A 144179-nucleotide genomic window follows, 5' to 3' on the forward strand; every position below is an offset into this window, starting at 1 on the left:
CAAGCAATGTTTATAAACAAAAGGTTATTTGCCATCAAATATGTTGCATTTAGACTAAATATAAGCAGGAAACTCCTTTCTAACTCCTTTTGTATCTCTGCAGCAACTATTGCTTTTCTCCAATACAAAATCCTTATTATGGTCGCAAACGCTTTCTCTCGTCAAGAGAAGCACTTCAGCATAGACATGTGTGTAGTGTAGTGTACGAGCAATGTTTATAAACAAAAGGTTATTTGCCATCAAATATGTTGCATTTAGACTAAATATAAGCAGGAAACTCCTTTCTAACTCCTTTTGTATCTCTGCAGCAACTAATGCTTTTCTCCAATACAAAATCCTTATTATGGTCGCAAACGCTTTCTCTCGTCAAGAGAAGCACTTCAGAATAGACATGTGTGTAGTGTAGTGTACAAGCAATGTTTATAAACAAAAGGTTATTTGCCATCAAATATGTTGCATTTAGACTAAATATAAGCAGGAAACTCCTTTCTAACTCCTTTTGTATCTCTGCAGCAACTATTGCTTTTCTCCAATACAAAATCCTTATTATGGTCGCAAACGCTTTCTCTCGTCAAGAGAAGCACTTCAGCATAGACATGTGTGTAGTGTAGTGTACAAGCAATGTTTATAAACAAAAGGTTATTTGCCATCAAATATGTTGCATTTAGACTAAATATAAGCAGGAAACTCCTTTCTAACTCCTTTTGTATCTCTGCAGCAACTAAAGCTATTTTTATGGTCGCAAACGCTTTCTCTCGTCAAGAGAAGCACTTCAGAATAGACATGTGTGTAGTGTAGTGTACAAGCAATGTTTATAAACAAAAGGTTATTTGCCATCAAATATGTTGCATTTAGACTAAATATAAGCAGGAAACTCCTTTCTAACTCCTTTTGTATCTCTGCAGCAACTATTGCTTTTCTCCAATACAAAATCCTTATTATGGTCGCAAACGCTTTCTCTCGTCAAGAGAAGCACTTCAGCATGGACATGTATGTAGTGTAGTGTACGAGCAATGTTTATAAACAAAAGATTATTTGCCATCAAATATGTTGCATTTTGACTAAATATAAGAAGGAAACTCCTTTCTAACTCCTTTTGTATCTCTGCAGCAACTAAAGCTATCTCTCGTCAAGAGAAGCACTTCAGAATAGACATGTGTGTAGTGTACTGTACAAGCAATGTTTATAAACAAAAGGTTATTTGCCATCAAATATGTTGCATTTAGACTAAATATAAGCAGGAAACTCCTTTCTAACTCCTTTTGTATCTCTGCAGCAACTATTGCTTTTCTCCAATACAAAATCCTTATTATGGTCGCAAACGCTTTCTCTCGTCAAGAGAAGCACTTCAGCATAGACATGTGTGTAGTGTAGTGTACGAGCAATGTTTATAAACAAAAGGTTATTTGCCATCAAATATGTTGCATTTAGACTAAATATAAGCAGGAAACTCCTTTCTAACTCCTTTTGTATCTCTGCAGCAACTAAAGCTATCTCTCGTCAAGAGAAGCACTTCAGAATAGACATGTGTGTAGTGTAGTGTACAAGCAATGTTTATAAACAAAAGGTTATTTTCCATCAAATATGTTGCATTTAGACTAAATATAAGCAGGAAACTCCTTTCTAACTCCTTTTGTATCTCTGCAGCAACTAAAGCTATTTTTATGGTCGCAAACGCTTTCTCTCGTCAAGAGAAGCACTTCAGAATAGACATGTGTGTAGTGTAGTGTACAAGCAATGTTTATAAACAAAAGGTTATTTGCCATCAAATATGTTGCATTTAGACTAAATATAAGCAGGAAACTCCTTTCTAACTCCTTTTGTATCTCTGCAGCAACTATTTCTTTTCTCCAATACAAAATCCTTATTATGGTCGCAAACGCTTTCTCTCGTCAAGAGAAGCACTTCAGCATAGACATGTGTGTAGTGTAGTGTACAAGCAATGTTTATAAACAAAAGGTTATTTGCCATCAAATATGTTGCATTTAGACTAAATATAAGCAGGAAACTCCTTTCTAACTCCTTTTGTATCTCTGCAGCAACTATTGCTTTTCTCCAATACAAAATCCTTATTATGGTCGCAAACGCTTTCTCTCGTCAAGAGAAGCACTTCAGAATAGACATGTGTGAAGTGTAGTGTACGAGCAATGTTTATAAACAAAAGGTTATTTGCCATCAAATATGTTGCATTTAGACTAAATATAAGCAGGAAACTCCTTTCTAACTCCTTTTGTATCTCTGCAGCAACTATTGCTTTTCTCCAATACAAAATCCTTATTATGGTCGCAAACGCTTTCTCTCGTCAAGAGAAGCACTTCAGCATAGACATGTGTGTAGTGTAGTGTACAAGCAATGTTTATAAACAAAAGGTTATTTGCCATCAAATATGTTGCATTTAGACTAAATATAAGCAGGAAACTCCTTTCTAACTCCTTTTGTATCTCTGCAGCAACTAAAGCTATTTTTATGGTCGCAAACGCTTTCTCTCGTCAAGAGAAGCACTTCAGAATAGACATGTGTGTAGTGTAGTGTACAAGCAATGTTTATAAACAAAAGGTTATTTGCCATCAAATATGTTGCATTTAGACTAAATATAAGCAGGAAACTCCTTTCTAACTGCTTTTGTATCTCTGCAGCAACTATTGCTTTTCTCCAATACAAAATCCTTATTATGGTCGCAAACGCTTTCTCTCGTCAAGAGAAGCACTTCAGCATAGACATGTATGTAGTGTAGTGTACGAGCAATGTTTATAAACAAAAGGTTATTTGCCATCAAATATGTTGCATTTAGACTAAATATAAGCAGGAAACTCCTTTCTAACTCCTTTTGTATCTCTGCAGCAACTAAAGCTATTTTTATGGTCGCAAACGCTTTCTCTCGTCAAGAGAAGCACTTCAGAATAGACATGTGTGTAGTGTAGTGTACAAGCAATGTTTATAAACAAAAGGTTATTTGCCATCAAATATGTTGCATTTAGACTAAATATAAGCAGGAAACTCCTTTCTAACTCCTTTTGTATCTCTGCAGCAACTATTGCTTTTCTCCAATACAAAATCCTTATTATGGTCGCAAACGCTTTCTCTCGTCAAGAGAAGCACTTCAGCATAGACATGTGTGTAGTGTAGTGTACGAGCAATGTTTATAAACAAAAGGTTATTTGCCATCAAATATGTTGCATTTAGACTAAATATAAGCAGGAAACTCCTTTCTAACTCCTTTTGTATCTCTGCAGCAACTAAAGCTATTTTTATGGTCGCAAACGCTTTCTCTCGTCAAGAGAAGCACTTCAGAATAGACATGTGTGTAGTGTAGTGTACAAGCAATGTTTATAAACAAAAGGTTATTTGCCATCAAATATGTTGCATTTAGACTAAATATAAGCAGGAAACTCCTTTCTAACTCCTTTTGTATCTCTGCAGCAACAATTGCTTTTCTCCAATACAAAATCCTTATTATGGTCGCAAACGCTTTCTCTCGTCAAGAGAAGCACTTCAGCATAGACATGTGTGTAGTGTAGTGTACGAGCAATGTTTATAAACAAAAGGTTATTTGCCATCAAATATGTTGCATTTAGACTAAATATAAGCAGGAAACTCCTTTCTAACTCCTTTTGTATCTCTGCAGCAACTATTGCTTTTCTCCAATACAAAATCCTTATTATGGTCGCAAACGCTTTCTCTCGTCAAGAGAAGCACTTCAGCATAGACATGTGTGTAGTGTAGTGAACGAGCAATGTTTATAAACAAAAGGTAATTAGTTTAGGGGGAGACTCTGGCTGGCACCACAGATCTCCTTTGCAAACATGCAGGTTCACACACACAAACACAAAATACACTGTTTTGTTAGTGTAATAACTGAATTTCTTTAGGCATTATCCAGGTAGGCTGCATGTTGGAAAGCAAAAGTCTGAGTCAATTGTCCCCATCATACACATTTGAATGTGTATGATGTAATGTATAGTGTAAAATACAATGTCAGTCTGCTTAAGTGCAGCTGGTTAGTGTAGTGGTAAAATCACCATCTTCCATGTTGGAGACTGGGGTTTGAATCCCAGCTGTGGCCTACCTCCAGAAGGGTCCTACAAAAGACCTCCTTACGCTTACCCTGCCTACCCATGTAAGATGCTTTGGATAAAAAACAGAAGTCTAAATATAAATTTAAGCTCCCTGGGGATTAAGCTTTGCCTCATTCCATTAAGAAGAGGCGACTAAAAACATTCTGGAGCAGGTAAGAGAGTAAGAGGAAACAGCAGCCTGTCAACAGTCTGTTCAAGGTAATAATAACACATAAACAAAAAAAAGTGTCTTTAATATTGTCTTTAATATCACTGACAAATATTTACATTTAGTAATTTATTCAGATGGTTTTATCCAAAGCAACTTACAAATTAGATACAAAGCAAATTAGATAAGCCAAGGAGAAGAACTTTAAAGTAAAGTGCATTAGGACGAGCTGTTTCAGTTTTATGTGTGTGACAAAATATTTTTTTTTCATGTAAGGGCAGGCTTGGGGCAGCGGAGTAGCCGAGTAAGTGTGGTGTCGTCGCACCAAGAAAACCTGAGGAGAACAGAAAGGAACGGAAAGAAGAAGAAAAAACAGGAGATGAATAGATTAGCCAGAATAGATTAGAGCCTGCCAACTACACCACCCTCCCCTCTTTAGTTCATGCACGTCCCTGTTGCATGCATAACTATAGGTTTGTGGTAACTGTGGGAGGTAAGGTCCACTGCAGGGGCACCTTAGTGTAGGTATCAGATAGGCCTTTAAACACAGCCTGGAAACCGTATTAGTGGGTTACCCAATACTGAATATTGCAGTCGGCTTGGTGGTTGACACTGCCTCAGCTTCTATTGGACCAGCAGGCATGTCAACAGAACCAGGATTTGCAGCACCTACTGATGACTCAGATTGGTCAGGCTCCAGATCTCCAGCCTCAGGCTGCACAGACAAATCGGGATCAGGTAAGTTCTCAAACACATTGGCGAGAACTTCTCCATCCACAGACAGTTCCACAGCTTCAGGATTTTGTTCCATCCCAAGCTCTCCGAAGGTTTCCTCTCTAGACAGGGAGGTCGCTTGCAGTTTGGTGAAAACATACACCTCTTGCTCCCATTTATCCTCCAGCTTGTGTTTCCCACGACGTCTAACGTTGCGGACGAGTACGCGGCCCCCAACCTCCAGACTCTCTTGTCAAAGCAGCTTGTTTTTTCCAGCCGACTTGAGTGCATTCCTTATAGCCAGCTTATAGCTCTCCTCAAGACGAGATCAGAGGTCCCTGACATACTCTGAGTGGGAGACAGATTGAGGTTCTTGAACGGGTAAGCCAAAAGCTAAGTCAACTGGAAACCTTGGTGATCGACCAAAAAGGAGTTCATCAGGAGTGAACCCTGTGACCTTATTCTTTGTACAGTTGTAGGCGTGGGGGATTCACGTACTCTCGCCATTTAGCTTTTTGCTTAGATTCCAAAGTTCCCAGCATGTTCAGGAGGGTCCGATTTAAGCACTCAACTGGATTTCCCCGTGGATGATAGGGAGTAGTTTGAGTCTTCTTCATTCCGGTTACCTTGCCAAGTTTCTTGATCACTTTTGACTCAAAGTCTGGCCCCTTGACCATAAAGTCATTCCAGAGACACTTAGCAACAGTCTTGGCTTTCTGGTTGGGAGTGGGTATGGCAACTGCAAACTTGGTGAAGTGATCAGTAAGAACAAGGATGTCTTTTTGTGTTTGCACAGGTTCCAGTGACAAAAAGTCCATACACACGAGTTCAAGTGGACGATAAGTTTGAATGTTAACCAATGGAGTGGCCTTTTCTGCCAGGGCCTTACGTCTGACACACAGGCTACAAGTTTTAATGGTCTGGTTCACATCTGCTGCCATCTTTGGCCAGAAGAATCGCTGGCGCACAAGGTCGAGAGTGCGCTCTATGCCCATATGCCCCATGTCATGGTGAAGGGCTTTCAGGACTGACGGGTGTAGATGGGAGGAAGAACTAATTGGAGAGTGAGATGGTCTTCCTCCTGCCTCCTTCTATAAAACACAACGTTCTCTAACTCCAGCCGGTTCCACTCCCGCAACAGCAAAGGCAGCTCCGTCTCGAGCCGTAGGAGGAACCTTTTCATGGTAACTGTCTGGAGTGGCTTTGATACTGGCTGTTAAGGACTCCTTAATGTTAGAGTGTGGAGGGTCGGATTGGAGATTTGCTCTCACCAGGCAGCTCTAGCAGATGGCATCCACAATATCAGTAGAGATCTCGTCTGCATCGCCAAGCTTGCATAGTTGCTTGGTCAGGTGTTGAACCAGCTCCAACTCCTTACAAAGACGATCCTCTTCAGGCACTTCTCCCCGCGATTGCCTTAATAGGGCATCAGCGGCGAAGTTGTACCGACCAGCATGAACTGCAGCTTGAATGAGTATGTAAAAAGTGCAGCTAACCATCGATGACTAGTGGCATCAAGCTTCGCGGAGGTCGGGACATACGTGAGGGGATTACTGTCCGTGATGACCGTGAAGTTAGCACCATAGAGGTGATCATGGAACTTTTCTGTTACACTCCATTTCAAGGCCAGGAATTCAAGCTTGTGAGCTGGGTATCTCGACTCACTTTTGGACAGGCCTCGGCTGGCGTAAGCGAGAACTCGAAGATTATCCTCCTGTTCCTGGTACAACACAGCGCCTAATCCTGTGGTGCTCACGTCTGTGTGCAAAATGTAGGGCAATTTAGTATTAACAAAACCAAGTACAGGAGCAGAGGTCAGCTTGTCAATAGCGATTTCAAAGGCAGTTTGGCAGTCTGAGGTCCATCTCTCACCCAAGGGCTGCTTCGGTTCCAAGTACTTCCCTGCAGGAGCCGACGAACTGGTGCATTGCCTTGAGTAAGCAGATTCAAAGGTTTAACACTAGGACTACTGACTTTCTGGTCATACCTAGGAGCCCGACAGTGATGGCTTGGTGAGGCAGAGCTTCAACGACAACCCCCCCCCCCCCCCCCCCTCCCAGAGGTTCGGCTCTGGGAGGATTTGGATCATGATTTGAATCACACACAGAAACAGAAGTAGAGTGCATAAAGGTGAATGTATTGATATTTACAGTATTTACAAAGGAAAGACAATCAACTCCAACAAAATAATCAGTCCATAAGCCCACCAGGGCAGAAGTCCATGGTACAGAGCCTGGATAAGCCTCAGGAGGAAATAATACGCAATTGGGAGAGCAGGCAACAGCGCCTCCTACCGCACTGGCAGATGTATGGCCGCCCGCTCTCCTGGGCTGGTTCTTCAGGCCCAAGGCCTAGTGGTAGCTCCCCACTAGGCCTTGGTAGGACAAGATTCCTGGGCTAGGATAAGAAACCAGTTCCTGTAATATACCTCATACAGCACAAACAAGGTGTGTTCGCAAATTGCCGGAGACATCTACAACTGCAGCAGCTCCAATCTTCATTACTCCACCACTAACAATGAAGTGCCACCATGTTTAAATAGCTGGAAGCCCCGCAGAATCTCGCGGCAAACCCTGTGAGAAACCTCGCGAGATTTCAGACCTAAACGGTCTGAAAAAGGATAAAGAATGGCTGGGTTACATGTGGTATACACATATCCATTTTTCAAACTATTGTTTGTACTATGTTACACTAAAGCACCCACAAAGTAATCTTGGTCTTCCAGCTATTTAACTAGAATTTCATCACAATTGCCTCCAACTAAACAGAAAATAGAGGAAGAATTTATTCAATTTCTAAAAGGTCGTGGAAGCAAAAGTACATATCTCTCGATCAGCCAGCCATCAGAAAATAATAGATTTGTACATGTGGAACTTATTTCTTAGCATGAAATTAATATCAACATGGTGAGGTCAATTCTGCACACAAACAACTGTAAAATGCATATAAAAGCACCATGACTCCCTGTCTACGATTTATGTGGAAGCTAAGAGAACATTAGCATTTTATTCCAAAGTCAACTGCACTGGGTAATTCAGTAAACCAATGTGACAACAGTCATTGAGGAAAACTGGATCAGAGATATCTTCAGTGGTTCTGCTGCCCAGACAGAATGTGTGTGACTGGTACATATATGAATGAGTGCATTAGTTCCTCTACAAGAGACATTTTCATCTAATGCATTATGGAGATTGCTTTGCCCTCATTAAAGTTGTTCTCAACACAGACAGAAAGACAGGGAACCACAACCAGGAAAGATCCACACCAACACAAATACACAATAACATCAATAAAGAGAACTTAATATTTATATACAGAATATGTGAGATGAATGAAAATGGGTTAATATATATAGTCCAGGGTGGAATGACAGCAATTTTAGAAAGGACCTCCTGTTGTGTTTTGTGGAGCATTTAATGTTAATACATTTTTGGCTGAACATGCTCCTCTGTCGAGCCAACACACTGTGTAGTGGGTGGGAGGGATTGTCCAGGATTGAGACGAGTTTGAACAGCATCCTCCTCTCAGCTACAACATGTAAAGGGGTCCAGCTCCACCCCCAGAACAGGGCCAGCCCTCCAGATCAGTTTGCTCAACCTGTTAGTGTCTGCCACCTTCATGTTGTGGCCTCAGCAGATCACATCATAGAAGATGACACTGGCCACCACAGACTCATAAAACATTCGTAACATGGTGCTACAGACGTTATAGGACCTGAGTCTCCTCAAAAATTACATCCAGCTCTGAGGGGAGGAGATGTACTAGGTTGTGATCTGACTTTCCCAGAGGGGGGAGGGCAGCTGTAGGAATCTTTAACATTAGCATACAACAGGTCCAGCATCCTCTCCCCCCTGGTGTGACAGCTCACAAACTGGGTAAAGGTAGGAAGTGTCTTGGTGAGGGTAGCTGTCTCAGGTTTGAAGAGTGCCTTCTGCAGACTGCATGTTTCAGCTCTTTCCACAGATGTTCACATGTTCCATGTGATTTAGATCAAGACTCATAGAAGGCCACTTCAAACTAGTCCAGTAATTTCGTTCTTGAGTGTTTTTAGCTGTGTTTTGGGTCATTATCCTGTTGGAGGACTATGACCTGTGACAAAGACCAAGCTTTCTAAACCTGGGCAGCACATTTTGCTCCAGAATGCCTTAAAAGTCTTAGATTTAATTGTACTAATTGTACTGCACAGATTTAAGACACCCTGTGCCATATGGAGTAAAGCAGCCCCAGAGCATAACTGAGCCTCCTCCGTGTTTCACAGTAGGTACTGCTGTGCTGATGTAATTTGCTAAAAAGTTCCAATTTTGTCTCATCAAGGAAATTCTTCCAGAACGTTTGTGGTTTGTCAATATACATTTTCAGTATATATGAACAATCTGCTTTCATAAGTAGAGTCCTCCTTGGTCGTCTTCTATTAAGTCCACTTTGGCTTAAACAGTGACTGATGGAGTGATCTGACTCTGATGTACCATAACCTTAGATTTTAATCTTTTAAACTTTAATCTTTCTTTAATCTCTATGGAAGTGGTTCTGGATTCTATAGCTATCATTTGTATTTTCTGTCTCTTCAATTTGTCATCAATTTTCCTCTTATGGCCATGTCCTGGGAAGTTGGCTACAGTCCCATGGACCTTAAACTTCTGAATATGTGCAACTGTAGTCGCAGGAACATCAAGCTGCTTGGAGATGTTCTTACACCATGAACCACTTTTCACCCTTTAAATAGACAAACTGTCCCTGCGACCAGTTTTATTTTACTTCTGTTGAACCACAACTAAAAAGCTATGTCTGATTTTCATGAATTAATATTTAGTAAATTTTTTTAATTATTACTTTTGTCAGTTTTAAGTATTTCAGTGGCCTCTGTGGGTTTTTCTTTCTTTAATGGAGGGCTACCGGTAATTTACAACACGTGTGTACTTATACATTAATGGGAGAGAAATAACACAGGATCACACCCATAGAGACAAACAGACCTCTTTAAAAAAGCTTAGATCAGCTCCACTATGAAAATAAGATTATTCTTCATTCAGGCCTTTCTGCTGCTGTTCTCCCAGTCCTCTCTTACATTTCCCTCAGTGATGATCTATACTACTATCTATCTATACTACCTGTGGAGAACAAGCACACAAGTGTGATATAAATGTATGGTCCAGCACATATGGGACAGATTTGTGTATTTGTGATGTATTTCTTTGGTCAGAGCAATGCATGCTGCTTGCCCTTGACTGGCAGCCAAAATCACAGTGACACTCTGTCAGTGTTTGGATGGCAGTGTGTACAAGTGTGTGAGAGAGAACTTCCTCATCTTTTAGTTATCGAACAGACTTAAATGAGACAGGTATCAACGCTCAGCAACATACAAGCACCTTTTCAAAGTTTCATTTACATTTTTACATTTTAGTCATTTAGCAGATGCTTTTATCCAAAGCGACTTACAAGTGAGGAACAAGGCAAGCAAACAAAATCTAAGTCAAGGAGAAACAACATCAAAGCAAAGTGCTATCAAAAAAGTGTTTCAACAGATGTGAGAACGAAAGAGTATAAAAGTTTGTTTTTTTTGCAAAGGAAGATGCGGAAAAGTTCCGTTTTCAGCAGTTTTTTAAAGATTGCAAGTGAGGTGGCTGAGCTTGCAGAGATAGGCAGCTCATTCCACCATTGTGGGATCACTGATCCGAACAGTTTACCTTGGTGTCGACTGTGTGGTGCTGGTACCACCAGACGACGTTCCCTGGTTGAGTGCAGTGGACAGGAAGGGGTGTAGACCTGAATGATTGAACTGAGATAAGATGGAGCTGAAGAGTTGATGACTCTGTAGGCAAGAGGCAGAGCTTTGAACTTGCAGCCACAGGAAGCCAATGCAAAGATCTGAAGAGCAGTATGACATGAGACCTTTTTGGTTGATTGAAAATGAGGCATGCTGCTGCATTTTGGATCATCTAGAGGGGTTTGGTCGTGGATGCCGGTAAACCCATCAGCAATGCTTTGCAGTAATCCAGGCGAGATAAGATCAACGTCTGTACTGTCTGATATTGTGGAGGGCATATATACACGACCTAGAGATTGTGGCGATGTGTTCCGTGAAGGTCAGCTGATCATCAATGATGACCCCCAGGTTTCTGGCTGACTTAGTAGGGACAATCACTGCTGATCCAATGTTAATGCTGATGTTGTGTTGAGTTGAATGTCTGGCAGGGAAGACTAGAAGTTCAGTTTTAGGAATGTTGAGTCGAGGGTGTCTTTTTCTCATCCAGGCAGAGATGTCAGAGAGACAGGCAGAGATGCCAGATGAGACAGTTGAATCATCTAGCGGAAAAGACAGGAAGAGTGTGTGTCATCTGCATAGCAGTGATAAGAAAAGCCATGAGAATGGATGATAGAGCCTAGAGAAGAAGTATAGATTGAAAAAAGAAGAGGACCAAGGACTGAGCCCTGCGGTACACCGGTGGAGAGGCTATGAGAGTCAGAGACACTCCCCTGCCAGGATACCTTGAAGGTTAGTTCGGACAAGTATGGCCGAAGCCAGGCTAGAGCTGATCTAGAGATGCCCAAGTCTGTGAGTGCAGTCATGAGAATCTGATGGTTCACAGTGTCAAAAGCTGCAGATAGGTCTAATAGATTAAGGACAGAAGAGTTACCTGCAGCTTTAGCCACCCGTAGGGATTTCACAACAGTCAGAAGTGCTGTTTCTGTGGAGTGACCACTCTTGAAGCCAGACTGATTGACATCGAGGAGCTTGTTCCGGGAAAGAAAGTCAGAGAGTTGGTTGAAGGCTGCACGTTCCAGAGCCTTGGCCAGGAATGAAAGAAGAGAGACCGGTCTGTAGTTCTCCAACAGGGAGGGATTGAGAGAAGGCTTCTTCATCAGTGGAGATATTTCTACTTTTGTTCTAAAATTAGGAAACTTCCACGTGGAAACAATGGAATAAATACCAAAACACTCACGGCTAACATTTAGAAAGCAATCATTCAATTATCCACGGTGCACTATATTTTATTTGTAGAGAAATACCGTAGTCACCTCCAATTCAAGTAACATGGATACATAATGCATAATTAAAGTGATGTCACTGTCAAGTATTTTATGGAACAGCATACAAAGTATTTGGGTATCAGAGTAAGGAGTATAAACGCCTGGATGGATGACAGAAACCAATCTGACTTCGAGGTAAACCACCTTTCCACACTCCTAATCGGCTCACAGTGTATTCTTTAGTACAGTAGAGAATTGTGTTCACTGTAGACAAAGCTGGGGTTGTAGGAAACAGTGTGGCTTAGCAGGCTAAATTCTACATGAAGGAAAGGAGATGAGTCAAATGGTGCAACATAATCCATAAAACGAATTCACATGCCTGCTTCTAATGTCAACATGATCATGTGTCCAAATAAAGGCAGCCATGTAAATTTTAGCAAAGATACTGAGCACGTTGCAGAAAGGTAAGAAATGTTTATTAATGTTTTGATACCTGTCTCAGAAAATTAGAAAAAAAAAACAAAACAAAGGTCAAGACAATAGAAGGCACATTTTTTGACAGAGCATCCATTTAAAACAAATATGGCAGTGGTACACTTTACCCTTATTTTTACACGAGCTACCTCCACCTCTCCTGGCCACCCGGCAATGCACACCTGTTCAAAGTAAAAAGGACAATATCAGTTTATAGTTTAAGCCCTACTCCAATTTCAAAACTGAATCACAAGTTCATGTTTTATGCTAGTAAAATACATCATGAGAGGTTGAAAAAAAGTGACACATGGTCTTATTAAATTTCTTCTCTCGTACCCCATTCTCACTTCCACTCAACACAATGTCACTGCTCCAGACTAAATAAAAAGGAAACGGTTTAAAGAAATTAAGCAAACATAAAGGAATGCCACAAAATACACACATTCCATTTAAGTACACTTCGTGTTGTGTACATCCAGGTGGTGCTGTGAGCAACAATTATAACTCACTAAGCTCCATGCCTTGCTTGTGAATATGCACTGCAGCTCAAAGACTCTTGCTGTTATCAGCCTATGCATGTATCATCTTTAGAGTAAGAAATGGAGAAATGTGGGAAATGGAGAGTGTTTAAAAGATTAATGATATGCGTAGGCATTTCACACTATGCAAAACCTGAGGTAATGTTTAAATCAGTTAAGTACATCTTGGGAAAAGCAAATCAACTTGTCTGCACTAATTGTCTCATGGCGTGCCTTGCAGTGTGCTCTCCTGAACTCCACATACTATACTTTGGCCAATCAAAACTGCCATCCTGACTAAGTCTTTGAAACCTGTCTGAGAAGGTGTGAATATTAGTAAATAGACTGGATTAGTAAATGGTATCTGAAGAGGCAAACTCTTTGATCAACTAGCAGTTGATCCAGTGTTCCAGTAAGTCTCAGCATGACTACACAGTGTAAATCGGTGTTGTGTCACACAAACCTGGTTGCTTTTCTCTGCCTTTTAATTCTTGTTAAAGTCTGGAAGGTGGATTTCAGCCAGCTTAATTTTATTTTGAAAACCCTGTCCGGACGTGACGTTGAACATGTGTACATTACAGAAGACGAAAAGCACCAGTGTTATGCGAACGAAATAACATTGTAAACATTAACAACTTCGTGACTTTTCTGTATGGTTGGGATGGAAATATAAGGTAAATGCGGCCTTAAATATGTGTACTTGTTGTCCGATAGTTGCCACCGTTAATGGTGCCTTCACATGTTATACAGTTAACTAGTTAGCACAACAGTTTATGATAACCAAGCCGTGGTTTGATTTCGGACCTGATGCTCAGATTCTTAAAGGGTCGTAAATATCCTGAACATGTCGACTAACTAATGAATGTCTGTATGTGTTGTTTAAATTTAATTTCCTTGGGTTGTATTGGTTCACTATAACTTTATTCGTCTGTTATGTGTTGTGAATCGCCTGTGGATTTCGTACCACAGAGCTAGCGATAGCTTAAAAGGCTAGACATCCGTGAGAAATGGTCTAGCGTCAACGCTAACTAGTTAGCCCGTTTAGCGTGTTGTACATATTTCTGTTAAGATAAATGTAGTCTTTGAAGCACACGTTCTTATTCATTTCTTATACACGTATTGACAAAGTCAATGTACCACATTCTTACCAAACCAAAGGGAATTGTAATTAACGTTACCAAACTAGTTAGCTAGCGTTAGCTGACTGCGTAAGCGGTTCTATTAGCTAGCTGAAACTGCTAATAACAAACTGTTAAGTTAGCATATATCAACTGCTTGCTAGTCGTGCGACGACTGTAGCAGGCTATAAATAGGTAGCCCCAAATGAAAGCGACAGTGTTTTAACATTAAACAGTGTGGTTAGAGTCACAATGGGCATATTTATACTCATAGTTAAGTTAAAGTTTGCACATCTGAGCCGTTGCCTTTCTGATCCTTTACAGTTTTGTGGTCCTGTTTTTCTATTAATCTTAATCTGTGACAGGGCTAATGTAAAGTTATTCGAAACAACGGCTCCAGCTAGCTGCTGAACTGCTGACTGCTAATTATCCAAACCTCAAACTACATTCAACATGTCAAATGTTGAATCATTTTAATAATAAATGTTTGTTTTACCTAAGGTGGCAGTTTGTATTACAATACAAGAAAGGATTTTAAGTAATCCATTAACACTTCCACAGTGCAGCTAAATTATGTCATCTAGTCATCCTCTTACCTTCCCTGAATGCAGCAAGCATAGATTAATTCTATGTGAGTCTTCTAGATTACAACCTGTTCTAATTAGTCTAATTATGCACACTGGGAAAAGCACCTATACTACTTTAGTGTGTCTTTAAAAATGTAGATCAGAAATTTTTAGTGATGATGTTGAATAGGACTGTTATATATATAATTGATTTATATGTTATTTATTATGTTTACCCTCATTTACATACATGATGGGGGAACAGAGAAGCAGAAATCCTCAAAATCATCTATATCTACATGTATTAAGCATCTACTTGACACACAGTCGACACAAAGTGTACATCATAAACCTTATAAACACAGGGTTTATTGTAGAATGACAGTATTTGATTACAATTTGTTGTACAGGCAGAAAAACCGGTGACTGTGCAAACAGATCAGTCTAATAGCTTTCTGAGAGGATATCAAATACAGTAAATAGCAGACCAGGGGTGTGGCACAAGCCACAGTAAACAAAGAAAATCAATTAGTTTGCCTGCACAAAAGTGGTAAAATTGTTGCTTGGGTAAAAAGCTTTTTGGCAAACACTGCTACATTGATATGAAACATCTAAACTGAGAGTTTGATTTGTTGGTTTTGTAGGTTAATCTCAAGGTGTGGGACCAAACATTGTTCTTCAGTGTATGGACGTAAAACCAATGCGCAGGTAGGTGTATTATTAAGGTGTGGAGGAATCTCTGTTAGATTATTGGAATGGAAAGTTATGCAGGTATTGGTTCCAGTCTCTTCTTCTCTACTGTAAAATGTTTTTAATCATATCGTAGCTTGACATGATATGACAAACATGATGTATGTTGCATATACATATAACTTATAACCTCCTTTTGCTGTAGCTTTTAATGTAAATCTGTGATCAGTGTTTCACTTCTGATAGGTTCATGGTCAGGTGAAGGAATGATGTTCAGCATAAAAGGAAATTCAGGTGTAAAACTCAAAAGAAAACTGCTCATGATGAATTTCCAGATATACCTTTGAGGGCCATCGAAAGTTTACCAGGAAAAAGACAAGTTTAATTTTAGTTGCTCACAGTTATTTAGCATGTTTAATACTGTGCATTTTTTACATTCATCCAGGCTGGCAGACTGCCCACTGTTAAATATGTACAACTCTTATTGCTTTTAAATAAACAGAAAATATAGCAATGTAAAAGAAGTGGATGTGCAGGTTTATTATGAGATGAGATGATTTTGTTAAACCTATGTACTTCAGGTTTTATTATTTGAACCCCTTGTTGATTTCTGTTTTTGTATGTCTCATATCAAACTGTTTCAGATTTTCATATGAAACTTTGCTGAAACCATACATACAACCGTATCACACACAAAATACAAACTTTAAGTTATATGATTTTTTTTATAATACTTGGTTACTAAATGCAAAAATAATAGGTGGTACGAGTGTGAAAAGAAGAAAATTGTTGAGGTTGGATGACCTGTTCTCAACAGCGGAGGAGGTCTAAGGCATCATCGATTCCCTGGGCAGTTTCACAGTCACTTACACTTTGTTTTAGGAGATCTTTTGACACATATGAATACAGGGTGAAACAACAACCAACAGGTGACCAACAAAGGGCTTATGACTTAATGACTTAGCAGAGTTTATAAGACTTCTTCTCCAATGCGGCGCATTGAGTAGCCTTCCTTTCAACGATAGACTGACAGGTCTCTAATGAAAGTTCATTCTTTCTGGCTATCAGTACCTGTTGGAACCTGTAAACAAAAAACTGCTGTTGTTCAGATACTAAACTAACCTAAAGAATGCCATACTCCCTTGTTTGCTCCATTAGTTCAACTGTTCTCAGCTGTGCAACACAATTGCAAAAGGGTTTTCTCATAATCAATTGGTCTCATAAAATAATTCATTTAAATTACCCACCATACCAGAAGACTGATGCAGATAAAAAAAAAAGAGAAATTGTAATTGTTTGTGATATGGATACAATTGTTTGTGAATTTCCATGAACATTCCATCCTTGTGTTTTTGTTTTTTTTTCCAGAAAACAAATAAATTTGCAATTCATCCCAAACTTTTGAACTAATTGAATTTATACCCACCTGGTTACTGTTAAGGGCCACCAGCGCACGCCAAGACGCTACTGGAATGGACATCACCAGCCGCTGTACTCTGGGGGACCCCAACAAACTCCCTGAAGGGGTCCCCCAGCCTGCACGCATGCCATACATATCAGACAAACACCCGCGGCAGACCCTGGAGGTGATCAACCTGTTAAGGAAACACCGTGAACTGTGTGATGTGGTGCTGGTGGTGGGTGCCAAGAAGATTTATGCTCACCGTGTGATACTGTCTGCCTGCAGCCCCTACTTCAGGTACACAGGACACTTGGGCACTGCGTTTAGTTTGCTGCTGTTAGAGGGAAAATGAATCCACTGAGCAGTCATCTATGTCGAAATGCAGATGGAATCCTGGGACTGCTGGCTGTAATAATAATTTCCATATTATTTACAGGGCGATGTTTACTGGAGAGCTGGCAGAAAGCCGGCAGACTGAGGTAGTTATCCGTGACATTGATGAGAGAGCCATGGAGCTGCTCATTGACTTTGCCTACACCTCACAGGTAAGAACAGTAACGGTGAGTAGAAGGCCGCAGTAGTGTTTAACTATTTGGCCTAAGTGAGTGGTGGCGTAATGTTATTTAAAATTTTAAGTCTCGTTAGACATGTTCACTTAACAATCAGGTTAATACAGGCAAATGATGCTGGAAGCTAAAAGGGCAGAATTATTGCTACCTGTGGTCCTGCAGAACCCACTGAACAAGTTTTCACAGTGGCTCCACTTTACTTGAGTCGTCAGAGACTGTTGAACAAATATTAACGAGTTGGCTTCAAAACTATTGTAAATCAGTGAGGAATAAATCATATGGTTACGTCTTCAATATATGGCCACCATTAGTGCTGTTTAAATAAATAAATGAATTAATGGGATTACTGAAACTGTCATGGCCAGTGGGGGGCCTAAATTGTATTTCTGTTAGTTTTTTATTGATTGTCATGTTTTTAGTTTAAACACTCTATGATAGAGGCTTTCATGGATGCAAAATGGACCCGTGGAAGATCAATTCAAACTTAACATGAATACATTTTTAATTTGTGAGAGACCTGGTTCAAGAAGGACCTGAACTGATCGGAGAGAGAACACAGATACTCTGCTCAAATTTGATTGAATTTGATCAATTAGCAGGCACCAACACTGGCAAAGAGCAGCAGTAATATAATAATGATGTCCCAGAACAAATGTTAAGTCACAGTAACTAAAACTAACTGATAAACAGTATACTCGCCTCCTCTTGTATCCACTCAGGTATTGGTCATAATAGTACACCTGAGGCCTGTGACAGTAAAATGAAAGCCAAACCCAGTTAGGCTGAGTACAATATGGATCTGACCCAGGTGAGTCTCGGTTTCTGCTGGATAGACAATTTGTTGACACAAGAAGAACATCCTAGATTTTAAGACCATGCACATGCCTGTAGCTGCATAGAGCAGGTCATCCTGTGAGTATGTGTGAGGCCATCCAGAGGTCTACAGGGACAGTGGGAACATGATGTTTTATTATTAAACTGGGATAGAGTGTACATATCAATTGTTACCCGTTACTTGCCAACTGTAGATTTACTATGTGGAAAGTCTTTCATGTGCTGCCCTCCTTGCATCCAGGTGACTGTAGAGGAGGGGAACGTCCAGACACTGCTCCCTGCAGCCTGCCTTCTCCAGCTGGCTGAGATCCAGGAGGCCTGCTGCGAGTTCCTCAAGAGGCAGCTGGATCCTTCCAATTGTCTGGGTATCAGAGCCTTTGCAGACACGCACTCATGCCGTGAGCTGCTCCGCATTGCAGACAAGTTCACCCAGCACAATTTTCAAGAGGTAATAACGCAGACATACAGTGAGGGAAAAAAATTATTTGAACCCCAGCTGATTTTGTAAGTTTGCCCACTAACAAAGAAATGATCAGTCTATAATTTCAATGGTAGGTGTATTTGAACAGTGAGACACAACAATGACAAAAAAAATCCAGAAAAATGCGTTTCAAAAAGAGTTATAAATTAATTTGCATTTCCACGAAGGAAAGAAGTATTTGATCCCTTCGAAAAACGTGCTTTAGTACTTGGTGGCAAAACCTTTGTTGGCAATCACAGAGGTCAGCCGTTTCTTGTAGTTGGCCACAAGGTTTGCACACATCTCAGGGGGGATTTTGGCCCACTCCTCTTTGCAGATCCTCTCCAATGTTTGGCAACTCGAACCTTCAGCTCCCTCCACAGATTTTCTATGGGATTAAGGTCTGGAGACTGACTAGGCCACTCCATGACCTTAATATGCTTCTTCTTGAGCCAGTGATTTGTTGCCTTAGCCGTGTGTTTTGGATCATTGTCATGCTGGAGTACCCAACCACGACCCTTTTCAATGCCCTGACTGAGGGAAGGAGGTTCTCACCCAACATTTGATGGTACATGGCCCCATCCATCCTCCCTTTGATGCGGTGCAATTGTCCTGTCCCCTTGGCAGAAAAACAACCCCAAAGCATAATGTTTCCACCTCCATATTTGACAGTGGGGATGGTGTTTTTGGAGTCATAGGCAGCCTTCCTCCTCCTCCAAACACAGCGAGTTGAGTTGATGCCAAAGAGCTCGATTTTGGTCTTATCTGACCACAACACTTTCACCCAGTCTTCCTCTGAATCAGTCAGATGTTCAGTGGCAAACTTCAAACGGGCCTGTAGATGGGCTTTCTTGAGCAGGGGGACCTTGCGGGCACAGCAGGATTTCAGTCCTTCACGGCGTAGTGTGTTACCAACTGTTTTTTTGGTGACTATGGTCCCAGCTGCCTTGAGATCATTGACAAGTTCCTCCCGAGTGGTTCTTGGCTGATTCCTCACCGTTCTCATTATCATTGAAACTCCACGAGATGAGATCTTGCATGGAGCTCCAGACCAAGGGAGATTGGCAGTTAATTTATGTTTCTTCCATTTGCGAATAATTGCACCGACTTTTGTCACCTTCTCACCCAGCTGCTTGGCGATGGTCTTGTAGCCCATTCCAGCCTTGTGTAGGTCCACAATCTTGTCCCTGACATCCTTGGAAAGCTCTTTGGTCTTGGCCATGGTGAAGAGTTTGGAATCTGGATTGATTGATTGCTTCTGTGGACAGGTCTCTTTTATACAGGTAACGAGCTGAGAGGGCTGCCAATGTCAGCTCGTTACCTGTATAAGATCCACCTGGGAGCTAGAGATCTTGCTGATGGATAGGGGATCAAATACTTATTTCCTTCATGGAAATGCAAATTCATTTATAACTCTTTTTGAAACGCATTTTTCTGGATTTTTTTTGTCATTGTTGTGTCTCACTGTTCAAATAAACCTACCATTGAAATTATAGCCTGATCATTTCTTTGTTAGTGGGCAAACTTACAAAATCAGCTGGGGTTCAAATAATTTTTTCCCTCACTGTATGAGAAAAGCTTTCAACAGGCCATTAAAACTGTAGATTAGTTTGGACTCAAGATAAAGAAAGGAGAAACAGTTGTTTCCAAACCTGCAGGGCCTTTATATTACAGTGACGTTTCTGTGGCTTAAGTAAGTAATTTGAACCCCTTCGCTTACTGTTAAAGGTCTAATTAAAAAGATATTGTCATGCAGATTGCAAGAAATACTTTTGCAAAGGGAAATAATGTATAAAAAACAAAATCTAAATCTCATTTAAAAAAGGAATTGTTTTGGTGAAGGTTGTGTCATGGCAAATCTGACTCAACTTCCAGATTACAAAAGTATTGTTACTCTTAATTCAGTACTTTGTAGAATTCCAGCGCAACAATTAGAGCGTTGAGACTTGCTTTGTCAGATTTCATGAGAACTGCCTGTGATCTGCCACCCTCAGGCCCCAGATGTTATATGGGGTTTATGATTAGGCCACTGAAAGACAGTGAGAGGCTTGTACTGAAGCCACATAGCTGTATGTTTTAGGTCACTGTTAGGATGATAGTTCCTTTAACTTCCACAGTCTATGACTTACTTTGTCATTATGGGTTATGGGTGTACTCCAATGGCCAAACAATTCAGTTTTATCAATTCAAAATTAAATTAAATGTAGAGGTGTAGATTTGTGTGTGCAAAAAGTGACTTGGTGACTGGTGTTTTCTGAAGTCACTGTATTTTGCAGCACAACTAACAAAGTTATATTTGTCAGAACTTTACTTTCCATATCTTTATCGTTAATTCTTAATTATTTTTAAGATGCTACTGCTGGTTTTGACATCACTACTGTTAAATTACATATTTATGATTGGTCAGGTTCTTGATAAAGGTGGTGTAAGAGAGTTTTAAAGGACTGAGGTGGACCAGAAAGACAACCAAGTCCTCACAATGTTTTGTAAACTCCACTCTAAGTGTTGTTTTTGCTGAAGACTGAAAACATTTGGGTTTGACTTTAAAAGATGAATTTAAGACAAAAGATCAATATTTCAGCTTTCATTTACAGGTGCGTACATCTGGATCCAAAAACAACTTAGAAGATAGCACCTCTTGTTTGAACCCACTCATTTTTCATGTGAGCAAAAGTATTGGGACAGATCGACTCAAAATAGATTGACGTGAATAGGACTTAATATTTAGTTACAAATGCTTTGCTTGCAGTAACTGCATCAAGTCTCATTGACATCTTGAAACGCTTGCATTCTGATTATGTGCTGCTTTTCCAGGCTTTCATTGCAGCCTGTTTCAGTTGTTAGTTTTGGGCCTTCAGTCTCCTCTTTAGCAGGTAAAGTACATGCTCTACAGCAGAGGTGTCAAACTCAGGCCGGTGTAATTAGATTTGGCCCGTGAGATCATATCAAATGGCATCAAAGCTGGCCCCCCCAGTATATAGGGCATACACACTGCTAATACTACAAATCTCAGAATGTTTTGTTAGTGCGTTGGCTCGTCAGTCGAGACCGGTAAACGCCTCCTCCTTTTATGTTGACAATCATTAGCATCCATGCAACCAGTCACCTCGGACAAACTTAATCCACCCCTCTCCAAAAATGACCAAATGAAAGAGGCCAAGTGCACAGTTCGCACTCAAACTCAGCATACCCCGAGTTTACCAGCAGTTTGCCGACTTTGAAGCCCAGAAATGAAGATTTGAACTGCTCAGTAATACGTTTGTAGTTGACATGGAAAGCGCATCAACCAACCAGTTTCCATGTTTCCTGCCCCAACTCCGTGCACAAGCTGCTCAAATGCTTTTTGTTCGGCAGCATATCTATGTTGATCAAGCTTGCCTGAAGAGATGGGAAAACGCACAAAAAAATGCACAATTGCAGTAATTTTTTAAATATATATTGAGTTTGGCCCACGACTTCGTCCCAGTTTTTAATTTTGGCCCACTGCAAATTTGAGTTTGACACACCTGCTCTTTAGGGTTTAAGGCTGGAGGCTGACTTGTCACGAAGACTTCTGTGAACAGTACAATGTGATATCTTCACTCTTGATGTTACCAACAGTTTACATTATTACTTTACACAACCCCAGTCTCACGCATGAAGGGCAGCGATCTTACCATGGCACTATGGTAAGATCGCTGTTTCTTTCTTTAAAGCTCTCACAATATTTCTTTGGTCAATCGATCTTGTCTTCCTTAGTCTACCCGTTTGACTGTCTGTTACTTAGTCCACCAGTGGTTTCTTTCTTCTTCAGGACATTCAAAGAGTGTTGCACTGGATATGGCCAATGCTTGTGTAATGGTTCTGATTAATTTTCCATCTTACAGTTGGTTGTTTTTACCCACAGACAGCTCTCTGGTTTTCATGTTGGTTGAAACTACAAATGCAGACTGAACAGGCAAAACCCAAATCTGAAACTGAGCATAGACATTCAGTGTTAATTACGGTTTAAATATTCAGTGTTATAGGACACAGCTTTAACTACCTTAAAAGAACAAAAACGCTTCCAGACTCAAGCCAAGTTCTTAGTGTTTTGATCCAGAAAAGCCTTATTAAGAGTTTTAGAGAACACAGTAACTCATTAGACAACTGTTGTAAAGCAGTAAAAATGTGATCTTTTGTTTTGGTTTGACAAAGGGAACAGTCCTGAACCTGACTGATAAGTTAACAGAAGCACTGAGTCCTGTCACATTAAGCCACTCAGCTCTGCTACATTTCTGCATTGCATGAGAGTTGACATCGTTGGGAGTTTCTGGTTTGTTACACTCGTGCCGAATAGTTTGCTGTGAAAAGAATATCGTCTAATGGATTGAATAGAATGGAGGGGAAAGTTAAAGTTGTGCATGTACCCAGAATTCATGGCAGATTAGTCCTACTTAACACAGTCAGGAGCTAGACAGATGTATACAGTACATTCATGTTGACCTGTTAATTATTACTCGTGATTGTCCCTGAAATAAAGTCAGTGGAAGTTTCCTTCAGCCTGTTTCAATAATGAGCATGTCAAGCTTTCAAGAAGGGCTTGTAGGAATTAAAAACATTTTCAGACTATGGGGTACTTGGCAACTTTCATAGACATTAATAGACATCATGTTGTAATCTTGTATCTAGTTATACACCACTTGTGATGTGTCACTAGTGAAACTAGGGCTGGCAGCTACAGGTTTAACAGCTACATCTGGAGGACAGTATGGATCAATACGTTTTCTGTTGGTGACAGTGTGAATACTGGTTTTACAAAATGGAATATTTTGAAAGATGACTTTGGTGATGCTCATCTTTTTAACAATATCCAAGTGTCACAGAATTGGTTTTAAGTGCTTTTGGAAAAAATGTGATGATCACTACACCTGATAAAAGATTTATTTAGTGTTGTCTCTTTGTGTCAGAGCTGCTGACTGCTAAGTTCTGTTGTGTGGCAGGTAATGGAAAGTGAAGAGTTCATGCTGCTGCCTGCCAACCAGTTGATTGATATAATTTCCAGCGATGAGCTGAATGTGCGCAGTGAGGAGCAGGTATTCAATGCGGTGATGGCCTGGGTGAAATACAGCATCCAGGAACGCAGGCCACAGCTACCCCAGGTTTGTTACTATCAAGTTACTGTTAAGGTGTTTGGTTTACAAGCTGGGCATTCATACTCAATGTGATTTTCCAAATAATCTGTACGTTGGGAATAAATGATAAAAAACATGTGTCCTACAGGTTCTGCAGCATGTTCGACTGCCACTGCTCAGCCCTAAGTTTCTAGTGGGCACCGTGGGTTCAGATCCTCTCATCAAGAGTGACGAGGAGTGCAGGTATCTGTGCAAACCATTCCAGTGTTTTTGGTGGGAAACCACTTCTGGTGAAGATCCAGATCCAGGATCTGGCCTTCCTGCTTGCTTAAATGCTTAAGTGTGCTGATTGGCTTGAGAAAGCAGGAAGAATTGTTATTGGTTAAAGACGGTAATGATGAAAAATTTGGCAGTGTGGGAAAGTGCAAGTGATGGAATAGATCCCAGCAGATAGTGAGTTTTTAAAAATAAATAAATCAGAGCTTCATTTAAACTTTATTTACTTGTTCTTGCTGTTTCAGAGACCTGGTTGATGAGGCTAAGAATTACCTGCTACTGCCACAGGAAAGGCCCCTAATGCAAGGCCCCAGAACACGGCCAAGAAAACCCATCCGCTGTGGAGAGGTACTTTTTGCAGGTCAGTCTCTTCAAGCACTAAAAATAAAATTGATAATGTTTATATATCCATGTCCCTGCCAGCATGGTAAATTGGAAGAAAATGTATCACACTGACTGAAATAACATTTATTGGCAAAATGTATATTGCATTTCTCTTTTGTCCGTAGTTGGGGGCTGGTGCAGCGGAGACGCCATATCCAGCGTAGAACGTTACGATCCTCAGACCAACGAGTGGCGGATGGTGGCGTCGATGAGTAAACGGCGATGCGGAGTCGGAGTCAGTGTTCTGGATGACTTGCTGTACGCAGTGGGAGGTCATGATGGCTCATCGTACCTCAACTCCGTGGAAAGGTGCGTTAGCAAGAATTAGCTGGAAATGTTTGTTTGTCCTTGTTCCACCTCCTCTGTCTCTCCATTCTTCATTACTCATATTTTTAAAAGTGTTTCCCCTTTCCTGTCTCTTGTTCAGGTATGATCCTAAGACCAACCAGTGGAGCAGTGACGTGGCCCCTACAAGCACTTGTCGGACCAGTGTGGGCGTGGCTGTCCTCGGTGGTTACCTGTATGCTGTAGGAGGACAGGATGGGGTCTCCTGTCTCAACATTGTTGAAAGGTATGATAAACAGCTCTTGATGTAGCTTTAATTTCCCCAGAACAGGATTATATTAGATTTCTCACTCTTTTACTGGCTTTCTGCTACTACAATCTTGACATGCATCCACATAATTTTCAGACTAATTGATTATGTATAAACATATTTATTTTTTAAAGCTGTAGTTCTCTATAGTTGCGCACTGTCCTTCCTGTCCTTCAGATATGATCCTAAAGAGAACAAGTGGACTCGTGTAGCCTCCATGAGCACTAGACGACTTGGTGTTGCTGTGGCTGTACTAGGTGGATTCCTCTATGCTGTGGGAGGGTCTGATGGGACGTCACCACTAAATACGGGTATGGCCTTCATTTATTAGAACAATACAAGCACTGAACTGTAACGGTGATGACATTTCTAGAATAAAGGTAATCAGTTATTTAAAATTGCAGTCCAGTTGTTTCAGTAGCGATATAGTTGTCTACACCATGTTATTAGTTGACTATCATTTTGTTTTTGATTTGATTGTTCTTGTCTGTCTGTGTGTCTCTCTCCATCAGTGGAGCGCTACAACCCCCAAGAGAACCGCTGGCATACCGTCTCTCCAATGGGGACCAGGAGGAAGCACCTTGGCTGTGCTGTCTACCAGGACATGATTTACTCTGTTGGCGGAAGAGACGACACCACAGAGCTGAGCAGTGCAGAGCGGTACAACCCAAGGACCAACCAATGGTCTCCTGTAGTGGCTATGACATCCAGGCGGAGTGGGGTGAGTGTGTGTTGGGGATGTTGTGCCACTGTTTGTGAACCATTGTTGATTTCGCTGCAATTTATTTGGTACAGTATTAAATTGCATATGACAGTTACCATCAAAAGAGTATTAGAGTACTGAGTACATTTTAATAAGTTTGGGACTGAAGTATATGCTGGTCTGCAGGTGGGCTTGGCTGTGGTGAACGGTCAGCTGATGGCTGTGGGAGGCTTTGACGGGACGACGTATCTCAAAACTATAGAAGTCTATGACCCTGATGCCAACACATGGAGGTAAGTGACACATGAGAGAGACATCGCAATATGACTACAAAGTACAATAGTGAGACTAAGCAACACAGCATTGACAGCAGTTAGCCAGAAATTGTGGGTAGCAAGCAAATGTAGTTAAAGTATGATATAATATAAAAATATTTGTTTAGTTTATAAATACTGTGTTTTCCACACATGCAGTTTATTTACAATGACTTTCTCCTGTCATGGAAACTTATTAACTTCTTCATCATTTGCTTGTTATCTTTTTCCAGGTTGTACGGAGGAATGAACTACCGCCGGCTAGGTGGAGGAGTGGGTGTCATTAAAATGACTCACTGTGAATCTCACATATGGTAACCCCCTCCCCTACTCAGACACGTCTTAGCACGTTGCAATGGATGCCTCTCTTCACTGGCTCTTGTGCCTCTAAAAGAGACCCTATCAATTCATGCGAGAGAATCAGAGAATCGTGGGGGGAGACGAGACAGAGCTGGAAAAAGGAACAAACAGTGGAACTCTAGATGATCCCTAACTCACTCCAAGGTCATTAACTTTGAAACACCCTGGTTTTTCACCGACTGACCAGTCATCATGAAGTGCGCTTGGAGCAAAGTATACCAAGTACCATTTATGTTCCCCTAAGAAGAGAAAGGTCCATCTCCTGTGACCTCCTCCAGAGTCTTTGGTCTGGGACTTGAATGGAATGAAACTATACTTATTTGACTTTGCTATTTGGGGGTGATGTTCATTTTATTTATTTTTTAATTTAACCTTTGTTTCACCAGGAGAACCTCTTGATTAAAAATCTCTTTTCAGGAGTATCCTGAAAGAACAAACAGCAACAGCAAACATCTATACAAATTCAGTAAAACAAGATTTAGCACTGGCAGCTAAAATATGATAAAAATCCAAGTCATGCAAATCCGCCCATAGGAACTAGTGACAGAGGTTTTAGCTTTTCTTGTAGGAGGAGCTGCATTTGCAAATGCTCACTAAATACTAACTAAATAGTTCTGGCCAGTGCTTGAGTACATATTGATAAGTTTTTTGTGAGCAGAGAGAGGCCTCCAATCACACAGATGACAGTGATGAGTAAGGGACTTGCAGTTCGTAAGGAAGGTTAGGGTTAGATCAACAAATAACACAACTGCATATAGTCTATCATCAAGAAAAGATTTCAGTGAAGGGAAAATCTAAAGTTAATTTCCAGATAAGTGGAATCTCATTTCATATCAATGAAAGACAAAAATAATATCTGCTATCATGTCAACATGAATCTAAAATCTGTAGCCACGTTTTTAAAAAAGTACAGTTCAAGATTATATAGCATTTTACTAATTTTAACTAAATGCTCAGTAAAGTTGTGCCACAATCATTTCAGAGTCCACCATGATCCTAGAAGAACGTTCAGGACAAGACTTGTTGTTAGACACTATATTTTTAATAGTCTCCCCAAACGTTCTTGGATTATTTACATAATTTGAGTTCTTAGTCTCAAATGTGTTGCCTTTGCACATTTCATTGCAACTGTGCATCTCTCTCTAAATGATGGTCTTCTAGCCTTGGCTCAGGCAGGGTTACACTGAAGCAGATAATATAGATCTTTAACTGATGAGTTCATCATAACATCTTTCATAAATGTTTGAACAGAAAAGGCTTTTAAATCTTGTTCAATAATAACATAAGGTTTATCTTTTTTTGTAAGTCATCATTGCAATTTACAAACTAAGAGGCAGGTGAATGTTTGAGGTGAGTTTGTCAAAAGAGGATTTCTCAGTTTGTAGCTGGCAAGTCAAGAAGTTATAAGAACATTTTTCACTGCCAGATATGTGGTGTGACCTGTTTATACTAAAATCACAGTGTAATTAAAAGACTCACTAAATACAAGATTCATTAAGATGAAGTGCATCACTGCTGGCAGAAGGACGAATGTAAAAACCAACTACAACAATTGTATTAGAGCTAGAGACCTTCCACTCCAATCCCACAACTCAAATACTAGTAGTTTACTTTCCAAAGTGGATGCCAACAGTTTGTCTTGAAACCTTTTTTATTGTAGATTGCAGCTCCTCCACCTCTCTTACATCATTCTGTCCTGAAAACTCTTGTAAAAAATATATATCTCTATCTATATCTATGTCCACTACACATATGTTCAACCAGAATTTAGAAATATTAACAACATTTAAAACCTGCAGGAGTGTCAGGTGTCATGACCTGAGAGTGCCAACAACACAACATTAGGACGTTTGTTTCCACTTTGATGATAATCTGTTGACTTGTTGATCACTCCTCAGATTGAAAACTGTAAAATTTCATCAAAAATCATTAACCCATTGGAGCCTAAGCCTATTTTGACCGCTTTCTACAAAAGTCAAATAACCCTCTATATGGTCGTTTTGATGTTCTAGTATCTTGAACAATTGACATAGCAGATAGGTAGACTCCTATTCAAGTAAACAGTTAAAAAGTGTAAATGTAAACGTGAACCAGTGAGGAAGGTTCTGAGATCCAATCACCAATGTGCTCAGAGGAAATAAGTTACTTGTTCCCCAATGAATTCCGAGCAAAGAGGGAAAGCCATGGGCACCCCTTGCTCTTCAGTCTTCCTCAGACAAAGTTGTTTATCACACTAAGACACAACCAAACCAACACTCGCCACCATCTCCTGTTTTCTGGCATAAGATTTCCAGCATTTCCATTTCTATCAAATCTGGCAACATTTACTCATCGATTAAAAATGCAAGAACTACCTGCTATTAGACACTTGGATTTAGGAAGTTCAGCAGCACAAGGTCAGGGGATGAGGGGCTTCCCCCCCTGTGGCATCCACCTTCCCTGGTACTAAAATGTGAGCCCACATATTGATGATGAGTTAAAAACCAATACACCCATCCAATAAATTCACGGTCTAACCTTCTGTCTTTACTTGTCCTGTGGCTTTTAAGCAAACACCTCAGTTGTAACTGTCGGATGTCTCGGCTTCATGTGAAGCAGTGAAATGTCAGCCGTCTGTCTGTTTAGGTTGTCTCTTACATTTAATTTTCCTACCAGGTATATTAACAAGAGGGACGCATACAAAGAAATTATCACTGCTCAATATGTTACTATACTTAACAACAGGAAGCTGCTGTAGCTGTTCACCATGTAGCAGTGTACCAAGTGGGCTGACTCAACATAAGTCAACATTATCCCATCATGTCACTGACAGCACGAGGGTAATAATGCATTTATTTCCTTTCTCCTACAGATGAATCCACATTAAGTCCTTTAGTAACACACAGGACACACGTGAAGTTGAATTGGTGATTTGATTTAGGAAGCTGTGACTTTTGATGGATTTTGCAGTAGAAAATGTATATGATTAGACTTTTTTTGGGGGGAGGATTTGTACATTTTAATGTTTGTATCATATTCAGTTTCATGGAAAATTCAATATGACACAAACATGCTGATTTAAAATACTGAAATGCTTTGTGTGTTTACAGCTTTGGCCAAAGTCAAAGTTTGCTCTGAACATTGGATCTAGTGATCTATTGTAGACACATATGATTAAGCTTCTGTTGCAAGAAATACAGTAAGTTTTGTGTCACATTAAACATGAACATTTTATGAAACTGTAAATACTACTGTCAGAAGTGAAGCAAATTTGGGTTCTGATTCTGATTTTGTGTAATTCCCACTGCTTCCCATGGCTCTGAGGCACAGGTTTCCCAGGTTTTTATTTCCCAATGCTCACACGGAGCAGAATGTAGTGGCACAGCACCACTTGCTGGAGGCCAGCTGTAGTGCAGCACTGACAAAGATGATGGAGAGTTCCTCTGCAGTGAAACTGACCTCAGCTCAATGTGAAACGGGCACAGTGTGTGTGTTATGTGACCCACATTTTCACAAGTAAGCAGATCCTGAATGAACCGTGTATAATTATAATAATAATAATAATAATAATAATAATAATAATAATACAGTATGATTTTATATATATATATACACACACACACACACACACACATATATATAGGAGAATCCAAGTTGGTCTCATAATGTAGTTGACTGTATGCAAATCTTCAAGTTAAAAATGAATGTTAATGCTCTGGGACGTTGTGCCGACACATGCAGTATGTTGATGCTCGTTTAAAATGTGGAGTGGGACCATTTGATGCAGTCTGACCTTAAACACATTTTGCATATTGATTGTGAAAACAGCGTGTTACTGTCACCATTTGTTGAACAATGCAGCATGCTCACTGTGTCTGCTTTGGTGACTTCTGGTGTCTTCATGTACCAAGCAGACAGGTCTCAGCTGTGATCACTACAACTGCTGTGGATTCACCATATTCTGTATTAAACCTGTTCCCTGAATTTTTTTTTTAGAGAGCAACAGGAGAAAAAAAAGCACATTATAGACATCACATTTATATGATGCACATTCTGCCATTAAATAAAGGATTGAGTCCAAGTCAAGACAAACATGACTCCCTATCTTTTAGGTATTTTCATTTAAAGTTTTCCAGACATTTTTAAAAAGTCTCCCATTCATACGTTTGCTAAAATCCCTTCACTGCCTTACTTGGAATGATATTCCAACCTTTCTCATCGTAATCTCATTAATATCAGTTATATCCATTCTATTCAGTCTTTTGAATTTAAACTTGCTACGATGGAATCTGAACAAATAATTCTCCCATCTAATCATCATTAATAATCATTATCTATCATCATTTTTTTTCCTGCAGTCTCTTTGTCTGTTTTCACACTCTTAAACAGAACACACATGCCTGCCTTGTGAGAAGCCACTTTATGTATAATCTGTCAGCCAACATCACCATGGCTGGCATTTGACATTTTAGGATTTGTTTAGGAACATTTGGTCGCGGATTCTGTATTTCAGTGTTAAGGTCTTTTATTTTTGTAAAAAGAAAACAAAAAACTGCAATCCCTCAGTTACAAAAGTATTGAGAGGTTTTGCTGTGGCAAGTCAGTATACACTATATGGTCTCAACATCCACACTGCATGATAGAGCAAAAACCAAGTCACGAAGTCCATGAAATGCTGCGCAGTGTAGTGTCTGTCATCAACATCAGTATTTACTAAACAATAAAACATCTCACAAGCTTTTGCTTTTTATTGACAGGTTGCCAGGTTAGGTTAGACTGTTTGAAGTAGACATTGTCTCATGGTACAGTGTAGATCAAGAGTTGCTCCTTGTTTAGAGTGGAACAGTGAAGTATGAAATGCCAGTTTGCAGGATGCTCTATGTTCTCTGCTGATCCCTCGAGGCGTCCCACTTGACACACCTACAATCGCACTCTCTGAAGATAAAACAGAGGAGACCTACTTGACACCATACTGGGAGTCCCTGCCCCTTCAGCTTTTCTTTCAGTGCCCCTTTCTCTCTCCTTTTATTGTCTTCTAAATGTGTCCTGAGCTGATGGCTGTGGGCCATTCTTCAGCAAACAAGCAATCTGCTTGCTGTGTCTGTCCCAAAAGGCACACTGTTACTGTTAAAATATACACTAATCCATGAATACTTTGCTCTGGGCAGTGGTCCAAACTATTTGAGATGCACTTCTACTGAAGCTGCTCCTCCAACATACAGTAAGTACTGTGTACTGTGTGTCTTTTTTTGCTGCTGTAAGAAAAAACCTATAGATGTATTTTACAATAGCGCTGGCTGCCTCAGACTTGCAGGGTTTAGAGGTAACTTCAGTGGACGATGTCCTTGCAGATAAAGTCATACATCCAAGGATCAAATTCAAAGATGTGAGACCATGACATTTAAGTAATGGAAAGTTGTGGCCATGAGTGCACTGATTGGATTGGGCACATTCAAAGTACATTATGGTGTAATAAGTGCTTGTTGTTTATTGTTTGTGTTCATTGTTTGTGTTCTTGTGTTTACTGCATGAAGCAGGAGGCCATAGGGCAAGATGGGAGAAAGAGAGCAAAACTGGCAATGAATAGATAATTAACCATGGAAGGTTAAATAAAAACCTTTATACTGAATAAATGAGTGCAAAGAAAGAAATGGTTGTTGTAGGGGAGTAGAAGAGCCACCAACAGCTGTATGAGACACTTACCAAAGCTATTCATGACTTCAGAGACTTTTGAGCAGAGACTGTGCTGCTTCAGGTTGGATGTATGATGAGTGAGCTGAGGATGACCAGCGGCCCAGTAGATAGCGAGAGGAGGTAGCAATAAAGACTGAGCATGACTTGTAAGCTGTAACATTTCAGGTGAAAGGTAAGATCTGAATGACAGATGTCAGTTTTTAGATACAAATTAATTTAAAAGATTGACCACATATAAACAACACATTCCAGAAGAAATAACCCATCAAGAACAACAGAGAGCATTTAATAGGGCGTAAAAAGACTTTTTCTATTGTCTGAAATTGGGACTGCTTTACCTTTTAATAACTATTTGTTTGAGGAATCCAGGATCATAGCATCTAGCATTAAATTGAATCTATCAAGAGGCAGCTTTGGGTTTCTTGCATCTTATTTAGTAGTTATAACTAATAAATGCACAGACAGAAAAAATAAGAACAGAACAGGGAAGAGAGGCAAATTAACAGAGAAACAGTCCCCCGGCAAAGTCATAAGAATTTATAGTGCAATTACTTTGCTTACTCTATGAAACTGACTAGAGGTCAGGAAAAAAGTAGGTCAGGGCTGGTATCCAGGCACAGAAGCTTGAAGGTCGGAAAATTAAAGCGAGATTAACAATCGGCCATAACATTCATATGACCTGGATTGTGACGAGCAGAGATTATAAAATTATTGGTATTAGATAACAAGGTCATGCAACTGAAATATTTAAATGTATTAATATTTAACCACATGCCCTGATATTACCCCTAAAAACAGCTGGAAGGTGCAGCATCTGTGTAGAAGAAGTCTGTGTGAGTCACAGGAATGGACAATATCAACCATTCCAGTGGTCGAGGCGAGCTTGAGCAGATAAGATATGAGTAGCTTTGGGGAATAAAACCGCATAGCAAAGTGACCAAGACAGTGACAGGAGCTAGCATTTTGTAATGTTTAAGCTGGAGAGAAAAGAGTAGGTAACTACACAAATGTGCTGTAACTTCACTTCCTTAACTGTAAGGGAGAGAAGCTTTCATCCTAACATTGATAAGAGTAATGCCCAGATATTCAAATCTGGTTGAAGGTCCAATAATTTTTATTATCTGGGAATACCTAAAAGACAAAAAGTGGATTTAAGTTTGGAGAGAGAGCAGCCGACGCCACCAGTTAATGAGCAGATTGAAAATGCCTGGGCTGCTTCCACACCCAAAGGTTTACCTCAGTATGAAAAAATATTTAGAATCCCACCTGTTGTCTAATAGGTGCCACTGTGATAGATTAAGATTCACTGTTTTAAAGACATCAGGTAAATCGGTGCGTGATAGGCTAGCACCTTCACCTGCTAATTTTATTAATTCAATTGGAGTATTTATTGGTAACAACACCAATGGGACTGGTTGAAAACAGGGGAAAGGGAGAGGAAGAGGAAGGGCCGATAATGCAACCCTTTTGCAACTCTTTATCCAACAGCTCCAATAGCAGACTGCAGATTTTGACACACATGGCATTGCTGTAAATCTGTGATTACACCAACCAACAAAGTCCTTGAGACAGTCCCGTAATCAAGGCATCCACAAACACTGGATCATGATGCTCAGAAAGTTCAATCACCAGGGACTGGACATTAACTGAAGTCGACGAGTGGCGCTTTAGGATGGTTTGAAACCACCCCAGCTTCCTTTCCTTTTGAGGTCAAGATAGAATTCTCGGGCAAATGGACAACTCCTGGAGCTGCGAAGTATTAAGGTCGGGGACCAGATTGATGTTTTGGCCTGTCATGTGCTGAAGTATAGCAGAATTGCTGGGTATTTGGTGAGAGGTAATGTAAGAGCTGCATCTCCTGCTACTTGTTAGAACTAGAGCATCTCCAGATCCTTCTTACAAAATCTCACCCCAATTTACAATGACAGTCACACATCGCATCTTTTAATGTCAAACCCAAATGTTTTCAGGCTACAGCAAAAGCAAAAGGAACTGGCCTCACTGTTCCAATACTTTTGGAGCAGAGTGTATGTGCAGGTGTAAGCAGTTAAAGAAAAGGAGTCTGAAGTCTTGTGGTGGTTTTATGAGTTTTGTAAAATGGACCATATGGAAGGAATAATAATAATACCAGCTTTATTAGTAAAGCTATTATACTGCTGGGGTCACTTAGTACAAAGTGCTGTACAATAAAAACAGGTAATAATTAAAATAAAATAAAACAACATTTTATCACAATAAAATTAAAACATAGCTTAGAAACAGACAAGACTAGCACAAGATTGTCACATACTATCAGAAAAGGCATCTCGATAAAAATGAGTTTAAAGGTGGGACTTTAAAGATGACACTGACTCAGACAGCCTAAATACCTCAGGTAGATAATACCTGAATTTTGGAGCCATGATGGAAAAGGCTCTGTCCCCCTTAGTTCTTAACCTGGATCTTGGTACAGATAGAAGTCTACTGCCTGAGGATCTCAGGTGACATGGATGTTCATATGGAATTAAAAGATCTGAGAAGTAGGCTGGAGCCAGACCCTGTAGGGCTTTAAATGTAATCAATAAAATCTTATAATTTACTATGGCTAAATCTCCCTGTTCTATTGAGAAGTTGGGCAGCTAGGTTTTAGACAATTTGAAGGATTTTAGGTCCTTTTGATAAAGACTGGAGAAAAGGCTGTTGCAATAATTGAGGCAGGAAGAGATAAAAGCATGAATAAAAGTCTGCATCACTAAAAGTTAATGTTACTCTTTGTGCTGTGATTTTTACAGAAACCAGACTGAAACATCTTAAAAAATATTATTGGTTTCCACAACAGCAAGCAGAAACAATTTTTTGGAGAATTTTGTATACAAAGGATCATTTTGGGGCAACAGTTAGCTCAGTTGGTAGAGCCATGATCTATAAACCCCAGGGCTACTGGTTCCATTCCTAGTTCCTCCTGGCTAAATGTCCAGGTGTCCTCGGACAAAACACCGAAACCAAACATTAGCAAACAACAAATTTACCATGGGGATCAATAATGTATGTCATCATTATTTAGTCAGATCAAGTCCAGGTTTATTTAACACAGACTGTATGCAGTGAAATGTGTGGATATAGAGAGCAAATGTGCTCCAAAACACTCCATGACATTCAATAAAAAAATTGGTTGGAATAAAATCACACAGACTGAATGTTGCCCTCAGGTGAGTTATGATATCAAGTAACTCAGACTGAATAAAGGGAGAAAAATGATCCACGGAATTCCGATATAGATACGTCTATTTCAACATCTTATTGACTCTACTTTGGAGTAAAAAGTGTTACAGGAACTTGCTGCAGTCAGCAACAGAAGTTGCACGGGGGAGCTAGATTAACTAGCTTGTCAACAGTTTGAAAAAGGAATTTAGGATTATAGTAATTGTACAATAAGGCAATTTTTTGTTGTGCTCTTGGGGTCATTTTGACTGGCCACCCACTTCTTGGTAGAGTAGCCACAGTCCCAAAGTGTCTCCTTTTGTAGATTGTTTGTCTAACTGTAGACTGGTGAATTTCTAATGTTTATGAAATCGCTTTGTAACCCGTTCCAGCTTTAATTAAATCATTCATTCTTGATCATGGATCCTCCAAAAGCTCATTTAGGCGAAGCATGGCTCACACAAGTGTGGTATTTGTTTATGAAAGGTTCACATGTTTCCCACCATGAAGAGTCTTCTCAAAGAAGACATGAAAGATCAGAAATGTGTCTGTGTTATTATTTCAGGCACATTATAATAGTTAATGCCTGTGCCGTGTACACAGAGGTGTCTCAATACACTCTGATTTCCAGAACAAAGTTTAATCATGTCTTTTATAAAGGAATTGACTGTGCATTTTCCACTACATATTTTCCATTATGGTTGAGGATATGAGAGTACATTCACCATTAGTACTGCAATGATAGAGATTTGCCCTGGTAAACAAACGACAAATTAAGAATCTCTATATGGTCTCAATATGGGAGAAAGACACGCACAATGGAAAGATTGGAGCTGTTTAATCAGCTGTCTCACAGTTGGGATCCTGCCTTGTGCTTAGTAAAGGCACTGAAAGAGTAAAAAAGTATTTGATAAACTATAACACAATGTGTAAATGATTATATCCTGAACACTGGCAATTACAGCAATGAATTCAAAAACAAAGCAGTTGTTTTAATATTTTAATTTATGTGTGTTACACGTGTGCTAGCACAACCATAGTAGCATTGTGTGATGTATAACATGCACATTGAATGAACCGCATATGCAACAGCAGGAGGGACTGACACAATTTAAATAACCTAACAGGTCTTCATTTAAAGCGCTACATCTATCATTCTGCATGCATTGGATGGAGCAGGTCAACTCAATGATCCATCCAGGATCAATGATCCGTCCAGATTCGTTTAATGGAATTGTGAATAAAACGTGTTTTGGGAACAAAACCAGTAAAGTTGGAGTTGATTTTAACCAGAATATGCAGAACGTAATCCATAAATGTTTATGTCAATGTATGTGTCATTTTAACAATATTTATCAGTGGTTGTATTTTAACACCTTCAAACATTGCAGCTATCAAAACAAAGGCCAGAAAATATGATGAGGTATATGTCGCTCTCTGTTTCACCAGCTTGACAGCTGGTAATCAGTGTGTTGTGTGTCTCTAAATAGTGGCTTCAGAGTCTGAAGCCGAACTAGTTAAGATGCCACTTAGACATTTCACTTGCTGTATACAAAGGGAAGCCTGTTGACCTCTTCAGAAAAAAATAGAAAAGGCATAATTACTTTACCAACCCTGCACACGCTCAACTAGCTTCTTATAAAGTAATTTACAGAGTGTCACAGTATAAAAAAAAAGCCAAAAAACTACTACTATTACTACTGCCTGCTGCTGATATGGTTTCAACCATGACTGACGAAGCAACAACCAGCAAATTAAGACAATTCCTCTGTCAACTGTCTACTGCAAAGTGCATATACTGTATAACATGATGAATAAAACTGAAAAACTGCTTAATGACAGGAGCAGAGAAACACTAATGTTTATTCACATGCCGTTTGTAATCTTGTAGTTTCTGCACACACACACACACACACACACGCACACAAAACAACATTGAGAAAATGTGTTGAAAGCAAACCTGTTACACAAATTGTTCAGATTATAGATAAATACTGAGTAAGTGATTCTAACACTGCAAAATGTAACTTGTAACTACTGATGTTTAAATGAATGTAGTCAAGTAAAAGTACAATAATTTTCACTCATTTAGGGGAGTAAAAGTGAAAGTAATATTAGATATAAATACTCCTGCTTGCATAATTTTGAGTAAATGTACTTAGTTATTTGCTACCTCTGTGTACGAGCAAGTTAGTGTTACAGTAAAGTTTCTGCCCAACAGCAGTAGTGAGAACAATGCTGCACTCTTATAGTCTGATGGATCGTGGATTTTGTTAGACCATGACTTTGAAGGATAAGTTCCTATTACTGCTGAGCAGGCTATGACCCGAGTCTTGAACTGGATGAGAGCTGATGGACTCCAGTGTTCTGATCCAGCTGCTGGCAGACGGTTTTCTGTTATGAGGGAGTTAGAGTAAGAGGGTTACAGTAGCTGCACAGAAGCAGTAAATGTCTTAGGCTGCTGCCGTAGCGACGTGGATCTGGATAAAGCAGAACATGATGGATAGATGACATGAAAAGACATCAAGGCAAAAAATACATTGCTGTGAGACTGAATGACTGAGACAAGGAAACAAGAGGACAACAACAACAGATCCATTATCTATGATGAGTTCAGCATCATTGTAAATGAGGAAAAGGAAATAGTGCTCATGTTTGAAATGATTTGTGAGGATGCTGGAGAGGGAATGTAAAATGCACTAACTGTTTACTAACAACCATAAACAGAACTGGATTAATAACTGATTTCTGCCTTTTCTTTGTCTGGAGCAGAAATCCATGCAGACCCTGCCACTGTAAATCATATCTGCTCCACGACATTGTTTCTGTGCAGGGACTGTTAACCTTGGTGTGAAATCAGCAGAGGAATATGTGATATCGCCCCAAGTGGATATTAATGGTTAACGTATCCTGTAATGTGCTTGATGTGAAAAGCACTCTGCTCTCCCTTATTGTCTTTTTGAGATCATGTAGTAAGAAATTCAACAAACAGAAACAGTGGATGTGTGAGAGTGCAAAACAGTCTATGTTGCCATGCTGTACTGCTGCCATTTATAATCCTTTCTACAGGCAACGTCACCAAATAAAACAATGCAACTCTGAGAAAGTTCCTGATTTAATCCCATTTTCATTTCATATGCGTTGAGATTTTTCTGTAGTCGTTTTCATTTAATAAGATTTTGAACCTTGAACCATTTTAAACTCTTTCCAGGTTCAATGGGACAGAAGTGCTAATTTCCGTGAAAGCTACAAGGCCTTAGATGAACTTGAGTAACAACGGAGGAAATGTAATGTAGTGTAGAAACATGTTTTGTCACTGTACTCAGTCAGCTAGGAACTCCCCTTTTAATAAAAGTCAGCAGTGACTAATTTCTTCCCTTCACCTCTAAGAAAATAAGAAGTGGTGTTCTCAGTGTCCAGATGGAGTCAGCATTGCTCCACAGTGTCTTACCCTCCTCTCTGTTTTTCTGTGGCCCTTATTTGGGGCAGTGTGACATTAAGGAATCAGTTAAAGGTTAAACACTTTTCTCACAGACGTTCCACACAGTTCCCCACCATACAATTTAAATCTTCAAATAAGAAGCTGCAACCAGCAGCTCCCTGATCACCATTTACATGACAACCAGACTGCTGCAGTGTATGGGGCAATTTGAATGTAGAGATGTGATGGTGTTGGCTGGTGGGTTTTGGGGGTGGGGGTGAGATGGAAGCGTCTGGCTTACAAGCACAGCATGAGTCTTCGTTGTCCCAGTGAACATCCTCCTCAATAATCTTCCATGTTTGCTGTAGTGTAACAGAAGCTCCTCTGCTGTTCTGACCCTGCTAAATAAAAAGAGACGTCAGGATCTAAGATCTATACTGCTATTTATAACAATGACATAAATAATAATAAATAAATCTCAGTCTGCACATAAAAGACTTTTCAAACAGGCCTGCTTCATTTTTTAACATATGCCCGACAATGAGCTACCCACATGATAATGTAGACTCTTTGTTAATAAACATGTATTTCATTATTACTGTCCTTTCAGCTACACCAGTAAAGACAAACTGGTTGTTGGTGTAGGCTGATAGAAATGGTTTGTATGTTAATTTTTTAATGTGAGTTTATTAGTTACCTTTAAATTTATGAATGCATATACATTTGTATGACTTAAACACAAACATTTGTTTCCAAAGAGACATCCATATCTTAGTAGAGGGAAAAAGCCAAAGAAAACAATATTGGGATTTTTATTCTTGTGTTCTAAAATGCACAGAAACTATTGTCAAAGGATGCATGTTTCAATGTTTTGTTTTGTTTTTCTTTTTGTGGAAGCTAGTCAAAAGTGTTTTCACTATTATTTTTCACTAACCCTAACCCTAACCCCTCATGAAGGCCGAATTGATTAGCAATCTTACTGACAATTAATATTCAGTAGTGTCACATTTCTGCTGACATCAACCTTTTATAGTAGTTACAGTGGTATGACAATGTGTACTGCACTTTTACATATGATAGATTAATCTATGCTTTATATATACAGTGAGGGAAAAAATTATTTGAACCCCAGCTGATTTTGTAAGTTTGCCCACTAACAAAGAAATGATCAGGCTATAATTTCAATGGTAGGTTTATTTGAACAGTGAGACACAACAATGACAAAAAAAATCCAGAAAAATGCGTTTCAAAAAGAGTTATAAATTAATTTGCATTTCCATGAAGGAAATAAGTATTTGATCCCCTATCCATCAGCAAGATCTCTAGCTCCCAGGTGGATCTTATACAGGTAACGAGCTGACATTGGCAGCCCTCTCAGCTCGTTACCTGTATAAAAGAGACCTGTCCACAGAAGCAATCAATCAATCCAGATTCCAAACTCTTCACCATGGCCAAGACCAAAGAGCTTTCCAAGGATGTCAGGGACAAGATTGTGGACCTACACAAGGCTGGAATGGGCTACAAGACCATCGCCAAGCAGCTGGGTGAGAAGGTGACAACAGTTGGTGCAATTATTCGCAAATGGAAGAAACATAAATTAACTGCCAATCTCCCTTGGTCTGGAGCTCCATGCAAGATCTCACCTCGTGGAGTTTCAATGATAATGAGAACGGTGAGGAATCAGCCAAGAACCACTCGGGAGGAACTTGTCAATGATCTCAAGGCAGCTGGGACCATAGTCACCAAAAAAACAGTTGGTAACACACTACGCCGTGAAGGACTGAAATCCTGCTGTGCCCGCAAGGTCCCCCTGCTCAAGAAAGCCCATCTACAGGCCCGTTTGAAATTTGCCACTGAACATCTGACTGATTCAGAGGAAGACTGGGTGAAAGTGTTGTGGTCAGATAAGACCAAAATCGAGCTCTTTGGCATCAACTCAACTCGCTGTGTTTGGAGGAGGAGGAAGGCTGCCTATGACTCCAAAAACACCATCCCCACTGTCAAATATGGAGGTGGAAACATTATGCTTTGGGGGTGTTTTTCTGCCAAGGGGACAGGACAATTGCACCGCATCAAAGGGAGGATGGATGGGGCCATGTACCGTCAAATGTTGGGTGAGAACCTCCTTCCCTCAGTCAGGGCATTGAAAAGGGTCGTGGTTGGGTACTCCAGCATGACAATGATCCAAAACACACGGCTAAGGCAACAAATCACTGGCTCAAGAAGAAGCATATTAAGGTCATGGAGTGGCCTAGTCAGTCTCCAGACCTTAATCCCATAGAAAATCTGTGGAGGGAGCTGAAGGTTCGAGTTGCCAAACATTGGAGAGGATCTGCAAAGAGGAGTGGGCCAAAATCCCCCCTGAGATGTGTGCAAACCTTGTGGCCAACTACAAGAAACGGCTGACCTCTGTGATTGCCAACAAAGGTTTTGCCACCAAGTACTAAAGCACGTTTTTCGAAGGGATCAAATACTTCTTTCCTTCGTGGAAATGCAAATTAATTTATAACTCTTTTTGAAACGCATTTTTCTGGATTTTTTTTGTCATTGTTGTGTCTCACTGTTCAAATACACCTACCATTGAAATTATAGACTGATCATTTCTTTGTTAGTGGGCAAACTTACAAAATCAGCTGGGGTTCAAATAATTTTTTCCCTCACTGTATATAAAGGGAGAGTTTTGTTCCAAAATGAGGGTTTATGCAATACATGTTTGTGCTATAAATTCATTTACATTCTTGAGTCATTGTGTAACAGCACAGTTTTCAGATGGAACTGTCATAATTTATCTGGTAATGATTTATCATTCTCATTTACTTCTTAACTGGCTTGACCACCTCCATGAGCCATCTCTGTCGGCTCCTGAAATTACAGATGGCACTGAGCCAGCTCCACCGTAAAGTTTCCTGAAAGATGCTTCTTAGGCCGTCTCATCAAGCTGTGTGTGTTGCTGGACTATCGATCTTTCCCAGGCTTTGAGGAATAAAGACAAAAGGAGAGGAAGCTGAGGATTCAAGCTGGACGAGAAGAGAGGAAAGAAAAAGCGGTAGATGAAATAGCAGGAAATGTGAACAGAGACAAACACACAGTGATGGTTATCTTTTCGTCACCGTCTCCTGTTTTGTGCCTTTAGGGCAGCTAAAGTTTGATCATACAAGGGAACCTAGAAATCTCAGTAAACAGACCTTGAGTCCCACCAATGAATCACAGTGTAAAAGCCAAGGCCAGGTTCTAGTAGTTTGATTAAATATGCTTCAAGTTGTATACAGCGTTAAAAAAGCCACAGCCACTCTGACATCTTTTAAACAGTAAGACACTTGCTTCTCTGACCTTTCTGGATTTTCATCCTTCTGCTTGGTGGGATTAACCAGTAGCACCACTCAGCTGTGAGTCCTGAGGGCAGAAATGCAATGTTGATGAGTTGTGAAGCCAGTGGAGACAGCAGAGACCTGCTCGAACCCATAACAAACCAAACACCTCATCTCATAACAGTGGCTTACAATCATCTCCCAGATCTGGATCCCAGTAGAGTCTCTTTTGATTTGAGCTACAACGGGGCTTTTCAAACTAAATGAAAAAATAGAGAAAAAATGAGTGAAAAAGCTATAGGAACTCTGTTTACACTTTACCAACTGTGTCTTGGGCAATTGGCTCACATCTGTTAACTTATTGTAACTTATTGTGACAAAATGAGTTTATACACACAAAATGTATTATTTGGTAAGTCCTTTAAATAGATTTATTTATTTTATTGTTTTATATATTATTATCCTAATAATTTGGAAAACTCAGCCCAATCAATGAGAGTTTAGACCGATAATTAGCTGACCAATCATATTCCATGTAACTTGCAGGTGATGTCATTTTAGCAAATTAATTTTATATTTAGATAATTAATCAATGAAGAATGAAAAAGAAGCTTAACACAAATTTGTGAGAAATGTATCTTGGCAGTTACACATCCTTGCCTATTAGCTAGTGTAAGCAGTTTATTCAGTTCATTTTTAAATTCTCATTTAGAGACCCCGAACCGTACTTTACAGGGTGTACCGTTTGATGATGACTGTATAGAGGCCTGCTGGGTACATCAGCTGATGTGGACAGCGAAAGACAAAAGAGCATGTACTAATAGTCCTGCAGTGTTTCTTTCAGACACTGTTCTCAGTAAACTGGGGCCAATTTACTTTCCATTTGTTGTGCTCTGTTATTTTTTTCAGCTCTCTCATACATGAGAAATCCTTCTATAAATCTTTGTTGGACCATGGAGACTTTAATATTTCCAAAGCCTGGGAGCTAGCAACGGAAGAAAATTAAGGAAAACTGTCCGTAACATATGCATGATAATGACAATGATGTAAAATGATTGGAGTAACTAATCTTTTTATGTTGGGTACCGTCCATGTTAATTATTAATTCAATAAAATTGATCATTTGCATTTATAACACAGAAGATCTGCACGGCTGCATAAGTCTTAACAAATACATTTTGCAGCTTATCTTGCTTTTCTCCATATGCTTTTCTGCATGTGAAAAAGATTGAGACTAAGAAGATATGTGCTATGCTGCCCAAGTCACCAACAGGAAAATTTGATCCGGTTTTGTTATCGTTTCTCAGACTGAGCGGTCTTGGATGCATTGGGGGTGTATACATTTGGAAATTTCATCACAAATGTAGCTCCTCTAGCCTCTCTTCAGCTTTATTTTCTATTTCATCTATCAACAGGATCTCCAATTTAGAGCTGCTGTGCAGTTGCCTCATACAGAACTTAAACTTGGCTGGTAATGTCATTGTCAGCACCGCTGAGTCTTCACTGACTTCAGGCCTTGACAAAGCTTAAAAATAGACACCTCAACGACAACACAAATACACTAATCCAATATATAGATGCCATAGTTGTTGAGATGTTCCCTAATGTCAAAGGGCTTTTATCAAGATATCAAAATCCTTTCACATGACTCTAGCATTTAAACTACCACAGCAGAACTGATGATGCATCAAAGGCAAAAGGAAGTGATGTTACCACGGAATGCGATGATGTCACTGCACATCAAAGCACTCTCACAGGAACAAGGCCAACACAGAGGTTAGACATTGAAAACAAACCAACATTCACCTGTTTAAAGTGAGTTGATTTGTTTAGAAAAGACAACACCCCTTAAAGCTTACATTAGTTTATAGCAGCAAAATTTGCAGCCCTGTGAGAACTTGCAACACAGGATTCAACATCTTTAAAAAGAACAATATGCAAAGAAAAAAATTGCCCCGTAATAAATTTGAAGCCTTCTGGCCCTACGAGGAGGAAAATAGACTCTTAAAGGAAGAACTGGAGGAATTGAAGAAGGAGCACAAAGTAAAAACAGCTTTTTGTGAAACATGGAAACAACAACAGCAAGATTACTTGGAACTGAAGAGGCAAATGCAGCTGATGACCAAAGAGAGAGGGGTTCTGAGTAAGGAGCTGGAGTACTACAAACAAGAATGCTTGCTGCTCAGAAAAAAGAGCAAAGACCAAGAAGTGACCATCAGCAGGATGGACAAATCTCTACAGGAGAAAATCCATGCCCTGAAGATGGAGGTGGAGAAACTTCAGAGGAACAAGAGCATTTTTGATGATACAGTGACTGCCAAAAACCACAGGGGGGAACTTGCCAAAAAAGATAAAGAAATTCTTAAAGAGAAAAGGAGATGCCAGAACCTTGAAGATCAAATAAAAAAGATGACCAAAGAGAAAGAATCTAGACAACAACCAGTAATCATCAACGTGCACAAGGTGGGTGAAGATGAAGTAGTGAACGAGTTTGAAACGAACACAGTCTTGAAAGAAAAGCTGACCACCACTAAACAACAGCTGATGACGGTGAAGCAACAATTGCAGAAGAAAGATCACATCATAGAGGAAAAGGAGAAGGAGTGTGAGCACCTGAAACAAAGAATGACACAGCTGCCACCTCTAGAGAGTTTAGAGAAGTATCAGGAAACAATCAGAGATCAGCATAAGAAGATCCAGGCACTGACTGGCAAGTTAAACATGTACCAAGCCAAAACTGAAGAGTACAAGAGGGAAAAGGAGAAACTGGTGGAAGAGGTAAATACCAATAAAAAGCTGTACCTCAATAAAAAAATACAAAACCAGGATTCAAGAAAGGCCCGAAAGAAGAGTAAAGCTGAGCCGCCCAGCGAGGACAAATCGGGCGTCACTCACCTCGGGCCAACCCTCAATGAGCAGCAGTCAAAGGAGCAGAAGCAGACCAAGAAAATCATTCACCTCCCAGTTATCTCCTGCAAACTACAACTGGAGCCAGAAGCTAATTATGTTCACGCCTGGCCTAAGCATTTGTCAGGAAAAAAACTGGAACAAACCCCAGCAAGCAAAACCAATCAGCGTAAGTCCAAAGGTAAGTCAAGTGAAATCATTCTTCCACCCATCCAGATCGTTAAGTCTCTGAACACACTGAAACATCAGACAAGTCCTCATAACTCAAAAAACTAAATCTGAATCACTGAAACAATTGGCAACTACATGTCGGTGAAGATTCTTCTTGAAGTTGGGTCATGGCAACTGGACTTCCTTTTGTTAGGTTGAAACATTTTGCTACTCATCCAAGTCTGCTTCTTCAGTCTGCAGATAGTTGGTTAGAGACCACAAATTTATGCTCCAGGTTTGGTTTCACTTCACCCCTGGCATGAATAGGCTCGTTAGGTGAAACAAAGGATGGGGAGGATGTGAAGGATGTACCGCTGCGCAACCCCTCTTAACACCTAAAATGGGCCATTAAGTGTGTCCAACCTGGTGCAGGTGTGAACTGGTTCTGGTCTATCTGGTGATAGATAAAAGGGCAGCATGATAACTAGAAGACAGGTTATGTCTAAGTCCTCCACCTCTGTTGAGAGAGGGGGTGTATATTTGCACATGCAAGGCTTCCCCCACCCCTCTCTCAAACCACTTGTCCTATATTTAAACGTCACAGTTCTCAAACGAGTGTCCTTTGTTCCTATGATGAAGGTACACAGCTGATTCATTATATTGCTATAGCATACACTATATAGTGTATGTGGTCCAGTGCAGTGAAGAATGCTCTGAGCTGTTCATTGGAGAAACAGCCGCTACACAGGAGAATGGCACAGCACAGGAGGAGTAACTCCTCAGGACCTGAATCAGCTGTGTAACTTCACCTTAAGGACAAAGGACACTTGTTTGAGGACTGTGACGCAAAGAGGACAAGTGGTTTGAGAGAGGGGTGAGGGAAGCCTTGCATGTGCAAATCTACACCCCCTCTCTCAACAGAGGTGGAAACTTAGACACAACCTGTCTTCTATTTATCACGCTGCCCTTTCATCTATTACCAGAAAGACCAGAATCAGTTCACACCTGGACCAGGTTGGGCACACTTAACGACCCATTTTAGGTATTACGAGGGGTAGGGCAGAGGTGTGACTATTACATCCTTCACATCCTCCCCATCCTTTGTTTCACCTAATGAGCCTATTCAGGTGAAGGGGTGGAGTGAAACCAATCCTGCAGCATAGATTTGTGGTCTCTAACCAACTATCTTCAGACTGAAGAAGCTACTTGGATGAGTAGTGAAATGTTTCAACCTAACAAAAGAAAAACCATTTGCCATGACTCAACTTCCAAATTGGCAACTACTAAATTTCTTAAAATTTAATTAATTGTAACTAATTGGCTTAGTCTGGTTGACGTCACCCAGGAAGGGGGTTTCCTCTTGTGTGGTCCTTCCCAAGGTTTCTTCCAGTTTACTGTTACTGGTTATTCAGGGAGTTTTTCCTTGCCCGCTTGAGGAATGACATCATTAATTAAGACACTGAGTAATAATTGGTGGTTAATTAGGAACTTACAATACAATACAATACAACATACAATTGACAAAATGAAACAATAAATCATTAAAAGTAATAAACTGTCTGTTTTCTTTTTAATTACAAACATCTGCAGGGTTTTCTATTTTCCATTGCAATTGCTGTTATCGTTCAGATTTCTAAGTGAAACTTAGAAAGCACTTTGAAACACGTTTAGAAAAGTGCTGTATGAAAAAAAAAAAAAACATTATCAAGCACCAAATAAACAAACATGCATTTTCTGCAATGTGCAAATATGTGGTGTTAAATAACTCTGTCAACAGTTACCTTTCTGTTTTGTGTGCTGCAGTATATGTACATATTTGGCTCATTGTCCTTTTGTGGGTTTAAAACCTGATGCATCAATCTCAGAGTCAGTGGATAACAGCTAAATGGAGCTCATTTCTGCCACCACTGTCTGTGTTCTTTCAGGTGTGTTCTGTCGCCGGTAGCAACCCCAGTGGACGTGGTTCATAAAATGCACAGTTCTCATGATGCAGAAGGTTAAAGTTAAAATGAGACTCTGAGTTAGTCAAATCCAAACATACTAAAACAGCTTCAGAATGAAATCCTATGTCTTTGGTACTAAACCTCTATTGCAGCTTAAAAGAAAAAAACAAAAACAAAAACAATGCTGAGTAAACAAAGAGGGAATTTACGGAGCCCCTAAGAGGATTGGATTGGATTGGCAAAGAAAAATAAATAAAGTGAGCACAAGAAACATTTCTGTCTCATACCTTCTAATATGCAAATCCCAATGTGGGAATTTGTTGAGTTTTAATTTAAGCTTGGATTGTATTATAGGAAATTACAGCTTTGCTTGCTAGTTGTTTAGGTGTTATCCGCCAGAAACTAAATGCATAAATGCATACGCAGCAGTGCGCATTGCCTGCAAAAGCCCAGTTTATCTGCGTGTTCAGCTGCTCGTTTCAGTATCATAAAGTGCAAACACTGTACATGACATGTATCCCCTTGGTAATAGCAATCACCTCATGACAAATAGCAATTCAATTGTTAAATTGACCTTTAAATAATATAATAATTCTTGGCACACATTCTCATATAAGAAGCAACGAGACTGATCTAATACTCAAACTAAATACTTTTTAGAGATCACCTAAAACTATCTGATGCTACCAGATACTATCTGGTGATCGTTGGCTAAAACTCCAGATGACTGCTTCACTTATCCACTTGCTACACCCACTACTGACCATCTATTGCTAGCTGATGCTACTAATATGAATCGGCAGTTTACAGCTAACACCCAACAGTTAGCATAGTTCGGCTAACAGCTACAGTGTTTCAACAACTTTAGAAACGTGTTCAACACACAACACGTATTATTTGGTAAGTCCTTAACATTTTAAATAGATTTATTTATTTTATTGTTTTATATATTATTGGCCTTATAATTTGGAAAACTCAGCCCAATCAATGAGAGTTTAGACCGATTATTAGCTGACCAATCATATTCCATGTCACTGCACTGTCACTGAGTCCACATTGCAGGTGATGTCCTTTTAGCAAATTAATTTTATATTTAGATAATTAATCAATAAAGAATAAAAAAGAAGCTTAACACAAATTTGTGAGAAATGTATCTTGGCAATTACACATCCTTGCCTTTTAGCAAAATCCACCTCTAGTAATTTTAAATGTACATGCATATGAATATTAGGCCTAATAAATGTCACTCTGTCTTCTTTCCATTGATGTCTCTCTCTGCTCCCTCTGTCATTTCTTCTGATGATATCACACGGAGGAGATTTTCAGTTCAGTACTTCCTGTACTGCAGAAGTAGCAGTCTTAGGGAACTCTCTGCTTAAAATCATCCTCCAGGTGACATCACCTATTGCAGGGGTGGCCAACCCTTGTCCTCAAGATCCTCAGCCCTGCTTGTTTTCCAACTATTTCTGCCCTACCCTCTGCTGATTACATGGATCAGGTGTGTTCAACCAATCAGAAGCAGGAAATGCAGAGATAGTTGGAAAACAAGCAGGGCTGAGGCTCTTGAGACCAGGGTTGGCCACCCCTGACCTATTGGGTTCTTCAGCCTAAAGCAAAGAGACTCTGTGACAAGGGACCCATAATCTGTCCATGCTTACCACATGATAACATATATGTTAGTGTGCTCAGCCTTCGTTACAATGACTTCAGCATGTCTCATATATACACACAAAGGAGATCTAGTGTAAGCAGTTTATTCAGTTCATTTTTAAATTCTCATTTAGAGACCCCGAACAGTACTTTACAGGGTGTGCCGTTTGATGATGACTGTATAGAGGCCTGCGGGGTACATCAGCTGAGAGAAATCCTTCTATAAATCTTTGTTGGACCATGGAGACTTTAATATTTCCAAAGCCTGGGAGCTAGCAACGGAAGAAAATTAAGGAAAACTGTCCGTAACATATGCATGATAATGACAATGATGTAAAATGATTGGAGTAACTAATCTTTTTATGTTGGGTACCGTCCATGTTAATTATTAATTCAATAAAATTGATCATTTGCATTTATAACACAGAAGATCTGCATGGCTGCATAAGTCTTAACAAATACATTTTGCAGCTTATCTTGCTTTTCTCCATATGCTTTTCTGCATGTGAAAAAGATTGAAACTAAGAAGATATGTGCTATGCTGCCCAAGTCACCAACAGGAAAATTTGATCCGGTTTTGTTATCGTTTCTCAGACTGAGAGGTCTTGGATGCATTGGGGGTGTATACATTTGGAAATTTCATCACAAATGTAGCTCCTCTAGCCTCTCTTCAGCTTTATTTTCTATTTCATCTATCAACAGGATCTCCAATTTAGAGCTGCTGTGCAGTTGCCTCATACAGAACTTAAACTTGGCTGGTAATGTCATTGTCAGCACCGCTGAGTCTTCACTGACTTCAGGCCTTGACAAAGCTTAAAAATAGACACCTCAACGACAACACAAATACACTAATCCAATATATAGATGCCATAGTTGTTGAGATGTTCCCTAATGTCAAAGGGCTTTTATCAAGATATCAAAATCCTTTCACATGACTCTAGCATTTAAACTACCACAGCAGAACTGATGATGCATCAAAGGCAAAAGGAAGTGATGTTACCACGGAATGCGATGATGTCACTGCACATCAAAGCACTCTCACAGGAACAAGGCCAACACAGAGGTTAGACATTGAAAACAAACCAACATTCACCTGTTTAAAGTGAGTTGATTTGTTTAGAAAAGACAACACCCCTTAAAGCTTACATTAGTTTATAGCAGCAAAATTTGCAGCCCTGTGAGAACTTGCAACACAGGATTCAACATCTTTAAAAAGAACAATATGCAAAGAAAAAAATTGCCCCGTAATAAATTTGAAGCCTTCTGGCCCTACGAGGAGGAAAATAGACTCTTAAAGGAAGAACTGGAGGAATTGAAGAAGGAGCACAAAGTAAAAACAGCTTTTTGTGAAACATGGAAACAACAACAGCAAGATTACTTGGAACTGAAGAGGCAAATGCAGCTGATGACCAAAGAGAGAGGGGTTCTGAGTAAGGAGCTGGAGTACTACAAACAAGAATGCTTGCTGCTCAGAAAAAAGAGCAAAGACCAAGAAGTGACCATCAGCAGGATGGACAAATCTCTACAGGAGAAAATCCATGCCCTGAAGATGGAGGTGGAGAAACTTCAGAGGAACAAGAGCATTTTTGATGATACAGTGACTGCCAAAAACCACAGGGGGGAACTTGCCAAAAAAGATAAAGAAATTCTTAAAGAGAAAAGGAGATGCCAGAACCTTGAAGATCAAATAAAAAAGATGACCAAAGAGAAAGAATCTAGACAACAACCAGTAATCATCAACGTGCACAAGGTGGGTGAAGATGAAGTAGTGAACGAGTTTGAGACGAACACAGTCTTGAAAGAAAAGCTGACCACCACTAAACAACAGCTGATGACGGTGAAGCAACAATTGCAGAAGAAAGATCACATCATAGAGGAAAAGGAGAAGGAGTGTGAGCACCTGAAACAAAGAATGACACAGCTGCCACCTCTAGAGAGTTTAGAGAAGTATCAGGAAACAATCAGAGATCAGCATAAGAAGATCCAGGCACTAACTGGCAAGTTAAACATGTACCAAGCCAAAACTGAAGAGTACAAGAGGGAAAAGGAGAAACTGGTGGAAGAGGTAAATACCAATAAAAAGCTGTACCTCAATAAAAAAATACAAAACCAGGATTCAAGAAAGGCCCGAAAGAAGAGTAAAGCTGAGCCGCCCAGCGAGGACAAATCGGGCGTCACTCACCTCGGGCCAACCCTCAATGAGCAGCAGACAAAGGAGCAGAAGCAGACCAAGAAAATCATTCACCTCCCAGTTATCTCCTGCAAACTACAACTGGAGCCAGAAGCTAATTATGTTCAGGCCTGGCCTAAGCATTTGTCAGGAAAAAAACTGGAACAAACCCCAGCAAGCAAAACCAATCAGCGTAAGTCCAAAGGTAAGTCAAGTGAAATCATTCTTCCACCCATCCAGATCGTTAAGTCTCTGAACACACTGAAACATCAGACAAGTCCTCATAACTCAAAAAACTAAATCTTAATCACTGAAACAATTGGCAACTACATGTCGGTTAAGATTCTTCTTGAAGTTGGGTCATGGCAACTGGCCTTTTGTTAGGTTGAAACATTTTGCTACTCATCCAAGTCTGCTTCTTCAGTCTGCAGATAGTTGGTTAGAGACCACAAATTTATGCTCCAGGTTTGGTTTCACTTCACCCCTGGCACGAATAGGCTCGTTAGGTGAAACAAAGGATGGGGAGGATGTGAAGGATGTACCGCTGCGCAACCCCTCTTAACACCTAAAATGGGCCATTAAGTGTGTCCAACCTGGTGCAGGTGTGAACTGGTTCTGGTCTATCTGGTGATAGATAAAAGGGCAGCATGATAACTAGAAGACAGGTTATGTCTAAGTCCTCAACCTCTGTTGAGAGAGGGGGTGTATATTTGCACATGCAAGGCTTCCCCCACCCCTCTCTCAAACCACTTGTCCTATATTTAAACGTCACAGTTCTCAAACGAGTGTCCTTTGTTCCTATGATGAAGGTACACAGCTGATTCATTATATTGCTATAGCATACACTATATAGTGTATGTGGTCCAGTGCAGTGAAGAATGCTCTGAGCTGTTCATTGGAGAAACAGCCGCTACACAGGAGAATGGCACAGCACAGGAGGAGTAACTCCTCAGGACCTGAATCAGCTGTGTAACTTCACCTTAAGGACAAAGGACACTTGTTTGAGGACTGTGACGCAAAGAGGACAAGTGGTTTGAGAGAGGGGTGAGGGAAGCCTTGCATGTGCAAATCTACACCCCCTCTCTCAACAGAGGTGGAAACTTAGACACAACCTGTCTTCTATTTATCACGCTGCCCTTTCATCTATTACCAGAAAGACCAGAATCAGTTCACACCTGGACCAGGTTGGGCACACTTAACGACCCATTTTAGGTATTACGAGGGGTAGGGCAGAGGTGTGACTATTACATCCTTCACATCCTCCCCATCCTTTGTTTCACCTAATGAGCCTATTCAGGTGAAGGGGTGGAGTGAAACCAATCCTGCAGCATAGATTTGTGGTCTCTAACCAACTATCTTCAGACTGAAGAAGCTACTTGGATGAGTAGTGAAATGTTTCAACCTAACAAAAGAAAAACCATTTGCCATGACTCAACTTCCAAATTGGCAACTACTAAATTTCTTAAAATTTAATTAATTGTAACTAATTGGCTTAGTCTGGTTGACGTCACCCAGGAAGGGGGTTTCCTCTTGTGTGGTCCTTCCCAAGGTTTCTTCCAGTTTACTGTTACTGGTTATTCAGGGAGTTTTTCCTTGCCCGCTTGAGGAATGACATCATTAATTAAGACACTGAGTAATAATTGGTGGTTAATTAGGAACTTACAATACAATACAATACAACATACAATTGACAAAATGAAACAATAAATCATTAAAAGTAATAAACTGTCTGTTTTCTTTTTAATTACAAACATCTGCAGGGTTTTCTATTTTCCATTGCAATTGCTGTTATCGTTCAGATTTCTAAGTGAAACTTAGAAAGCACTATGAAACACGTTTAGAAAAGTGCTGTATGAAAAAAAAAAAAAAACATTATCAAGCACCAAATAAACAAACATGCATTTTCTGCAATGTGCAAATATGTGGTGTTAAATAACTCTGTCAACAGTTACCTTTCTGTTTTGTGTGCTGCAGTATATGTACATATTTGGCTCATTGTCCTTTTGTGGGTTTAAAACCTGATGCATCAATCTCAGAGTCAGTGGATAACAGCTAAATGGAGCTCATTTCTGCCACCACTGTCTGTGTTCTTTCAGGTGTGTTCTGTCGCCGGTAGCAACCCCAGTGGACGTTGTTCATAAAATGCACAGTTCTCATGATGCAGAAGGTTAAAGTTAAAATGAGACTCTGAGTTAGTCAAATCCAAACATACTAAAACAGCTTCAGAATGAAATCCTATGTCTTTGGTACTAAACCTCTATTGCAGCTTAAAAGAAAAAAACAAAAACAAAAACAATGCTGAGTAAACAAAGAGGGAATTTACGGAGCCCCTAAGAGGATTGGATTGGATTGGCAAAGAAAAATAAATAAAGTGAGCACAAGAAACATTTCTGTCTCATACCTTCTAATATGCAAATCCCAATGTGGGAATTTGTTGAGTTTTAATTTAAGCTTGGATTGTATTATAGGAAATTACAGCTTTGCTTGCTAGTTGTTTAGGTGTTATCCGCCAGAAACTAAATGCATAAATGCATACGCAGCAGTGCGCATTGCCTGCAAAAGCCCAGTTTATCTGCGTGTTCAGCTGCTCGTTTCAGTATCATAAAGTGCAAACACTGTACATGACATGTATCCCCTTGGTAATAGCAATCACCTCATGACAAATAGCAATTCAATTGTTAAATTGACCTTTAAATAATATAATAATTCTTGGCACACATTCTCATATAAGAAGCAACGAGACTGATCTAATACTCAAACTAAATACTTTTTAGAGATCACCTAAAACTATCTGATGCTACCAGATACTATCTGGTGATCGTTGGCTAAAACTCCAGATGACTGCTTCACTTATCCACTTGCTACACCCACTACTGACCATCTATTGCTAGCTGATGCTACTAATATGAATCGGCAGTTTACAGCTAACACCCAACAGTTAGCATAGTTCGGCTAACAGCTACAGTGTTTCAACAACTTTAGAAACGTGTTCAACACCACCAGACCCAAAGGTTGGACTCAGGAGCTTATTAGTAAAACTGCATGTTAGCGTCAAATCTACTTACAATACTCCTCATTTGAGCTTCACTCGGTTTTCTTGGCTGCTTCTCCCTCTTGGTCTGTGTCATATCACCATTTTTTTCTAGCTCAAACTGAGGAAAAAAAAACACGTAACTATTAGCCTCTCAATGTACAGGAACTGTGGCATTATATGGAAACTGGAATGTAGTTATTTTAAAATAAGCTAAAATAATTTGTTAACCTGTAATCATTTTAAGAGCTAAACAGATATTATGTTAAATGTTATCGATTAGCCTTGTCTTGGGCAACTGGCTCACATCTGTTAACTTATTGTAACTTATTGTGACAAAATGAGTTTATACACACAACACGTATTATTTGGTAAGTCCTTAACATTTTAAATAGATTTATTTATTTTATTGTTTTATATATTATTGGCCTTATAATTTGGAAAACTCAGCCCAATCAATGAGAGTTTAGACCGATTATTAGCTGACCAATCATATTCCATGTCACTGCACTGTCACTGAGTCCACATTGCAGGTGATGTCCTTTTAGCAAATTAATTTTATATTTAGATAATTAATCAATAAAGAATAAAAAAGAAGCTTAACACAAATTTGTGAGAAATGTATCTTGGCAATTAGACATCCTTGCCTTTTAGCAAAATCCACCTCTAGTAATTTGAAATGTACATGCATATGAATATTAGGCCTAATAAATGTCACTCTGTCTTCTTTCCATTGATGTCTCTCTCTGCTCCCTCTGTCATTTCTTCTGATGATATCACACGGAGGAGATTTTCAGTTCAGACGATGCCATGCCTGTACTGCAGAAGTAGCAGTCTTAGGGAACTCTCTGCTTAAAATCATCCTCCAGGTGACATCACCTATTGCTTGGGTGGCCAACCCTTGTCCTCAAGATCCTCAGCCCTGCTTGTTTTCCAACTATTTCTGCCCTACCCTCTGCTGATTACATGGATCAGGTGTGTTCAACCAATCAGAAGCAGGAAATGCAGAGATAGTTGGAAAACAAGCAGGGCTGAGGCTCTTGAGACCAGGGTTGGCCACCCCTGACCTATTGGGTTCTTCAGCCTAAAGCAAAGAGACTCTGTGACAAGGGACCCATAATCTGTCCATGCTTACCACATGATAACATATATGTTAGTGTGCTCAGCCTTCGTTACAATGACTTCAGCATGTCTCATATATACACACAAAGGAGATCTAGTGTAAGCAGTTTATTCAGTTCATTTTTAAATTCTCATTTAGAGACCCCGAACAGTACTTTACAGGGTGTGCCGTTTGATGATGACTGTATAGAGGCCTGCGGGGTACATCAGCTGAGAGAAATCCTTCTATAAATCTTTGTTGGACCATGGAGACTTTAATATTTCCAAAGCCTGGGAGCTAGCAACGGAAGAAAATTAAGGAAAACTGTCCGTAACATATGCATGATAATGACAATGATGTAAAATGATTGGAGTAACTAATCTTTTTATGTTGGGTACCGTCCATGTTAATTATTAATTCAATAAAATTGATCATTTGCATTTATAACACAGAAGATCTGCATGGCTGCATAAGTCTTAACAAATACATTTTGCAGCTTATCTTGCTTTTCTCCATATGCTTTTCTGCATGTGAAAAAGATTGAAACTAAGAAGATATGTGCTATGCTGCCCAAGTCACCAACAGGAAAATTTGATCCGGTTTTGTTATCGTTTCTCAGACTGAGAGGTCTTGGATGCATTGGGGGTGTATACATTTGGAAATTTCATCACAAATGTAGCTCCTCTAGCCTCTCTTCAGCTTTATTTTCTATTTCATCTATCAACAGGATCTCCAATTTAGAGCTGCTGTGCAGTTGCCTCATACAGAACTTAAACTTGCCATAGTTGTTGAGATGTTCCCTAATGTCAAAGGGCTTTTATCAAGATATCAAAATCCTTTCACATGACTCTAGCATTTAAACTACCACAGCAGAACTGATGATGCATCAAAGGCAAAAGGAAGTGATGTTACCACGGAATGCGATGATGTCACTGCACATCAAAGCACTCTCACAGGAACAAGGCCAACACAGAGGTTAGACATTGAAAACAAACCAACATTCACCTGTTTAAAGTGAGTTGATTTGTTTAGAAAAGACAACACCCCTTAAAGCTTACATTAGTTTATAGCAGCAAAATTTGCAGCCCTGTGAGAACTTGCAACACAGGATTCAACATCTTTAAAAAGAACAATATGCAAAGAAAAAAATTGCCCCGTAATAAATTTGAAGCCTTCTGGCCCTACGAGGAGGAAAATAGACTCTTAAAGGAAGAACTGGAGGAATTGAAGAAGGAGCACAAAGTAAAAACAGCTTTTTGTGAAACATGGAAACAACAACAGCAAGATTACTTGGAACTGAAGAGGCAAATGCAGCTGATGACCAAAGAGAGAGGGGTTCTGAGTAAGGAGCTGGAGTACTACAAACAAGAATGCTTGCTGCTCAGAAAAAAGAGCAAAGACCAAGAAGTGACCATCAGCAGGATGGACAAATCTCTACAGGAGAAAATCCATGCCCTGAAGATGGAGGTGGAGAAACTTCAGAGGAACAAGAGCATTTTTGATGATACAGTGACTGCCAAAAACCACAGGGGGGAACTTGCCAAAAAAGATAAAGAAATTCTTAAAGAGAAAAGGAGATGCCAGAACCTTGAAGATCAAATAAAAAAGATGACCAAAGAGAAAGAATCTAGACAACAACCAGTAATCATCAACGTGCACAAGGTGGGTGAAGATGAAGTAGTGAACGAGTTTGAGACGAACACAGTCTTGAAAGAAAAGCTGACCACCACTAAACAACAGCTGATGACGGTGAAGCAACAATTGCAGAAGAAAGATCACATCATAGAGGAAAAGGAGAAGGAGTGTGAGCACCTGAAACAAAGAATGACACAGCTGCCACCTCTAGAGAGTTTAGAGAAGTATCAGGAAACAATCAGAGATCAGCATAAGAAGATCCAGGCACTAACTGGCAAGTTAAACATGTACCAAGCCAAAACTGAAGAGTACAAGAGGGAAAAGGAGAAACTGGTGGAAGAGGTAAATACCAATAAAAAGCTGTACCTCAATAAAAAAATACAAAACCAGGATTCAAGAAAGGCCCGAAAGAAGAGTAAAGCTGAGCCGCCCAGCGAGGACAAATCGGGCGTCACTCACCTCGGGCCAACCCTCAATGAGCAGCAGACAAAGGAGCAGAAGCAGACCAAGAAAATCATTCACCTCCCAGTTATCTCCTGCAAACTACAACTGGAGCCAGAAGCTAATTATGTTCAGGCCTGGCCTAAGCATTTGTCAGGAAAAAAACTGGAACAAACCCCAGCAAGCAAAACCAATCAGCGTAAGTCCAAAGGTAAGTCAAGTGAAATCATTCTTCCACCCATCCAGATCGTTAAGTCTCTGAACACACTGAAACATCAGACAAGTCCTCATAACTCAAAAAACTAAATCTTAATCACTGAAACAATTGGCAACTACATGTCGGTTAAGATTCTTCTTGAAGTTGGGTCATGGCAACTGGACTCCTTTTGTTAGGTTGAAACATTTTGCTACTCATCCAAGTCTGCTTCTTCAGTCTGCAGATAGTTGGTTAGAGACCACAAATTTATGCTCCAGGTTTGGTTTCACTTCACCCCTGGCATGAATAGGCTCGTTAGGTGAAACAAAGGATGGGGAGGATGTGAAGGATGTACCGCTGCGCAACCCCTCTTAACACCTAAAATGGGCCATTAAGTGTGTCCAACCTGGTGCAGGTGTGAACTGGTTCTGGTCTATCTGGTGATAGATAAAAGGGCAGCATGATAACTAGAAGACAGGTTATGTCTAAGTCCTCCACCTCTGTTGAGAGAGGGGGTGTATATTTGCACATGCAAGGCTTCCCCCACCCCTCTCTCAAACCACTTGTCCTATATTTAAACGTCACAGTTCTCAAACGAGTGTCCTTTGTTCCTATGATGAAGGTACACAGCTGATTCATTATATTGCTATAGCATACACTATATAGTGTATGTGGTCCAGTGCAGTGAAGAATGCTCTGAGCTGTTCATTGGAGAAACAGCCGCTACACAGGAGAATGGCACAGCACAGGAGGAGTAACTCCTCAGGACCTGAATCAGCTGTGTAACTTCACCTTAAGGACAAAGGACACTTGTTTGAGGACTGTGACGCAAAGAGGACAAGTGGTTTGAGAGAGGGGTGAGGGAAGCCTTGCATGTGCAAATCTACACCCCCTCTCTCAACAGAGGTGGAAACTTAGACACAACCTGTCTTCTATTTATCACGCTGCCCTTTCATCTATTACCAGAAAGACCAGAATCAGTTCACACCTGGACCAGGTTGGGCACACTTAACGACCCATTTTAGGTATTACGAGGGGTAGGGCAGAGGTGTGACTATTACATCCTTCACATCCTCCCCATCCTTTGTTTCACCTAATGAGCCTATTCAGGTGAAGGGGTGGAGTGAAACCAATCCTGCAGCATAGATTTGTGGTCTCTAACCAACTATCTTCAGACTGAAGAAGCTACTTGGATGAGTAGTGAAATGTTTCAACCTAACAAAAGAAAAACCATTTGCCATGACTCAACTTCCAAATTCGCAACTACTAAATTTCTTAAAATTTAATTAATTGTAACTAATTGGCTTAGTCTGGTTGACGTCACCCAGGAAGGGGGTTTCCTCTTGTGTGGTCCTTCCCAAGGTTTCTTCCAGTTTACTGTTACTGGTTATTCAGGGAGTTTTTCCTTGCCCGCTTGAGGAATGACATCATTAATTAAGACACTGAGTAATAATTGGTGGTTAATTAGGAACTTACAATACAATACAATACAACATACAATTGACAAAATGAAACAATAAATCATTAAAAGTAATAAACTGTCTGTTTTCTTTTTAATTACAAACATCTGCAGGGTTTTCTATTTTCCATTGCAATTGCTGTTATCGTTCAGATTTCTAAGTGAAACTTAGAAAGCACTATGAAACACGTTTAGAAAAGTGCTGTATGAAAAAAAAAAAAAACATTATCAAGCACCAAATAAACAAACATGCATTTTCTGCAATGTGCAAATATGTGGTGTTAAATAACTCTGTCAACAGTTACCTTTCTGTTTTGTGTGCTGCAGTATATGTACATATTTGGCTCATTGTCCTTTTGTGGGTTTAAAACCTGATGCATCAATCTCAGAGTCAGTGGATAACAGCTAAATGGAGCTCATTTCTGCCACCACTGTCTGTGTTCTTTCAGGTGTGTTCTGTCGCCGGTAGCAACCCCAGTGGACGTGGTTCATAAAATGCACAGTTCTCATGATGCAGAAGGTTAAAGTTAAAATGAGACTCTGAGTTAGTCAAATCCAAACATACTAAAACAGCTTCAGAATGAAATCCTATGTCTTTGGTACTAAACCTCTATTGCAGCTTAAAAGAAAAAAACAAAAACAAAAACAATGCTGAGTAAACAAAGAGGGAATTTACGGAGCCCCTAAGAGGATTGGATTGGATTGGCAAAGAAAAATAAATAAAGTGAGCACAAGAAACATTTCTGTCTCATACCTTCTAATATGCAAATCCCAATGTGGGAATTTGTTGAGTTTTAATTTAAGCTTGGATTGTATTATAGGAAATTACAGCTTTGCTTGCTAGTTGTTTAGGTGTTATCCGCCAGAAACTAAATGCATAAATGCATACGCAGCAGTGCGCATTGCCTGCAAAAGCCCAGTTTATCTGCGTGTTCAGCTGCTCGTTTCAGTATCATAAAGTGCAAACACTGTACATGACATGTATCCCCTTGGTAATAGCAATCACCTCATGACAAATAGCAATTCAATTGTTAAATTGACCTTTAAATAATATAATAATTCTTGGCACACATTCTCATATAAGAAGCAACGAGACTGATCTAATACTCAAACTAAATACTTTTTAGAGATCACCTAAAACTATCTGATGCTACCAGATACTATCTGGTGATCGTTGGCTAAAACTCCAGATGACTGCTTCACTTATCCACTTGCTACACCCACTACTGACCATCTATTGCTAGCTGATGCTACTAATATGAATCGGCAGTTTACAGCTAACACCCAACAGTTAGCATAGTTCGGCTAACAGCTACAGTGTTTCAACAACTTTAGAAACGTGTTCAACACCACCAGACCCAAAGGTTGGACTCAGGAGCTTATTAGTAAAACTGCATGTTAGCGTCAAATCTACTTACAATACTCCTCATTTGAGCTTCACTCGGTTTTCTTGGCTGCTTCTCCCTCTTGGTCTGTGTCATATCACCATTTTTTTCTAGCTCAAACTGAGGAAAAAAAAACACGTAACTATTAGCCTCTCAATGTACAGGAACTGTGGCATTATATGGAAACTGGAATGTAGTTATTTTAAAATAAGCTAAAATAATTTGTTAACCTGTAATCATTTTAAGAGCTAAACAGATATTATGTTAAATGTTATCGATTAGCCTTGTCTTGGGCAATTGGCTCACATCTGTTAACTTATTGTAACTTATTGTGACAAAATGAGTTTATACACACAACACGTATTATTTGGTGAGTCCTTAACATTTTAAATAGATTTATTTATTTTATTGTTTTATATATTATTGGCCTTATAATTTGGAAAACTCAGCCCAATCAATGAGAGTTTAGACCGATTATTAGCTGACCAATCATATTCCATGTCACTGCACTGTCACTGAGTCCACATTGCAGGTGATGTCCTTTTAGCAAATTAATTTTATATTTAGATAATTAATCAATAAAGAATAAAAAAGAAGCTTAACACAAATTTGTGAGAAATGTATCTTGGCAATTAGACATCCTTGCCTTTTAGCAAAATCCACCTCTAGTAATTTGAAATGTACATGCATATGAATATTAGGCCTAATAAATGTCACTCTGTCTTCTTTCCATTGATGTCTCTCTCTGCTCCCTCTGTCATTTCTTCTGATGATATCACACGGAGGAGATTTTCAGTTCAGACGATGCCATGCCTGTACTGCAGAAGTAGCAGTCTTAGGGAACTCTCTGCTTAAAATCATCCTCCAGGTGACATCACCTATTGCAGGGGTGGCCAACCCTTGTCCTCAAGATCCTCAGCCCTGCTTGTTTTCCAACTATTGGATATATAATATATATAATGCAGAGATAGTTGGAAAACAAGTAGGGCTTAGGCTCTTGAGGACCAGGGTTGGCCACCCCTGACCTATTGGGTTCTTCAGCCTAAAGCAAAGAGACTCTGTGACAAGGGACCCATAATCTGTCCATGCTTACCACATGATAACATATATGTTAGTGTGCTCAGCCTTCGTTACAATGACTTCAGCATGTCTCATATATACACAGAAAGGAGATCTAGTGTAAGCAGTTTATTCAGTTCATTCTTAAAGAGAAAAGGAGATGCCAGAACCTTGAAGATCAAATAAAAAAGATGACCAAAGAGAAAGAATCTAGACAACAACCAGTAATCATCAACGTGCACAAGGTGGGTGAAGATGAAGAAGTAAACGAGTTTGAAACGAACACAGTCTTGAAAGAAAAGCTGACCACCACTAAACAACACCATTCTGCCACTACTCTCTGTGGTTTTTTGCAAGTTCCATTGAAATAAATCCCAATATTAAGACAACTCATTGATCTAATTTAAAAGGAGCTACACACAGAAGGTTTCTATCTCTTTGTAATGACCTGCTAGAAATGTGTAACACACAAATAGAAGCCAAACAGGCTTTTTATTTAGGGTTTTTTCACACCTTAGTGTGTTTGCTGTGGTCCAAAGTGGATGAGTTTGTAATACTTGAAACGTTTTCCTCTTGGTTTAATTTCTTTTCACACTGATAAAAATCCAAGTGAACTAAAATGCATCATTCTGCAGACATTGTGAAAATGTGTGAGTGCGCGGTTAACCCGTAGAAAGGGTCAGTGTTCAAAAATGTTGAATTCATTTTTTCCAGTACAGTACCCTGTAACATTTTTTCATTTTAAGTTTTCTTCTCCACATGACAAATTGTCGACTTCAGTCAAATCAGGTTGTTAAAGTAAAACCCTTATGGATTCAAATTGAAAACAGTGCTGTGTCTGCGTGAGTTAGCAAGTTATAGTTTGAACACCATATCTTGAGCTGAGGTTAGCCAACTTTAATTTATCACAACGACCAGTAGGTACAGTTAAGTAATTAAAACGTTTTGATTCTAGTATTCGTACTCCGTGGTCCGTGTGCAGACAGTTTGCAGTGAGTATCTGAGACACGCAGCTGATGAAGTGATCCTGACTCTTGCTACGCTAAATACTAAACCAGGTTTCTCGGGTTATCCAGATTGTGTTTACATGCACACATTAAATTTTTTTTACATGGCCTTACTTGATCACTCATGTACACCTTAAATTTATGGTGTTTAATCCTGCTCCTCGAGGGCTACTATCCTGCTTGTTTTGAACACAACTGCCTTAAGTCATTCACTCAGTCACTTCTTCAGTTATACAGTGGATGAGTTTGCTCAGTCTTTGTGTTTTTAGACTATAGACATACTACATACTTGCCGTCTTATTTTCCTCAGACATTATGCTACAATTAGTTTGTCCACAGATTAATACATGGTCTTACAAGGATAAAAGTTTGTCTGAAGGTTAAGAAAAGCAAAATTGAAAACATTTTGAGGCTCAGTTATTTATTAGTATTTTTCTTACAAATTCAAGTTTTAAAAGACAGTTTTACTGAGTATGGTGTAGTTTAATAGTAAGGATTAAGAGTTATCAAATAAAGTAGTTGATTGTTCTAGGTTTGCTGGAGAATCATATTCCCATGTGCTGTTGTTGGCAGTGATACAGCAAGAAAATCTGCAGCCAAGTTGGCCTGAGCTGAGCCCAAGTGTCGAGACTCCAGTCTATTACAGTGTTCAGTGATCCCGAGTGACACAATGGTCTGTGATTCTTTTCATCAGGACAAGCGAATGGGGAGTTGTCTCATTCTCTCGCTTGACTTTTCTGCCTCTGCATGTATCGGTCTGTCTACCAGCCTCCTGTAGCCTTTCTGTAACCTCTCTTTCTCTGTGTTCGCAAATGAAGCTAAATTAGTAGGGCAACATTAACTTAGTGATTACTCTGTTTTCGGGGATGCAGCCCTCAGCTGCTCTATTTTTAGTGCTTGTTTCACTGCAATAGTGATCTTCACAAAACATTAAAAGCTACACAGAGCAGAATGTGCAAAGTTCATTGTTTGAAAGACAATTTATACCTGGCCCTTGCTCCTCCTACATTGATTTATAGCACAAAACACCTGTGGATGATGGGCACAGACTTAGCATCATTTTGATGTGTTCTTAGGTCATTTTTGTAAATCCTAAAGTACAACCTGTTATCTACAGCTACTGTTAAACATGAATGCCAAACTGACATTTTATCCCAGCTAAGAACCCTCTATTAATAGAGTTAGTGCTTTAAGAAAAAAATGAAATGAATAGAGTTAGCTCATTAGAATATCCCAGGTGAATTCTGTTCCAAAGGTAGGTTTTTTCTTTCCTAGTAAGTCTCATTATGACCATTAGCCAGTGAGATCAATATGCCTTTATGCACTCCCATTTTCTCTGACCTGCACCTCTCTTCATCTCTCCCTTTTTCATACATCAGTGATTATATCACACACAGAGATACATACACATTCACCTTTATTCATCATCTACCCAGCTGCCTTCCCCGTATTTCTCCCCGTATTATTTTTTATGTCCTCCAGGTCTGCTCTCTCAATCTATCTTTAACACTCCTTAAGCATCACTCCACCCTAGCCTTTGTCTCTCTCTCCCTTCTTCCTCACACACTCTCAGTAGTAATCATTAGCACTACCATCACACTGGACAAATTTGTCTGTCTGTTTTTCTTCCTTTTTCTGACATTTATGACTCAATGTCTCAAATTTATGGACAATTTAGCTCTCTCAAAATCTATCACATAAATGGCCAAGGATGTGAGAAAGAAGATTTATTCTCCATAATGAGTCATCGTGCAGCCACAAAATCACCATCTCTGGGCTTAGTTAGTGATTCATGACATCATCAAGCAGAGACAAGAACTAAGTCACTAGCTTGCTGAGGCCTCTTCATTCATTCATAGATCTTTCAGCAAGGACAGTGTTAATTTTTCCCAACAAAATTGTGATGGTATGCGTTTGTCAAGTATTCGTTGACAAATGTTTATTTAATAACTAAACTGCAACAATGATCATTTTAAAAAATAATCACAAAAATACTGACAAGATTTCGGTTCAGCACACCATGATGAATTAAGATAAGACAAAATGAAATGACTTTCTCATTTTCAGCAGACAGTCCCTGTGTCAGAGCATTGGATTTTGTAAAAAAAAAAAGTCCTCACAGATCCTATTAAACAAACACATTGTCTTACTTATCTTTCACTTGGGTCCAGTTTTGCAAACTCACAACCACAAAGCTTGGTACCGGAGCCACACTTAGTCATATATGTAATCTATGCTAACTTTAGGTTCAGCCACAATATTAACACAAGCCGGTAGTTTTAATGGACTGCTGTCAACATGTCCACAACTACAGACTTAACAATGAGCAGGAACGATAGTGTGTTCTGTGCCAAGTTGGATTGAGGCAGGAAAAGCACCTTTGTTAGGGTTATATACAGATTGATAATAACACTGGAGTCATAAAGCTGAATGTTAACTACAAGATCATATATTTTTGTGGAAATCAAAACATGATGTTGATGATGAGATGTTCTGGCAGTTATACGTTGCATATTTTTTATTAATATATTAGACAAAAACATATTTGAAACAACATATGATCATTATTTTAACAGAAAACATCATCTGCATGCATTCACGTTCTCCACAGAAATGTATTGTAACTGTAGTATGGTTATATGCACCAGAATGTTCATCAGTGACACCCTGTGTGACACCGATCCAGCAGAGCCAGCATTAAAATTAATTCTCCAGATCAAACTACTACACCATCTTACTGTTTTGACTGATTGGTGTAATACATCAATCTAAAACTGTCATAGGCTATAGCTGTTTATGAATGTAGGACTCACTTAAATCACTAAGAATCACTTGTCTGATGATACTGTACAAGTTAGATGTGCTAAACAATTACACAGTCAGCTCTAGTTACCTATGTAATGTAAAGTGACACAAAAATCACTAATCATCTTTCAGCATATCCAGATGCTGTCAATCAGCAATTCTTTTTTAGTTACAGGATGATGATTAGATGTGATAAACTTCTGTTGGAAAACTTCTGGAAAACAAATTGTACCACTTTCATTTTGTTTTCATTCATCATTATTTCATCTGCTACCAGCCACTTTTAGTCAACCTTCAACAACAAAACGCCGCACGTCAACACAAACACCATCCCCAATGTCTAGATTAAAAGCCTGATTTTGTGTCAGCCATTTAGCAGAAACCCCACACACAAAGACACACTTACTTACATTGCTACTTTTCTTTAACTTGCCTTCTCACTTCTATTATTCTATTTATCTCTTCCTGCCACTGTCAGTGTTTTCTCTCAGAGTGCCAGTTTTTCCGCACTTTCATTCAGTGAAAACCGCCCTACTCTGTCTGTGATTGGCTGACATTTTCACCTTGACCAATTTCAGTCCTCATGCCTAAACTGATGGCAACGAATACTGGCCAATCAGAGAAAAAGTTGCATGTCCATGACTGTTGCTGAGTAGCAGTGTAGAAAAAACAGAGAAGTGCACATCCTTGGTTGTTGGGGTAGAGGTAAGAAATTAATCAATAAATATAGATTTAGCTGTTTTTACTTGTATAGTTCTTATGCTGCTTGAAATGTATATACTGCACAGTGTTGTCTCATTATCGGACTTCAGTTTCTGTTTTATACAGGCAGATTCTGTGATGCTGTATATAATTAAAAAAAATCTGTCAAACATAAATCAGTTTTAACCTTGCATATATTCACTGTGACTTTGTCTCTGTCACAGCTGGGAATGAGAATTGATGGGTTTACGACTACCTGTCATATAGAGCAGTGAACATCAGTATCTGGAACATCTTCTTCTCTTAAGATGCTCCTTTTCTGTGAAGTGCCCCTGTCTGTCAGCTACATCTTGAAAATCCTCTCATTAAATCCCACATGATTTGTTGCAACAACTTCACTAGTCATCCATCTTCCTGTGTGCTTTTAATTTAGTTACAAACATGACAGACAATAAGGTTGGAGTTGGGATGTCTTCAAGAGGATGCGTCAGCTCTCTGCCTCTTTTATTCTGCAGTGATGCCGACTGAAAGAGACAGAGTGGAAAACACTGGGCCCCGAGCTGTCGAGTAAGCTGCTGTCGAAAACACTTCAAAGTGTCCGGAACACATTCAAGTCGTCATCCATCAGTGTACACTGCTCAAATAACAGTTTGCATGGAGAATATGTATAGCAATTTCAGTGGAATGAGGAGACAAATACTGCACTAAGTAGCCACTAAGTAGCCTTGTGGTCACTCAGTGTGTGATGATATCATATGTAAATTCAATACATACGCACTAAGCATGACTTTTTCCTCCCAAGAGGAGACAGACACAGGCTACGGTTGAAAATATATTGGAGAACACCACAAAGCTGGGAAGCATAGGCTTTGAGCACCTTTGGGCTGATTCCATCTGGCCCTGCAGCCTTTGTGGGGTGAAGTCTGAAATCTATTGAAAAAATCATTAAATATATTGGCCTGGTCCACAGTCCCCTCATTCGCCTGGCTGCTGGACTTGTATCCAGTGAAGGTCCTCATGCCCCTCCAGACCTCCCTGATGTTGTTATACTAAAGACTTTATTCCACTTTCCTACTGTAAGCCTCCTTTCCCCTCCCTGACCCTGACAGACAGCAGTCTCTGGACCCTCCTCGCTGCCTCGCAGTCACCTCACCTGAATGCCTCCTTTTTTTCATTCAGGATGGCTTTGATGTCCTTGGTGACCCAGGACTTATTGTTGTGAAAGCAACAAATAGTTTTTGTGGTATCTGGGTGTCCACATAGAAATTGATGTAATCAGTAATGCAGCCTGTCAGTACATCAATGTTCTGACCATGAAACCCACAGAGAGTTCATATCAAATCCTATGTAACCAGATGTGAAATGTGAAGTAAAATCCTGCTCAGAAAGTTGAAAATTCTCTAAATTGTGTTGCACAAAATTGTTCTATGAACTGTGTAATAGAAGCTTTACTGGTTAAAGGAATTAACTAATTTGGTGTCGTGGTTATAGGAATCCTACTAGCTATCCTACCATCCACCATGATTGAAATATTGTCTGAGGAGGTGACATTACACGGTATTATAGCCTGCAGACTGTAAGGTGTCACAGTGAGGAATACACCGGAGGGTATTTGGATGAAGAATGTGAGAAATCACTGTCAGACAGGACTGGTTTGTGTGTCTCTAAGTGGAGATGGGAAGAAGGCTGAAAAATGTGTTATTGTATTCCCCCATATGTGTTCTCATGAATTCATTCTGCTCCTTAAATGTCACTGCTTTGCTGCAGAAGACATTGCAGCATTTTTCAAACAGGTGTTTCATATACTGTACATGCAAGGTTGCCATGTTTCATTCAAACTTAGTAAGTAGTTCTTACTAAGTAGCTAAAATGCAAACAATCTGTTTCCCCAGGAAAATGAAAACGGATATGGTTAAAAAATAACCCATACATTTTATTTTTATAACAATTTAACATTTTATAACTAATCACTATAGATACAGTTGAATCCGAAAGCTGTGTTATCACTTATCGGAGGTATGTGCATATGTGACAAAATGACAAATAAAAATGCTGCAAAAATGTAATTCATTAGTTTGTGGTACCACTTACTGCTAAAGTTACTTAAAACTAATAATTATTACAGTGTACAGTGTTACGTCATTTAATTTTAAATAAAATTTGATGTAGTAATATAACCAACATATTTGATACACATATATATATTTCATTCTCTGACTTTCTTATATTGTTATCAATTCATGATAAGGGCATGCATACTTCATATATTAAGGCAAAACCATTCCAAGGTTTGATGGATCTGCCTAATAAGGGGGCATTATCCTTGAATACTCCCAAGGTCTCATATAGAAAAAGGAACCCAGATGGGCCAGGGCTGCATTTGTCTGTGGACAGATGGGTTTTAATTGTGCACCTGCTCAAGCTGCAAACAATCCAAAATTATAGGAGCTCTTTGTTAATGTTTTTAGACCTTTAGTGTTATCACAGAATTTCTTGTGTGAAGGTTACGGAGCTAAGAGTGGGAATACACCATATATGAGCAGAAATTCCAAAATTTGAGATGACTTATATTTCATTTTGATTTTAAATTGCACTTAAGTTCGATTCATGGTTGACACTGGATTTATTGGGATTTTCCCCATCTCTATTATGGTACCATTCTGACATGTTTGCATGTTTACATGCCTTGTACAATTTCTTTCCAAAGAGAATGGATTTTACAAGTCACTCAAAAGAAGCAAAAAAAGATATCTTTGGCTGTAGAGGCTAACACAGACTAACACACATACATGCCCACAGGTGCAAAAACACTTACTTAAACAAGGATATTCAGACACACGCACGCACACACACACACACACACACACACACACACACACACACACACTGTGACGACATTTGATAGGCAGGTGTTCTACTGTCTGTGTTCTAATTGAACACATTCCATGCACACAAAAATTTGTTCCACAGGATTCTTTTCACTCTATATATGACCCCCTTAGGCAACATTATTAGGAAACACTAAATTTCCTTTGCTATATAAAATAAATACATAATTAACTATTAATAGGATGTCAAAATAACTCATTAAATATCCTCCAGTTAATCCAAAATGCTGCAGAGATCATATTTCTCCTGGCTTCTCTCCATTCATCCAGTATTGACTTTAAAATTCTTCTCCTCACTTGTAAAGCACTTAATGCTAACTTTAACAATCAAGCTCCATCTTATATTAAAGACCTCATAGTTCCATATTTTCCTAGCAGGAGACTTTGTTCTCAGGGTGCAGGTCTATCTGTGGTTCTTGGAGTTTCCAAATGTAGAATTCTCCTGTGGAAAAAAATCCCTGAACTGTGTGTGAAAAAAATCCCTGAACTGCGTGTGTCCTTAAAATTAGATAAAACTTTGATGAGCCCCTAGATACACGCTTGTGGGTGTACAGAATATTCCTGCCTGTGTTGTCTGTCCCCTTGTGAGAAAGTGTGTGTGTGTGCGTGTGTGTGTGTATGGGAAGCTTTTTTTAATATTTTTAGCTTCTTACTCAAACACACAACCCTCTTAAAGTACTATAGGCCTAATTTTGTATGACAAACAGCACAAAGTTAAACTCCTGACAAAACCTTTGATGTCAGCAAAATAAGGAAAGCCTCAGAAATGCTCATCTTGTCACCTTTACAAAGACATATGCAGGGCAAAAAACAACTTAGCAAAGTCAGGTGCTGTAAAGATGAGGCTAAGTGAATGCACAGAAAATCTGTTTACCTCTGTAATGTCACTCACTAAGCAATTTCCAAATAAATGGCAGCACACGTGCACCTATCTGAACTCTCTAGGGAGACACAGCACACTCAGTGTTTAAGAAAAGCTGCCAGAAACCTATCTCTCATTAAATCCTACCTGCACCTTCCAAGTAATTAAGAAGTGAGCTGGTGATGTGTTGAAATGCAAAAAAAAAAGCAGCGTCAGTCAATTTACGAAGTGACTCCCGACTTGTTCTGCATTGTTGTACCCATTACATCACACACCTGCGTCTCGCTCTCAGTGATGAATACAGGTGCTGGTCATATAATTAGAATATCATCAAAAAGTTGATTTATTTCAGTAATTCTGTTCAAAAAGTGAAACTTATTATATAATATATTCGTAAATTACAAACAGACACATATACTTGAAGTGTTTATTTTTTATTTTTTGATGATTAGAACTGACAACTAATGAAAAAAATTCAGTATCTCAGAAAATTTGAATATTACTTAAGATCAATACAAAGAAAGGATTTTTCCACACTCTAATCAGCTAATTAACTTAAAACACCTGCAAAGGCCTTTAAATGGTCTCTCAGTCTAGTTCTGTAGGCTACACAATCATGGGGAAGATTGCTGAGTGTATAAGCAATAGGGATAACCGCACCCTGGAGAGAATTGTGAAACGAAACCCATTCAAAAATGCGGGGGAGATTCACAAAGAGTGGACTGCAGCTGGAGTCAGTGCTTCAAGAACCCCTACACACAGACGTATGCAAGACATGGGTTTCAGCTGTCGCATTCCTTGTTCCAAGCCACTCTTGAACAACAGACAGCGTCAGATGCGTCTCACCTGGGCTAAAGACAAAAAGGACTGGACTGCTGCTGAGTGGTCCAAAGTTATGTTCTCTGATGAAAGTAAATCTTGCATTTCCTTTGGAAATCAGGGTCCCAGAGTCTGGAGGAAGAGAGGAGAGGCGCAGAATCCACGTTGCTTGAGGTCCAGTGTAAAGTTTCCACAGTCAGTGATGGTTTGGGGTGCCATGTCATCTGCTTGTGTTGCTCCACTGCGTTTTCTGAGGTCCAAGGTCAAAGCAGCTGTATACCATGAAGTCTGCTTCCTGCTGCTGACCAACGTTAGGGAGCTGCAGATTTCATTTTCCAACAGGACTTGGCACCTGCACACAGTGCCAAATCTACCAGTACCTAGTTTAAGGACCATGGTATTCCTGTTCTTAACTGGCCAGCAAACTCCCCTGACCTTAACCCCACCTATGGGATATTGTGAAGAGGAAGATGTGATATGCCAGACCCAACAATGCAGAAGAGCTGAAGGCCACTATCAAAGTAACCTGGGCTCTCATAACACCTGAGCAGTGCCGCAGACTTTCTTTGTATTGGTCTTAAGTAATATTCTAATTTTCTGAGATACTGAATTTGTTTTTTTCATTAGTTGTCAGTTCTAATCATCACAATTAAAAGAAATAAACCCTTGAAATATATGGGTCTGTGTGTAATGCATGAATATATTATACAAGTTTCACAAGTTTCTAACCCTAACCCTAACCCTTCACTTTTTGAACAGAATTAGTGAAATAAATCAACTTTTTGATGATATTCTAATTATATGACCAGCACCTGTAGTTGTGATTTTGAAGCTCGCTGATGTTTGGATTTTACCAAGAAGTGAAGTGAGATTATTCACCTGATGGGGGCTCCACCAGGTAAAAGCATGCTGAAACGTTCACACCACTGCTTCTAAACGTCATCACACATCACTATTTTATGTTTATTAAAGCAAAAGTTTAAGATAAGATAAGATAAGATAAAGCGTTATTGTCATTGCACAGTCACACACCAGCTGTATATACAGAATATACACACACAGATGTGTGTGTGTGTGTTCATGAGGGCTATTGCCCTATTGTAAAAACTGTCCCTGAGTCTGTTAGTCCATGACCTCAGTACCCTGAGTCTTTTGCCAGAGGGCAACAATTTAAACACCCGGTGTCCTGGGTGTGTGCAGTCTTTCATTGTGTTGCGTGCCCTCCTAAGACAGTGGGTGCTGTAGAGGTCCTTCAGTGAGGGAAGAGGGTGGCCAATGATCTTTTGGGCAGTGTTTATGACCCTTTGTAGCATCTTCTTGTGCGCCATGGTGCAGCTTGAAAACCACACAGAGATGCAATATGTTAGCACACTCTTAATGGAGCAACGGTAGAAGGCAACCAGCAGCTCTCTCTTCAGGTTGACCCTCCTGAGGATCCTCAGGAAGTGAAGATGCTGTTGGGCCTTATTCATAACCTCTGAGGTGTTTGAGCTCCATTGGAGGTCTTCATCTATGTGCACACCTAGGTACTTGAAGTTTGGCACCCTCTTCACACACTCCCCATTAATAAGGATGGGCTGCAGATCTGACTTTTTCCTCCTGAAGTCCATGATCATTTCTTTGGTGGTGTTTTGGACCAAGTTGTTGTCCGCAGCCCCACCACAGTTGTGTCATCGGCAAACTTAATGACAACGTTGTCTGGGTGTGTACTGACACAGTCATACGTGTACAGGGTGTACAGCAGGGGACTCAGCACACAGCCTTGTGGGGAACCGGTGACTCTGTCAGAGAGATGACTCTGTCAGAGAGAAAGTCTCTGATCCAACAGCAGGTGGAGGGATGAAGTCCAATGTCCAATAATTTTGCTGACAGCCTGTCCGGTAGTATTATGTTAAATGCAGAGCTAAAGTCGACAAAGCAGCCTAGCATAACACCCTTGTGTTTCCAGGTGGGAAATGATGGTGTGGAGCGCAGTGACGATGGCGTCCTCTGTCAATCTGTTAGCTCTGTATGCAAACTGCAGTGGGTCGAGTGTGGGTGGGAGGTAGGACATAATGTGACATCGGACCAGTTTCTCAAAACACTTCATTATGACAGGTGTCAGAGCTACTGGTGGGTAGTCATTTAGGCTGCTGATGGAGGTCTTTTTAGGCAGCGGGACAATTGTGGCTGACTTCAGGCATGATGGGATGTAGGACTGAGACAGTGATGAGTTGAAAATGCTGGTGAAGACCCCAGCCAGCTGGTTTGTGCACTCCCTGAGGACCTTCCCAGTCACACCGTCTGTTCCAGCAGCCATCCTGGGGTTCACTGCCCTCAGCATACACCTCACATCGTGCTCCTGCACTGTGAGACTGGAGCTGCTGAAGTCTGATGTTTGAGCTTCGGCTGCGTCGGGTCCTCAAAGCATGCAAAGAAGTCGTTTAACCCTTCTGCGAGCACAACATCACCCACAGCCGTCATGGTGTTGCAGGACTTGTGGTTGGTTAGGTGCTGGACCCCCTGCCACATCTGCCGTGTGCTGTTGTTGCTGAAGTGGTCCTCAGTCCTCCTCTTGTAAGCTGCCTTGGCCTCTCTGATGCCTCTTTTAAGGTTAGCTCTGGCTGCACTGTATTGTGCTTTGTCACGTTGCTTCAGCAGGACCTGGATCCTCTTTAGTCATCCAGGGTTTTCGATTGGAGTACACCCGGAGATGTTTGACCGCAGTGACATTGTCAACACAGAGGTTGATGTAAGAGAGCATGGATGTAGTATGCTCCTCTAGGTCCTGGTGTGCAAACACATTCCAGTATGTGTCCTCAAAGTCCTGCAGCTGTTGTGAAGCGCCCTCAGGCCATGTTTTCACAATCTTCCTGGAATCAACAACATGGACTTGTGATCTGACAAACCCAGATGTGGTAGAGAGGTTGCTCTGTAGCATTTTTGGATGTTTGCTTTAGGCTTTGTCCAGTATGTTTACACCCCTCGTTGCACATTGAATGTGCTGATCAAATTTGGGGAGTACTGACCTTAAATCAGCATGATTGAAGTCTTCAGCTAGGATGTGCACTGCGTCAGGATGAGAATTCTGCTGGGTGCTTATTGCATTGTGCAGCACCTCCATAGCTACACTAGCATTAGCATCAGTTGGTGCGTATACGGCCGTTACCATGACAATGGTAAACTTGCAAGGAATGTAGATGGCCCCGTTTTTGCTTCCTTTGTTTACGCTTCCTCTTGGGCTTGCCACTGGGGAGAACCATCCATGGAGACCCCTGGGGCCTGACTATGCCCTCTGGAATGTTGTGGGAGCAGTGGATGTCCGACATAATAAGCCTTTCACAGCGTAAACCCAACCTGAGAAGATCCTGATGACTGTATCAAGTTATGTCTAATTTTCAAAAAGGAACTGGCTACACTCCACACTTGTTAATAAATGTAGACTTATTCTTGAATTATAACTTTCACTATAATATAACATGGATACAACTTGTTTTCCTCTAGGTTGTAATGAAGCCAGCAGTGAATCCAACTAAAAGTGAGCACAACATGAATATATTTTCACAGTAAAAAAAAAGAAAGGAAGTGTGTGTCTTTATGTAGAAGATGAGCAGAAACCAAGCAGTGCCCAGCTACTGTAGGCTGTCACACACCAACAATGACTGTAAATATCATGAGTGGCTATGGACATAGAGCTATACTTCACAGGTACACACTGTATAAATGAAGTGTTACTGAGAATAAACTGCATCCAGCTTGGTGCTATATCAGCACCATTCCTCCAGCTACATCTGGAAATGCAAGAATCTTAGGCAATACGTTCCCTGTCTCCTTCAGTGTAATGAAATACCTTCTACAGCCAATATATCCTTAGTCTGTCATTTTTATCAACCTCTTGTAATATGAAGCTGAGCCTCAAATCATATAAAGTCATATAAACCAACAACACATTAATGTGCTGATTAAAAAGATTTAAGACGTTTTGTCAAGCATCACTTTTTCAGTGAATCTATAGATTGGAAGGGCTTTTTACAGCCTCAGAGAAAATGTGTGCTAATGCCTAAACATTTAAAACAAAATCAAAAGCACAGAAAGAGAAAAACTGGAGGATGGGAAACATTTGATATACTTGTCCAGTATTTTATCTTCTCCTTCAGACTGTAGCAGTGTATCAACTCAATTTGACTCCTTCAAACTTCTTCCTCTCTTCTCTGTGTTTTGTTTGTGACCAGCAGGTCACCAACTTTGGTTTCACTTGACACACTGTCAGTCTCTTCTTCCCTCTTTGAGGTTATGCCTTTTTCTTACTTGCTGAAATATGAACCCAATATACAGTCTACCCACATTTCAATGCATTTATTTAGATACAGTTTTTTTTACAAGTTAAATTGAATGATCGCATAGTCAAACACATTTACAAACTGATCAGTTAAAGCTCAGAGCACTCTTCACTGCATTGGGTTGTGTACACTATGTTGCTCATCTTGTGATTTTGAGTCCGGTCTTTAGGGTGGACGAGTATCTGTCTGAGTGTGTTATTGGGTTTGAAGTTATAAACCCTTGTAGAAATGCCAACTGCTCAGCTACAGCGGAGGATCATTCACAGGGACACTGCAGCAAGCACACAAATAGTACAGCACACACTGACATACTGTAAGGGAAAGTTACAACATTTAGTAAAGTAAGAAAGATGTGCAGTATTTGTTCCACAACTGGCAGGGTATTATAGGCACAGAAAGGCTGGTGCAAGAGACAGGATGGCATTACTCCAGAGAAATATATCATTAGTCCATATGTGGAAAAAATTGATATATTAACTCTCAGAAGTTTAAGGTTAATGGGACTGTAGCCAACCTCCCAGGACATGGCCATAATAGGAAAATTGATGACAAATTAGGAGACAGAAAACACAAATGGTAACTAAAGAACCCAGAATAATTTCCATAGAGATTATAGGTAAAATCCAAGTTCAAAATACATCGGAGTCAGGTTACACCATCGGTCACTGTTTAAGCCAAAGTGGATTTAATAGAAGACTACCGAGAAGGACGCCACTGTTTAAAGCAAATGCATATTAACTGACTACAAAGCTTTGAGAATTCTCCCATCTGGGAGAATGTCCTTTGGACAGATAAGACAAAACTGGAATTTATTGGCAAGTCACATCAGTTCTATGTTCACAGATGCAAAAATGAAGCATACATAGCAGTAAACTGCAGTTACTGGGAGACATGGAGGTGGCTTGGTTATGTTCTGGTTATAAGCTTGGTTACATGATGTGACATAAGAATGACCAGCTCTGACTGTAAGGAGGTGTTCTTAATATAAATTTCAGGGCATGGAAAGTTGTCAAGTTGAGAAATACATTGTGCTAAATAAGATTGCTCCATACGTTTTTGTTTTTTTTCATGTCCAGTAGAGATGACCTCTCCTCTTATATATACTTTAAGAGTCAGTGGATGGATGTTTGTGTTGATGATCGTTTTTCAAAATGTCAACTTTCTGCTCGTGTTCAGTCGCCAAACATTACTGGATCTTAAGCCATGTGCCAACACTCAAGTATGGATTATGCAGGATGAACATAAAAAGGTTGCCCCCATTGCTATAAGAAATCCCAGCACACCATGGCCACACTCCTTTGCCACGTCCCCATGAGAAACGTCATTGTTTCCGCCGTAAGCACAGTGGAAGGCTGGTTAGGATGGTCTATTTTGTGCTTGGTGCTGTTATCTCTCTGGCCAAGTAAAAGCAGTTCACCACTTCTTTCATTTGCAGTGTTTGCTGGAGGCTGTTGACACCTGGTTGGTACTGATTGTCAGGTGGAAAACAGATAAAATACAAGTGTCAGTCCAAATTAAATGCTAAAAGATAATATATATATAAATAATTTTTGAGTTCTCTTCTGAAATTTGTGAAAATATTCTTCATGGTTTTATAAATAAGGTCTATATCTCATCTACTGCTTTTAATTCATCAGTCTCTCCCTTTGGCTCTACTGTCTTGCATTAGTTTAACAACATCCTAAACATGAGACAATGTGACAGGCTCAGTCATTTGAAGCCCTTGGGTTCACCCTGTGATGCTCTTTCCCCTTAACAATTTGAAGAGTTTTTTTCTTATATTAGGCCACGAGTTCCCTCCATTATTAGTAGTTAGTAATATTAGTAGTCTAACCATTTCATTTCAAAATTTATGGACATGCCATAGTTCAACCTCACATCAAGAAACTTGGACAAGATCCATGTGTTCTTTCTAATTTCAGGCCAATATTCAGACTGCCTTTTTAACAGTTAACAGAGATATTAGAGAAAATTGTTTAGAGTTAGTTAATAGCATATTTAATAAAACACCTTCTTAAGTTTTTACAATGTGGTTTTAGAACAAAACACAGTACTGAATATGCTCTTTTGCAAGTTTTTGCAACATTTTCCTGGCCTCAGATTCTGTGCTGCGTTTGATACAGTGGACCATTCACGTCCAATTTAAAGGATAAAACTATTTGTGTTCAACTTGGAGTTCTCCAGTCCTCCTCTGTCTTGTGGGGTTCTTCCAGGCTCGATTTTCTATTGTTTTTTTTTTCTATATTTGCTGCCTCTGATTCAAGATTCAAGATTCAAAGTGTTTATTGTCATATGCACAGTGAGGAAACGAGTTTCCCTGTGCAATGAAATTCTTTCTTTGCCGTCCACAGTGAATGCCAAGAGCTTAAAACAGTACAATGCAATAGGGTTTAGAAATAAGAATAGAATACAAGTAAATAAATAGAATCAGGTAATGTTAATAAAATAAAATAAAGTATGTGCAAATAAATAGTGCAGTACAAAATGTGCAAATAGTACAGCAGCAGTATCATTAATATGGTAACATATTGTATGTTGTGGAAGTTATGCATTTAAGACTCTGATGGCTGAGGGAAAGAAGGAGTTGCTTAGTCTGGAGGTCCTGCATTTCACACTCCTGTACCTTCGTCCTGAGGGGAGAAGTGTGAACAGTCCGTGTTGGGGATGTGTGGGGTCTTTGAGGATGGTAGCAGCTCTCCTGTGAACTCTACGATGGTAAATGGCCTGCAGAGAGGGCAGTGGAGTTCTGATGATCCTCTCAGCAGTCTTCACCACTCTCTGCAGACGTTTACGGTCTGCCACAGTAGTGTTGCCGTACCACACTGGGCTCCATCTTCTGACATGGCATCTCCTTTTATTGCTATACTGATGACTGTCAGGTGTATGTTCCACTTAATAAGGATGGTTTCACTGTCAGTTTATTATTGGAGTGTTTAAAGGACATTAAGGCCTGGATGGCTCTTAACTTCTTACATTTTAACAAATCAAAGACTGAGGAGATGGTGTTAGGAACTAGTGAATCTAGTGGGGCTGTCCCCTTGGGACTTCAGACTTGGGACCTTTGTCTGAATATACCAAATTTTTAAGACAAGACAAGACATTATTAATCTTGGGTTTCAAATGGATGCCAATCTTAAGCTCAAAAGCCAGATCGAATGCATTGTCTAGCTTCTACCACCTGTGGAAGTTGGACAAAGTCAAACCCATTCTTACAAAGCAGCAGATTGATCTGGCTGTGTGAGATCTCAACTCACACTTGGGGATTCAAGAGCAAGAGCCAATGCAGGAAAGACAGGGCAGAATAATATTTATTAACAAAAATTGACACAAGCTTACAGCAGGCAGGCAAAGGAAACAAAACAACAGAAAATGCTCACTGCTCAGGAGGAGAAACAAAACGCTCACTACAGAAGATGGATGCAGGATGGATGCATGCCTCTGCACTTCAGAGGAGGTATCATTTCCACAGAGACACTGAGCAGATGTTTGGATTTTTGAACAATATCAATGTAATATTTACCAACCAAGACAATTTTTTAGCTGTTGCTTGTTTACACATCTCAAGTCAAGTCAAGTCAAGTCAAGTCAAGAAGCTTTATTGTCATTCCAACCACATATAGCTGAAGCAGTACATAGTGAAATGAGACAACGTTTCTCCAGAACCATGGTGCTACATAAAACGGCAACAAGACAAACATGGGGCTGAGGACTGCTAAGTTGTCCTAGCAAAACACATAAAGTGCATCCTGTGCAACCTAGTGCAAGCAGTGCAAGAACACAAAGAAAAAGTGCAGACAGACGTCAGAAGACAGTGCAAAAACAGAACACAAAACACAAAACAGCAGCGACCAGTAGCGGAAATGAATACAATTTACATCTGAAAGATGGAAACACGACAAATCTAGAGAGTGTGTGTGTGTGCTCGGTTCAGTTTGTTGTGTGTGTGTTGAGGAGCCTGATGGCTTGGGGGAAGAAACTGTTCAAAAGTCTGGTTGTGAGGGCCCGAATGCTCCGGAACCTCTTCCCTGATGGCAGAAGTGTGAAGATTGGGTGTGAGGGGTGGGTGGGGTCGTCCACAATGCAGGTAGCCTTGCGGATGCAGCGTGTGATATAAATGTCCGTGATGGAGGGGAGAGAGACTCCAATGATCTTTTCAGCTGTCCTCACTATCCGTTGTAGGGCCTTGCGATCCGAAACGGTGCAGTTCCCAAACCAGGCAGTGATGCAGCCGCTCAGGATGCTCTCAATGGTTCCCCTGTAAATCTAGGATTTGCAGTACAACATTAATCTTCCAACTCCAGAGAAACACGGGACTGTGGCCTAGTTTAAAAAAGGGAAAAGTTTAATAACATTCAAACAAAATCCTGATATTTCTTTAACTGGAGTCATAACGTGTTGGTGCATCCATCCACACTGACCTCCACTGTAACAAAAACATACAACCTCCTCTATTCCTACTTTAACCACTAGAGGGCACACTGTAACTGGAACATGAAGTTGTGGTGTCAAAGGGCAATTTGCTGAAATTACTGATTCTAGTATCGTTCCTCTTGGGTCTCATTTAACTAAAATTTCTTCAGCAAAGATCAATAATATTTAGTTGTAGTACAATATAATTTGGACATAAGACAGACAGAATAATGAAAACTTCAAGGAACAGAAGAAAAAGTCAAGTATACAAATTATTAATTTCCAGAATAAGGGGCCAAGATGGGACAATTAGCATGAGAAGATGAATATAGCCTCTGGCTAAACCATTCTCCAGCTAAATCATGCTATTTGGCAAATCATGCAGCCTGTGCTAAAATGCCCTCCTTAAGACAGCCTTGTTGCTCACATCCTCACACTCTGCATTAAGATAGCATCTATTATCAGAAGAAAACCGAAGTTACCCTTCAAGGCAAAACCAGAGACAGATTAGCAAGGGATAAAGGCGAGAAGTGAAAGATTAGGATTTTGAGTTATTGTTTAAAACCAGATTGTGGTCACAAATAATCTTTGAATAATGAAAGACGAAACTGTTGCATCTCATTCATGGTTTTGGATTGACTGTGGAGAAAATCAGCTATTTTCAAACACTGACTGTAATAATTCATTATTTCTTCCTTATACCAGAGTGAAGGAAAAAAAGGGTTTCAGCATTATTATTAATACTCTATATCAAATCATACCACAAAATGTGTTCATTTGTAAAAACATTTTTATGTCAAAATTTGTTTTAGTGTTTTAGAGTGGTGTCTGTGAAGTTTAACTCATCATGACCGTGGTGCTGCAGTGAAAAACCCTCTGCCTTCTTTTGTACTATATAGAACCAGATGATCTAATTTGCAAACAGTGGATTTCACACAGATGTTACAGAACATCTTTTTTTCTTATCTGGATGTGTGATTGAGATTTGGCCACTTTATTTGCTGGAGATAAAGGAGATAATGTATTTCACTTCCACCTTCTACTCGGTACTGCAGCGACACAGAGCCCAGAGGTGAACATGGACACAGGACAAGTACATCCCACTCAGTGTCACTTCCTCTTGGCTGATGAGTTGATTTGGTGAAACACAGGGTTTGAGGGTTTGACCAGAGGTCGGAGGGACTCCAAGATCAGCCTCTCAAAAGCCTTCATAATATGCGATGTCAGAGCCACTGGTCTGTAGTCACTGAGGATTCTCTTATTCACATGAACCAGGCATGACTTTTTCCACCCAAGAGGAACTCTCTCCAGATGCAGGCTGAGATTGAAAATGTGCTGGAGAACACCACATAGATGGGGAGCACAGGCTTTCAGCACCCTTGGACTGACTCCATCTGGACCTGCAGCTTTTGTGGGGTGAGGCCTGTTCAGCTCTCTTGTAACCTGCTCAGATGAGAATGTTAGAGTGGTGGCTGAGTGGTGTGGGGGAGGGACTGAGGAGCCTGTAGTGAATTGCAGGGGGTTGGTCCGGTCCACAGTCCCCTCAGTCGCCTGGCTGCTGGACTTGTAGCCAGTGAAGGTCCTCATGCCCCTCCACACCTGCCTGATGCTGTTATGTTGAAGGCTTTGTTCTAGTTTCCTCCTGTAAGTCTACTTTCCCTCCATGATCCTGACAGACAGCAGTCTCTGGACCCTCTTTGCTGCCTCCCTGTCTCCTGATCTGAATGCCTTCTTTTTGTCATTCTGGATGGCTTTGATGTCCTTTGTGACTCAGGGCTTGTTGTTAGGAAAGCAGCAAATAGTTTTTGTGGGTACCCACATAGAAACTGATGTAATCAGTGATGCAGCCTGTTTAGAAACTGACAATAACCATTTGAATGACATCACACGCAGCAGCAGCGGGCATTAGTGGATGAAGTAATTAATATGGTGTGTGAGTAGTAGTTCAATGTCAGGGCTACAGACACACTGTTTCACAGGTATAAAGGCTGATGGGCTGTACAGGGATTGAATCCTCGACCATGGCATTATTAGCATCATGCTCTAACCAGCTGAGCTAACAGCTAACAGGCCACTGATGAAGATGAACTAAACCTAAACTAATAAATTAAGAAGAATCAAAAATTGTTTGTTCTCTATGTTATTCTCTATGATTGTCATAGAGACTGTGCTTTTTAGCCTTTATTTGATAGTTAACAGTGGAGAGCAGACAGGAAAGGAAGAGGGATCATTTTATTAAATGTAGGGCCACAAGCAAGAACATGAACAATCAAACACTATGTACAAATTTGTGTTGTTTCAGCTTAGTACTTATCCACAATTACTGCATATATTTGCTGGCAAAACAAGAGGCGTTGGATATTTGCAAATGACGTATAAATTCTCTCCAAACAAAATACTGGCTGTGACACACTGCTGTCCCAAGAGGTCTCTCTCACATCCACACACACACAGTGGAACATACACAGAGGAAGCTACATGTGCTGTATCATTGTCTCAGTTTCGCGCTGGCTGCTTTTACAGTGTCTCTTTGTGGTCCATTGTATACTATTACCAACAACAACAAGACTGTAATTATGCTGTTTACAGCATTGTGGCTACACTGGCATCCACACAATAAGTCAATCTCCAGTGAGATGATTCAGATGATATCACAGCAAAGACAGCACTGGGCAGTAATTAGTTTATATTTGCTGTGTTGCATATTAGTTTTCAAAAGAGAGCTCAGATTTGTAACCATTTAACACAAACCATGACAAAGCCTCCCTCAGAAGAAATGGCCCTGGGAGCATATGGTCAAATCAGCACTTCATTAGGAGGTTCATTCTCACATAATGCACCATTTAATGTGTGTAGCCTGGCCACAGTCACATTGCAATTTCTCATATCTGTTTGGTCCTCTGTGCTATAGTGACATCAGTCTGCCCCTATCAGCTTGCATAGTTATTTACTTTAATTCATTTTTCAAGTTGTATAATATCCCACTGTAAAAATGCTGGAGAATAGAAACATAGCATTTTTAAAAAGCCAAGGTTATTTCAACCACAATGCTTTGAACACATAAAGCTGATCTAATTCCAACAGCAGTTACATGACAAATATCCTAAAACAAAGGTCAGTCTCAACAGTTAGTCTGCAGCTATCACATGCATCAGTGCACATTAGTTTTAGCTTAGTATTTAGTCCAGTAGCTGCACACTGATTAGCTGAGGCTGATTTAGACTGATGTGTTTTCTGAACGTTCTTCAGTGACTGAGCACGGGGAATTATTTTAATAGGAATAGGAATAGGAAAAAAAAACTCATATGCATATGCAGAAATTTCCCTTGGATGTTCTTTTTGGCAGAGTGTTGGAAAATAACACCTGGATGTTATTAGCTTTCGGATGGAGAGAGACCAACGGCCGGCTCTCTGGACACTTTACATCAGTGCAGATGTGGGGAAAGAGAATCCTGTGAAAAGAGGTGTTCTCTGACCACAGAAGAGTCTAGGAAAATGTTTTACTGTACATGTGGCTCAATAGGTAGAGCAGTTGACTGCCAATCATAGGATTGGTGGTTCGATTCCCGGCTGCCACGTCACATGCCAAAGTGTCCTTGGGCAAGATACTGAACCCCTAGTTGCCCCTGGTGAGTCAGGTCCAGGTGTGTGAATGTGTGTGTGAATGGGTGAATGAGAAGCAGTGTAAAGTGCTTTGAGTACCAACTAGGTAGAAAAGCGATATATAAGTGCAGACCATTTACTGGTTAGGTGTTAGATATTGTATGTTTGTATGTAACATTATTTGAATCTTGAAGTGACTCTTGGCCCAATCCTGAAACACAGTTTGTTGAATTCATCAATGTTTTCTCCTTTCTACATTCCTCATAGGTAAGAACTGAATTGGCTGCGTCACTAGTACAAACTATTTGAATACTTTTGCTCTATGACCAAATATCCCCAAAATGAAAGATATTCCCAGTGACAGATAAATTTGTTTATAGCAAGAGCAATGAGTGCTGCTCCTCTGAAGTTACCCTGTTCTGGATAGTTATGCTGCATGGGTTACCATTTTAATCTAGCCTGGTATAAAAATGAGCCAGATTCATGATACTGGACAAGCTGATCTAGGCCCAAAGAGAGCAGGATTACCACCTTACAGCACATCGTCATCCAGAACTGTTCCGTTCATCCACTTTTAGTTCAGAACTAATACAAAAACATCTTGATTGTTATAGAACAGGATGCATGATTAGTTTTCCAAGTGGGAGAAAGTCTGGCCACCTTCAACACCTCACACACTCAAACTGGGTTGTGCAGTCTACATTTATGAAACAAGGTAGAAGCTGACAAATTGTTGAAGTTGCCATGTATCTCATATTAATGTGACATCTGATATCGTTTTTTGGAAGTTTTTCCAACATAGAATTGTTACATATAAGATAAAATAACTAAACCAATGTGAATGAGGAGAAATATCTTTATGTTTTCTAGAGGGCAGAGAAATAAATGAGCTCTCATTTATTTCTAGATGAGCTCTCATTTATTTCTAGGGGCAGAAAGAAAGACAGCGAAGGAAAAGACAAAAAGAGAGATAACTGCAAGTTCAGTTCACTGTATGCACTTCTGCATCAAGGAGTTTGCTCGTTCCAAGCTTTAAATCATGATGAGAAATGTGTGGTGCGAAAAGTGAACAGAGCACAATCTTTATAAATAACTGTTTCACTTGAATCAGGTTCATTCTCACCTATTAAGATGTGGCCCACATACTGTTTCTGGCTGTTTCTGGAGTGTCTAGTTGGTGGAGTGCACAACCTTCAAGTTTGTCCATTAAAACTCTGTCCTACTGCTCAAAACCAATTTTCCATGGAAATGAGCAAGAGGGGAGACGTTGGCAATTAGTTTTGCCCACCCTCTTATATGACCCATAGAAGTATTTGTTGAAAAACCCTTTTGGCAACAGGCAAAAAAGTTGTGCTTGGTGTCTTTTTAAATCACAACAGAATTTGTGTGTCAGAGTTTGGTTTGGTGGAGACACAAAGATTATTTAGTGCCTTAACCTAACCTAACCAACCTAAAACTACAAGAATACAGTTTTGCAAACACGCACGCAAATACATATGAAACCTTGATTAGTTAGTGGAGGGGCTTGAAGAGACTTGCTGTACAATTTTACTGTTGCTAAAGCCTGAGTCAACCCCCACATCTTCGGACCAAACCATTGGTCACTTGGCCACTAGCTTGTCCAAAATTTTATAAATTCTTAGTTTTGTGGTAGCTTCAACCTCTCCATCAACATCGAATCTTCTCCACAGTCCTCCTGTAACCCTCATCAGTGTCCTCACTGTATTATTTATAACTCTTAATGCAAAGGGAGAGATTACTTATTAATGTGCATAGGTATCCCCAGTCACACAGTGAGAAAGTTTCCAAAGTGGTTATAGATGTGGTGAAATGTGGAATGTGGTGCATTGTGGCGATAGAAGTGCTCACGTGGAGGTTTATGTTCTTGCAGAAATCCTATAAGGTTGCCATGTGGATTGTGCCCAAATTGAATGACCAGTTACGGACTTACAGTCTGACATTTAATTTTCAGCTTCACAAGTAACATCAAAGCGCAAAATGCACAATATGGCAATTTCAGCAGATGCAACACACATTCTGACCTCCATCGCCAACCAAATTTAACTTAGTGAATAGAGCTTAAACCTTGCAAATAAAATTCTAATAAGGCTGTGAGGGTGCACAATTAGCATGTATTCCATCTCTTACTGAACTGCCCAGCAGGCATTTTCCCACAGAAAATCAGCAGAATCAAGAAGAATGAGTTTGTGTGTCTGCGTTTTTTTGTTTTTAGTAAAAACTTTATGGTCAACAAATGAAGCACACTGGTAGTAATCTGTGCACATGCTACAGTGGCAAGAAAAGTATGGCCACCCTTTGGGATTACGCGAGTTTTGCATGAATTGGTCATAAAATGTGCTCCAATCTTCATCTAACTCACAACAATACAAAAACACAGTCTGCTTAAAATAATAATACACAAACATTATATGTTTTCATGTTTTTATTGAACATAACATGTAAACATTCACAGTGCAGGCTGGAAAAAGTATGTGAACCTTTGGACTTAATAACTGGTTAACCCTTCTTTGGCAGCAATAACCTCAACCAAACGTTTCCTGTAGTTGCAGATCAGACCTGCGCAACGATCTGGAGTAATTTTGGACCACTCCTCTTGTAAAAGAGTGTTTCAGTGTAGCAATATTCTTGAGATGTCTGGTGTGAATGGCTCTCTTAAGTCATGCCACAGCATTTCAATCGGGTTGAGGTCAGGACTCTGACTGGGCCACTCCAGAAGGCGTATTTTGCTCTGTTGAAGCCATTCTTTTGTTGAATTACTTGTATGCTTTGGATCATTGTCCTGTTGCATCACCCATCCTCTGTGGAACAGTTGGCGGACAGATGGTCTTACGTTTTCCTGCAAATGTCTTGACAAACTCTGGAATTCTGGAATTAATTTTTCCATCAATAACAAAAATCCGTCCAGGCCCTGAGGCAGCAAAGCAGCCCCAAACCATGATGCTCCATCCGCCATGTTTTACAGTGGGGATGAAGTTTTGGTGAACTTCTTGGTGTGCTGTGCCTTTTTTTCTCCACACATAGTGTTGTGTGTTTTTTCCAAACAACTCAATTTTGGTTTCATCTGTCCACAGAATATTTTGCCAGTAGTGCTGTGGAACATCCAGGTGCTCTTTTGCAAACTTCAAACGTACTGCAATATTTATTTTGGACAGCAGCTTCCTCCATCGTGTCCTCCCATGTACTCCATTCTTGTTTGATGTTTTCCTTATTGTAGATGTGTCTACAAAAATGTTAGCATGTGCCAGAGATGTCTGTAAGTCTTTAGCTGACACTCTAGGATTCTTTACCTCATTCAGCATTCTGCGCTGTGCTCTTGCTGTCATCTTTATATCACACGGTTGGTTCACATCAGGTAGTGCTTCTTGAAACCAGAAAACCCAAAACTGGTGTGTGTTTTTAAAGGGCAGGACAGCTTTCAGCAACACATCCAATATCATCACACTGATTGGCTCACTCCTGGCTCCAATTAGCTCTTGGAGAAGTCATTAGGCTAGGGGTTCACATACTTTTTCCATCCTGCACTGTGAATGTTTACATGTTATGTTCAATAAAAACATGAAAACATATAATGTTTGTGTTCTATTATTTTCAGCAGTGTTTTTGTATTGTTGTGAGTTAGATGAAGATCAGAGCACATTTTATGACTAATTCATGCAAAACTCCATGTAATCCCAAAGGGTGCCCATACTTTTTCTTGCCAGTATATGTAACTGTAGTGTCCCCGATTTGTGGCGATAATTTCACTGGAGTGGTTTTCTCATCTGTGATTGTGCAGCTAGCAAACCAAACAGTACGTCAGAATGCTCTCTACATAGCAGCAATTAAAGGTTACCAGAAGCTTCACAAAAAGGTGTTGTTTGTAGGAGAAAAGTGCAACTTCAGTATGAAAGATGATAGGAGATACCAGACAGGACAAGGTTCATAGATAGGACATGGGTAGGAGAGGAGTTCTGGGTCACAAGGTCAAGAGTGAAAAAACACAGACTTGTAGTGGGAATTTATGGTATAAACATTTAGCCTATATGTAGAAGAATTTATGTCTTCTTTATCGTACACATATACTTAGTGCTTTAGCAATGTTATGTAGAGTGGGCCCTGAGAAGTATAAGTATGAGGGTTAGAGAGAGGTAGAGCAGAAGACATTTACATGATTGTGGTGTTTTCTCCATGCCGGCATGTACGCATTAAACTGAGATGGTTCATCACACTGGGTCCTTCCTTGAAGTCTACACGCCAATGATATGAGTCAATGTTCGCAAATTGTTCCATTTCTCTTTTGTGGACATGGTTCATAGTATTTTCTATGGTTACTGGAACTAAGGCTAAATTCACTATTGTCAAGTTGACAAAGTAACAACATCCTGACCAACCTGATGGCAAGAATAAAAATGCTTGAGCTCCGCAAAACCAATAGAAATTTTCAATAGGTGGTATACCCTTATATGCAGGAGCATGAAGAGAATTATATACAGAGACAATCTGTCCATCTTTGAAGGTGATGTTTACTGGTCGAGAAGTTGAAACAGTTATCTTGGTTGTCAGACCAGCAACAGGTTTCTCACATCTTGACAAACCCATAAATTGTCCATCACCATTTGAACATAAACATGTGGAGTGTGTAATGTTTGCCTCCTGAATAGGAGTTTCTACAGGATCAGCTTGAGTTGAGTTTAGTTACAGTATTCTCTTAAGGTAGCACTCATCTCTTTATACCTTGAAAAAGACTGTACTAGACTAATAACAGGATCTAAACAGGGACATGGTCTTGTTTCCAATTCAAACATTGAATGCCAATTTGCAGGTGGTCCTTGGATGGCTAAGACATTGGACTTTGGTCCATACAACTTAGTTTTCTGCCACTGAATGTAAGAATACCAACTATTAGCACGGATAGAACTTTCAGAGAACATCTCTGTTGGTTTGCAGTGAGATGCATGAATCCACGTATCTCTCTCTGCCACCCGGACCGCAGTTGGTGTGGTCAGCAACACTTGATATGGTCCTCTCCACCGAGGCTGGTGCCAGTGCTTCCTTCTCAGGTCTTTCACTACAATCCAGTCCCCTGGCTGTATGTTGTGGAGTTGCCCCACTGCAGGCTCAGGAAGGGCAGCTTTGACCTTAGGAAATATAAGCTTTAGAGCACGGTTTAGAGCACAACAGTAGTTTACCATCTCATCATCCATGCCTGCCAAAGTCAACCTATTTTGGGGAAACGGTGTATTAGTCATTCTCATAGGTCGACCAGTGAGTATTTCATATGGAGAGAGTCCTGTTGCTTTATGTGGGCGACCCCTCATAAACATTAATGCCAAGGGTAAAACTTTAACCCACGATAACTGTGTTTCAGCCATCAGTTTTGTCAGTTTAGTTTTAAGAGTCTGATTTGCTCTTTCTACTGCACCACCACTAGCTGGATGGTAGGCACAGTGCGTTTTCAGATTTATCTGAAGACTTTCTGACAGGCTCTGTATGACATTATTTACAAAATGTGAGCCATTGTCACTGCTTAAACGTGAGGGTAGACCCCATCGAGGGATATACTCCCTAAGCAATGCCTTTGCTACTGAAATAGCTGATGCATTTTTACATGGAAAACATTCAATCCACTTTGAAAACATATCTATTATCACTAGGCAATATTTGTAGCCAGAACATGGTGTTAACTCAATGAAATCCATCATTAAATGCTCAAAAGGACCTTCAGCTTTTGGATGTGCTGAAAAAGACATCTCTTTAGTTCTACCAATGTTGTAGCACAAATTACACATTTCCTACAAAAATTATCAGCAAAAACCGAAAAACCTGGTGCATACCACAGTCTATTTCCAATATCCATCATCCCCCGTTTTGACACATGGTCAGGACCATGACTCAACTTTGCTAAGAAAGGAAAAATGGATCTCGGTAGTACTGGGAGACCCTCTGGATTCACCCAGACACCTGAGGAAAGTTTTTTGCAACCCTTCCTTGTCCAAGAAGCTTGTTCGCCAGCATCAGTCCCTGCTTGCAACAAAGAGACATCATTAAGGGAAAAAACATCATCCTGGACAGAAACGGGCATTTGCAGAATTGGGGAGACAGGAGAGAGTGATGCTGCTTTTGCAGCTGCATCCGCCACAGCATTCCCACGTGACACTGAATCTTTTGCATTTGTGTGAGCTTGACACTTACATACTGCTACTGATGCAGGAAGCAGTAATGCATTCAGAAGGTTAATAATGAGAATCCTATGAGCAATAGGTTTACCCGTAGAAGTTAGAAAACCTCGATTTTTCCACAAAGCATAGAAGTTATGACACACATTAAAAGCATATTGTGAATCAGTGTAAACTGTGATGTTTTTCCCTGCTCCTAGAATGAAAGCACGTGTTAAAGCAAACAATTCTGCAGCTTGAGCAGACAAATTAACAGGTAATCTGGCACTTTCAAGCACCTCAATGTCGCTACAGACAGCATAAGCAACACAAGGCAAGCCATCTGAAGGATTTCTCATTGCAGATCCATCCACAAAAAACACACAGTCAGGATTACACAAAGGTGTATCAAACAGCTTATCACGTGGAGTTGATGTCATTTCCACTACTTCCAAGCATGAGTGTGGTTCTCCATCTTCAGCTGTAGGGAGTAAAGTTGACGGATTAAGAACAGTGCACCTTTTAAGAGTGACATGAGACATGGTTAGTAAGACATTTTGCCAATGCAATAGCCTAGCTGGTGAAAGATGAGCTGTTTTTGCTTGAAGAATAAGGGAGTGCACTGCATGTGGAACAAGAATGTGTCCTCTCATGGACACATAGCAACAATGTCTGTTGTAGCCAAGACGGCTTCAGTAGCTGCCGCTACTGCTCTCAAACATGCAACCATTCCTCTCTCTGTAGTTGAGAGGCGTTTGGAATAATAACCCACAGGTCTCTGTTTGTCACCATGGAGCTGCGTAAGAACAGCTGACATAAATCCATCACGTTCAGACACAAAAAGATTAAACGGTTTTGTATGGTCTGGAAGTCCTAAGCACGGTGTGCTTGCAAGAGCTTGTTTTAAGTCAGTAAAAGCAGTCTCCGCTTCTGTAGTCCAAGTCAGAATGTCAGTCATGGCCATATGGTTTCCCCCATATGTGATGTCATACAGGGGTTGGGAGATCTCCGCATAATTTTGAATCCATGGACGGCAATAGCCTACTAGACCTAAAAAAGACATCATTTGTTTTTTATTCTTTGGTTTTGCCTGGATGCGTCAGGACCCAATTTGTGACCCTCCGGAGTTATAGTATGGCCAAGGTAGCGCACAGATTGCGAGACAAATTGTAATTTGTCTTTCGCAACCTTGTGGCTGTTTTCTGCCAGAAAACAAAGTAAAGACACAGTGTCAGTTTCACATGCATGCTTCGATGTTGAACATAGTAAGAGATCATCCACATAACTGATTAATGTACTCTTACATGGTGGCACCCAGTGTGAGAGATTTTCTGCCACTGCCATTGCAAACAAGGTGGGACTGGAAGAAAATCCCTGGGCTAGCCGCGTCCAAGTATAACGTTTACCATTGAAAGTGAAAGCAAACCAGAATTGTGAATCAGGATGAACAGGAATACTGAAATATGCATTTTCCAAATCAATAACAGAAAACCAACAGGCATTCCCTGGAACCTGACACATCAGTGTGGTTACATTCGGCACTGTTGGAGCCGGATGGTGAACTGCTTCATTCACAGCCCTAAGATCTTGAACTGGCCTCCAGCCCCCATTTGGTTTCTTTACAGGCAAGAGGGGAGTGTTGCATGGTGAATGGGGACATTCCACTATAGCACCTTTATCTATCAGTGATTGGATGACAGGAGCAATGCCTTCAACAGCTTCAGGACTCAGTGGATATTGTTGTTTACATGGTCTAAAACTAGATTTTGGCTGTACAACAACAGGAGTTGCACCCTTCATATCTCCAAAATCAAATTTGCTTGTAGTCCACAATTTGTCCGGTACTGATGAAAGCAGAGCTTCATCTTCTGATGTCAGTGTCATAAGTATTATGTCTGTTTCTGAACTATGAACTGCTGATAAGGAGATGGGATATAGACCCGCAGTTGCACATGTTACTTTAATTCCAGTAGGTTCACACTGAACCTCAAGACTTAATGCACACATGAGATCACGACCCATCAAGTTAACAGGACAAACATCAGATATGAGGAATACATGTTCACCTATATAATCTCCAAAACAGACAGTTAAAGGCTCAGATAGTGGTTCAAATCCAGGAACCCCTGATGCTCCTATTGTTTTAAGATAATTTGTTGTTTTTGGAGCACTAGGAAATATTTTAGATTGAATCACAGAAATTTCTGCGCCTGAATCTACAAGGAACATCACACTTTTCCCTTGTATAGTGAGGTTTAATCTAGGTGGTGTTTTATAATTAGATGTTAACTGTAAATACTGACTATATGTAATAGTTGTGGTGTCATTAAGAACTGTGTCTGTAAGTGTGTCAACGTGCTGCTTACTGCTCTGACCTGCCCCCGCTGCTTCCTATTGCTGAGGTGCCTGGAATCCTGGTGAGTGAACTGCAATGCCCTGGGGAGGTGCGTATGGCCAAGATCCCTCTCTGTTGCTCTCTTCTTGTTGAGCATTTCCTCTGTTTGTTGGACAGACTCGGGACATGTGTCCAAAACCTCCACAGGTGTAACATCGCAGGTTACTCTGATTATCCATCTGGTTCCGTCCATGCAGCCTGTTATACGGCCCTGACTGCCCTCTTCCTCTGTTTCTTCCTCTGGCACTGCTGTGTTGTAGTGGTCTATGTCCAGGACTTTTCCCACTACCCTGCTGATAGAACATCAACTGAGCACTTTGGAGTTTCTTTACCTGTTTGTTGTCATAGTCCACCTTGTTTCTCTCAGCATGTAAGACATGTGTCCACACAGTTGCCAAAGTCTCTGTTTCCCAGCCTACGCATGACATCATGACACGGCTCTTCAGATCAGGATGAAGACCATTCACCAGGGCAGTTTTCAGCAGATGACCATGTGCAGGATTACTTGGATCAATACCTGAATGAGCTGAGAAAATACTTTCCATACGGGTACGATAGTCAGTAGCTGACTCACCTTCCTTCTGCTTGGTGTTGTGAATCTCAGGCCAGCAGACTCTCAAAGGGAAGGCAACCTTCACAGCATCATACAGTGTGTCCATCATGGTGCTGAATGCTGGTGAACCCACAGGTGCAGTAGTGGACCAGTTAGCAGGTCTGATGTTGGCCCATCGAAGCTTGAAAAACCTGCGACACACAGCTTCCACTTCCTGTAATGTTGGGTTATACATAGCCAGTAATTGCTGCATTGCTGTGACCCATTTTTCCCCACCAGTCTTTTGAGGATCAGGTAACTCCTCAGCCACTTCCTTCAGCTCGTCTGGTTGCCAATGTCTGTAGACAAATACCTCTGGATCCCAGTTAGCTTGTGCTTGAGCATTTTGTGGCATAGGTTGTGGGTTAGGGAAAACCATCATAGGCAATTGATTGATTTCTTTTCTGTCACCCTGGCTCCTGAGCCAATATTCAAATGAGACTGCTAGAGGAGACAGAGGTTTACTAGTAGAATCAGACAAAGTGCTGGACTTTTTCTTTATCTGTACTTTAGATGCTTCTGGAGTATTTAAAACAGTAGAGAGGTCAGGGTAGAGTTTCTCACTTTCCTCCTTCTCTTCTGAATCCTTCTGTGCATGGCCACTTGCAGAGGCTCCAGCCTGAGCCTGAGGAGGATGCATTCCTGATGGAGGAGGGGCACCTGGTGTGGAGACAGCATATGGAGGGGGCAGGACCCTATCTCTGTCCCTGCGTTTATGTTTATCCTTCTTTTTCTCCTCTATGCTTAACTCTTCCATTTTTACCATCACTCCAGCAGCAGCTTTTTCTGCCTTTATGTCTGCCTCTCTTTCCCATTTCTGGAAAACATGCCACTTTATATTACCTTTCCCTACTTTCTTTCCCTTCTTCTTCACTTCCTCTTCTTTCTCTTCTAATATTATTCTGCAACGTTTTAAACCATCTACACTTAATGTGCCTTGTAAAGGAAATACCCCTTTTGTGATATAGTGCCAAAGTGGAACATCCTCAACCACATCTTTTCCCCATTTATCTGCCATTAATTTAGCAGGGCCCGTAAGAGGGTCAGATAATTTCTCTAATTTCCCCGTTTTGTTTCCCATGTTTTCTAGATTCACTTGGACTGGTGCTTAAACATTCAATGGGCTTATCAATCACACACTATTTCATTCATTCACACTGATTTTCCCATCTCATCGTATGGTCAAATCTTATCACACATACACTAACTCTGGACGACTTCCCAGCCAGACAGTCTATTACTGTCCTATGGAATGCACAAGATGCACAAACTAGACACTGAAGACGTCGTCACAAAGCTTATTTTGTTACAACTTATTTCCAGTCACACGCCCATTTTATTCATATGGGACCTAGACTGTTACACTGTTATAAAGCTATATGTCAGACTTCTTATTCAGGGTTTCTATACTTTAAGATTATTTTAATTTTAATTTAATAGTACACACGTTTATATCCATATAGACATGCATATATAGTCTCCTTTTTTCTTTACTTTTCCTTTTTCTTACAAAACTCAGTTCGGACCCCACTGGATCTACTACGAACCAAAACTATATTCTTTCCACACAGGATCCCAAGAATATCCCTCAATCAAGACCACAAAGGATTTACATGATTAGTTTCCACACAGTAATAGGCCTATCTGTCGTACCACACAGGATTTATCGACCATTTCATCACATAAATATCAGCAATCGGACCACACAGGATTTATCGACTTGCCTAACCTAGGTAATCACTATTAAAAGAAATGGTTCATAACGCTGTACTCACTCAGTTTGGATGAAACATCTGCTGTCCGCCGCCTGTCCCAACGTCAGGTGGGAATCCAGTCCTCCGTTTGTCGGAGCGGAACTTTCCCTGGGCCCGTAGTAACCTTCAGTCTGGACTCAGGCGTCGATCAGCAGCATGTTCATCTCGGTGGAACCTCCAACATGTAGTAGAAAATTTTCCTCTTCCTCTACATATTGCTCAATCTTAGTAGACTTCAAGGAAGGACTCAGCATGATGAACCATCTCAGTTTAATGCGTACATGCCGGCATGGAGAAAACACCACAATCATGTAAATGTCTTCTGCTCCACCTCTCTCTAACCCTCATACTTATACTTCTCAGGGCCACCTCCAGATAACATTCCTAAGGCACTAAGTATATGTGAACAATAAGGAAGTCATAAATTTCTTCTGCATATAGGCTGAATGTTTATACCATAAATTCCCACTAATGGTCTGTGTTTTCACTCGTGACCTTGTAACTAAGAACTCCTCTCCTACCCATGTCCTATCTATGAACCCTTGTACTGTCTAGTATCTCCAATCATCTTTCACACTGAAGTTGCTCTTTTTCTCCTACATTTCCTCCCTTTTGACACAAAGTGTCAACACAAAGAGCAACTTCCACCTAACACATGCAAGTAACCATACAGCTTATAATGAAATAAGAATGAACAAAAATTTAAATGAACAGAAAATAATACACAAAATATAGTGATACAATATAATGATCAGAATAACATAAACCCAAAATTAAAATAAAAACAAAAACTTAGCATTCATTCCTCTATGTCACTTTCACTAAATGGGTTTCCCGGGGCCCATTCAGACACAGCATTGATGTTTAATGCATTAGTATCTGTGGAGTTGGTTGGTACTTTTACATAGAGTGATGTATGCTCTTGACCAAGAATTCCTCCTATCCATTTATATATGAGAGCTCGCATGCAAGTGAGTGAATAAGTACAAAAACATATCATAAGTCCAAACACAACAACAGGAATTAATAGTTGCACAATTCCAGCACCCCAAGGACCAAAATTGTCTATGAGCCATTTGTTAAAACTAAAACCTGCAGATTCAGAAGGACCAAAAGCATCTTGGATCTTTTCTAGTGCTGTGATTACACTAGTGATATTATCAGAGTTATCAGGAATGAGAGTCACACATGCCTCTCCTGTTAAGTTTAACGTTAGGCATATACCCCCAGTTTTAGCTAAGAGGTAGTCAAGGGCCATCTCGTGCTTTAGTAATGTTAATCTGTGTGATTTATCATTAGCCAAATGAACCCTTGTACTGTCTAGTATCTCCTATCATCTTTCACACTGAAGTTGCTCTTTTTCTCCTACACCAGTTCGTTAAGTCTCTTCCTGTCTCTGCCTGTACTGTCCCCTGCCCAGCACACAACTCCATAAAGGACTACTGAGGCCACCACAGTGTCATAAAAAGTCCTTAGGATCTGTCTGCACACACCAAAAGACCTCAGTCTCCTCCTTCTTGTACAGAGCGTCCGTGTTGTTAGACCAGTCCAGTTTGTTGTTAAGGTGAAGACCCAAGTATTTAAATGTGTCCACAGTCTCAATGTCTGAGCCCTGGATGTTCACCGGTGTGTGTGGTGGAGGGGACCTCCTGAAGTCAAGAACTAGCTCCTTTGTTTTGCTGGTGTTTAGGATCAGGTGGTTATTTTCACACCAGCCCACAAAGTCAGAAATTACCCCCCTGTACTCCTGCTCAATCAACTCTGTTAAAGAACAGGTTCAGTTCATTTGCCCAGGCTTGGTCACCTGGCGAGCCTCACCGTGGCCTGAGATGTGTTTTAGACCTCTCTACACATCACGGGCGTTGTTCTGTTCCGGACGATGCTCCAACTTCTTCCTGTAGCTGTCTTTGCACCTTCTGATTTTGTATTTCAAATCCCTCTGTACTCTGCGCATTTCCTCCTTGTCCCCCGAGAGAAAGGCCCTCTTCTTCTCATTTAGTAGGGTCTTCAGCTCAAGAGTGACCCAGGGCTTATTGTTAGAGAAACACAGCACTGTCATTGTTGGCACGGTGTTTTCCACACAAAAATGTATGTAGTCCGTGATGCAGTGTGTGAGACTGTCAATGTCCTCCCCATGTGGACTGCAGAGAATTTCCCAGTCTGTAGTGTTAAAACAGTCCTTTAGTTGCTCTGTTGCCTCCTCAGTCCAGATCTTCACCGTTTTAACCTGTGGTGTCTGCTGTTTCACCACTGGAGTGTAAGCAGGGGAGAGATGAACCAGGTTGTGGTCAGAGCGTCCTAAAAGGGGGGAGGGGGGCAGAAATATATGCGTTCTTGACATTTGCATATAGAAGGTCCACAGTTTTATTGTCCCTTGTGTGGCAGTTTACATACTGGGTGAAGTTGGGCAGGGTGGCGGAGAGGGGGGTTCAGGTATAGTTAAAGTCCCCAGAGATGAGAATCAGGGCCTGCGGGTGTTGTGTCTGCAGCTGGGACACGGTGCTGTGCACACGCTCACACGCAACAGCGGCGTCAGCCGATGGAGGGATGTAAACGGTGACTACCAGTACATAGGAGAACTCCTGTGGAAGGTAGTACGGCCGAACGCTGACTGCCACCAGTTCAATGTCCCTGCTACAGTGTTGTTCTTTAACAGTGATGTGGTCCGGGTTACACCATCTGTCGTTCACGAACACTGCCAGTCCACCGCTTTTCTTCTTTCCGCTCTGCGCCACGCTCAGGTCCGCCCGCACCAGCGTGAATCCGTTAATGGAGACGACGGAGTTTGGTGTGTCTTGATTGAGCCACGTCTCGGTGAAGCACAGCAGGCTGCTCTCCCACGCGCTGCAGATGCATTAGCGTCGTTAGCTCGTCCAGCTTGTTAGAAAGAGAGCGAACATTTCCCATTATAACGGATGGTACATATGGCTTGTACCTCCATCTTCTCTCCCGGCGTTTAACTCCAGCTCTGCAGCATCGTCGTTTTCTCCGTATCTCGGCTGGAATCTCTGGCTTTCCAGCGTGGAGAACCTCGGCTCAGCTAAGAGCTAACAGCTGGTCTCGAGTGTAAACAATGGAACTGCATCCTGAAGGGTCCCCCGAGGCCGGCTCAAAAAGTTGAAAAAGGACAATAAAAGAAAACATTAAAAAACGCAAAGAAAAGAACACAAAAAGCAGAGCTGCTGAGACTTTCTGCCACACACGTGGCGCCATGGTAAGTATCCTGGTCAGAGATAACTCCGAGATTTCTTAGTGTTACTTGAGGTCAATACTAAGTCAATAATAAGTCATCCAGGGTAAGAATGTGATTAGACATAGTGTCTCTGAAATTTTTAGGACCAAACAAAATGACCTGTCTTTGAGAATTGGAGGACATCCAGGCCTTTGTCTTTTAAGCATGCTTGAAGTTTGATTAATTGACTAGTTTCTTCTGGTTTCATAGATAAGTATAGCTGGGTATCATCTGCAAAGCAATGGAAATTTCCTAATAATATTGCCTAAGGGGGACATATAAAAGTATAGAGGGTATAGAGTGAAAAGAATCGGCCCAAGCACAGAACCCTGTGGAACTCCATAGCTAACTTTGGTGTGCATTGAAAACTCATCATTAACATGCACAAACTGGAATCTATCTGATACGATGTAAACCAGCTTAGTGCTGTTCCTTTATTCTCAATGACATGTTCCAGTCTGTGTAATAAGATGTTGTAATCAATGGTGTCAAATGCAGCACTAAGATCTAACAAGACAAGTACAGATAGTAGTCCACTTTCTGATGCTAATAAAAGATTGTTAGTGCAGAAACAGCACTGGTAAGTCACTATGATTTAAATCCTGACTGGAAATCAAATGAGTTATTCCTACACAGGTGGTTACACAATTGCTTAGAAACTACCTTTTCAAGAATTTTAGAGATAAAGGGCAGATTGGATATTGATTTATCATTTACTAAACCCCTGAGTCCAGAGTTGGCATTTTGATTAGAGGTTTGACTACAACAACTTTAAAAGCCTGGGATAGCTTGCTAGTAAAGAGAGATTGATCTGATATCCCTCCACACCTTCCAGGTGGTATGTTAAAGGCTTTGTTCCAGTTTCAATTCAATTTTCAATTCAATTTTATTTGTATAGCGCCAATTTACAACAGAAGTTATCTCAAGGCACTTTACAGTGTAAGGTTTTAGACCTTACAGAAAATATTTATACAAAAAATTATAGAGAAAACCCAACAATCCCATTTGAGCAAGCTTTAGGCAACAGTGGAGAGGAAAAACTCCCTTGAGAGGAAGAAACCTCCAGCAGAACCAGGCTCATAGTGGGCGGCCATCTGCCTTGACCGGTTGGGGTGAGTGGAAAGAGAAGAGAGAAAAGAACAGCAGGCAATAAAGACAACAACAAGCATCAAGAACATTGGGCAGATGAACTGGATTCTGGAGATGTACAGCTCCAGGCCGAGGATACCTGCAGAAAAGTACAGAGAGAGGGAGACAGAGAGGAGGAAACACAACTACAGGAGAGAGAAGACACAAAGTTAATGACATGAAATGGTAGAATTTGCATTGATACAGGAGAAAGGAGAGAGGAGAGGAGCTCAGTTTATCAGTAGAGGTCCCCCAGCAGAATAACCTATATCAGCATAACTAAGAGATGGTTCAGAGTCACCTGATCCATCTCTAACTATAAGCTTTATAAAAAAGGAAAGTTTTAAGTCTAGTCTTAAATGTAGAGACGGTGTCTGCCTCCCGAACCTGAACTGGGAGCTGGTTCCACAGGAGAGGGGCTTGGTAGCTAAAGGCTCTGCCTCCCATTCTACATTTGGAAACTCTAGGAACCACAAGTAAACCTGCAGTCTGAGAACGGAGAGTTCTGCTTGGAAGATAAGGAACTATGAGGTCTTTAAGATAAGATGGAGCCTGATTATTAAGGGATTTATAAGTTAGGAGAAGAATTGTAAATTCAATTCTGGATTTAACAGGGAGCCAATGGAGAGAAGCTAACGTTGGAGAAATATGATCTCTCTTGCTAATTCCAGTCAGAACTCTGGCTGCAGCATTTTGGATTAACTGGAGGCTCTTTAATGAGTTATTGGGACATCCCATTAATAAAGAATTACAATAGTCCAGTCTGGAAGTAACAAATGCATGGACTAGTTTTTCAGCATCACTTTGGGACAGGATGCTCCTAATTTTAGCAATGTTTCTTAGGTGAAAAAAGGCAGTTCTAGAGATTTCTTTTATGTATGAAGTGAAGGAGATATCCTGATCAAAGATAACTCCGAGGTTTCTTACAGTATTACTTGAGGCCAGAACTAAGTCATCAATGGTGAGAATGTGTTTAGACATAGTGTCTCTGAGATTTTTAGGCCCAAACAGTATAACCTCTGTCTTGTCTGGATTTAGGAGAAGGAAATTGGAGGACATCCAGGTCTTTATATCTTTTAAGCATGCTTGAAGTCTGACTAATTGATTAGTTTCTCCTGGTTTCATAGATAAGTATAGCTGGGTATCATCTGCATAACAATGGAAATTTATAGAGTGTTTCCTAATAATATTGCCTACAGGGGACATATATAAAGTGAAAAGAATCGGTCCAAGCACAGATCCCTGTGGAACTCCATAGCTGACTTTGCTGTGCATGGAAGACTCATCATTAACGTGTACAAACTGAAATCTATCCGATAGATATGATTTAAACCACTCTAGTGCTGTTCCTTTGATTCCAATGACATGTTCCAGTCTGTGTAATAAAATGTTGTGATCTATAGTGTCGAATGCAGCACTAAGATCTAACATGACGAGTATAGAGAGTAGTCCATTGTCTGATGCTAGTAGAAGATCATTAGTGACCTTTACCAGTGCTGTTTCTGTACTATGATGTACTCTAAATCCTGACTGGAAATCTTCATACAAGTTATTGCTACGTAGGTGGTCGTACAATTGCTTAGAAACTATCTTTTCAAGGATTTTAGAGATAAAGGGCAGATTGGATATTGGTTTATAATTCGCTAAGACCCCTGAGTCCAGAGTAGGCTTTTTGAGTAGGGGCTTGACTACAGCAACCTTAAAAGCCTGTGGTACGTAGCCTATTTGTAAAGACAGATTGATCTGATCTAATATGGACGTGCTGATCAAAGGTAAGACATCCTTGAGGAGTCTAGTCGGGATGGGATCTAAGAGACATGTTGATGGTTTAGAGGAATTAATTACTGAAATTAATTCAGAATGATCTATGGGGAGGAAGCAGTCTAAGTACGAGCGTGGATCTAGAGTTGTTGTACAATCCATGCTATATGCAGGGATGATCTGATCAATTTTTTCTCTAATAGTTATGATTTTATTTGTAAAGAAATTCATGAAGTCATTGCTGCTGAGAGTTGAGGGAATACTAGGGTCAACCGAGCTATGACTCTTTGTCAGCCTGGCTACAGTGCTGAAAAGAAACCTAGGGTTGTTCTTATTTGCCTCTATTAATGAGGAGTAATATGAAGTTCTAGCTTTACGCAGGGCTTTTTTATATATTATTAAACTATCTTTCCAGGCTAGGCAATATTCATCTAAATTGGTGGAACGCCACCTCCTTTCCAACTTACGTGATTTCTGCTTTAAGCTACGGATTTGTGAATTGTACCATGGAACTAACTTCCTCTGACTCACTAGTTTCTTTTTCAGAGGAGCAACTGTATCAAGTATTGTTCCAAGTGAAGCACCAGTACTATTAACAAGATAGTCCACTTGTGCTGGAGTAACATTGAAATAACTGCCTTCCTCTGTGTTGGTACATGGCTCTGAAATAAAAGATGGAATCAGTTCCTTAAATTTGTCAATCTAGCCACAGGGGTTGCAAGCCAGTGATTTCTGTGCCGGTCCCAAGCCCGGATAAATAGAGAGGGTTGCGTCAGGAAGGGCATCCGGCGTAAAAATTGCCAAAATAACCATGCGAATCATTCACAAGACTTTCATACCGGATCGGTCGAGGCCCGGGTTAACAACGACCACCACCGATGCTGTTAACCTACAGGGTGCCGGTGGAAATTTGACTACTGTTGGTCGAAGAAAGAGGGGAGGCAGAAGAGTTCGTGGTCAGAGAGAGAAGGGAAAAGGCAGGAGCATAGGTTTGAGAATAGGGACTCTTAACGTTGGTACGATGACAGGGAAAGGCAGAGAGCTGGCAGACATGATGGAGAGAAGAAAGGTAGATGTTCTGTGTGTGCAGGAGACAAGGTGGAAGGGCAGCAAGGCACGTAGAATCGGAGGAGGATACAAACTGTTCTACCATGGTGTTGATAGGAAGAGAAACGGGGTAGGAGTGATCTTGAAGGGGGAGTTTGTGAACAATGTTCTAGAGGTGAAAAGAGTCTCAGACAGAGTGATGAGGCTAAAGCTAGAAATTGAAGGGGTGATGATGAATGTAGTCAGTGGGTATGCGCCACAGGTTGGCTGTGAGTTAGAAGAGAAGGAGAGATTCTGGAGTGAGTTTGATGAGGTCATAGAGAGTATCCCCAGAGGAGAGAGAGTTGTTGTTGGAGCAGACTTCAATGGGCATGTTGGTGAGGGCAACAGAGGTGATGAGGAGGTGATGGGCAGGTTTGGTGTGAAGGAAAGGAATCTGGAAGGACAGATGGTGGTGGACTTTGCTAAGAGGATGGAAATGGCTGTAGTCAACACTTACTTCCAGAAGCGAGAGGAACATAGAGTGACATACAGAAGTGGAGGTAGGAGTACGCAGGTGGACTACATCCTATGTAGACGAGGTCATTTGAGAGAGGTTAGTGACTGCAAAGTGGTGGTAGGAGAGAGTGTAGCCAGACAGCACCGCATGGTGGTGTGCAAGATGACTCTGGAGGTCAGGATGAAGAAAAGAGGGAAGTCAGAGAAGAAGACCAAGTGGTGGAAGCTAAAGAATGAAGAAACTTGTGAGGAATTCAGGCAGAAGTTGAGACAGGTTCTGGGTGGTCAGGATGAGCTTCCAGATGACTGGGAAACCACAGCAGAAGTTATCAGGGAAACAGGTAGGAAGGGTGTGTGTCATCTGGAAAGAGGAAAGAAGGTAAAGACACTTGGTGATGGAATGAGGAAGTACAGGAATGCATCCAGAGGAAGAAGTTAGCTAGAAGGAAGTGGGATGTAGAAAGGACTGAGGAAAGTAGACAGGAGTACAAGGAAGCGCAGCGTAGAGTGAAGAGGGAGGTGGCAAAGGCCAAACAGAAAGCTTACGATGAGCTGTATGACAGGTTAGACACAAAGGAAGGAGAGAAGGACTTGTACAGGCTAGCCAGACAGAGAGATAGAGATGGGAAGGATGTGCAACAGGTAAGGGTGATTAAGGACAGAGATGGAAAGGTGCTAACAACCCAGGAGAGTTTGCAGAAAAGACGGAAGGAGTATTTTGAGGATCTGATGAATGAGGAAAATGACAGGGAAAGAAGAGAGGAAGATGTTGATGTTGTGGAGCAGGAAATAGAAGAGATTGGAAAGGATGAGGTTAGGAAGGCTCTGAAAAGGATGAAGAGTGGAAAGGCTGTTGGTCCTGATGACATACCTGTGGAGGTGTGGAAGTGCTTAGGAGAGACAGCAGTGGAGTTTTTAACCAGTTTGTTCAATAGGATTCTAGAGAGTGAGAAGATGCCTGAGGAATGGAGGAGAAGTGTTCTGGTTCCGATCTTTAAGAACAAGGGTGACACGCAGGACTGCAGCAACTACAGAGGAATAAAGTTGATGAGCCACACAATGAAGCTGTGGGAAAGAGTAGTGGAAGCCAGGCTTAGGAAGAAGGTGGAGATTTGTGAGCAGCAGTATGGTTTCATGCCCCGTAAGAGCACCACTGATGCCATTTTTGCTTTGAGAATGTTAATGGAAAAGTACAGAGATGGTCAGAAGGAGCTGCATTGTGTCTTTGTAGATTTAGAGAAGGCGTATGACAGGGTGCCGAGGGAGGAGCTGTCGTACTGTATGAGGTCGTCTGGAGTGGCAGAGAAGTATGTCAGAGTAGTTCAGGACATGTATGAGAGAAGTATGACGGTGGTGAGATGTGCTGTAGGTCAGACAGAGGAGTTCAAGGTGGAGGTGGGACTACACCAAGGATCAGCTTTGAGTCCCTTCTTGTTTGCTATGTTGATGGACAGGCTGACAGATGAGGTCAGACAGGAATCTCCCTGGACAATGATGTTTGCGGATGACATTGTAATTTGCAGTGAGAGTAGAGAGCAGGTAGAGGAACAGCTGGAGAGGTGGAGGTTTGCTCTGGAAAGAAGAGGCATGAAGGTCAGTCGTAGTAAGACAGAATACATGTGTCTGAACGAGAGGGATCCAGGTAGAAGCGTTAGGTTACAGGGGGCTGAGGTGAAGAAGGTGCAGGAGTTTAAGTACTTGGGGTCAACAGTTCAGTGTGATGGAGAGTGTGGAAAAGAGGTGAAGAGGCGAGTGCAGGCAGGTTGGAGCGGGTGGAGGAAAGTGTCAGGAGTGTTGTGTGACAGAAGAGTGTCAGCAAGACTCAAAGGAAAGGTGTACAAGACAGTGGTGAGACCAGCTCTGCTCTATGGGTTAGAGACGGTAGCAGTGAGAAAGAGACAAGAGGCTGAGATGGAGGTAGCAGAGATGAAGATGTTGAGGTTCTCCTTAGGAGTGACCAGGTTAGACAGAATAAGGAACGAGTACATCAGAGGGACGGCTCACGTTGCCTGTGTTAGCGACAAAGTCAGAGAGGCCAGACTGAGATGGTTTGGACATGTTCAGAGGAGGGATAGTGAGTATATTGGTAGAAGGATGTTGGAGATGGAGCTGCCAGGCAGGAGGGCAAGAGGACGACCAAAGAGGAGATATATGGATGTCTTAACAGAGGACATGAGGTTGGCTAGTGTTAGGGTAGAAGATGCCCATGATAGAGTTAGGTGGAGAAGGATGATTCGCTGTGGCGACCCCTGGTCGGAAAAGCCGAAAGAGAAGAAGAAGAGTTCCTTAAATTTGTCAACAGCATTTTCACATAAACATCTACTGTAGAGAATCTTATCTGTAGGTTTAGTAAAGTCTGGTACTGTAAATTCAAATGTAATTAAGAAATGGTCAGATAATAGAGGGTTTTGGGGAAAAACTATTAACTGATCAACTTCCACACCGTATGTCAGAATAAGATCAAGGGTGTGATTAAAACAGTGAGTGGGTTTATTTACATTTTGGGTAAAACCAATGGAGTCTAATAGTGAATTAAATGCAGTGTTGAGGCAGTTATCATCAACATCTACATGGATATTAAAGTCACCCACTATAATGACTTTATCTGCACTAAGAACTAAATCAGATAGAAACTCTGAGAAGTCAGTTAAAAACTCAGAGTAAGGGACAGGAGGACGGTACACAATAACAAACAGGACTGGTTTTTGATTTTTCCAGTTAGGATCAGAGAGGCTAAGAGTGAGGCTCTCAAATGAATTAAAACTATGTTTAGGTCTGGGGTTGATTAACAAACCTGAGTGGAAGATTGCTGCTACTCCTCCACCCCGACCTGTGCTTCTAGGAACATGATAATTAACATGACTTGAGGGGGTCGACTCATTCAGAGAGACATATTCATCCTGCTGCAGCCAGGTTTCAGTAAGACAGAATAAGTCTATTTGATGGTCAATTATCAAATCATTTACTAAGAGGGATTTAGACGAGAGAGATCTGATATTTAAAAGTCCACATTTGATTGTTTTCTTGTTATTTTGTTCTAAGAGAGGAGTCGTCTTTTTTTTTTATTAGGTTTTTATGAATAACTCCTCTTGTGTTAGTTTTAGATATAAATAATTTAGGTACTCGGGGAGCAGACACTGTCTCTATAAGGTTATGGTAGTTTTGGGGGGGGTGACGGCTGTAAGGAAGCTGCAGAGAGGTGTGTAAGACTGCGTCTCTGCGTCCTGGGCTCCACTCTGACATGTCAGGGTTTAGGTTGTCTAATAAACTCTGCCATATTCCTAGAGAGTTGAGACGCACCATCTAAAGTGGGATGGATGCCGTCTCTTCTAATCAGCCCAGGTTTTCTCCAAAACGTTTTCCAATTGTCTATGTAGCCCACGTTGTTAGCGGGACACCACTTAGACAGCCAGCGGTTGAATGACGTCATGCGGCTAAACATGTCGTCACTGGTCAGATTGGGAAGGGGCCCAGAGAAAACTACGGAGTCCGACATCGTTTTGGCAAAGTTACACACCGATTCAACATTAATTTTAGTGGAACAGCATCCATGATGTGAACATATGACGTGGTAGTGTAGGTGATTTTGCTGCGGTGTATGATTAAAGGCTGTCTAATCTCAACGTTAACAAGAAGATAATTCTGCTATCTCCTCCAGGTAAGCTGTCTCGTCATTGTTTTGGATCAGACCAACCACCACTGTGTCATCTGCAAATTTCATAATGGAGCTGAGATGAGTTGAGAGATCTCACACTTCCCATTACGATTATAGACGAGATTTGGTCTATATTGTCTGCTCTTGACCCGATACAGAGCGTTAGCTCATTTCCCCACATTTGCAGTAGAAGACCAGATTTGTGTCCGCTGCCCATGAGCAGAGTGCCACCATCTCTAAGACAGGACACGGTTGGAGGGGCTGTGACTGCAGAAGAAACACTAAATGGGGATTGTTGCATGTATTTCAATTAGACAACAACATAGATAAAGACAACTATACAGAGTAGAAAATCATTAAACTATGAACGTTAATGACAGTGTTCCAGGATTGCATAAATGAGTGTAATAGCAAATTACTGACAGTAGATGGCGGCCGTGAGGAAAGAGAATCAGAAAGCCAGCCAACCACAGTACATAGAGTGACAATTAACTGCAAAGCATTTAGTGTAGATTACAAATATGTTAGTTGTAGCTCTCCACCACAGCATGAAACTAGATGATAATGTCATAAATGACTTTTACAACACAGAGAAAAACATGGGGCCACAGTGAAGCGCACCAACTCAGAGACTAATACAACCACATCTGGTAATTGATTAATGCCCTAAGATCTACAGGTTACTGTTGCTACCTTCTCTCTATCCCGTTCCATCACATAGCTCTGCATGTTGTTCATCTTGGAACCCAGCTACACTTGCTGCTTCTTCAGCCACTGCAGGAAAAACAGAAAATGAAATTACAGCCTCAGGTCACACTTGTATCGCCAACACACAGACATAGGTGTTTTCCTATACAAGGAGGCATACGTCTTCTCTGCATGTGCCCTAAACTCCACCAGCCTCTGGATGTGTGCCTTTGCCTCCTCCCTCACCTTTTCAGGTACCTTCACTCTCCACACCTCAGATGACCCCTGCCCATGATAGGCCTGGGCCACCCTCAGCGCTTCTGGCCAGGGCCTGAGGTTGAGTTCAGCGGACAAAGGCTCCACTTGGAAAGCTAGAATATGATCCACGTTCAAAACTGTCAGAAGAATAATTTAGTTTAACTCATTTTGCCAGTGTCAGACGTTTTATTTCGTACTGCACTCCGCACCGCACGTAATGAGTAACTTGGTTAATATTGCATTGAAAATTTAGTACTAAATCCTTAACATAGTCACATGATAGCCCAAAGCATTTACACATTTGCTGTTTATGTTGAAGTTCAAACTTTTGGTATTCCAAGTTACTTCAGTCTTAAAACTACCAACATGACGCCAATGACTTGAGCACAGTCTTTACTTCCAAAGCACAGTAAAACTGTAAAAAAAGGGTAAAAAAGATGGTGAAGAAGCATTGATATCTGTATGTACATTTTCTCTGTATACATTTGTATTTTCTCAATGTTAACAATGCCAACTTTAATGTAAATCTTTAAGATTCAAAAAAACTTTATTAATCCCAGAAGAAAATTGGTCTTTTCACAGTTGTTCTCAACACAAACAGACAAAGAATGGAAACCACAACCAGAAAGGATCCACACTAATACAAGTGTATGTGTAGTGTAGTGGGTGAGCGGGATTGTTCAGGACTGAGAGGGGCTCGGACAGCCTCCTCCTCTCAGCTACAACATGTTGAGGGTCCACCCCAGAACAGAGCCAGCCCTCCTGATCAGTTTGTTCAGCCTGTGTTTACCACCTTCATGTTGCTGCCCAAGCAGACGAAAGCATAGAAGATGATACTGGCCACCACAGACTCATACATCCTTCAACATCTGCAGCACCATGCTGCGGATGTTCGGAGTCTCTTCAGAAAGTCCATCACCAGTTCCTTTGTTTTACTGAAGATGGTTTAGTCTACTGTCCACCTCTACCTGGCACTCTGTAGTTATAGGATGTATCCAGGGTGGAGATGTCAGACTCATCACAACTTCTGAAGCCGGCTGTTAGGACTGACTAATTAGGGCAAACGAGTAAACACAAAAAGGGTTTTATTATTCAACCCGGTCCAAAACAGGGGACTTAGGAAACCAACAAGACGAGGGTAAAAACCAAACAAGTACGACAATAGCGAAACAAAATAACAACAGAAAAAGACCCACATGGTAGAGAACAAAAGTAACAAAGTGACAACCAAAGAAAACCACTGCACTAACTCAGGGAAAATACTTTATATGTCTGGTTATGGTTTTGTTCGTAACAACTAAAAATGCTGCAGTAAAGCAGACAAAATGCAAACTACACACTGACCAAATAAAGTAATAACATAAATAACTGCTCTGATGCAGACCAAAACACAAACTAACCCGAAATACAAAGTACAAACAAAATCACTCCAAGGGCAGGAAAAATACAAACATGCAAACCAAATAATACAAAGTAACAAACAAAAAGCACTGCAAAAGGGTCCAGGGTGAAACAAACTATGAACAAACAAACGTGAGGCGAAGGGCAGAATGAAGTCTAGTGTAATCCAACGAACAGACGTGTGTGGGGAATAGTGTGGGGTCCAGTCCACGAACAAACAAACATGAGTGGTGAAGTCCAGAGTATTCCAACTGACGAACAAATGGAGATGTGGTGCAATCTAGCAAATAAACAAACTAACAAGTGGCAAAGTTCAATGTGACAAACCAGCTGAGACCAGAGGATTTAGGGGAGTTTATAGAGCAAAAGGGACACACAGGTCCGTAAATCCGTAATCAGGGAGGTGGAGAGTAGAGGGAGAGGAAGTCCACATACGGGGAAAACCAGAAGTGGCAGGGAAGTGAGTCGGACCAGGTGACAAGACAAAAACAAACCAAACTGAACAGGGATGAAGGAAGGAAACACTGGCAGTAACCTAAAGTTTAGAACTCTGAGGTATACAGGGTGGAGAGGAAGGGACACAGATCTGTACCCTGTGGAGCACCTGTGCTAAAGACCAGTGTCAGACACACGGTTCTGCAGGCAGACGTACTGGGGGCGGTTGGTTTCCATGATCCAGGAAATCAGGGGAGTGTGAACCTGCTTGTTTTTTAATGTCTCTCTCACCAGTGCGGGCCGGATGGCGTTAAATGCACCGGGGAAATCAAAAAACATGATCCTCACTATGGCCCCATGCTTTTTATTTATAGCTTAAATATTGTGGTGATTTTAATACAAGTGAAAAATATGACAGATTCAACTCCACTGATTTTTAAAGTGAGTTAAGGGGAAAGTTAACTGGGAGATAAATAACTACAAAACTATGTTAAAGGATGAACTGGAAGTCACGACTAGCAACTGAGTAGATAAGTAATTTAACAAAGATTTTAAATGATCAGCACTTAATTACATAATTAGAACTAATTCATAAAATAAGGTGGTTAAAAGGTAACTAAATCTGATTTATTTAAAATTATGGAAAATGGTAAAATAAGATTTCAAGTTTAAATATAGTGAAATAAACTTATTTAAAGTTATTTTCACATAGTTTATATTAATTTAAAACAAGAAGTTCAGATGTACATTTGAGGACATTATGCCAAACCTGAAAATACAAATAGATAATTGTTATAAGGTTGTTGTTTTTTGTTGCTTGTTTGTTTTTTTAAATCCCTTTGTAAAGACCAAAACTAACAAAGGTATGGTTGAAAGCTCTGATAGCTAATAAGTAAATGTGTTAAACAGTTAAGATTCTTCTATATTTTAACATGTTTTTGCTTTGTAACAAACAGTAAAAGACTGACTCCATTAAGTAAGACTGCTTTGTCCTGGGATAGAGATGTGCCATATTTGCCACACATGGCCTACTTACGGAGGTGCAAAAATGAAGCAACAGCTTTGTAACCTTTCACTCCTGCAAAGATCAAAATTGAAATGACTTTATTGAATGATGAAAAGTCATTTTGAGGAATGCTTTTAACACATTCAATAGGGAATGTGCAAAGTGGTTTCACACTGACAAATCTGTCTGCTTTCTTCGAGTATTTGGACCAGCACGTCATCACTCACCTCTATACAGATGAGGAGTGTTAGGAGCTCATCCCAAACACATCAGCACAAACCACACCATAGCTCCAGTGTGAATTCCCAGCATCGCAGCACCGAACTCCTCCTTTAAACAGTGATTTCATGTGTTTAAGGTGGCACTTTGCATTTCACTGAGGAACACTGAGAAGTGTTTTCAGAGTTAAGTCTCTCCTTTTCTGCTAGGACTGCCGAGTGGAGTCTTCGGGGACAAATCAGCATTCCAGAATGAATGTGTAAAGTAGCAGAGACTATGCTTTAAGCGGATTGGGATCCTAAGTATTCCCCATTTGTCTTGTCAAACAAATTAGAGAATTAATTTCAGGTGGATAAATGCAGGCTGAGACATGAAAACACAATTCTCAGGGTGCTGCATTTTTTTAATTTCCACATACTGCACCAAGAGATTAGTGCACTTTGAAAAGGCAATTAGCAAAGTCATCTGTCAAATGAATATACTTGTGCAACTAAAAGCAAGATGAAAACTTGACTTAGTTCTGTCCTAGGATACGCCACAGCCATTTACTATATATGATAACTATACAACATACACATAAATACAAAACCTCAAAAAACAAATACCTTTAACTCATTGGAACGTCTGGAACGAGTTGTTTAAAGTTGTAACAAATTAGACAAACTGCTTGACATCATAAGCAGAAAACCATGGCAAAAAGAGAATCAGTTAAACTGGAGATGTACCAAGCTATTCCTGTAGATCGGTATCAGTATAACCCTGGAACTATGGCCTTTTTGACATTATTGATGCTGCCAATCAGTGAATGGAAAAGGTTTCCCCAAAACAGAATTTTTTTCAGTGTTTCAAACATACAAGGCTATTCAGTCTGGTTAGGTGCCCTCTGGGGATCCAAGGACATGATAGCAGCATGTATATATGTATGTATGAGTATGTATTCACTGAAACTTTATTCAATCACTAACTTTTGTTGTACATTCAGTGTCCCAACTTTTTGTGAAAGTTTAATTGTGTCAGAAATTAAGCAATTTATGAGCCATCATTTAAAATGTTGATTACCACTGTGACAGACTGCTCTGCAGCTCAACTTTAGTTCAGAAATGTTACCTACAAGAATCTGTTGTGATCTTCTATTCAAAAGATGTAAAACAACTGAAATAGTTTCGAGTCCTTTCAAGATTAATTTGTCACTTTGATTTCTATGAACGTAACTGACTCCTGCCCTGCAACAAATTCTAAAACTTTGTGTGCCTAGCTACCCACTTTCTCTTTGTCAAGTGAACAATATGAATATAGTTCTGTATAGGTATTCATAATGTAACAGCTGTTTCTGTTGTACTTAGTTATCTGGTCTATTATTTGGGTTTGTTCATAACATACATAAATGGTTTCCCACATTTTTAATTCCCAATGCTCTCACATGGAGCACAATGTAGTGGCACACCACCACCTGCTGGAGGGCAGTTGTAGTGCAGCACTGATGTAGAAGACAATGAAATCCTCATTTTCTCGTAATTAGATTTCACATCAGTGTTCCAGATGATAAAGAGACATCATAAAAATAATATATGTCAACTTGGGAATCAGACATTTCAGTCCTCCCATAGAATGATGCTTTGATGCTGTGCACAAGTGGATTTGCTTTCTTTTTCACTCACTCTCTCACACATTCACACCACTAAAGATCTGCACTTTAAATCATTTGTGAGAAACTAAATACACTGCTGCACATAACAATAAAAACAAGGTTACTATGTGTTATATGAGCCACATTTTCACAAGTAAGCAGGTCCTACCATGAACACGTACTAGAGTTTATGGTGAATAAGATAAGATAAAGCTTTATTTTCATTGTACAATCACACTTGGTACAACAGTACAACGAAATTGCAAATAACACAGTAAATATATATAGTGTTTGTTGGTGCACACTTAATACTATTGTAAGTGCCTCTGTGTTGTAAAATGGTAAATGGTCCGCACTTATATAGCGCTTTTCTACCTAGCAGGCACTCAAAGCGCTTTACACTGCATCTCATTCACCCATTCACACGCACAAGCACACACACATTCACACACCGATGGCAGAGCTGCTATGCAGCTGACCTGACTCACCGGGGGCAACTAGGGGTTCAGTATCTTGCCCAAGGACACTTTGGCATGTGACGTGGCAGCCGGGAATCGAACCACCAATCCTATGATTGGCAGTCAACTGCTCTACCTATTGAGCCACAGCCACCCCCAACTTGGTGTTGAGAGTTTATGGTGTGGTGCAGATTGTTTGCTTTTGTTTAAATGGTTAAATGAAAATAGTTGTTAGTAGTGTTGAAATGTTGATGTTGAGGAGTAGGCAGGTGAGCATCTCACCACATGGACTGCAGGTGAGCAGATGGCTCCATCGGGACTCTGCTGTGTTGTACTTCAAGTTTGAGTTGTCTACCAATGAAGCCGGGGACGGACATTTAAGAGACTCAAAGACTTAAGAACTCTTTTCATGACAAGCGGCCAATGAGGTATTTGTTTATGTACTTTGTTTCATGTGTTTAAAATGTCTTTACATTTAGGTCTACTAGACCTGCTCGTATCTACTAGACCTGCTCGTCCTTCAGCTTCCAACTCGTGGCTCACTGACCAGATCTGTGAACAACGCACGGTGCTCAGGAGTGCTGAGAGGAAGTGACGCAAATCCAAGTCTCAACCTGCTCTAACTGAGTATCAGGATTTGCTTCAATCTTTCTCTTACAGTGTCACCAGGGCGAAGACTGAATATTACCAGGACAAGCTCGGCAACACCACATACACCAGAAAGCTGTTCTCAACTTTCAAATCTCTACTCTATCCACCCCCACCTCCACCACCCACCTGTCTCGCAGCTGACGACTTTGCCTCCTTTTTTACCAACAAGGTGGCAGCCATCAGCTCCCAGTTCACTCCTCCTGACGATGACATTCTGCTTACTAAACCTGACGATGCATCTCACTTCACTTTTTCAACACTGTCAGAGGACAGTGTATCCACTCTCCTCCTCTCCAATCGCCTGACCACCTGCTCTCTGGATCCGATCCCCTCTACTCTTCTTCAAGCTATCGCACCAACACTAATACCAGCCATTACACAGATCATCAACACCTCCCTTACAACAGGCACCTTTCCCACCTCGTTTAAGCAGGCCCAGATTACTCCACTGTTGAAGAAGCCTTCTCTGGATCCCTCCCTTGTGGAGAACTACAGACTGGTCTCTCTTCTTTCATTCCTGGCCAAGACTCTGGAATGTGCAGCCTTCAATCAACTCTCTGACTTTCTTTCCCGGAACAACCTCCTTGATGTCAATCAGTCTGGCTTCAAGAGTGGTCACTCCACAGAGACGGCACTTCTGACTGTTGTGGAATCCCTACGGGTGGCAAAAGCTGCAGGCAAATCTTCTGTCCTTATTCTATTAGATCTATCTGCAGCCTTTGACACTGTGAACCATCAGATTCTCATGACTGCACTCTCAGACCTGGGCATCTCTGGATCAGCTCTAGTCTGGCTTCGGTCATACTTGTCCGAACAAACCTTTACGGTATCCTGGCAGGGGCGTGTCTCTGACTCTCATAACCTCTCTACCGGTGTACCGCAGGGCTCAGTCCTTGGTCCTTTTTTCAATCTATACTTCTTCTCTAGGCTCTATCATCCATTCTCATGGCTTTTCTTATCACTGCTATGCAGATGACACACAGCTCTTCCTGTCTTTTCCGCCGGATGACTCAACTGTCTCATCTTGCATCTCTCTGACATCTCTGCCTGGATGAGAAAAAGACACCTTCAACTCAACATACCCAAACCTGAACTTCTAGTCTTCCCTGCCACACCTTCAACTCAACACAACATCAGCATTAACATTGGAAAACTGCTGAAAACAGAACTCTTCCGCATCTTCCTTTGCACTTAAAAAAACAATAATAATTCTACCCTTTCTTTCTAACATCTCTTGAAACAGAAACACTTTTTCGATACCACTTTGCTTTGATGTTGTTTCTCCTTGACTTAGATTTTGTTTGCTTGCCTTGTTCCTCACTTGTAAGTCGCTCTGGATAAAAGCGTCTGCTAAATGACTAAATGTAAATGTAAATGTAAATGTCTTTATTTGTTGTTCGAACATGCTAGGTGCCGTGTAAATGGCTAGTTGCTAATGTACAGTGTGCTGTTCAAAATGCAGTTCTCACGGCGTTACGGTTAGACAAAGAAACAAGAGGAAGAGAAGCAATAAACACCCGTTTTAAAGAACCGACCTGTGTCTGTGTTGTCGTGAGAGAGCTACAGTGAGAACTCGACTGCTCAACACGGGTAGGAGAGACGACAGGACCGCGGCGGATGACGGCGCAGCATCCGACGCATCAGATCAGCAGAGGCCCTAACGCAACGTCGGCATATTGGTTGCAAAATACGGTGAATAGACTGTTGAAAGTGTACATTTTCAGACCAAAGCCAAGAAGAGCTCTACCACAACCATTAAGTAATGTGGTGTGAGAAGTGGTTAAGTTTGGAAAGTGCAATTAAGAACTCAGCTCTATTAACCGTGCATACTGTTCTCGTTAAGGAGATAAAATTAATGTCCATGTGTTCACGTTTGGCAAAGTTTAAGAGTACCTTGGTCTAATAGTTAACTGGTAAGCTCAAGAATGTCAGTAAATGTTAAAGTAAAGTGATGTCATTACAAGTAAACTACAAGTTACTAAAAGGGTCTAAAGTCTAAAGAGGGACTACTACTAATATCGATACATTTTGAGTTGTTAAGTGATTTAATGTCTTTCTAAGGTCAATTCAACTGTGATTAAGGTTTATATTTCATATTTGTGTGAAGGTAATTGTATTTGTGCATCTTCAATGCAATATATTTCAACAGTGTTTAGAAGATCCCTACACACATTTACAAGCAACTCAGGACTATATTTTCTTGGCTATATCAACTGTACTTTCACTAACACATAGCCTAGAATACAATTCACCACTGAAGTTATTTCAAGATGTCTGACACCAGCACTGAGACCTGCCATAAATCTGTCAAACTACCAGCAGAAGCTGAAGCTAATGACACTGAATCTGCAACAGAAGTAGAAAGACTACAAAGAAGTGAAAGAACTCGAACCCTAACAGAAAAGGGAAGAGACCTCCAAGAGGAAAGATTGAAAAATATACAATGTCGGTATAAAATCATCTATGAGAGGTGGAGGTGTTGTGCAAGAATAGGAAAGGAATTGTTGAATGATGATGCCTCTGAGGATGAGCTGAATGAGCTTATTAAGAACATAAAGCACGCTAGTTCTGAGGTAAACGTCATCAATGAAGAGTTACGTAGGATAAAAACCCCTGAACCAGACCTACGGCGCAGAGTCGATGCATGCATGTCACTCTCAGAAGTCATTATACAAAGTGCAGAAAGACAGATTAAAGGGAATAGAGCAGATACAGACATAGAACATTGGCCTGATGTTGGTTCAATCTTAGATTCCACAGATTCTGTATCAGGTCCACTGTCTCAGAATGGAGGCTGTGGCTGAAGCTGCTGCATCTCAGGAGATCTTGGCAGCATTGGAGGAACAAGAAAGAGAAGAAACGGAACTCCAAATGCTAGAAGCTGAAAACAAACAACGGCTGGCACAGTTTGAATCAGAGAATTTAGCCAGACAACAAGCAATACAAGACAAACACAGGAAGCTTGCACGACTAGAAGAGGTAAAGAAACTCAATGCTGCAAGAGCTCGAGTAAAGGTCTATGATGAAGTTGAAGAGAAAGTTGAAACTACTGACTTGTTGTATGATGTTGGAGTAGCAGCTGAGCTTCAAGTTCCTAACCACACAATCCCACAACTCACAGCACAAACCTTTGGTGCTTCAAATCTTCCATACATGCCTCAGTTTGCAGAAAGTACAAAACATAACCTCCATGCCTCCAGCCCTCCATTCATACCCCATTCTCTACCACTCACAACGCAAACCCCACATGCTTGTAGTTCATCATTCAGACCTCATACTCAGCCAATCATAACCCAAGCTCTTGGTGCAAGTCCCTCATTCATTCCTCAATCTCATGCAGCTACAGGTCCGGCTCCTCATCCACAAGTGTTACCTCAGCCACCTTCAGCTACAGCGTTTGCACCTCAAGAGCAAAACAGGTCAGATCTGGTTAATGTGCTAGCAGAAGCTATAAGTGCTAATCGTCTTCCAACACCAGAGCCCGCACTATTCACTGGAGACCCTCTGAAATTCAAAGACTGGCAACTATCCTTTGAAACATTAATAGAACGAAAAAACATTCCAAAGAACGAGAAACTTTATTACCTGAGAAAATACTTAGATGGCACAGCGAAGAGGGCTGTAGAAGGTTTTCTCATACTAGGCACAGAGGGAGCATATGGGAGCCTGGAAGCTGTTGGAGAAATGTTTCGGGGACCCATTCATAATTGGGAAGGCCCTCAGAGACAAGCTGCATGGATGGCCAAAGATAAGCTCTAAGGATGGCTGCGAGTTAAGAGAGTTTGCAGACTTTCTTAAGAGTTATGAAGTTGCAATGTCCCACATTAAAACATTGGAGGTTCTCAATGACTGCATTGAGAGTCAAAGGATTCTGCTGAAATTACCAGATTGGTTGGTTTCTAGATGGAATCGTAAGGTGATGGAAGCAAGGCAAATAAGTGCAGAATATCCATCTTTCAAGGAGTTTGTCGATTTCCTATCAAAGGAAGCAGACCTCGCTTGTGATCCTATATCCTCAATACAAGCGCTCAAGAATGTGGAAAGTGAGAAACCAAAGCATCCACGAAACCAAGTATTTCAAGCAAAGACTCTAATCACAAACACAACACAAAGCAATGTCCAATCATGTTTCTTCTGTAAAGGGACAGGACATATCCTCAATAAGTGCAGGAAGTTTGCTGAAAAACCTGTTCAAGATCGTGTGAAGTTTGTGCACACAGAGAAACTTTGCTTTGGATGTCAAAGGACTGGTCATCAGTCAAGAAGGTGTGATAACAAGAGCACATGTGAGAAGTGTCAAAGGAGACATCCGACATGTCTGCATGATGACAAGATCAAAGAACGTCAAAGGCCAATACCCCAAAACGGAGTTGACACTTTAAAGGACAAGGCTGACACAACAGAAAGAGCTGCAACAGCGATTACTAACAGAGTCATACAAGATGCCTTAAGCACACAGACATCCCCTATCTTACCAGTTTGGGTGTCATCCACCAAACAGCCACAAAATGAAGTCCTTGTATATGCTCTCATAGACACGCAGAGTGATACAACCTTTATCCTAGATGAAGTGGCGCAAGACCTCAATGCAAATATGCCAAATAAGCCAATAGGTTACACATTCCAACTACTGAAACAGCTCAAAAATGGCCCTCATCTGCAACAATTGGCAGAAAAGATCCCACCACAGTTGGACTGTGAAGTAGGCCTTCTCATTGGCTATAACTGCCAACGAGCCCTTCTCCCAAGAGAGATCCTGTCTGGTGAAGAACATCACCCATATGCACAACGAACTGATCTTGGCTGGAGTATTGTTGGTTGCTCATATTCAGCAAGTGATGATAGTGATGCAATAGGAACCAGCCACAGAATCATAATGCGACAAGTGACACCAGCTGTGCAAGCATCAGTTCAGCTAAAGAGAGAAGTTCACTTTCTTTGTAGAACTCAAGTCAAAGAGATCCATCCATCAGACATAATTAAAACTCTTGAGTCAGACTTCACAGGTCATGCTACAGATGATAACCCAGTTTCTCAGGAAGACCTTTATCTTCTTGTCTAAAGTGAAGGCAGGCATAAGGCAGAAAGAAGATGGCCACTATGAGCTCCCACTTCCTTTCAAGACAGACAAGCCTAATCTTCCAGACAATAAACAATGTGCAGTTCATAGGCTCAACTCACTACAGCGACGTCTGAGGAGAAATGAACAATACTACAAGGATTATGTCAACTTCATGAACGACATCATAAGCAGAGGAGATGCTGAGAAGGTACCACAGCTTGAACTTGATAACCAACCAGCATGGTATATTCCACACCATGGTGTGTACCACCCCCATAAACCAGGCAAGATCCGTGTGGTTTTTGACTGTTCAGCACGCTCAAGAAACCTCTCTAAATGACCATCTCTTGACAGGCCCAGATCTGACTAACACATTAGTTGGAGTTCTGTGTCGATTTAGGAAGTGTCCAATAGCCATAATGTGTGAAATTGAGAAAATGTTTCACCAGTTCCACGTTGCGAAGGAATACCAAGACTATCTCAGGTTCCTCTGGTGGGACAAAGGTGATTTGGACTCTACTCCCTCTGTTTATAGAAAGAGGGTACACCTGTTTGGGGCAGCTTCATCCCCTGGCTGCGCCAACTTCGGACTCAAGCATCTGGCAACACAAGGTAATGGGAAATTTAGTAAAAAGTCCATCAAGTTCATCCAGGGAAGCTTCTATGTTGATGATGGCCTTACTAGCGTAACATCACCTGCTGAAGCCATACATCTGGTTGAAGAGTCAAGAGCCCTGTGCATAACAGGAAATCTTCGGCTGCACAAATTTGTATCTAATGAGAAAGATGTGCTTGCCACAATACCACCAGAAGAACATGCCCAAACCAGGGATCTTGACATGGCCCTGTGGCCCCCTTTATCCTGGTTGGTAAGCAGATTCTTCAAACACTTTGCAGAGATAAAGTGAGTTGGGACGAGCATCTTCCTGATCACATCCTTCCACAATGGGAGTCATGGCTCAAAGACTTGCCTCGTTTGGCAGCCTTGAAGATACAGAGGAGCTACCTTCCCTCAAACTTTGGTGAAGCTGTAAAGTATGAGCTTCACAACTTTTCTGATGCAAGTCTCAAAGGATATGGTGCATGCTCATATTTTCGAGCTATGAACAATACAGGACAGATCAGTTGCTCACTTGTCTTAGGGAAAGCAAGAGTAGCCCCTACCAAACTAACAACTATCCCAAGGCTTGAGTTGTCATCTGCTGTGACTTCAGTTCGCATTGGTGATGTAGTCAAAGGAGAACTTGAGATTGAAAACCTGCAAGAGTACTACTGGACTGATTCTAAGGTGGTCCTTGGCTATGTGAACAATGACGCCAAGAGATTTCACACGTTCGTGGCCAACCGGATCCAACGAATAAGATCTAGCACAGAACCTGGACAATGGTGTCATGTTAGCTCTGAAAACAACCCAGCGGATCATGCTTCAAGAGGATTGACTGCAGACCAACTGAAGGAGTCGAACTGGCTGAAAGGACCTGACTTTTTGTGGCAGCAAAAGCTTCCTCCTGCAGACAAGATGGTGGGAGAAGTAGAGGTGACCGATCTAGAGCTTCAAAAGGTCCACGTTCATGCAGTCAAGGCAAGAGAACTGAATCCAATTGTGAACCGCTTTGCTAAATTCTCTGACTGGTCTAGGTTGGTGATAGCTGTTGCCAAGCTCAAAGGATTTATCAGGGACTTCAAGGGATCTCAGTCTAGAACAAATTAATCGACAAACCTTGAAGAAAGAAGAGAAGCGGAAATCTTCATCATTAAGCAAGTGCAGGAAGAAGCCTTTGCTGAAGACATAAATAATATTCAGGCCCAGAGAAAAGGCAGCCTGAACAAGCACAACAGGCTAAACAAGCTGAATGCCTTTCTAGACCAAAACAACGTTCTCAGGGTGGGAGGACGGCTATCCAAGTCAGCCCTACACTAGTAAAGTAAAAATAGTAGAAGTAAAACACCCTGCAATATTGCCAAAGAAATCTCATGTCTCAGCTCTACTCGTCAAACATCATCATGAACGCATACACCACCAAGGAAGAGGCATGACCATGAATGAGTTGCGTGCAAATGGCATATGGATCTTGGGGTGTGGAAATGTGGTCTCCTCACACATTTACAAATGCGTAAAATGCAGGAGATACAGAAGAACAACAGAGGTTCAGAAAATGGCAGACTGCCTGAAGAGAGAACTGAAACTTCACCTCCTTTCACTTATTGTGGCCTTGATTGTTTTGGCCCCTTCATGGTGAAGGAAGGAAGAAAAGAACTAAAACGATACAGATTGTTATTTACTTGCTTGTGCTCCAGAGCTGTGCATATAGAAACACTTGATGACTTATCAACAGATGGATTCATGAATACACTGAGAGCATTCATAGCTATCAGAGGACCTGTGCGCCAATTAAGATGCGACAGAGGAACGAACTTGGTGCCAGGAAGGAGCTATCTGAGTTGCTCAAAGGAATGGATCAAGATCCTCAGCGAGCAGTTGGTTGTGAATTTGTGCTGAATGTTTCATTGGCCAGTCACATGGGAGGAGTCTGGGAACGCCAGATAAGAACAATCAGAAGCATTCTGACAGCTATGCTCGACAAGTCAGCTAGCAGACTTGACACCACCAGTCTGAGGACATTTCTTTATGAAACAATGGCCATAATTAACAGTAGACCACTAAGTGTTGAGCACCTTCATGATCCTACTGGCCCAGAACCCCTCACTCCAAACCACATACTAACCCTTAAATCATCAGTTATTCTGCCACCTCCTGGACAGTCCTGCAAAGAAGATCTCTACCTGCACAAAAGGTGGAAAAGAGTGCAGTTTTTAAAGATGCAAAGATGGAAGCGAGAATACTTGTTAAATCTCCAACAACGGCAGAGATGGCAAAAGACATCACGGAACTCACAAGTAGATGACATCGTCATTCTACAAAATGACAGTGCACCAAGAAACGAGTGGAAGCTCGCCAGAGTTGTAGAAGCTCAACCAAGTTCAGACGCAAGGTGAGAAGGTGAACTAGTGACAATTTGATAAAGGAAAACCACTCACTAGATCAGTTTACCTTGAGAGGCCTATTCACAAGGTAGTCACATTACTTGAAGCCAAATAAGTCAGATATATAAGGCTACACCATTCACACACAGACTAAGAAACAATTAATATTATTTTGAGGAAAATCCCATTTTGAGTTAATGAGTGATTTTGGTGGGAGTGTAAGTGCCTCTGTGTTGTGTTCATGGTGTTGAGAGTTTATGGTGTGGTGCAGATTGTTTGCTTTTGTTTAAATGGTTAAATGAAAATAGTTGTGTTGAAATGTTGATGTCACAGTGTGTTGTTCGCTGTAATGTGGTACTTGTGTGTGCCGAGCGCTTGCTCTGGCGTGATTAGGGAATATTATCATGGGGTGATGTGTCTTGCGGGACTTTGGAAGAGACAAAGACTTAAGAACTCTTTTCATGACAAGTGGCCAACGAGGTATTTGTTTATGTACTTTGTTTCATGTGTTTAAAATGTCTTTATTTGTTGTTCGAACATGCTAGGTGCCGTGTAAATGGCTAGTTGCTAATGTACTGTGTGCTGTTCAAAATGCAGTTCTCACGGCGTTACGGTTGGACAAAGAAACAAGAGGAAGAGAAGCAATAAACGCCCGTTTTAAAGAACCGACCTGTGTGTGTGTTGTCGTGAGAGAGCTACAACTATGAAGGAGTATTCAAGTCACAGCATCACTGTTAGTCTCATAATGTAGTTGACTGTATGCAAATCTTCATGTTAAAAATGAATGTTAATGCTTTCTAATGTTGAGCCGACGCACACACACAATCATACACTGCCCATCCAAAAACAAATGTACACTGCACACTAACATTTTGTTGGACCACCTTTAGCTTTGATTACAGCACACATTCGCCATGGCATCGTTTCAATAAGCTTCTGCAGTGTCAACATTAACATTTATTTTGCCAAGATTTTGATGATGGAAGAGTTGAACCACTGCACAAAGTCACAGTTCCAAAGGATAGATGAGGGAAACTCAATCACATTCATCAAAGTTATTTGGAAGTCGTCCAAAGAGTTGTCCTTAAAGGAGATCAGGAAAGGCTCGCTGGTAAAAGTATGTTTTAAGGTGAGATTTAAAAGATGTTACTAAGTCAGGTGCTCTTATTTTAGTTTGGGGCTTTGGTGTATATGGTTTAATTAATGTTGATCTTTGTTCAATAAATGATGAGTCTGCTTGTCTTTGCTTTGGTTCACCATCAGATTTAAGGAAGTACCTTAATGAGCCAAAGTTATGTGCAACACCAAAAGCATAGCGAGAGAGTGTGTAAATGCTTACTGAATGACCTTCTGCAGCTTTAAATGCTTCAGTGAGTACTACAAGCTCAGCAGCTTGTGCAGAGTAGTGGCATGGGAGTTGGCCATGTATTGTAGGACAGTCACACAGTCATGTGAGTCTGTATTCAAGACATTACAGTGTTTGTGAGAGTCATAAAAGGTCTTTAGAAGTGCCCTCTGCACTCCAGAAGACCTTAGTCTCCTCAGCAGCTGTTGCTGACTTCAGACAGGGAGGGGTTGTGGCTGTTGACGGAGACCAAGTGAAGATCTTCATGAAGACTGCAGAGAGCTGTTCAGTACATTCTCTGAGCACCCTTCCTGTCACGCTATCAGGGCCTGCAGCTGTTCTTGGGTTGACAGACCTGAGCACTTTCCTCACCTTGTGTTCTTGTACTGTGAATGGAGGTGAAAGGTCTGGGGTAGGTGTGGGTTAAGTCACCATCTCTGTTACACTCACCTGAAAGCGGGCAAAGAAATGTTTGAGTGCCTCTGCTAGTGGAGCATTAGTGTCAAACGTCTTGTGACTGTGAACCACCCTTCCGGAGTGGTTGTGGGTTGTTGTGGGTGTAGTGGTCTTTCAACTTTATTTTTTACTCTGCCTTCGCACCCTTAATGGCTCTCTTGAGATTGTCTCTGGCTGTAATCTAGAGGACTTTGTCTTTGGATTTGAAGGCAACATTGCAGGCTTTTAATAGGCTTTACTTCCTTAGTTATCCAAGGTTTTTGGTTAGGGTAGATTCTGACCTGTTAGACAACATTTCAGTACTCAGCTGTATCAAAAGCTGTGTGGACAATGTTACAGTTGACAGAGTGACCTAAGTGTGGCAGTGGGCCCCCCTGCCTTTGGTCTTACTGGAGTCTGTGTCTATCCCAGTGGAATGCTATCCCTTTGTGTCCATCCCAGTGGAATGCTGTGCACCCAGATAGCTCCATGGCGGGGGATGCTGGGGATGCAGCAGTCCCTTATGGTGTTATTCGTGGCAATCAGTGGTTGTAATTATTCCTTTTTGTTGGCTAGCAATATCAGGCGTTTATAAGAAATACACTGCTTATGAGCATATGACCTGCTTACACAGAGATAAAATGTTGTTGCTCATTTAGATCTGTTGGAATTCAGATTTTATTTTTAATTATTCAACATTTTATTCAAGTTATAACACTAAGGCTGTAGATGTAAGATAAGATAAATCTTTATTGTCATTGCACACTCACACTTAGTACAAAAGTACAACGAAATTTCGTCCCACATTGGTGCAAAGAGAGAGAAGATAATAATAATAATAATAATAATAATAATAATAATAAGTAAACTTGCAATTTCCATCTCTTCTTTCAGCCCTTGGTACTTCTCGATCCGGTTTTCCCCCTCCCTGCATCACAACTCTGATTACTCATTATCCACACCTGTGCCACTTCTTCCCTACTGAAGCAGGTCCATGTGTTTCTCAACTCTGCCAAATAGTCTCACACTGACTGAGAAGATATACTATCCAGCGTTTCCGTCGGGCTGACTTCCTGATAACAAACCTGCCTGACCTGAACCTGCCTCTGCTGATCCTTTTGGTACTGTGAGTGTTCTCTGCTTGACCTGTTCTCTTCTCCGTCCTCCTTCTCCTTACAGTAGTGGTGGGCAAATGAAGCCTCTTTCCTAACAATTGTGTCGAAAAAGTTTCAAAGCTTCAGACTTCAGTGATGGTGACATCTGGTGGACAACTGAAGCCATAGCAACCTCTTAAGGGCATGACTGAAGCACTTGCACTGTTTCAATCCCATGACAGCAAAATAAGTTCAGAAAATTCTGTGTGGTTATTCAAGTGTTTTGTTCAATCATACCAAATAATGATAATATAGTCATTACAATAAAATATGCAGATGCTATCTCTCATACTCTAAAACACATTCCAGATTAACCCAAAGAATCAATGAAAATTAGAATATGGGTTAAATGTTGGTTAAGGGTTTATTATCCCTAACAGGATTAGAGATCCTTCCTACTTTGCAAATGATCAGTGTTTGAATTCACTGAATTCAACACTGTATCATTATGTGTTTTTACGGAAAACCTTTTAAAGATAATGGTTTGTCATTTGAGGACTTGTATGGTTGATTTGAAATGATTATTTACAGAAGCTGACAAGTTAGTTGTCTTCACAAGTATTTATTGAGAAATGTAATTTCTCATGTCGCAGGCTACAGTCGGCTTCAGTGGCTCATGCCTGGCACGCAAGTGTTGCAGCATAGGTGATGTGATGTTGCTGTTAGACAACTCTTGTGTGCAGAGCAAACACGGCACCTACAAGCAATTCTAATTTTGAGACCCATTAAAAAATGAAACATACAATTCAATTCTTCTTCTTCTCTTTCGGCTTTTCCCATCAGGGGTCGCCACAGCGAATCATCCTTTTCCACCTCACTCTATCATGAACATCTTCTACCCTAACACTAGCCAACCTCATGTCCTCTGTTATAACATCCATATATCTCCTCTTTGGTCGTCCTCTTGCCCTCCTGCCTGGCAGCTCCATCTCCAACATCCTTCTACCAATATATTCACTATCCCTCCTCTGAACATGTCCAAACCACCTCAGTCTGGCCTCTCTGACTTTGTTGCTAACACATGCAACGTGAGCCTTCCCTCTGATGTACTCGTTCCTTATTCTGTCTAACCTGGTCACTCCTAAGGAGAACCTCAACATCTTCATCTCTGCTACCTCCATCTCAGCCTCTTGTCTCTTTCTCACTGCTACCGTCTCTAACCCATAGAGCAGAGCTGGTCTCACCACTGTCTTGTACACCTTTCCTTTGAGTCTTGCTGACACTCTTCTGTCACACAACACTTCTGACACTTTCCTCCACCCGCTCCAACCTGCCTGCACTCGCCTCTTCACCTCTTTTCCACACTCCCCATCACACTGAACTGTTGAACCCAAGTACTTAAACTCCTGTACCTTCTTCACCTCAGCCCCCTGTAACCTAACGCTTCTACCTTGATCCGTCTCGTTCAGACACATGTATTCTGTCTTACTACGACTGACCTTCATGCCTCTTCTTTCCAGAGCAAACCTCCACCTCTCTAGCTGTTCCTCTACCTGCTCTCTACTCTCACTGCAAATCACAATGTCATCCGCAAACATCATTGTCCAGGGAGATTCCTGTCTGACCTCATCTGTCAGCCTGTCCATCAACATAGCAAACAAGAAGGGACTCAAAGCCGATCCTTGGTGTAGTCCCACCTCCACCTTGAACTCCTCTGTCTGACCTACAGCACATCTCACCACCGTCAAACTTCTCTCATACATGTCCTGAACTAGTCTGACGTACTTCTCTGCCACTCCCGACGACCTCATACAGTACCACAGCTCCTCCCTCGGCACCCTGTCATACGCCTTCTCTAAATCTACAAAGACACAATGCAGCTCCTTCTGACCATCTCTGTACTTTTCCATCAACATTCTCAAAGCAAAAATGGCATCAGTGGTGCTCTTACGGGGCATGAAACCATACTGCTGCTCACAAGACTCCACCTTCTTCCTAAGCCTGGCTTCCACTACTCTTCATTGTGTGGCTCATCAACTTTATTCCTCTGTAGTTGCTGCAGTTCTGCGTGTCACCCTTGTTCTTAAAGATCGGAACCAGAACACTTCTCCTCCATTCCTCAGGCATCTTCTCACTCTCTAGAATCCTATTGAACAAACTGGTTAGAAACTCCACTGCTGTCTCTCCTAAGCACTTCCAAACCTCCACAGGTACGTCATCAGGACCAACAGCCTTTCCACTCTTCATCCTTTTCAGAGCCTTCCTAACCTCATCCTTTCCAATCTCTGCTACTTCCTGCTCCACAACATTCACATCTTCCTCCCTTCTTTCCCTGTCATTTTCCTCGTTCATCAGCTCCTCACAATACTCCTTCCATCTTTTCTGCACACTCTCCTGGGTTGTTAGCACCTTTCCATCTCTGTCCTTAATCACCCTTACCTGTTGCACATCCTTCCCATCTCTATCTCTCTGTCTGGCTAGCCTGTATAAGTCCTTCTCTCCTTCCTTTGTGTCTAACCTGTCATACAGCTCATCGTAAGCTTTCTGTTTGGCCTTTGCCACCTCCCTCTTCACTCTACGCTGCGCTTCCTTGTACTCCTGTCTACTTTCCTCAGTCCTTTCTACATCCCACTTCCTTCTAGCCAACCTCTTCCTCTGGACACATTCCTGTACTTCCTCATTCCACCACCAAGTGTCTTTACCTTCTTTCCTCTTTCCAGATGACACACCTAGCACCTTCCTACCTGTTTCCCTGATAACCTCTACTGTAGTTTCCCAGTCATCTGGAAGCTCATCCTGACCACCCAGAACCTGTCTCAACTTCTGTCTGAAAACCTCACAAGTTTCTTCATTCTTTAACTCCACTTCAGTATGTCACTCTATGTTCCTCTCGCTTCTGGAAGTAGGTGTTGACTACAGCCATTTCCATTCTCTTAGCAAAGTCCACCACCATCTGTCCTTCCAGATTCCTTTCCTTCACACCAAACCTGCCCATCACCTCCTCATCACCTCTGTTGCCCTCACCAACATGCCCATTGAAGTCTGCTCCAACAACAACTCTCTCTCCTCTGGGGATACTCTCTATGACCTCATCAAACTCACTCCAGAATCTCTCCTTCTCTTCTAACTCACAGCCAACCTGTGGAGCATACCCACTGACTACATTCATCATCACCCCTTCAATTTCTAGCTTTATGTTCATCACCCTGTCTGAGACTCTTTTCACCTCTAGAACATTGTTCACAAACTCCCCCTTCAGGATCACTCCTACCCCGTTTCTCTTCCTATCCACACCATGGTAGAACAGTTTGTATCCTCCTCCGATACTACGTGCCTTGCTGCCCTTCCACCTTGTCTCCTGCACACACAGAACATCTACCTTCCTTCTCTCCATCATGTCTGCCAGCTCTCTGCCTTTCCCTGTCATTGTGCCAACGTTAAGAGTCCCTATTCTCAAACCTATGCTCCTGCCTTTTCCCTTCTCTTTCTGACCACGAACCCTTCTGCCTCCCCTCTTTCTTCGACCAACAGTAGTCAAATTTCCACCGGCACCCTGTAGGTTAACAGCACCGGTGGCGGTCCTTGTTAACCCGGGCCTCGACCGATCCGGTATGAAAGTGTTATTGATGATTTGCGTGGTTATTTTGGCAATTTTTACGCCGGATGCCCTTTCTGACGCAACCCTCTCTATTTATCCGGGCTTGGGACCGGCACAGAAGTAACTGGCTTGCAACCCCTGTGGCTAGATTAAAACATACAATTCAATTATAGAAACATAAAATGTATGCCATAAACTGTATTATACCTTATCTGGTGGTATGAGGTCAAAATGATCCCAAACTTTAAAACGCGCTTATTGGTGGTACTCGCCATGAAACTTGCCAAAATACTCTAACTCTCCAAATCTCTGTCTCCTTACAACCCCGTTTTGAAGCATCTTATATAGCTGGTATGGCACCAAACCACTCAAATCTGTAAAACCTGTCAAGCTGTCACTGGTTCAGAATGCATTGAAATGCCATGAGCCAATGACACACAATGGAATGAAGCGCAAAGCGAAACAGCGATGACGTTCGAAGCTTCAAACGTCATCTGTCAAATGACACTGGTGTTTTGATACAAGCTCCGACACAGCGTTTCGAATCACTGCGCTTCATGAAGAGTGACACAAGCTCCAAAGCCTCTGTACCATTTGCCCATCACTACCTTACAGTATCGGACAGGATCCTGTTCTTGCCCCCCTCTGCTTTCTACCCTGTTCTGTCTTTGTGTTGGATATTCCTGTATATGACCTGGACCATCTCTTGACATACAGTACAGACCAAAAGTTTGGACACACCTTCTCATTCAAAGAGTTTCCTTTATTTTCATGACTATGAAAATTGTAGATTCACACTGAAGGCATCAAAACTATGAATTAACACATGTGGAATTGTATACATAACAAAAAAGTGTGAAACAACTGAAAATATGTCATATTCTAGGTTCTTCAAAGTAGCCACCTTTTGCTCTGATTACTGCTTTGCACACTCTTGGCATTCTCTTGATGAGCTTCAAGAGGTAGTCACCTGATATGGTCTTCCAACATTCTTGAAGGAGTTCCCAGAGATGCTTAGCACTTGTTGGCCCTTTTGCCTTCACTCTGCGGTCCAGCTCACCCCAAACCGTCTCGATTGGGTTCAGGTCCGGTGACTGTGGAGGCCAGGTCATCTGGCGCAGCACCCCATCACTCTCCTTCTTGGTCAAATAGCCCTTACACAGCCTGGAGGTGTGTTTGGGGTCATTGTCCTGTTGAAAATTAAATGATGGTCCAACTAAACGCAAACCGGATGGAATAGCATGCCGCTGCAAGATGCTGTGGTAGCCATGCTGGTTCAGTATGCCTTCAGTTTTAAATAAATCCCCAACAGTGTCACCACCAAACACCCCCACCATCACACCTCCTCCTCCATGCTTCACGGTGGGAACGAGGCATGTAGAGTCAATCCGTTCACCTTTTCTGCATCGCACAAAGACACGGTGGTTGGAACCAAAGATCTCAAATTTGGACTCATCAGACCAAAGCACAGATTTCCACTGGTCTAATGTCCATTCCTTGTGTTCATTAGCCCAAACAAGTCTCTTCTGCTTGTTGCCTGTCCTTAGCAGTGGTTTCCTGGCAGATATTCTACCAATGAAGGCCTGATTCACACAGTCTCCTCTTAACAGTTGTTCTAGAGACGTGTCTGCTGCTAGAACTCTGTGTGGCATTGACCTGGTCTCTAATCTGAGCTGCTGTTAACCTGCGATTTCTGAGGCTGGTGACTCGGATGAACTTATCCTCCACAGCAGAGGTGACTCTTGGTCTTCCTTTCCTGGGGCGGTCCGCATGTGAGCCAGTTTCTTTGTAGCGCTTGATGGTTTTTGTGACTGCACTTGGGGACACTTTCAAAGTTTTCCCAATTTTTCAGACTGACTGACCTTCATTTCTTAAAGTAATGATGGCCACTCGTTTTTCTTTACTTAGCTGCTTTTTTCTTGCCATAGTACAAATTAAACTAACACTGTAGCAGGGACATTGAACTGGTGGCAGTCAGCGTTCGGCCGTACTACCTTCCACGGGAGTTCTCCCATGTACTGGTAGTCACCGTTTACATCCCTCTGTCGGCCGATGCCGCTGTGGCGTGTGAGCACGTGCACAGCACCGTGTCCCAGCTGCAGACACCCGCAGGCCCCGATTCTTATCTCTAGGGACTTTAACCATGCCTGAACCCCCCTGTCCGCCACCCCGCCCAACTTCACCCAGTATGTAAACTGCCACACAAGGGACAATAAAACTGTGGACCTTCTATATGCAAATGTCAAGAACGCATATACTTCTGCCCCCCTCCCCCATTTTAGGACGCTCTGACCACAACCTGGTTCATCTCTCCCCTGCCTACACTCCAGTGGTGAAACAGCAGACACCACAGGTTAAAACGGTGAAGATCTGGACTGAGGAGGCAACAGAGCAACTAAAGGACTGTTTTAACACCACAGACTGGGACATTCTCCACAGTCCACATGGGGAGAACATTGACAGTCTCACACACTGCATCACGGACTACATACATTTTTGTTTGGAAAACACCGTGCCAACAATGACAGTGCTGTACTTCTCGAACAATAAGCCCTGGGTCACGCCTGAGCTGAAGGCCCTACTAAATGAAAAGAAGAGGGCCTTTCTCTCGGGGGACAAGGAGGAAATGTGCAGAGTACAGAGGGATTTGAAATACAAAATCAGAAGGTGCGAAGACAGATACAGGAAGAAGGAACCAAGGGAGCCCCCCAACTACCTCACAGACAGGCCACAGTTTGTGAGGCTGCATGACTGTGTGTCTGATGTGGTAGTCTGCAGCACAGGGGCACCTCAAGGAACTGTGCTCTCCCCTTTTCTGTTCACACTGTACACATCAGACTTTAAATACAACTCCCACCACTGTCACCTACAGAAGCTCAGATGATAGTGCCATTGTTGGCTGTGTATCCGGGGGGGGACGAGCAGGAGTACAGGGGGGTCATCTCTGATCCTAACTGGAAAAATCAAAACCAGTCCTGTTTGTTATTGTGTACCGTCCTCCTGTCCCTTACTCTGAGTTTTTAAATGAATTCTCAGAGTTTCTATCTGATTTAGTTCTTAGTGCAGATAAAGTCATTATAGTGGGTGACTTTAATATCCATGTAGATGTTGATGATAACTGCCTTAACACTGCATTTAATTCACTATTAGACTCCATTGGCTTTACCCAAAATGTAGATAAACCCACTCACTGTTTTAACCACACCCTTGACCTTATTCTGACATACGGTGTGGAAGTTGATCAGTTAATAGTTTTTCCTCAAAGCCCTCTTTTATCTGACCATTTCCTAATTACATTTGAATTTACACTTCCAAAGATTCACTACTGTAGATGTTTATGTGAAAATGCTGTTGACAAATTTAAGGAACTGATTCCATCTTTTATTTCAGAGTCATGTACCAACACCATGGAGCTAACACAAGTGGGCTATCTTGTAAATAGTACTTGTGCTTTACTTGGAACAATACTTGATACTGTTGCTCCTCTGAAAAAGAAGCTAGTGAGTCAGAGGAAGTTAGGTCCATGGTACAATTCACAAATCTGTAGCTTAAAGCAGAAATCACGTAAGCTGGAAAGGAGGTGGCGTTCCACCAATTTAGATGAATATTGCCTAACCTGGAAAGATAAGAAAAAAGCCCTCCGTAAAGCTAGAACTTCATATTACTCCTCATTAATAGAGGCAAATAAGAACAACCCCAGGTTTCTTTTCAGCACTGTAGCCAGGCTGACAAAGAGTCATAGCTCGGTTGAGCCTAGTATTCCCTCAACTCTCAGCAGCAATGATTTTATGAATTTCTTTACATATAAAATCATAACTATTAGAGAAAAAATTGATCAGATCCTCCCTGCCTATAGCATGGATTGAACAACAACTCCAGATTCATCTGCAAGACCACGCTCGTACTTGGACTGCTTCCTCCCCGTAGATCATTCTGAATTAATTTCAGTAATTAATTCCTCTAAACCATCAACATGTCTCTTAGATCCCATCCCGACTAGACTCCTCAAGGATGTCTTACCTTTGATCAGCATGTCCATATTAGATCAGATCAATCTATCTTTACAAATAGGCTACGTACCACAGGCTTTTAAGGTTGCTGTAGTCAAGCCCCTGCTCAAAAAGCCTACTCTGGACTCAGGGGTCTTAGCGAATTATAGACAAATATCCAATCTGCCCTTTATCTCTAAAATCCTTGAAAAGATAGTTTCTAAGCAATTGTACGACCACCTGCGTAGCAATAACTTGTATGAAGATTTCCAGTCAGGATTTAGAGTACATCATAGTACAGAAACAGCACTGGTAAAGGTTACTAATGATCTTCTATTAGCATCAGACAGTTGTCTACTCTCTATACTTGTCATGTTAGATCTTAGTGCTGCATTCGACACTATCACAACATTTTATTACACAGACTGGAACATGTCATTGGAATCAAAGGAACAGCACTAGAGTGGTTTAAATCGTATCTATCAGATAGATTTCAGTTTGTACATGTTAATGATGAGTCTTCCATGCACAGCAAAGTCAGCTATGGAGTTCCACAGGGATCTGTGCTTGGACTGATTCTTTTCACTTTATATATGTCCACTTTAGGCAATATTATTAGGAAACACTCTATAAATTTCCATTGTTATGCAGATGATACCCAGCTATACTTATCTATGAAACCAGGAGAAACTAATCAATTAGTCAGACTTCAAGCATGCTTAAAAGATATAAAGACCTGGATGTCCTCCAATTTCCTTCTCCTAAATCCAGACAAGACAGAGGTTATACTGTTTGGGCCTAAAAATCTCAGAGACACTATGTCTAATCACGTTCTCACCATTGATGACTTAGTACTGGCCTCAAGTAATACTGTAAGAAATCTCAGAGTTATCTTTGATCAGGATATCTCCTTCACTTCATACATCAAAGATATCTCTAGAACTGCCTTTTTTCACCTTAGAAACATTGCTAAAATTAGGAACATCCTGTCCCAAACTGAGGCTGAAAAACTAGTTCATGCATTTGTTATTTCCAGACTGGACTATTGTAATTCCTTATTAATAGGATGTCCCAATAACTCATTAAAAAGCCTCCAGTTAATCCAAAATGCTGTAGCCAGAGTTCTGACTGGAATTAGCAAGAGAGATCATATTTCTCCTACGTTAGCTTGTCTTCTTTGGCTCCCTGTAAAATCCAGAATTGAATTTAAAATTCTTCTCTTCACTTATAAATCCCTTAATAATCAGGCTCCATTTTATCTTAAAGACCTAATAGTTCCATATCTTCCAAGCAGAACTCTACGTTCTCAGGCTGCAGGTTCACTTGTGGTTCCTAGAGTTTCCAAATGGAGAATGGGAGGCAGAGCCTTTAGCTACCAAGCCCCTCTCCTGTGGAACCAGCTCCCAGTTCAGGTTCGGAAGGCAGACAACCTCTCCACATTTAAGACTAGACTTAAAACTTTGCTTTTTTATAAAGCTTATAGTTAGAGATGGATCAGGTGACTCTGAACTATCTCTTAGTTATGCTGATATAGCTTAGTCTGCTGGGGGACCTCTACTGATAAACTGAGCTCCTCTCCTCTCTCCTTTCTCCTGTATCAATGCAAATGCAACAATTGCATGTCATTAACTTTGTCTTCTCTCTCTTTTAGTTGTGTTTCCTCCTCTCTGTCTCCCTCTCTCTGTACTTTTATGCAGGTATCCTCTGCCTTGAGCTGTACATCTCCAGAATCCAGTTCACCTGCCCAATGTTCTTGATGCTTGTTGTTGTCTTTATTGCCTGCTGTTCTTTTCTCTCTTCTCTTTCCACTCACCCCAACCGGTCGAGGCAGATGGCCGCCCACTATGAGCCTGGTTCTGCTGGAGGTTTCTTCCTCTAAAGGGAGTTTTTCCTCTCCACTGTTGCCTCAAGCTTGCTCAAATGGGATTGTTGGGTTTTCTCTATAATTTTTTGTATAAATATTTTCTGTAAGGTCTTAAACCTTACACTGCAAAGTGCCTTGAGATAACTTCTGTTGTAAATTGTCGCTATACAAGTAAAACTGAATTGAATTGAATCTCTGACTTTGTGGGCTGGTGTGAAAATAACCACCTGATCCTAAACACCAGCAAAACAAAGGAGCTAGTTCTTGACTTCAGGAGGTCCCCTCCACCGGACACACAGGTGAACACCCAGGGCTCAGACATTGAGACTGTGGAAACATTTAAATACTTGGGTGTTCACCTTAACAACAAACTGGACTGGTCTAACAACACAGACGCTCTGTACAAGAAGGGCCAGAGTCGCCTTCTCCTGCTGAGACTGAGGTCTTTTGATGTGTGCAGACAGCTGCTAAGGACTTTTTATGACACTGTGGTGGCCTCAGTACTCCTTTATGGAGTTGTGTGCTGGGCATGGGGCAGTACAGGCAGAGAAAGGAAGTGACTTAACAAACTGGTTAAGAAGGCCGGCTCTGTCCTGGGCTGCACACTGGAGTCCATCGATGAGGTGGCGGACAGGAGGATGTTGGCTAAACTAACATCCATCATGAATAACCCCTCCCACCCCCTGCACCAAACTGTAGAGGCTCTGACCAGCTCCTTCAGCACAAGACTGTTACACCCACAGTGCAAAAAGGAGTGCTACCGCAGGTCATCCCTCCCCACAGACATCAGACTTTACAATACAGTACTATAGTGACACACTATGTACTCACTGGTTATATTATCGTTGTTTATTATGTAATTTAATTGTCGTATAATTTAAAGATTTTTTTACTGACACTTTACTTAAAAAGGTTTTACTTGATTTACTTGATTCTACAATTTTTTTATTCATTTATTTTTTTTTCTTGTATATTTAATACTGATGCTGTCCACTGTAAACTGTTCTTCTATTCTTCTATACTGTCTCACCTTGCTGCTGTAGACAAAAGAATTTCCCCATTGTGGGATAAATAAAGTCTATCTTATCTTATCTTAAATGTACCTTGTATATACACTTTCAGAACAAACAATACATGCTGTTAATGTTTAACAGTGGAGTACATGTAGTACTCCACTGTTGAGTGGAGTACTACAAATGGATAAACAATAGGAGTAAATGGATAAACAATAGGTCTTTGTTCCAAATATTATCAAGACCCATTATTGTGGTAAATGAGATTAGTATAGAAGATGCTACCCTATCTCACCTCTCATCTACATTTGTGGACAAATACTATGTGTATTTATGTAAAATTCTAAAGTTCCAGAAACAAGATTAAGGTATAAAAGTCACATAAGGTTCGAACACTGAAGATGAGAAGTTAGGGTTTGTTCACAGCCTTCCCTCCTCAAGAACATGATGAAGGTCACTGAGTGATGAGTGGTAATTATCCTGATGAGATGCTGATTATGAAGTGGGGTCTCCTTAAAGATTAGACACAGTCTGCTGCAAATTGGTCTGGGTCAATGCTGATGAGAAGAATAAAGGAAGTCCCATTGAAGTCTCCCGGTGTAGCAGCTTGTACACACACACATACACACACACATATACACACACGCACTTTTGTGTGGCAGTCAGTGTGAAAACACTTATTGACATAATATATTCCCCAACCCCCCCTCTCCTCCGTTTCAATTTTTTTTTATCCCATGTGGGTGGCTGTATCTCAATAAATAGAGCAGTTGTCTGCCAATCATAGGATCAGTGGTTTGATTCCCAGCTGCCATGTCACATGACAAAGTGACCTTGGGCAAGAAGCTGGACCCCAAGTTCCCCCTGGGGAGTCAGCTTGCTGCATAGCAGCTCTGACACCAGTGTGTGTTTGGGTGAGGGTGAATGAGATGCAGTGTAAAGCGCTTTGAGTACGAGTTAGGTAGAAAAGTGTTATATAAGTGCAGACCATTTACATGTACTGCCTTACCCTAATGCTGACCATCACAACTGCCTCACCCTAAAGTTTACCCTAACCAAGACCTAATTCTAACCCTAACCCTAGACCAGGTCTTAACCCCAAAATTGCTTTGCTCTTTAAACACCATTCACATTTTCACTGTGTAAAAATGTCCTCAGTGTAATGGTTAAAAATTCATGCTGGTCCTCACAATGATAGCCACACACACACACACACACTAAGACATAATTTGGAGCTGAATATGGATTTATATTATAACCATATTCCTCACAAAAACTGGCAAAAGACCAATTACAAAAAGTAAGATCCTCAAGATGAGGAACACATTCAATTCAATTCAATTCAATTCAGTTTTATTTGTAGTGCACTTTTTACAAATGACATTGTCACAAAGCAGCTTTACACAACCAAAGAACAGTACATGAACAGTGAATGTGTATGAATCATAATAATCAGATTGTCCCTGATGAGCAAGCCGAGGGCGACGGTGGCAAGGAAAAACTCCCTGAGAAGGCTACAGGAAGAAACCTTGACAGGAACCAGACTCAACAGGGAACCCATCCTCATATGGGTGATTACATGCTGTGTAGGCAGCAGGCAGTCCAGTATAACAGTTAATGTCTTTAAGTTAATGTGGAGTCCAGTTAGTTAATTGTTCCATTCTTGGACTATCAAGCATTGAGTCAAGACCTCCTAGAAACGGCTTCAGACGTCCGCCGAGGCCAAGACCAACTTCATAGTGGCGTGTGACCAACTCCAGTCTCCACACACATCCCACATTGACCCAAAGATTTATTATAGAAGAAAGATTGAAGGCTGTGATATGTAACACTTCACCTCGAGGTGCTCTTCCAAAACCCTTCCCTCATCTTCAGCTGTCTACCTTGAAATAATGTCATCTATAACTGTCAGAATAAAATTTGTATGGATGTTAGAGAATCAAACAGCAGGCAATTACTTGTAATAAACACACATTTAAGTTTGTGTTAGTGAATAAGCCTTGCTAAATGTCTGCTGGACGACTCAGCTCATTACATTTTGTTTTTTCGAATGCCTGCTGTTTTCTGACAAATTTAATAATAATAATAATAATGTATACTTTATTGATCCCCTTGGGGAATTTCGTTTTGGACAGCTGCCAGACTGAGTCGGTGCTACCACGGGGTTTCAATGTTGTCCTTGTCCAAGGACACCTCAGCAAGTATCCAGGAGGAACCGGGAATTGAACCACTCACCCTAGGCGACTGCTCTACCACCTGAGCTACTGCCGCCCCAGTATAGTCTTGGTGCTTCCACCAAAAGACATTATTGTGGGTACATCCAAATTCATTTAAATTGATCCACGTTTTCCTCACTTATACCTTTTCCTCGCACCTTGGTTGATCCCACTAAAGATGCATGGGGGGATGCAAGGAAAAGATACGAGAAAAGAATCAAGTAAATGTGTTCATGAAACAGCCTTTCCTGTGAACTGTCACCTGCTCAGCTGGATCAGCTGTCAGAGCTGTGACTTTTCAACTTTTCGAGTTTGTATTTGTCTAAAAGCACACTGAAAAAAAAAAAATTGGTAACTGTTGGTCTAATTATTATTTGGAGAGTCTGCACATTTAAATATCAACATCTGCTCATTTATTAAAATGAGCATTCTATATGTAGATACACTTGTCCAAAGAAATAATGGCCACACATGATACTGATTTCTTTTAAATGTTTATTTTCTGCTTTGATTGATGAAACAGGACCAAATTCTTCAGCCTAACAGAAATACAGGATATTCAAGTAAAATTGTTAAACGTGTTAACCACATAAAGCACATCCACAATAACAGTGTGCAACTTTTGAACCAAATGCATAATAAGGCCAAGTTGGGGCTGTCCCTCCTCTGAATCCATGTTGCCTCTGACCCTTAATGCCACAGTGATACACCTCACTAAACCTTTGTCAGGTCACCTGTCCATCAAATTAAAAGTTTGAATAAGAGTGCTATTAACCAAATTTTATATTTATAACATAACAAAAAATTTTATACAAAAATCTTAATGAGTAATCTGGCTTAATTTATAGATTTGTAGAAATGCATTATTAGCTGATATAATTTAAACAAATTTAAAGTGTATCCTCACTTACCTCTCCTATACCTCTCCTCAGAATGATGCGAAGAGAGGCTTTGGGAAGTTCTTGATGAGGTCCGGTTACACAATATTTTTGGAAGCAAAGGTCCAGAAAATTATAATGTCTAACTATTTACCGCGATAGATTATCAAGTAGTCTGCATGTAATTAATACTTGACTGTCAAATCAAATTAATTCAGTACAATTCATAAACCTTTTGACAAATTTATTGGTATGTAAAATCAAACTGAGCATGTGGCTCAACATCCTGGTGGACTGGTCACACTGGGCTCTGAGACTAGCAACTTTCTGTGATCCCACTTCTGATTTTAGTGGGTATGTGTGTTCAAAACCTTTGTGCTTTGTCTCATAATGCTGTTTGACATTGGCACTTTTAATAAGAGCCACAGTTTCTGAACATATCAGACACAATAGTGGTCCCAGTGGGTAATATGACCAGACAGGAGTCTGCCCATTCTGGATTTAAAAACTCGATTTTCACTTGATGTCCACTTTTTGGACATTTTTATATTTATCTCTTCCTCTTTCAGTCTCACCTGTCCCTTTCTCAACTTTCGCCTCTCTGTCGTCGGTATCTCTCCCTCTCTCCTCTCTGTCATCTGTATCTCTCCCTCTCTCCTCTCTGTCGTCTGTATTTCTCCTCTCTGTCGTCTCTATCTCTCCCTCTCTCCTCTCTGTCGTTTGTATCTCTCCGTCTCTTTCTCTCTGTTATCGGCGTCTTTGTTTATTAATTCCTTTCCAACCTCGAACTTTCTCTCATCTACTGTTGAGTTGCAAAGTTTACCGCCTGTGATCCACAGATTCGATTGGCTAAGTGAAGTCACGTGGGATTGCTTAACTCGCATTCAATTGGCCAATGCGTTCTCGCGTCCACTAAATAACTATCGTGAAGGTCACAATAGCCAGGCCTGTTAAAATTAAGGTGCTCCGCTAGAGTTTGAATCAAAACAGTTTGGTCTGTAGCTGCGGGTCCGTATGGGACAGCTTCTTTGTCTGGATCTGGACCGCGGTCCACCTGTTAGTGACCACTGCTCTATAGGGTTGAGAGCAGATGACTCAGCCAGTGTAGAACATTGAATTGCTTTGCCTTAAAAAAGGCATATTGCTGTATATTTGGGTTTTTTTTATCCATCTGCACTGACACAGCATCCTACAAGTTTTACAGCTGAATGATGGCTAACTTCCTTCAGACACACTTCTTTGGACCTCATCTTGAGAGTTACACCAAACAGATTCAAATCTAATTGTAACACTCAAAACCATCTGCTGGCCTATTTTCTTTCTTGATTAGACATGTTGTAATAAGGTAACAGACCACAATATGGCCATGCAACTGTTTTCGCCCCCATTAATTAAGAGCCATCAAAAATTGGTATGTGTGTATGAAAATGGCTAATTGCTTAATTGTTAACTTTTGTTGTTAACACTTTTATCAGACCCCTTGAGTAAAGCTGAAAGTCTTGACTTTGCTCACTTAAGTGTTTTATTTTAAATTCAGGGTGATGATGTTCTGAGGACAAATGCCAAAAACTTACCATTTCATGATTAATGGCTCTAACTGTAGCTCAAAGAACTCTAAATACGGCCTCACAGAGCTGCTAGAATATTTGTGCTTTATTATAGAAGTAAATGCTTATGTAAATGCTAATTACATACAGCATACAAAAAAGTCAATATTTTTGCTGAAGACATTAAACTGTATACGTATATATGTGGTTGCTACAATCCACATTCATTTTGGTAAAGCGTCCCTGTACTTGACCACAAACCATTGTCTGCCTGACTCTGACAAATGAGAGCGAAGAATAGCAGATGACATTGCTCTGTGTGAACCAACTTTTAACCTCTGTAATAAAGTATTTTTTGTATTTTTCCTTTCAGGTGCACTATTCAAAACAGAAAGAAAGTAAACAATACATGCCCCACTTTTGGTTCCAGTTCGATTTTTCAGCCTACAGACAAATGATTGCCTGTGCTGTGTACACAGAGGCATCTCAATACACTCTGATTTCCGGAACAAAGTTTAATCATGTCTTTTATAAAGGAATTGACTCCGCATTTTCCACTACTTATTTTCCATCATGGTTGAGGATATGAGAGTACATTCACCATTAGTACATGTGTTTACCAGAGCTTGGCCCTGGTAAACACATGACAAGAATCTCAATATGTGAGACTCACACACACACACACATACACAAAATGGAAATGCAAAGGGAGCTGTTTAATCAGCTGCCTATCAGCAGGGATCCTGCCTTGTGCTTAGTAAAGCCATTGAAATTAAGTATCTAATAAACTATAAAACAATGTGTAAATGATTATATCCTTTAACATTGGCAATTACAGCGATGAATTCAAAAACAAATTAGAACTGAATCCATTTCAAATGAATTCAAAGAAAACAAGACATCACTAGTTTCTCTAGTTTCCATCCAAACATCTTTCCTTTAAATTATGTTGCAGTGAAAAACACAATTACCAACACACTTTTGTAGGAAACTAATAATGATGATTGATCATTTGGAAAAAAACAAATCACTGGACTATTCTGAAGTGGTCTTTTATGAGTCCAGATGTAAATTATGTTGAACGTCTGTGGAAAGAGCTGAAACATGCAGTCTGGAGTAGGCACCTTTCAAACCCGAGACAGTTGGAGTAGTTTATTCATAAGGAGTAGGGCAAAATACCTGTCAGGTGCAGAAGTTTCATTGAGAGTTCCAGAAATCACTTGATTACAGTAAAAAAAGGTTGTGCAACTAAATATTAAGTTCAGGGTACCTCTTTTTTTCATCAAAAGACCAGTTTCATTAGTTTGTTATTTAAAATGCTTCTGTTGAACCACAACTGAAAAGTATTTATTTCTTTCCTCAGTTTCAAGTTATTTAAGTGGCCTTTGTGGGTTTTTTTTCCCCCCTTTCTTTAACGGAAGGGTACCAAACATTTTGTCCACGTCTGTATCTGTGATTTTTCCATATACATTTATTGTCAACATATCCTCAGTGTGTAATAAAAACACATGCAGGAGTTGGTCACACAATTAAAATATCTTCAAAAAGTTGATGTATTTCATTAATTCCATTCAAGAAGTGAAACTTGTATAATGTATACAATTATTCCACACAGACTGATATATTTCAAGTGTTTATTTCTTTTAATTTTTATGATTATAACTGAAAACTAGTGAAAACCCCAAATTCAGTATCTCAGAAAACTAGAATATTACTTAAGACCAATACAAAGAAAGGATTTTTCAAAATTTGTAGATTTGTTCAAAAGTTATGTTCTCTGATGAAAGTAAATTTAGCATTTCCTTTGGAAATCAGGGTCCCAGAGTCTGGAGGAAGAGAGGAGAGGCACATAATCCACGTTGCTTGAGGTCCAGTGTAAAGTTTCCACAGTCAGTGATGGGGTGCCATGTCATCTGCTGGTGTTGCTCCACTGTGTTTTCTGAGGTCCAAGGTCAACGCAGCTGTATACCAGGACGTTTTAGAGCACTTCATGCTTCCTGCTGCTGACCAACTTTACGGAGATTCATTTTCCAACAGGACTTGGCACTTTTCAATTGACCGAGATTTCTAAAGATCCTTTCTTTGTATTGGTCTTAAGTAATCAAATTTTCTGAGATACTGAATTTGGGGTTTTCATTAGTTTTCAGTTATAATTATCAAAATTAAAAGAAATAAACACTTGAAATATATCACTGTGTGGAATGAATGTATACATTATACAAGTTTAACTTCTTGAATGGAATTAGTAAAATACATCTACTCTTTGAAGATATTTAAATTATATGACCAGCACCTGTAATCTGGTTTGTATTGCCATTTCTACAAATTACAAAACAACTTAATTTTTAAGACACAGTGTTGTATCAGGATAGTCGTCGGCATCCATCATAAATGACCAGCTCTGTTTACTTCATACCACTTTAATATAAGGGGAAGATGTGAATAAGGAAATTACCTACACTCCATTTCAGTTTTTTTTTTTTTACATATATCTATCAGAGGAACTTTAAAGCATTTGTCACTGTCACTGATCAAGCAGCTGAGTGGAATAAATACTCATATTACAATAGTAGATGGAAACACATATTCTTTGCATTTTCTTTGGCTGATTTTCTAGAAATTTAGAGATAGCCCTGCCCCCTGCACACAACTATTAAGAACAAAACACTGTTAATAGTGGTGTTTTATTCAATTCAATTCAGTTTTAGTTTTATTTGTATAGCGCCAATTTACAACAGAAGTTATCTCAAGGCACTTTACAGTGTTTACAGGTTTAAGACCTTACAGAAAATATTTATACAAAAAAATATAGAGAAAACCCAACAATCCCATTTGAGCAAGCTTGAGGCAATAGTGGAGAGGAAAAATTCCCTTTAGAGGAAGAAACCTCCAGCAGAACCAGGCTCATAGTGGGCGGCCATCTGCCTCGACCGGTTGGGGTGAGTGGAAAGAAAAGAGAGAAAAGAACAGCAGGCAATAAAGACAACAACAAGCAGCAAGAACATTGGGCAGGTCAACTGGATTCTGGAGATGTACAGCTCCAGGCCGAGGATACCTGCAGAAAAGTACAGAGAGAGGGAGACAGAGAGGAGGAAACACAACTAAAAGAGAGAGAAGACACAAAGTTAATGACATGCAATTGTGGCATTTGCATTGATACAGGAAAAAGGAGAGAGGAGAGGAGCTCAGTTTATCAGTAGAGGTCCCCCAGCAGAATAACCTATATCAGCATAACTAAGAGATGGTTCAGAGTCACCTGATCCATCTCTAACTATAAGCTTTATAAAAAAGGAAAGTTTTAAGTCTAGTCTTAAATGTAGAGACGGTGTCTGCCTCCCGAACCTGAACTGGGAGCTGGTTCCACAGGAGAGGGGCTTGGTAGCTAAAGGCTCTGCCTCCCATTCTACATTTGGAAACTCTAGGAACCACAAGTAAACCTGCAGTCTGAGAACGGAGAGTTCTGCTTGGAAGATAAGGAACTATGAGGTCTTTAAGATAAGATGGAGCCTGATTATTAAGGGATTTATAAGTGAGGAGAAGAATTTTAAATTCAAGTCTGGATTTTACAAGGAGCCAATGGACAGAAGCTAACGTAGGAGAAATATGATCTTGCTAATTCCAGTCAGAACTCTGGCTGCAGCATTTTGGATTAACTGGAGTCTTTTTAATGAGTTATTGGGACATCCTATTAATAAGGAATTACAATAGTCCAGTCTGGAAGTAACTGTTTTATGACTCTTTTATATTGATTTTATATTGGTAATGGTGGATGAACCACATTAGGTTTTTGCTAGTTTCAAAGATATTATTTAGTCAGAAACAAAGATGTTGTGCCTCACATACAACATGATCATAAATGATAATAGGCACAAGTTCACTCTCCTTTAGATAGGTTAGAATCAGAATTTTCCTCTTCTGCCCTTGCAGAAGGGTAGAGGAGGAATGCTTGCATATTGTAAGGCTCTCTTTCAGGTTGTGTCTGAAGCTGAATGTAACCATAATCAAAACTTTATCACATGATTCAGACTCAAATAGTTTCTCCCCCAGTGTACGCTCCCTGGAACAACAACAATGGCAGTACCTGGTCTCCCAATAAAATGTAAAATGGCACATTAGGTTAAAACAGCCAGTCAGCAAGAGCAACAGGAGGGATTGACACAATTTAAATAACCTAACAGGTCTTCACTTAAAGTGCTTCAGCCACATCTATCTGTCTACATGCACTGGATGGAGCAGATCAACTCAATAATCAATCCAGGTGTTTACATTACCTGCACCAAACACTTACTAAAAAACAAAGTATGTATCCAAAACCATGCACTATAAAGATATTAAGTGCCCTTTGATTTATGAAGAGAAGGACCTGAACATACTTCAACACAGACCGGACTGTCTTTTCTTTACACTGGTAAGTATTCAGGGATTACATGACATTTACAGCTCCACTGAATCAGCTGCTCCCACTTGTGTGACAAACAATCAAAAACTTGGGCTATTTCAAGATCATTTCAAAATTCCACAAGACAAGCAAGGGTACTTCAGTCAGTAGTCTCTTGTCTTGTTGTTATAAATCTGCAAGAGGCCCATTTAACTCTCTCCTCTGGTGAAAACTAAACATTTCCTTTCCTTTGCGAGTGAGGTGGTTTGTTAATGTTTTAGAACTTCTTCCTGTGTTGTGTATGCAAAACCACCTGATATGACGCAGCCTATTTTAGTTGTACTGCAAGAGCTGTTATTTTCAAGTCAGGTGGTGGGAAGAACAAGACGAGTAGCGTCTCGTCTGCACGTTCCATGCATTGCAGATCCAAGGACTGCATCTCTCATTATGCACTCATCCTACACATCACCAAATTCTTTGCATCTTTCACAACTCAGTTTGATACATCACTGAGCATTAGACATATAAATAGTCATGTTCATGAAATACATTTGCTTAATGGCTTGGTCAGTATACCCATTACCAATACAATGGTTTTGATGGCTTATTATTAATCAGTGGTTTATTATTAATTATTACTGATGTCTCACATAGTGACAAACTGGGGATTATGAATAGCTCTGCAATTGGCAGCTGTGCCATCGCTGTGTGATTGTGTGAATGAGAAACAGTGTAAAATAGTAGAAGGTAGAAAAGCTTTAAAGAAGTGCAGACCATGTATCATTTGTTTTGGTTTTATAGGCTATACCTTTTAATTGTGGTCTTATTGTTCATCCCAACTGCTTGTCCTCTAAAGATTTCCAGGCCACTGCAGCATATGCCTGCCACAGGGCGAGTGGCGAGGTACACCCAGGACAGGTCACCAGTCTATCAAAGTAATGACTTGTAGAAACAGAAACATTCACAGCTATGGACAATTTAGAGTCACCTGATGCATGTGTTTAGACATTAAATGGAAACTGGAGTACCTGGAGGAAATCAACACAGACACAGGGAGAACATGCAAAAGTCCATACAGAAAGGCACTCTGACCCAAGCCCTCTTGTTGTGAGGCAGCAGTACTGACCACTACACCACCATCCCAACAAGACACGTTTACTTGTAAATAAACAAAATACATATTAATATTGATTTGTTCCCTGCTCTTCCCCTTTGTATTTGGTCATTATGCAAAACTAAACCAAGCAAATCAGCTGCTGGGCGTAGCTTTGCATTTGCTATAAAAAAATGAACATAGTATCTCTCAGCAAGAAAGCAGATTTCCAAAAAGTTGCTCTCTTTCTTTAAGGAACTCAGAAACAACTAAATACTGTATGTTGTAGATTAAATTAATACATAAATTCTGCATCTTTTCTTTTTTTGTTCCAGATGACGTATTATTTACTTTCTTAGTATCCTGGGGTCTGCGGTTATTCTAGTGACTGTTGTCTTTGTAAATTACCTTTTCACAGTTTTTTGTTTGGTCGTGTTTTCTATTCTTTTTTATTTTTTTAATGCCACATACAGCAAAATCTGCAGCCCATTACAACAGCCCACAAATAATTAAACTGAGCAGGGCAAAAATGTTAACATTTCCGTATACAGAAACTTAATATTGTTTTATGAATTAGTCAATCATTTCTTTAAATTATGTGTTGTTAATTAATAACCATCTTGTTTTATTGTTTTGGCCAACCATTCTTGATTGTACTTTGCAAAACAGAACTGGATTAATAACTGATTTCAGCCACCTAAAACAGACTTTATTGAAGTTTTTTAGGTCAGTAGCTCAGATATTTTCAATGTAAAAACTTTAACTTAAGTGAACTTTGAGAATTTTCCCAATTTGTCTCAAATCTAACTACTGATAAAAAGAGTTTGTCTATAATTGTTAGAGATGTCCCGATGTGTCTGCTCTGGAGCTCTGTCTGGCATTCTACAGATCAGCCTGCACCCAAGCCGAAATTCCACAGTCACTTCTATTGAACAGAGCTTTGATACTAATAGGGCTGCTTCTAAAAGCTGCAATAGTCTTTTCTTTGTCTGGAGCAGAAATCCATGCAGACCCTGCCACTGTAAATCATATCAGCTCCTCGACATTGTTCCTGAGCAGGTTATTCTTGGTGTGAAATCAGCTGAGAAATATGTTAATTGCCCCACGTGGATACTAATGGTTAACACATCCTAACCGACTAATCTCTTCCCTTTATTTTCTTCCCTTCACCTCTAAGAAAATAAGAAGTGGTGTTCTCAGTCTCACCATATGGAGTCAGCATTGCTCCACAGTGTCTTACCCTCCTCTCTCAGTTTTTCTTTGGCCCTTATCTAGGACAGTGTGACATTAAGGAATCAGTTAAAGGTTAAACACTTTTCTCACAGACGCTCCACA

At 40.7% G+C, this 144179-nt stretch overlaps 1 protein-coding gene and 1 pseudogene across 1 annotated transcript; one reads left to right on the top strand and one right to left on the bottom strand.

Annotated features, from left to right (window-relative positions):
• Positions 1-6218: 6218 nt before the first annotated feature.
• LOC117152976 lies at positions 6219-99507 on the bottom strand (annotated as a pseudogene).
• Positions 13461-29524, top strand: klhl20 (kelch-like family member 20). The gene is made up of 14 exons (XM_026374173.1): positions 13461-13573; positions 15228-15291; positions 16715-16972; positions 17112-17220; positions 18320-18526; positions 23500-23658; positions 23780-23874; positions 24153-24268; positions 24417-24600; positions 24719-24862; positions 25064-25197; positions 25399-25607; positions 25776-25882; positions 26137-29524. The coding sequence occupies exons 2-14, from the start codon at positions 15269-15271 to the stop codon at positions 26219-26221; spliced, it is 1830 nt and encodes a 609-aa protein (XP_026229958.1). The 5' UTR covers positions 13461-13573; positions 15228-15268; the 3' UTR covers positions 26222-29524.
• Positions 99508-144179: the final 44672 nt, after the last annotated feature.

Source organism: Anabas testudineus, chromosome 17, assembly GCF_900324465.2.
Source record: "Anabas testudineus chromosome 17, fAnaTes1.2, whole genome shotgun sequence".
NCBI lineage: Eukaryota > Metazoa > Chordata > Actinopteri > Anabantiformes > Anabantidae > Anabas > Anabas testudineus.

Coding starts and splice junctions, on each gene's coding strand:
- klhl20 (XM_026374173.1), top strand. CDS start 15,269: ATGGACGTAAAACCAATGCGCAG. Junction 16,973..17,111: donor GCCTGCAGCCCCTACTTCAG/GTACACAGGACA, acceptor TATTATTTACAG/GGCGATGTTTACTGGAGAGC. Junction 25,883..26,136: donor CCTGATGCCAACACATGGAG/GTAAGTGACACA, acceptor ATCTTTTTCCAG/GTTGTACGGAGGAATGAACT.